The 144,179-nt window shown below is 40.7% G+C and overlaps 3 protein-coding genes across 5 annotated transcripts; 1 reads left to right on the top strand and 2 right to left on the bottom strand.

Annotated features, from left to right (window-relative positions):
* Positions 1-38,323: 38,323 nt before the first annotated feature.
* On the bottom strand, positions 38,324-67,536 carry Gabpa (GA binding protein transcription factor subunit alpha). 3 transcript variants are annotated; one of them, XM_075959133.1, is made up of 10 exons: positions 67,447-67,536; positions 64,693-64,795; positions 60,416-60,560; positions 57,695-57,779; positions 55,831-56,076; positions 48,677-48,871; positions 45,397-45,450; positions 43,968-44,108; positions 43,557-43,749; positions 38,324-39,538 (listed from the first exon to the last, which is right to left on the bottom strand). In XM_075959133.1, exons 2-10 carry the CDS (start codon positions 64,767-64,769, stop codon positions 39,310-39,312), a joined length of 1,365 nt encoding a protein of 454 aa, XP_075815248.1. In that variant the 5' UTR covers positions 64,770-64,795; positions 67,447-67,536; the 3' UTR covers positions 38,324-39,309. The 3 variants fall into 3 exon arrangements, with proteins under 3 accessions (XP_075815248.1, XP_075815210.1, XP_075815267.1); XM_075959095.1 differs by lacking the exon at positions 67,447-67,536 and adding an exon at positions 66,957-67,077; XM_075959152.1 differs by lacking the exons at positions 48,677-48,871; positions 67,447-67,536 and adding an exon at positions 66,957-67,077 and having other exon boundaries at positions 39,162-39,538.
* On the top strand, positions 67,487-75,687 carry Atp5pf (ATP synthase peripheral stalk subunit F6). Its single transcript, XM_075959183.1, has 4 exons — positions 67,487-67,661; positions 71,002-71,180; positions 74,155-74,279; positions 75,566-75,687. The coding sequence occupies exons 2-4, from the start codon at positions 71,017-71,019 to the stop codon at positions 75,601-75,603; spliced, it is 327 nt and encodes a 108-aa protein (XP_075815298.1). The 5' UTR covers positions 67,487-67,661; positions 71,002-71,016; the 3' UTR covers positions 75,604-75,687.
* A 2,682-nt stretch (positions 75,688-78,369) lies between these two features.
* Positions 78,370-133,817, bottom strand: Jam2 (junctional adhesion molecule 2). Its single transcript, XM_075959045.1, has 10 exons — positions 133,215-133,817; positions 104,306-104,371; positions 99,554-99,661; positions 96,921-97,073; positions 92,491-92,687; positions 90,800-90,899; positions 89,704-89,811; positions 86,785-86,800; positions 83,487-83,529; positions 78,370-82,155 (listed from the first exon to the last, which is right to left on the bottom strand). The coding sequence occupies exons 1-10, from the start codon at positions 133,279-133,281 to the stop codon at positions 82,123-82,125; spliced, it is 891 nt and encodes a 296-aa protein (XP_075815160.1). The 5' UTR covers positions 133,282-133,817; the 3' UTR covers positions 78,370-82,122.
* Between the last annotated feature and the right edge of the window lie 10,362 nt (positions 133,818-144,179).

The raw sequence follows: 144,179 nt of genomic DNA, 5'->3' as shown, positions 1-144,179 counted from the left end.
AAACTAAGGAGCACAAGGCGTGCTGGCTAATGCCAGAGGCAAGAAATGAGGCCTGTAACAGATTCCCCTCCCAGCTTCAGAATGAGCCATCCATGGCTACTATCTTCACTGTGCGCTTCTTGTATCTATCACTGTGAGAGAATTTGTTTCTGCACCACCAAGCCCCTTGGGCCATCATCATTTGTCTTGGCAGCCTTAGAAACTAGTCAATTTTCTGCTAGATATGCTTCAAAGTTAGACCATGAATTGTGTTTCCTTTGGCTTAAAGTTAGTTTTCACTTCCAGAAAAATCCTCAGAAGAAATTATTATTGTTTTTCTCAGTGTAAGCGGAGCTCTCTTATGTAATTGCCTGTCAGCTAGTAAGGTCACAGATATCCATTTCTTGTTCTTTTGCCAAAATACACAGGGTACAGTTGCTAGAGAAAAAAGAAAGAAAAAGAAAAAAGAAAGAAAGAAATGAAGGGGGAGGGGAGGGTAACCACAAAGATAAGTTTTTTTACCATACTCTCAAGTCCTCCTGCCTAAAGTCACCAGCACACAGTACACTCTATGGAGACATTTTTAATGATCATAGACTTGTGAAATTATTATATGTTCAGAATACACTATATATTATGCAAGTATTTGATCAATACAGGAAAATTTAAGAGAGTCATCAAATATCAAATTTCTCTTTGGAATACCTAATATTTAAAAGCAATTTTTGACAATTTGATTTTTGTATTTTACTTAATTCTACTCTGGTATTATTAAACATGGCTCATATATTTATCTGAGGAATTCTAGGCTTCCAAAACATTTTATTTCCAACAACATAGTCTTTGAACATGGGGCTTGGGGCCTGTAGGAAAATCATAAAAGGAGAAATACATAAATTCTTGAAAGTTTAGAGTTATCAAATTGACTAAATTAATAGAGGAATGGATGACACCCAAAAACAGAGGTCAGGAGCTAGCCAGTCTCATAAAGCAGTCAGTGAGCCTGCCCACCGCATGCTGGTTTGAGTTCTAGAAAAATGCAGAGCAGTTCTTTTAAGGATCTTTTGCTGCCCCTTGTGGTGCATGCCTATAATAGCAGACCCTGGAAGGTTGATTCAAGGCCAGTAGTGGCTACAAAACAGATACAAGGCCAGCCTGGGCCACCCGGTAGAAGCTGTCTCCCTAGTTTGCAGGGACTGTGGAAATGGTCTTCGCACATTAAGCAGAAGGCTCCTGCCTGAGTTAATCCAGACATCTGTCCTCAGTTCTGACTGCTCATTTCTAATACCTAATAGTGTTTACAAATATTTTTCATTTTCAAAAGAAAAAACAAACAGAGCTCATTACCTTTAATCTCTCCTTTTCAAGGAAAACCTGGTTTTGAAAGGGAAGTCCACACTTGGTGCCTCCTCTGCACCCTTCAATCTGTTGTGGCCTGGCTTTCCAGACAATGCTAATTCCATCCTTCCACTGAGGCTCTGATTTCCAAAGCCTCCCTCATCGTCAAATAAAAGCAAAAGCTTTCCTTACCTCACCTGACCACCTTGTAGCATTTAGCCACCCATCCTTGGACATCCACTCCTCCTGTGGCTTCTGGGCTGGCCCCTCCCTCCATTATGATGCCCTTTGATGGCAACACTGATCAGAACAGGAAAGTGGGTGTCTTTTCTCCTTCCTTCTGTTCCTAGTCTCCCTTTGGGGTTCCCTTTGTCAGAACTAACAGGAAGCTAGCAAGTGGAGACATGCATTTTGTTTGGAGCAGAAGCCAGAGCTCAGTTTGGCATCACTTAGAAATGAAATAAAATGCAAACCAGTAGCAAATCCACTAATAATGGCTTAAAACACGAGGGTACCTGGGTCTATCCTTTTTAAGAGAAAAAATGTGGGGTGAGCACCATTTAGTCAAATGCCAAAGATATGTCTGAGGTACCCTGAGCTGCTACATTTTGAGATGTCACTTTCAGAACACCTAGAAGGAAGAGGAAAACTAACTTGTTCCTAGAAATCCCACATCATAACTCAGTTAACTTCCCACTAATCACAACAGTGTTGAGTGTTGTTTCAGTAATGAAGAAGACTGGGAAGGTGAGTACTAGTCTTCAGTGTATGTGTGGTGCGGGAGAATTGTCTGTTTTCTGTCAATCATGTTATAAATAAACGCTGATTGACCAGGCAGGAAATATAGGTGGGAAAAACCAGACAGAAAGTAGAAATGATGTAAGGAGAACAGGAGAATTCTGGGAAGGAGGAAGTTGATTCCTCCTACTCCTGCCCAGATCACCGAAGCAGCAGGATGTGATCTGCCCCACTTAAAAAAGGTACTGAGCCACATGGCTAACATAGATCAGAAAAATGTGTTAATCAAGATGTGAGAGTTAGCCAGTGAAAGGCTAGAGCCAATGGGCTAATCGGCTTATAATTTATGGAGACCTATATGTGATTTTCTTTGGGGCTAAACAGTTGTGGGGAACCAGGTGGGACAGAAAACACAAACAAGCAGACCCCCATCCATGTTACATATGTGGGCAGTTGCTGAAGAAGGCTACAATACACAGAGATTGACAGCAGTGGGTATTATGTAATCTGTAGGGGGTCAAACTTCTAAATCCACCTGTATCTGTGTAGAGAATGCTGCAAAGAACTCAATGAATAAGGTTATTAAAAGATGCTGCTTAAGTCACCAGGTCCGGTGCCACACATTTATAAACCCAGCATCACATAGTCTAAAGCATGGAGATAATAGATTCAAGGCCATCTTAGGGAGTTCAAAGTCAATCTGAATGACACAGTGAGACACTGCTAGAACAAAACAATGCACAAACAATACAGAAATAAAAGAAGTTTCTGTGAGGTTGGTCCAAGGCTGTCACACCGGATTCTAAGCACTGGAGAAAGGTTGGAGGCAGGCCAAATAGAAGAGCGCTTTAGTATAAAGTACCCACTGGATCCCAGACTTACAGCACGGACTGAAAGAACATGAAGTATCATACTGAGATCTTATTATATCAACTGAATGTGGAAATCATAGTTTGTATAGAACATAAATATTTATTTCATACTTATTCTGTTCTTTGTGGCTGCCAGAGAATGCAATGCTGCTATGTGGCTCCCATTGTCGCTCTAATAGTCTTGCACTGATTACCAAATGATTCCTTTTTCCCCTAAAATGAGGGCCTGCTACTTTGTCCCAGTGTGGGTTGTCATGGTTTCCCAAATCTCCATAGATCTTACCAGAAAAGCATCTCCTAACTCAAAACAGCCTCTCCTGGTGATCAATCATAAAAAAATAAGTAAAATATGCAAGCTAGGAATCGAATTATTCAACATCACTAACACCCAAGACTATCAAATGAGACTATTTGAATAATTGGCTGGAGAAATCCAATTTAATTTAATCCTTTACTTAATCCTCAGCTTTTTTTTATTATAACAGGCAAAGAATCATGAAATTCTGTTTGCCAAAATCTTCATAATTTTGCATCAAAAATTTTAGTGTCTCTGGTGAGAAAAATGGGTGACACGCAAGAAGCCTGTAACCCATGTGCGACAGAACAGTGGTCCTTCCCATAGTGCCAATGTCCTTTCCCAGGAACCTGCTCACACCACAGTAACATTGCAGGTGTGAATAGGGAATGACCTTGAAATGGAGAGGCTGAGGTCAGCCATTCAAGAAGCCGCTATTTACTTGTATGAGTTCTTAAAGCAAAGATTCTTTCCTATTTGGAGCCAGGGGATGTGACTATGGAAAAAAATCAAGTAAGTCGAATGACAAGTGGTTTTTTAGGATAAAGAAAGAAGCAAGAGCCAAGAAATATAGATCGCTTCCATCGAAAAATGAGAGAAAAGTTAGTCCTTAGAGCCAGTGAAAAGGCACCCAGCTTCATATCTCTAGAACTATAAAGTGATAATTTATGTTGTTTCCGGTCGTTAAGTCAATACTGATTTGTTCCAACAGCAAGAGAAAACCAATATAAAACTTGAGATAAATACATGATGGCTGGAGATGTGGCTCAGTTGGTAGACTGCTTGCCTAGCATGCAGAAGACTGGGTTAGATGTCCAGCACCATATCAACCAGTGATGGTTCATACCTATATTCCCAGCACAGGGGTGGTAGAAGCAGGAGAATTAGAAGTTCAAGGTTGCCTTCCACTGCATAGGGAATTTGGTGCCAGTCTTTGCCAAAGACTTTGTCTCAAAAGAAGAAAATAAGTCAACAAATAATTTAAGGTACATAAACATGAAAACAACAACGCACACACTGATGTTAAAATACTTTAGCTCATAAAGCTGTTGCCTGTCATCTAACCCTTCCCTGGCTCCCTGCCGCTCTCAGAATTTAAACATAACAGAGCATCTGCCGCCTGAGGAACAATTCCTGTGAGATGCTTTTCTTTGTCCACCCTTCCATGTCCACACAAACACACAGAGATTTGCCTCATTTCCAAGGTCATTAAAACCAAGGTTCTCTCTTACATTATTCACTTTGTCTAAACAGCACAGCGATAAGACTGGAATAAAAAGTATTTTTCATTTTCACGTGTATATCTTCTCTTCATTAGCTTATAGATGGGCTTCTTTGCCTTAAAATCTGTCTCAGTTTCTTATATACATACCATAAATTATTCCGGGGCACTAAAAGTACCATGCCTTGTTCAACATCTTCTGTCAATGTGGTTGAATACTGGTTAATTTCAGTGTTTGCAATGAAAAGGAAACCAGCAAATAAACCAAGAAAAAGAAAAGAAAAAAGAAAAATATCTCCCTACATTGTGTTTGGAGTAGATAGAGTTGAACAAAGTCACAGATGATGAAACATTGCTAGTTTCATAAACAAGTTTATCTGAAAATCAAGCAGTGTGCTAACAATAGAACCACTAGGAATCAGGAAAGCAATCAAATTCCGCTCTATGCTAGTGCATAGAGATATTTGTAATTAATGCTTCCTACAATATTCATCTCTGAGATCTCTAAGAAGACTGGAAAATCTTTGCAGCGATTAGACCTTATGAATAGAGCCTGAAGTCTTCTTGCTATCCCTGGGTTCAGTGCAAATAGTTCAAAACTCATGCTAAGTGTAGGGACTCCGGCACACTCATCTACAATGACTGAGGCACCCCAGACCAAGCTGTCACCCCATCATTTCAGGTCCTCTGAATCTGCCTACTGAGACTATTTAGAGCTGTCTGACTCTTTTTTTGTTTGTTTCTGGCACACCTCAAAATACCCTCTAATACCAGTACATTGTGAAGTAAGGGTAAGAACACAAGGACATAAGAGGCAGCAGAAAAACCAGGCAGCACTGGTCCTGAAGTTCAACCCAGAGGACCCCTCTGTGACTGTCTCTCCTCTAATGTCCCCATCTTCGATGAGTCTTCACCCCACTCCCTCCCTGTTGTCTCTAAATTCCAGAAACTTTCTAGACCCTGAGCCTTCTGGGACCTGGTGAAAGAGAGCCCACATATTCTCTGGGAGAGTGTCTAGGTCTGTTTTTCATTTTAATTTGTCATGAAGATCAGCATGGCTCTCTTTGTTTCCTCCTTCCTAATCCAGATGGATCTGGGAGTCCTTGTTTGGTAACTAAATGGCCCAGTAAGGAGTTTTTCTAACTGATAGTAAAAGTTTCCATGAAGTGAAACCCACCATCCCTACAGGGTAGAAATATGCCAGTCAGATCTGGTTTTCCTTTAATAATACTTTCTGTTGCTCTGTAATCTAGGATATATTTTTTTCATTGATTTTAGCTGTGTAAGCCCACAAACAGTTGCATTAGGATGGGGTGTTGGTTTTGATGAAATGCAATTGCAGCACATTGAAAAATGACCCACCAATCTAAGAAGGGTCTGAAAGTGCTCTTCAGGAGACGAAGGCATTGGGATAGATGCTAATTATACGTTATGCTATGGGTTGATGCCATACGGCAACTCACAAGGGAATCTGCCTCCTCTCCGGCATCCCATAAAAAGAAACAACAACTTCTGTGTGTGATATAGTCAGTTTCCAAATTTCCCTTTGTAGTTTCTGCTTGTTATTTCAAAGAGCACATAATCTAGAGAGACTATATTAGAAGAATTTGTACATGTCAGAAAAGTGGGTTCCTGTCCTGAAATCCCCTACCCGAATGAATCAGAACCTCCATGTGAGATCCAATGACACCCTCTCTCAAAGCTGTAATTTGGTTTTTATGGTTAGGCAAGCTTAGGAGTCATATCCAGGGGCTGAAGAGATGGTGCAGAGGCTGAGGAACCAAGTTTAAATCCACAAGACTCATGTAAAAAGTGGGTGCTTTGGCATACACCCTTAATCCTCATGGAGACAGAAGCAGGCCAATATCTGTGAGTTCAAAGACAGCCTGGTCTATATAGTGAATTCCAGGCCAGCTAGGGTTGCCCAGTGAGACCTTGTCTCAAATAAGAAAAAAAAAAAGAGGAAAGAAAGAAGTCAGATGCAACCATTCGAGTGTGCCTGTGCTGGACAGGGGTGGGGGTGGGGAAAATAGGGGCATGAGGGGAGACGGCTAGTATAGTGTAGTAAAGACAGGGCAGGCTGCCATCCTAGCCTAGCTCCAAATTCAGTGAGAGACCCTGTTTGTGTCCTGGCTCCCCACCCCCACCCCACAAGTCATATCCAGAGCAAAGTGCCATTAATATGTGAGATTACTGACCTATTCCAATAATCGTGAGCCACCCTTCACATTTAACGTTCTCCTGGGATAAAAACTGGGTTTAAACCAGTGGTATCGTCTGTGATGATACATTTTCTCCACCGCACAGTGGAGATCACCAACAGCAATACATGATGCCAACACTGTGTACCTTGACACAATTGTCCCTGTTCCTTCCTTTAAGACCCACAATCCTGTTCTAACCATGAGAAAAGAGTACCAGACAATTCTGACTGAGCTGCCTGCTGGAAAATACACGAGGAATAAGTCTCAGAGCTGTCAAGGTCATGGCAACGTGAGGATTTCAGCACACTCAATCACAATTCTATGGTACAAAGCAAGAAACGTTTGAAAACTGCCAGAGACAGCAGGAGGTCAGGGAGCCTGATGATGTGGTATGGTTTCATAAACAGTATTCTGAAATAGAAAAAAAGAAAAAGAAAGAGAAAGAGAGACAGAAGGAGGGAGGGAGGGAAGGAGGGAGGGAGGAAGAGATAGATAGTTGGAGGAGAAATGAAAAATAAAGCCACCCCTTCATAGTATGCTGTGACTCTTTGGAGAATTACTCTGACTACTGCCCATTACATAGCCATTGGAGGGAACGCAGAAGTAGTTAATCTGTAGCCATGAGTGTCCTGGATCCTTTATCAAGACAGCATGGCAGGAGGAAAATGAAGGACCCATTTTAGGTGTATCTGTTTCTGTACCACAAATCCCTTGTGAATCAGTACCATATTCACCTTCCAAGGGACAGGACCTCAGGCCTTCTCACACTTCCCTCCTTACAGCATTCTGCATAACTTAGTCTCTTCCAGCTGAGCACCAGTCCCTCGCCACTCAGGTAAAACTGGAAAGAGAATATAGAAAATCACAATGTGTATATCTGACAGGTAGACCCAACGACACTAAAGACACAGTCAGTGGGTTTACCTGTCAGATACACACATTGTTGCCATTCTCTACAGGGTCTGAGTGAAAATAGATGTTATCTTTTTATTTTACTTTTTGTCATGATTATCATAAGTCACACACACACACAGAGACACACGCTCACTCACTCACCCTCCCTGATAATTTCTTGTAAAGATCAAAGAGCAATAGGAAGAAAGCTAGTATGTTCTACAATTGTCCTTCACAGAACAGGGAGGTTAGAAATTGGAGGGATTGCCTACCAAGAGTTAAACTATGGATAAAGAACAATAACAGAAGATGTTTCAAAGATTAACCTTGTAGGTGCTTGTCATTTGACAAGCACACATGCTCTAATTAGACATAAAGGTCAATCACAGCAGCAATACACTCCATATTAAGTACCAAGAGCCTCAAATATGGCAAAGTAAGTTCAGAGCTGGCCATACCAATGGTTCTTGTTGTCCTGGGCTCTTTGGTAGTCACTGATCTTCTGTTTTGGCTGTTTTCTCCTCTGCTTAAGCAAAAAAATGGAAGCATCATAACTTTCAAAGATGGTTTCAAGTGGAAATAAACATAGATGCTGATTTCACTTTTAGAAGAATAAATTTTTCTGTCCCTAGACTGAGAGTCTAAAAGCATTGCATCTAGGACCAGTACAGAGGGTGGCTAGGTTTCCTAGTGCTATTTGTGTCCAATCACCTTTCACAGATAGGAAGATTAATAGGTTATCTTGGGCTGGTTTTGGACCCAATATCCAATATCGTCTTTCTGTAAAAGTTACCTCAAGGTAAGCTGGCCAGGGGCAGCAAGCTTATTTGGAGGTCATGTAGCAGTACTAGGGCTGTTGAGCAGGCTGTAAGCACATTGATTTGCCCTTTCTTACCTGGCAAATACATTTGCATACCAGGGGCATAAAAAATCAACTCTAGGGAAAAATATCATTATTGCAGCAAATTAATGAACTGATAGAGCATGAATAATAAAATTCAGAGGCAGATATAGGGGTTAATGTTGAGATCAGAGAAGCAGAGTGCCAGCCACTAACTCTACCAATGCTCAGACCAAAGGGGCCGTCCTGTCCTCTGATTACACTGCTCCTCAGATTGCTTGTCTCCACCAAACCTCAGAATGCAAACTCCAGTGAGTTCCTGTCTCTTCCCCCTTTATATTCCTCTCTCCATCCAGCTGTATCTCTCCTGTCTCCACCTCCCTAGAGCTGGAATTAAAGGCATGGGATCCCAAGTGCTGGTATTAAAGGCATGTGACTCCCAAACATTGGGATTAAAGGTGTGAGCTGCCACCACCTGTATCTATTTCTGGATCAGTCTTGTGTAGCTCAGAGGGCCTTGAACTCACAGAGATCCATCTGCTTCTGTCTCCTAAGTCCTGGGACTACAAGTGTGCATTACCACTCACTGACCTCTAATGGCTTAGCTTTGCACTCTGATCTTCAGGCAAGCTTTATTCATTAAAGTCCAAATAAAATATCACTACACACTGCTGCTTGGAGATTCCCCATGTACTAAGGCCTTCTTATGCATATATGGCACAGCATATAACTGTGTGTGTACACAAATACCTGTGTTTTACACACACACACACACACACACACACACACACACATATATATATATATATATATATATATATATATATTGTTGTAGGAGCTGCGGGCCGCTTCCCACCGCTTAGCTTCTGGCCACCGGCTAGCTCTACCCAAAATAACAACATACAAACTGTATTCTTTTAAACACTGCTTGGCCCATTAGCTCTAGCCTCTTACTGGCTAGCTCTCACATCTAGATTAACCCATTTCTAATATTCTGTGTAGCCCACAAGGTGGCTTACCAGGGAAGATCTTAACCTGCGTCTGTGTCGGGTGGGAGAATCATGGCAACTCCCTGACTTGGCTTTTTTCTCCCAGCATTCTGTTCAGTCTACTCCGCCTACCTAATTTTCTGTCCTATTAAAGGGCCAAGGCAGTCTCTTTATTTAACCAATGAAATTAACACAATACAGAAGACTCTCCCCATCAATATATAGTTATATATACAGTTATATATATGTATAATATGTGTGTGCTTATATAAATACACACATGTATACACATAGATATAAAGATTTTCATACTTCAATTGTTTAAGAGTTCAGAATAATTTGAAGAGCTTAGCTGTGAAAACTAAAGATTTACAGTTGATTTTTTTTTAGTGTATATTCCTCCAAAAGTAATCCTCTAAAAAGTTCTGTTGATGAAAATCATGAGGGTGAAGTTGAATTCCCATTGCCTACTCTGTAGTGGACACTGCAACTCTGCCTCTAGATCCCATGGAGACCTTTTTGTGTTTGCATCATGAGCATGAGTGCCCTGCAGGTCAAAGTCTTTAACTTGCAGAGTTTACAGTCCTCGGAAAAGAAGTGGAAAGGATAGCCTAAATATAGCTAAAGTCAATGCTTCACTACCAGCACTTGGCTGCGAGGACCTGACCGTGCCAACAGCTTTGCCACCATTGTTGGGGACGTGAACCAATACAGCAAAACAGAGGAATTTTCAGGGTGATACAAGATCAACTCAGCAAGAACCAGCAGGATGGTGGTAAATGTTTCTAGGATATCCAGCATGCAAGCAAGCAAGACCTGACTGAGTACATGTCTCCATTTGCGGAAGTTGTAGATTGTTCAATTAAAGCAGACCCAATCAGTGCAAGACTAAGAGGATCTATATTTGGGCTTTTCCACAGTGCTGCGAGTGTCGATGAAGTTTTGAAATTGAAAGAACACAATCTAGTTGGCAAATCGATAGATGGCCTTCCCCAAAGGGCCAGAGCTTTAAAAGTAAGAGAATCCCTTCAAAGGGTGTTTTTTTGGAAGGGGTAGATTGAGCCCAGGTATTTCAAGAATATTTTGAAGCCTTTGGAGAGATTGAAAATATAGAACACCCCAAGGACACAAAAACCAATGGAAGAAGATAATTCTGTCTATCACATATCCAGATGAAGAACAGTAAAGAAACTGTTAGGAAACAGGCATCAGCAAATGTGAAACCCCAAGCGGTTGGCAGGCAGTGACAGCAACAAATAAGAGGAGCTACAGCTGTGGACAAGGTGGTACTAGGGGACCTGGGTGGCCAGGTCAAGTAAAAAGTGATATCAAGGCTTAATTAATTATTATTTCAAGAATTTAGAAATAATAGTAGTAGTACCTATGGTGGTGATCAAAATATACTGACTATAGCACATATCATTATACTGGGTATAGCTATAGGAACTATGGATGTGGACAGGGACATGCAGGCTGCAGTGGTTAACAGAGCACTTAGGACTAAGCCCCTTGGGGTACGTCAACCACCAAAGTACTCACTAGCCATACTAAAGAAGGACATTGTAAGAAAGGAGGAGATGCAGAGAAACCATTTTCCAGAATGACCCTGATAATTGTCTCATCATCTGCTGATTTTGAAAAAGGCTTTTTGGTGTATGTCATACAATTGTATCCAACTATAGATAACTGCCAATTAGTTTTCTTGTTTTAATTTTGTCCTGTGATATCTGTGTTGTGACTCAATGTGGATTTATGTCTATACAAATCTTATTTGTATGACTTCACATTAATTCTCAAAAATGATTTCTTATATGAAAAATAAACAGTAAGAACGCAAGGCAAAGTCAGTCTCTCCATGCATCATTCATCTCCAAGGAAGTCACTTACAAATCTTTGTTGACTGCAGACATTGCCAAGTACTGTAGTGTGATTCCGGTGCATGAGAAATATAAATTCCCTGAAAAGGGTATCAAGAAGTACTATGAGTTGAGCATTCCTTATCTAAAACTTGGGAATAAAAGTATTTCAAATTTGCTTTTAAAATTTATAAAATATTTATATCTGGGACTATGTCTGTCTTAAACACATGCTTACAGGAATGAAATATTTTCAATGTGATTGCAATTTAAACACTGTCTTTTCTTTTTCCCCTCTATCTATTCTTAATGTGTGTATGCTGTGTGTGTGTCAGTGTGTACGCCATGGCAGAAGTATGGGGGTTGGAGGACAACCCTCAGGAGTCAGTTCTTTCTTTCCCTCGTAGGTTTTGGGGATCAAACTCAGGTTATCAGAGTTGAGCCCCTGAAATATAGCTCAAAATCAACCACAATCATTTTATGTGACCAGATATAGACTTTTCCACTATGGTGTCATATCAGGATAGAAAAGGTTTTATATTTATATACGATTTCCAGATCAGGGAGCCTTAATCTGTAGCTCACAGTTACACACTGCTGCTCAAGGCACCTTCTGAGCTATCATTATTAACCTATTTCCATTGTATAAAATGACATATTTCATTAGAGCATTCTCAAGTAAGTAGAATGGGTATTTGATCCTATGCACCGATCCTTTGCCCTCTCCTGTTTCTCCTGGCTCCTGCTGGTCCCCTTCTTAAACAATCTTCCCTGGCCTTTCAAGTCTTTTTTTTCAATTTTCTTTTTACATATGAGATAAAAATGTAGAATAATATTTTACTTAGCATGCAGATCCTCTGGTTCCATCAATTTTCTTGGTAATAACAGTTTTATTCTTCTTGATGGCTGGTTGGTATATCATTGTGTGTGTGTGTGTGTGTGTGTGTGTGTGTGTGTGTGTGTGTTTGTGTATCAAATTCTTTACTCACTCATCTGACCGTGGGCACCTAGGCTGAATTCGCCATTTGACCAGCATGAAAGGTACTGCAATAAACACAAAGAGACTGGCTTAGATTCCCTTCAATATGTATCCAGAAGCAGGATATATGCATCATAAAATTGTTGTTGGGCTTTTCTGTCCTGCCCTGTTTCCACAGTCATTAAGTCCCAAAGTAATCACAACAGAAGTCTACATTAACTATAAACTGATTGGCCCACTAACTCAGGCTTCTTATTAACTCTTCTCTGGGGCTTAGTTTTCTTCTTGGTCTGATAAAGATATTCCAATCGAATTTCAGATATATCTAATCAAGTATATCCCCGTCTTCACCCTTATCTAAGAAACATCTTTAGTGGCCCCATTTCCAAAAAAGGTTATGCTCTTGGACTGAGTAGACACAAATTGAGTATGGTTGTCACATTCTTCAACCCACCACACTAATTTAAGTCTATTTGTTATATGCTAGTAGACTTGCCAAAATTGTAATGTCAGTGCAAAACAGCTCTCACCTCAAAGAGAAGATAATTTATTCTGATAAATATGAATGGCCATTGCTTGGGATCACAGATATAGGTTTCCTCAAACGTTTTTTTTTCTAACTTAGAAGCTCATACGTGAACTTTTATAGTCACAGGACAAAATATTTAATACTTTATATTTTATGTATAAGTGTGTATGTGTGTATAAATATATATCTCAAGGTGTTTGCCGATTGTATCTTACTTTTCTTTCATATCTCATTCTAGCAAAAGCAACTTATGGGAGAAAGGAATTTATCTCAGCTCACAGTTCTAGGTTGCAGTCCATCACTATAGGGAAGTTGGGGTAGGAAGCACTTGAAGTCAAGAGCAAAGAGAGAAAAAATGCATACATGCCTTGTATATAGCTTTTTCTCCACTTTTGTATAGTCTATAAGCCAAATCTAGGGAACTGTACCACCCCCAATAGGCTGGGTCTTCAACCAGCATAATCAAGGCAATTCCTCACAGATGTGCCAAACCTGATCTAAACGGTCCCTCACTGAGACTCTCTTCCAGGTGATTCTAAGTTGGTTCAAGTGGAAAATTAAAACTATCACATTAGTCAAACAGCTTATAGTAAAGCGGGGAAATTTCCATGAAGGTTTCAGATGTTTTCTGATAATACTTCGCTTTGGATGAGTGAAAGTTAGCAGTTTACTAAATTCATGCATTCCAAAGGATCTACTTGATAAATGAAAGGATGCTAAGTCATAAACCGGAATAGATGTAAAATGGCTAGTAAAGGGCAAAAGATAGTCCCAAATCATTTAGCTCTGGATCTACTGTATTCAGCTTCTCCTGAGTTCATTAGGTTTTTAGAATTTTGAACATGGATGTGGCTTATTGCTTTCTTATTGAAAACTTCAGTTTACAATTGTCTAAGGATTACTAAGAAGTCAGGTTTAGAAAATGTTCCCTTATCACACTGGTTATTAATCCGAATGCCAAGGCACCTTAAAATTTTATGCAGAAATTCTTTCACCAGAATGAAAACTCTGATAAGTTGGCTTTTCAGCACTTGTCTTCCCTCATAGCATTCTTACCTGACACTCACCTTCACTGAGAAGCCCTGGGCCGTATCAGCACCTGTCATGATAAAGCACCACAGAATATAGTTTTCCATATCAAAAGCCAAAACCCCAAACACTAAGAGATGACACATCACTGAAGGACTTGGCTGTGCAGATGCAATCTCCTGTGAGGCCAAAAATATTCTTCAACCACTTAAAGGAAAGTAGATCACAACAGAAACACAAGTTGTCAATTCTGGCTATTTTTAGAGCCTTCAGAGAACAGAATTAGAAGATAGCAATGACTTTCAGATAAAAACATCTTTGCAAGCTTGAGTCTGTCTTCTAAAAGTCAAATGATCTTGATGAGAAATGAACTCCATCAGATTTCTTCTAAAACAGATATTTGTGCACTGCCAACTTCCTAATGATTCAGGGCTGGGGGTCTGCCCACTGAAAATATTTCTGGTTATCATTGCTTCCTAGAAAGTATCTGCAGCAAGACCCTACTGGAAATGGCATTCAGTACATCCACTATCAGGTGATGGAGGCAGGAGGACCAGGTAGGAATGGAGGAAACTTCTCCGAGAAGATCAGTCCCAATCCATTTGGTAAGGTTGTCCCAGGAGACTGGTCCTCTTCACCAAGCTTTATAAACAGCCAGAGAAGGAGAGTGACCACTACAGCATCCTTAAGGCCAAATTACCTAAGGACGTGTGGAGGTTTGAGTGAAAATTTTTTCCATAGACAGATATTGAACACTTGGTAGAGCTGTCTGGGCAGGTTTAGAAAGTGCAGTCTTCCTGAAGGAAGTATGTCACGGGGGGTGGGGGCTTTGATAGCTTGAAGCCTCACACCACCTCCACTTTTCTCTGCTTCGTGCTTACATTTGAAGGTGTGAGCTCTCAGCTTGCCACTCCTGTCACTGTGCCTGCCATTTGCTGCTATGTAAGACCCACCATGATGGGGTCTTACTACTCGAGAATGCTGAGACAAAATAAACACTTCTTTCTAAAAGACGCCTTGGTCACAGTGTTTTGTCACAGCAAAGGAAAGAAAGCATCCTTCAGTCTCAAAAAGTAGGGTCCTTTGTCACCTTTCATAACATACAGCTCTTCAACATACAAGCTCTTCAGCCAATGATAGTACTTCTCTAGAAATAATATCCCTACATGCTAAAAAGACTGGCTGATTTTTTGATGGTTCAAGCATCATTCTGGGTTTTCTCTTTAGAAACATGACTGTAATTTATTAAATAGTTCCCAGCTGGGTAAGTACTCTTGAGAGTTTACTGTTCAAAACAGTTTCAAAGACTTCATGGAAGTCATGAATTACGAAAATGAATTTATTTTGGATTAGAGAGCCAAGAGAAAAAATGTGGAAAGAAGAAACTTCAACCGATACAATACTGAGGGAATATTTACTGGGTATAAGAAAAAGGATGTAATATGTAAGAAGGGAGTAGCATATATGTACAGATGACATGAGAGTAGAAGGCAAAGCATCTAGGGGGATGAAGAGCACAAATGCTGAAGAGGAGGAAGGGGAGAGTGGGGGGTATTTTTTGCTTGCATGAAAATACATGATGAACCCAGAACAATAAAACAGAAAGAAATAACTTACCGAAAAATGCTGCTATTAGCAAATGGGAGAGCCAATAGTACGCTAAAATCATGTCTACAGGGATTAATAGAGACTAAAGAAACAGCAACTGGCCTTAGCTAACAAAGAAGTTTAAAGATCAATTAAGAAATACTTAACGACTATTATAAATTGGAAAAAGACTGGAACAGAAATGTAAAAGAAAACAAATGGTCCCAAATATAAATTAACTTTCAGTATTCCTCACAGCAGAAGTGGTTTTCAGGTACCAGATGGCACACATCACTTTGTCTGCAGCATTTACTGGGCGTCATTATTCAGCGGTAGTCCAATAGATACCTGCTATCTTCCAACAGCTCACTATTAATAGGACCTCTAGTCCGTCCATTTTACAGATGAGAAAACAGAAGACTAGGGATATAAATAGTTTAGATAAGATCACAAGTCTAGCAATTAGCAGAGTCAGACTCTCAACCTTCCAATCTGGTCTCAAAGTCTTGCTGTCAAGCGCCATATTGGAATAATGTTAGGTGCAGGCAAATTTGTACAGCTGCATATTTATTAAGCAGAGCTGTGTTTTACACAAAAATCCTAGAACATACAGTTTTGAGTGGGGATGAGAAGTTTAATGACAATGATGTATAAATGTGGGATGGACCCTTCCATATGACCCATAGCAGCTCTGACATTAAAATAAACAAAGCTGAAGTATGTAAGAAAAAAAATGAAGGTCTGATGGATGATTGGGGGAGTCATATGAGAGACTAGGTAACCTTGGAAACAAAGTCACTGGCAGGAAAGAAAAGTCATGGGAAATGGGAGAGAGACCTGCCATGATCAGAACAAGGTTATCCTCAGATGAGACGAGTCACCATGGTAGGAGGTGCTGGGATTTCAGGCTTGCACCACCATGCCTGGCTTCTTTCTCTTGGGCAAAAGGTAATGGTGGAATTGGAGAACCTGAAGTAACGTGCACATTTCCGTTTATATGAAAGGGACAATGTGCTTGCGTTATCTTATTTTTAATTAATTAAAATTTCAAAGTGATTAAAAATTTTTAAATGAATACCTCAAGTACTCTTAATTGCAAAATTTCATGGTGTTGAGCACAATCGTGTACACAGTGACCTTTTGTTCAGCAACGTACCATGGGCTTAGCATATTTAGACCTTCCAGCCTGAACTGTCTGCTATGGTGTGTACCAGGTCTATATAACCAACTGCCAGCTTGGTTTGTGTTGTTCTGTGATGTTCAAACTATGATGAAATTGTCCCATGATGTATTTCTTAGAATGTGTTTATGCTGCAAAGCAATATCTAATTGTACATCTGTATTAACAAGTCCCAGCTCATCTACATACTATCTGGAGTGAGGGTCATCAGCTTTGAGTCTCAGCCATTTGTAACATACAGTGGAAAGATGCTAGGGCTCTAGCCTATTTTTCTGATGAAGAATAAACATATTTTGGGTAAATATTCCAGTAGATTTTCTCATATGATGTTATTGGGATGTTTATTCAGATCTGTAGTCTAGTTTAAATTGAATTTATGTGTTCTTTGTATGTTCTAGATGCAAGTTTTAATTTTTCATAGAAGCACGCTATGTTTCCTTCTTCACTGTGCAGCTAATAACCTTTCCAGGTTCTTGATACATTTTTCTCATGGCATATATCATATGTTTTGATAAAATACAATTTATCTTGTCTTGGTTTATTTAGATTGACTAGTAACCTGTATTCTAAAATGGTTTTTACCTTCACTTCATAATCATCTTAGAAGTTTTATTTTTCAAAGCTTAAATGTTTAACTTTTATTTTTGCATTACTAGGTTAATTTTCATATATGGTACAATTTTATTATATGGTACATTTAAATTGCTTTAGAACCATGCTTTTAGTTTGGGGGAATTTCATACACACTGTATTTGTATCCTTTCCACTTCCAGTTTCTTCACATCCCTTGAAACCACCCTTCTCTTATTAATGATCTCTATCACATACACACACTACTGAGTCCAATTAGTGCTGCTTTTATTTGCATGTGTTTAGGATTGAGCACTTAGGATTGGAGCTTCATTTCTGGGGGGAACACTGATTTAGAACCACTGTTTAAAGTAATTGGCCATCGTGGATATGAGCAAAGTACAATGATACAAATGTGTGAAAGTGCCATAATGAAATTTAATTAATGAAAATTATGTATTTTAAATCTAATCTTATATAGACAAAAAATTCACTTTTGGTTTCTCTCTGATGTGTGGTAGTGCATTGATCCTCCCTCTAGGGCTTCACTGTCTTGATAAGGGTAAGTATTTCCCTCTTTTTTATTTTTTTTAATAAAGAAAACAAACTTTATTTTTCATTTTACGTACCAATCCCAATTCCCACTTCCTCTCCTCCTCCCAGTCCTCCCACTTTCCCCTCCACTCCATCCCCATCCCCTCCTCAAAGAGGGTAAGGCACATTACTTTGGGGAAGGTCCAAGGCCCTCCCTATTATATCTAGGCTGAGCAATGTATCCATCCAAAGAGAATAGGTTCCCAAAAAGCTAATACAAGCAGTAAGGATAAATCCTGGTGCCACTGCCAGTGACCCCACAGTCTGCCCCAGCCATACAATTGTCACCCACATTCAGAGAGACTAGTTTGGTCCTAGGCTGGTTCATTCCCTGTCCAGCTGGAGTTGATGAACTATTAGCACAGGTAAACTATTTCAGTGGGTATCCCCATCACAGTCTTAATCTCTTGGCTCATTTTTTTCTCACTCTTCCTACTCTTCAACTGGACTTTGGGAGCTTAGCTCAGTGCTAGGCTGCTGGTCTCTGCCTCTGTTTCCATCAGTTGCTGGATGAAGACTCTTTTCCTCACAGACACACAAAAAAATATTCAACTTCATATGGAAAAATGAAAAACCCAGGATAGCCAAAACAATCCTGTACAAAACTCACCCCTGAAAATCTGTGCCCTTTGAACATAAATCTTTGCTGATAATGACCCTTTGGTGGTTAGTGTGTGTAATTTTGTGTTCCTCTCGGGCTGCTTCTGAATTTCTTAAGGGATTTGCTGTAGTTTATCATAAAGATTAGTTTTCGCTCACATTCATTGGTACATGGATTACTCTTAATGTAGAAATCGGTGTTTAAACTGAGTACTTGGGATGCCTTTTTAAGGCCAGTTCTAAACTATGCCCACCTTTTCTGGATTTTTCTCTTGGAGATGTGTAGGAGCAAGCCATGATAAGCTAAATATGGACAGATCACCCAAAGGAAGTTCTTTACTTCCAACCATTATCACCTGCCAGAGTAGGACTCAGCCATCGATAAAGTTAATAGAAGCCTGGGTCTCAGAAGCAACACCTGGTTGCAGGAAGAACCATAAACTAAGATTACCTGAGCACAATCCAAGAACAGGCCATCCAAAGGAAATGCCTAACATTCCAATTGCTGTAGATAGGATCACCTGCCAGCAGCAATCACCAGGACACCCCTAGACAAATGTCAATCAGGGGTCCTGAACCTTAGAAACCCCTCACTCCCACCCTTACTACTATAAAAACCCAACTCTAACTGAGCTCAGTGCTCTCCGTTTATTCCAATACGTTGGACAAGCAGAGAGACAGAGTTTATAAATGTGCATAAAATAAAGACTTTTTGCTTTTACATACAGGACTCCGTCTCCTTGCTGGCTTTTGGGGGATTTGGCGGATTTGGGCGTGACAAATGCAGGCCTTTCATCCTAACCACTGTTTGTGGATAAAGACCACCGTGAACTATTTTCTCTTCTGCTGTGTCCAGTGAAACTTGTTCCACGTCTTAAAGTTATTATGTTTCTATGTCGTTGGTTTCTAGTACTTCTAAATCAGTTTTTTGTTTGTTTGCTTGCTTGCTTTGTCTTCACCTTATTCTTGGTTCATTTGTATAATTTCTCAGCTCTCTACCCTCCTTTCGTTCCTACCTCCTTTCCTCCCTTTATGAGGATGTTCTCTTCAATTTCCTCTATATCCCAGGTTGTTCTACCTCCCACTCACTGTGTAGCCTAACCTAGCTTCCCCTACAGAAAATGCTTAGTTTTCTTAGAGATAGTTCTCCTGTTCTTCAGTTATTTAATGGCTATTTTGCCGATTTCCTTTCTTTATGTTATTCTTCAAGCACTCCAGACATTTGGATTGCAGGCTCCCTGGTGTTGACTTTGTTTGCAGACTCTGCCCACTTGTCCTTGGATTGGTTCTTGCTTCCTCGGACTCTTCAGCCGACCTCACTGGAGGCATTGCAATTCAACATTCAGCCACTAGGGGGACTTGCTGAAATGTCATTTGCCCCTTAGGTCTGCTGTCTGAGAAACCAGAGAGTCGAATGGTAGCTAGGAGCAGAAACTCTTGAGTTATATATGCAGGTTGGAGGACACACACCAGCCTTTCTTTCTACCATGAATTAACACTGGCAATTGACTTTTTCTAGAATAGTTTAATGCCACCGGTAGCAAATTCTCATGCCCCTCTGCCTAGCTCCAGACTCATAGGGTTCAGATCTGCTTAGATCGTTTGTTTGTTTGACTTGGAGCATCCCTAAACATTTCTGTTTTGCATCTTTAATCAGTCTTGACACATGTTTTCAGCAAAAAGAGCATCCCTAAAGTGAAGTCGGTTCCCAAAAACTTGGGTTTAAAGAAGAGAATATTTTATAGTGGTCTTTCAATGGTGTTGATATGTATTGGGGAAAACATGCCCAGCTCAACCATGCACTAAATTTAGTGAAATGTTAAATTTAGTTCCTAAATTTCCAAGTATCAACACAACAGAAATGCCTCCTTAGATTTAGGATATCCCATTCAAAGCTCATTTACCATCACATCCTGGTCAAAAGCACAGGAATGTTTACCCTCCTTGTGCAATTATTATTTTATTCTTTGAGAATTCCATACATGCCAACAACACAGCGTGATCATTTATAGCCGCATTCCCCCCTCCAACCTCTCCTTGTTTCCTCTTAACACACCCTCACCCTCCTAACTTCTTATGTTGTTTTTAGCAGCCCACTAAGTCCAATTAGTGGTGCCCATGTGTGCCCATTTATAGGGCCATTCAGTGAAGCTTGGGCAGCCTACTAGTGGCTCCACTCTCAAAGAAGAGTGGTTCCCCCCAACGACTATCAACTGCCAACAGTTTCTCGCTAAGGTATGTGATCCGGAGAGCATCTTCCCCATCCAGTCAGGAATTCTGGCTTGATTTGTGTGAGTGCTGTGCTGGAAGCCACACCTAGTATGAGTTCATAACAACGATAGTCAAGTCCTACGCAGAAGAGAGAATTGACCAAGGGTGTGGCAGTGCCTGACTTTAGTCGCGGCACTTGGGAGACAGAGGCTGGTGGATCCCCATGAATTTGAGGCCAGCTTTGGCAGCATAATAAGCTCTAGGCCATCTGAGGGTACACGGTGAGACTGTGCCTCAAAAATAAAATAAAATGAATCACAGCACCCTTGCCCAGCCTCCAGCTCTTAGGTTTTCTTTTGTTTTACTTTTCTGCCTCCTCTTCTTTAATGTTCCATGAGCCTTGGTGGGCTCAAGGGGCTGATAAAAAGTCCCATCTAGGGTTTAGCAAGCTACAATACCAACCCGTCTGACGAGATCTGGACAGTGGTGTAGTCAGTAGCAACATGACTCATGTGGCGTAATTGTGTTCTTGTTGGATTCGACATAAGAAAGGAATTTCAGATCTGGAACTCTAATTCTGGCCCAAAATCGGTGGTGTGAAAGATCCTAAGCCTTAGGGTAGAACCTGCTACTGTTATTTTGCTAAATGGTCAATGTCTCTTGAGCCCTTACAGCTCATTTCAGTATTTTAGTGACCAGTCTGAAACAGTCACTCCCATAGTTATGAGTTTCCCATAAGCAACTTCAACAAAATGTGCATAAAAACTGTTTTGGAAAGAATTACGTCTGGCTGACCGTGGTGTGAAAGCCTGTAATCCCAGAGGTAGGCAGAGGTGTGACTGTCAGCAGTTCAAGCTCAGCTACTGCTACTACAGAATGAATTCAAAATTCAGCTACAAAAGAATGTTTCTGAAAAAGAACCAAACAAACAAAGTCCAAATATTTTATTGGTAATGACCAAGAGCAAACCATTGTCTTTTCATTACCCCTGACTATCACAACAAAATAACCATTTACATAATGCTTACATTGTATTGGGTGTTAATCTAGAGGTGACTTAGGGAGTGAGTGTTAGGCATCCTCCAAGTTAGGTGTCTGGTTCTTGAACCATTTTCTCATCCATCTACGGCAGAAGGCAGAAGGTGTTTGCTAAAAGACTATCCGAGACCCAGGTGCCTTTTTACAGATCCCTAGACTTTTCTCAGGACACTGAGACTCAGCAAGAGTCCTCCAGCCTCTGGGTGTCAAGATGGTGCTGAACACTCCAGAATTCTCTGGCAGGATTCCGAATGAATGCGGTTCCCAGGGAGCGGCATTATCATCAACTCATCGTTTTAAAATGGAACACAGATTCCAAGTTGATCTATTTTGTGTTGGCTTTAGTACCATTTTCCACCCACGCCTGGAATTCCCTTCAACTTTACCCAGACCCTTTCTTCACTAGAGGCATTCAACATCTTGATAGAGAAAACTGAATTTTAAACAGATAAAATCTTCTAAATTTAAGAAGGAGGCAGGAAGGAATAACGACTCATTAAAATAAGGTTTAAATGAAAAATATACTATGTTCACAAGAAAAATCACCTTCCACACAAAGTATGACACCAAGGAACGGTCTTAAATGAGGCCCCCATTGGAAATTATGGTTCCGTGGAGACAGGTTTCATAACAGACAGCATTTGTGTAAGCTCAGCTCCAGCACTCTGAGCGTGTGAATAGCACAATATGCTCTACCGGGAGTGTTAAGGGATACATCTGTTTACCTTCTTGCACAACTAAGATCTGAAAAATATGTTTTCCCATTTCAAAAAAAATATAAAAATAAAAATAAGCCCAGGGAGTGAGTCCTTGTTGATGAATAGGGTTTAGTTACATAAATTTGTTCACTTTGTCATTGAGACTACGTGTGTGAGAGAAACCAGCTGGCGGAGCTCAAGGATGCCCTGTTTATTTGGGGACTATTACGTGTCCAGGCGGACACGTTTTTTGTTTTCCTAGAATTCTCAGAAACTCTGAACTGGGATAACTCTTCTTAATAAACAACTTTGGGCTTGCTTTGAGCTTCCCGTCACGTGTCCCCGTGACGTGCAGCGAGAAAGACAGTACTCAGGCAGCAGGAGGCTTTCCTCCACCGCTTTCCGTAGGGCTCAGACTCAAGCCAGTTAGCATAAGCCGGGATCCGAGTGCTACCGCAGTCCAGCCCAGGGTGATCTAAATGCTGCGTCACTGCAAAGGCTGGTGATTCCAACCATCTGCCGAATCATTACAGCTTTGTCCGTATGCTCGTTGGGCCAGGCTCAGGTACATGGGTTCCCTCGGTCACTGAATCCAGAAGAAAATTCTGGCCCTTCAACCCTAAGTCACACATTTATCCTCTTCTCCCCAATTCGTGTCCCCTTGGTTCAGCCACATTTTCAGATCTGTATCCTTCTTCCTCTAGTGTCCTGTGCCAGCTGTATACCTTAGCCACAGTGACATCCACTGGAAAACATTGGAATTGGGTCACAGAAACCACAAACATTCACAAGCTTTCATTCTGATTATTTAGATATTCAACTCAATAGTGAATTTTCTTATTGGATTAGGGGGGAAAGGCTTAGCAAAATTCAATAGAAATAGCAAAATAATTTATAGATGCATGCTAGGGGCCGTTATTGCGGGATATTTTGATCGCACTCTGACAATCCCGAGACTGAAGATGACGTTAACTTTGAATCAGAGGGTGGCGGTAACTAGCTGACCAAAATTAGCTCTAGAGGTGTTGGAGGACCAAGGACATATGGACAGATGTAGAAAGTAGTAGGGACGGCCTTGGGAAGATTCTTGGCCCTTTTGGATTGGGAAAGGAGAGAGAGAGAGAGAGGAGGTCATTGGTTCACTGGTAGCTTCTCTGCTACTTCTGTGAGCAATCAGGTTTTTGCCCCGATATCTGACTCCTGGGATTTTATTGATAGAAGAATAAGCATAAATGCTATATGCAGCAGCCTCCAGCTGCCACCCATCCCTGGCCCCAAACATCCCTGGCCATCTCTGTCATTCAGGCTGCCCCATGCCCTCACTTCCCTGCCACAATGGCTTCTTCTGCATGTCCCCTTTGTTCATTTTTCAAGTGGCTTGCTCCTTCTCCCCAGGGGTTGTGGGCTTCTCCAGGACCCCCTCCTCAGACTGCTGCCCGGCCAGGTCAGCCACCCTGGCATCTGCTCGGGCATTTACTGCTGCTGCCACCTTCAAACTCCCTCCGCAGTGGAAGCCCTCCTCAACCGAGGTTGGGAACCGCCCATCTCTGCCCAGGCATGTGGAACAGTGACAACCAGCTTCACACTCTGCCGTCATCCTCACCAAATTTGCTGAGACACCTGGGAATTCTTTAATTAGAATGAAAATGAATTCAAATTAGTTTTACAAAATTAGGTGTTTTTTTAAAAAAAAAGAAAAAAGAAAGGTTTTCCCATGTTAAGAATGGGGAACAATATTACAATGCAGGGGGTTAGGTCTCTGTATGGTTCTGCAATGGATGGTTTGAAATGGAAACATTAGACGAAGGGATAATCAACCTAGCAGGGATTGACATAATGTCGGTTATGATCATTATCCGTTTTGTATTTCAAGCTTTATCCTTAAAAAAGTGGTTTGATATTGGTGTCAAAGCCAAAAAAAACTCAACTGATAAGATACAATCCTTAAAAAGACCTACTACTGAAACAAACAAACAAAAGAAACCAAACTATTCAGACACAGACAGAGGAGTTTAGAGCCGAACCTTCCATTAAGAAACTGAAGAGGAGTGGCCTAAGGTCATTAGAAAAGTAACCTTAATTTATCTTGCTACCATTTGAGAATTACCACCAGATGATAGGTACCCCAAGGCTATACCGAAGGTAAGTGGGGTCCTGTTGAAAGGTTGGAGTTGACGAACTTTAAGGAAGCAGTAATTTCTTACTGTAGTCATTCTCCTTTTCTGAAGAGGATGCTAAACTCATGGATTACTTGGAACAGAATTATTCCACAAGACTGGAAAGATTTAACTACAGCAACATTGTAAAATGGTCCTCAGTTACAATGGAAAACATGGTGGAGAAAGGAAGCTAAGATCATAGAGCAATGAAGTAAGGCTAGAGGTACTGAGATTTCCAAAGACTAGTTCTTAGTAAAGGCCTGTATGCTGATTTGCAAAGACAGCTTAGATTTGATGATCACACCTTTACCCTATGCTGTGTAGCAGTTTTGAATGTTTGTTGAGACAAGGTTGACGAATCAGGAATGAGGACTAAAACTTACAAAGCCCAAAAAAAGTCTTAATTAATTTTTTATAAAGATTGACTTTGCTGTAAATAGAATGAAATCAGATCCAGAAGTTAGACAAATATTAATTGAATTGATTTTTGAAAAATGTTAATTCAGAATGCAAAAGAGTGATTGAGTCTCTAAAGGCAAGATCAGCACCAATAGATGATTGAATTAGAAATATAACTGATATACTTATGATGATACATGGATAGGAAAAAATGATTTCAAAAAATTTGAAGAAAAATCAAAAGGTGAGATGTTTTGTGATAAACCAGGTCATCTGGAAAGGGATTGTAGGCAAGTCGGTCCTAGAAACAATGTTTTTTTTTTTTCCCTAAAGATAATCCAAGTGGAAGGCTCCAGCCTTCTGGAATATGCAAAAGGTTTGGTAAAGACCCACAACTGGATTAACTACTCAAGAACTAACTAATTTATTTCAAACCTTACAAGGTGATAAGGACTTAAATCATCCAAGAAAATTATCAGCTGAAGCTGAGAGAAAATTGCTTTGGTAAAAGAGAAATTACAGGATGTACATGTGGATCACTTGGATCCAGAGCTTGATTGTATCTTGGTTGTACTTCTTTCTACCATTCTACTACAGGAATTGTTATGTAGAAAGAAGATAATATCTTACAATGGATATTTTTACCACACAAGCAAAGTAAAAAATTAAAGGCCTATATAGAAAAGGTTCCTGAATTAATTCTATAAGGAAAATTGAGACTTCATCAATTAACAGCAATAGAACCAACAGAAATTGTGGTACCTTTTACTACTGTTAAAATTTCCTCATTATGGGCACAAAATGAAAATTAGCAAGGAGTTTGCAGCAATTCCTTGAGCGAGATTAGCAACAAATATCCTAAAAACAAGAGACTTCAGTTTATTAAAAGAAATAATTGGATACTTCCCTACATTGTATAAGTAACACCAATTTCTGGAGTCCCTACATTTCTACTAATGCAAATAAATCAGGAAAGACAAGTTATGAGTCAAAAAAATTTAAGTAAAGTGGCTCAAAACCCTTAAGATTCTGTTTAACAAACAGAATTATATGCTATTCTCATGATATTATTAGATTTTCCAGAACCTCTTAATATAGTTACTGAATCTCAACATGCAGAAAGAGTTGTTTCACATCTTGAAACCAATGAACTTATTCCAGATGAATGAGAATTAACTTTGTTACTTATTCAATTACAATAAATAACCAGAAATAGAAATCTTCCTTTGTATATCACATATATCAGATTCCATATAAGTCTGCAAGGTCCTCTAGTACAAAATAATGAAGAAATTTATCAGGCATTGGTAGGAAATGTTCTAGAAGTCTCAGAATTTCATAAGAAACACCATGTTAATAGCAAAGGTTTGAAGAAAGATTTTTCTATCATTTGGCAACAAGCAAAGACAATTTAAGAAAATGTCCTGATTGTTCTTGTATTACCAAACTCCATTACCTACAGAAAGCAACCCAAAAGGCACTCAAAGAAATGAAAATTGACAAATGGATCTGTTTTAGTGTTCAGAAATTAAAGTATGTGTACTATATCATAGATACATGTTTAGGATTTCAATGGGCAACTGCTTAGTGTTCTGAAAAGGCTGATTCTGTAATTAGACATTTATCAGAAGTTATGGCCATTATGGAATACATTACAAAATAAATGTACAGTGTTCCAGCTTAGTAAAATGTCTTTAGAAAAATGAAAAAATTGCAAAAGACAGCATCAAACATATTACAAATGTACCACACAATCCTACAAGATAAGCAGTTATAAAAAGATCTAATCACACCTTAAAAGATATGATCAATAAACAGAAAGGGGTAATAAAGATCCCCAGAAATGGATTATACAACATTTTATTAACTTTAAATTTTTTAAATGCTAATGAGAAAGGAACAACAGCTGTGGAGAGATATTGGATAGTAGAAAAAACTGCTAAATTAAGTCAACCTGTATACTTTAAGCATGTATTGACCTCAGAATGGAGACCAGGATATATGTTAAATAAGGGAAGAGGTTTTGCTTTTATTTCCACAGAAGAAAAAAGTTATGAATACCAACAAAAGCAAAAGAAAATTAGATTCAAACAAGAGAGACCTTATGATTAGGAAAGGTCATAATTTAAAAACAGCATGGCCATTCAATCTAAACTAACTTATAAGACTAACAAATGCTTTTCATTTGATCAGATATAACTTGCCAAAAAGGGAAATTTCCCTAGTTAGGGCTGGGGAATGATTTTGTTTTTGTCTTTCCAGAAAAATAAAAGCTTCCAACTAAAGAATTGAAGATCACTAGGCAAATGAAGCATCTGAAGAAAAAGAACGAGTCATCTAGAGAAAATCTCCCAAGGAAAAGAATAAATTGGCCTAATGGTGTAGCACATTTCCAACAAGATAAAATTTCATAAATCTTCCCAAATGTCTGTTTATGCTGTTCTCTACAGATATACAAGGCAAATAGTCTTTTGTAGTCCTACTCATTTCAGTTAAAAAGTAATCTTTGGAGCTGAAGTGTGACTCTTTCCTTCTCTAAACCCAAGCATATTTGTTGAAGGAAAATCCAAAATCTCTGTCTCATGTCAGATCTACATGGTATGGAACAAAAGAAAAACCAAATTTAAGGGACTATTCTATTGCCCCTAATCTCATAATCTTTTAGCTTTATTTTGAGTCTTTATAATTTTTCTTAAGGTATAAATACTATCTCAAAATTTATAAGATTTATATATAAAATATGTATATTATATAAATATATAAACTTTCTGCCATGATGCTGTTGGTCATATAGAACGCTAACCAAGTCCAGAAACAGGCTTCACCTAGCTTCCTGTACATGATTTCTGGCTTGAGTCTGAAGCAGATACCTAGGAATTAAGTTTGTGTACCCTGGATGTACTTAACAAATTGTGGTCCTTTAACCTCTCTTAGAAATGCTATTCATGACATTTGAAATGTTTAAATTCTTCCCAAGCTTCCAGCTCCTTAAAATTTCATGGATCAGTCCTGATGGGTTTTGTTTGTTTGTTTGTTTGAAGCCGCAAAACAATCCCACACCAGTTAAGAATTAGGGATAATAAAAAGGATTATTTATTTGCGGGGGAAAACTTACAGATCACTGCCCCAAACAACAGTCCTCTAGTCACAAACAGGAAACAGAGAGTCTAGCCACTGGAAAGGGAGCCAGAAGCAAGAGAGATTGTCTGGTTAAAGTATATGAGACCACGCCCCAGTGGGCTGGTATCTTAAAGGTTATTGGCTGAAGGAGCAGAAGGAGCTCCAGCAGCATTGTTTGTTTTTGGCAAGAACATGTCATAAGACTTTTGCTCAGTTCATGAAGCAAGAAGTGTTTGTGTGAATTTTGAACCCCAGAAAACTGTATTGGCTGGAGAGTAATCCTGCCATTTCTAGAACTGTGCACCAAGAAGAAGTCTGACATTCTTCCCTTTTTCTACCCAGTACCCTGGGTGGTTTGTATTGATAATAAATCATAAGGAAATTTATTTAAAAACAATTAGTTGATATACATGTGACTGTCACTTATGGAGGAAAGCAAGATTGCATAGTAATGAGAAGAATGTCTTTGATTATTACATAAATTATTAATTCTCACTTGAGTATCTGATACTGCCTGATTCTCAGAATCTCCATTGTTATTCAGAGTTGAATAACTTTTTTATCAATTATGACAATGCTGCTTTGTAAATACACAGTACAAAATGACAGAAGTATTGTAGGATCATTTTTAGAAACTGTTGGACAATTTGTCCTCATCCTAAAGCACAATTCGTTGAATGACTTTTTTTTTGTAAAAAATCAGCAACTTGAACAGCAATTTCCAAAACTAAACATTTGAATGTGACATATCCCGAGGAATGATGGCAAAGAAAAATTAAAAGTTTTCCTGCAGTTAATCTGTTATGTTATAGGAATCAAAAGCTTTCTATGCAAAGCAAAAACATTGCAATTCATAACATCCTACAGCTTTTCCTCAGAGCCCATGTGCTCCAGTCCGTGAATGCGGAGGGCTCACGGACTATACTAATAGACTCAGAGTGCTAATAGTAAAGGTATGTCTGTCCTACCTTTTGAATGTCTTTAGGGTCACAACTACTGGAGATGAATATTAGGGAGCTACAAAGAGATTAGTAGTCTCAGAGGTCATTGAGGACAAGCCCCCTCTTCCGCAAATGGCTGGCTTTGGATCTCTCCCCTTGTTTTCTCTCTGATAACACTAACAGTGGAAATAGCTTTGCCACTCTTCAGGATTTAAAAGCCATATAACAAGCTACAGACATCAGGACTTTGTTGAGGAACACTTTTTAAAAAGCTATTTTCTTATAGTTAAAAAAAAAAGAAAGAAAGAAAATATACCTTTGGTCCTGGGTGGAGATGTGAAGTTCTGATCTACTTCAAGCACTTAAACATTATGTACTCCTGGCTCCTTCCTTGAGAGCCAATCAAACTGGGCCCATCAGTCATAAGGGTATGTGTAGCTTACAGTAAATTAGAACCACACAAAGACACACTATAGAAGGGCTGAACCACGTATTACTATTGCAGAGGATGGCAGTTCCCAGCCCCTGAGTCTGGGAACTCAACAGCAGTCTGTAATTCCTGTTCCAGAGCCTCTAACATTCTCTTCCGGCCTCCAGACACAGATACATAGGCACACATGTATACCCAAACATACACACATGCACATGCATACACATACACATGCACATGAAATAACAAATCTTTAAAAAGCCATGCTAATGAAAAAAATGCATCCTTATGAGGCAATCTATTCAGCCTTTCCAAAGGCGCCTCCCTTCTCTACAGTGTTCTCAGCAGGTATTGCTGTAGGTCCCATCTGCTCCTAATTCCCTCAGACACCTGTAACTTATCATTTCCTTCTTCCAGATACTGACCAGAAGTCTCAGTGCTCCTTTCCAGACATTCTGGGCATTCTCCCTCATCTTGCCACTCCCTGGCCATGTGACTGAGACCTTACAGCTGCTTGCTAATCTCTGTTGCTGAGAATCTGCCTGGTTTCTCAGACTATAATTTAAAAGACACGACTGTTTCTCCTCCAAATGGCTGCCAAGATTTACAACTTGACACCTGCCCTATTGTTTTTTCTCAAGTTTTGTCTCTATTTTCCTTCTGAGTCAGGCTTTGTTTGTTAGGTTTTGATTTTTTGAGACAGAGTTTCAGTATGTAGCTCTGGCTCTTCTGGAACTCACTGTGAAGATCAGTCTGGGCTTGAACTCACAATGATCCACCTTCCTCTGCCTCTGCAGTGCTGGGATTAAAGGTGTTGAGCCCCCACACGCAACCTGATTCTGTTCTTAAAATGATTCACAATTAATAAAAACTCAGAGACTGAAATTGAGATTAACCTGAAGACCCGAAAAGCAAAGCAGCCAGCCATTGGCTTTTACCTCGACCTCAGTCCAAAATGGTGATCCTGCCTCCAGGAGTCTCAAAATGACACTATGTCTGAGAGCTGTCTCCTCCCATTTTATAATCGTCTCTACAGTTGGGATTAAAGGTATGCACCACCCAGTTTCTATGGCAACTAATGTGGCTACTGGAATTAAAGGTGTGTGTTTTTGCTGCCTGGTCTGTAAGGGTGGCCAGTGTGGCTGTGAACTTCAGGCAAGATGTATTTATTAAAATAAAAAAGAAGTGCCACTACATTAAATTCTTTTATTAGTAAGACTAAAATGTCCCACCCCACATGTCAAACCCAAATATTTATTTGATTGTTCTAATTGGGACCTCCAGTTTGTTTATGCTTGATCCAGAAATCCCCATTTCTCTCTCTCCAAATCCCATCTTCTCAGATAATCTCCAACCAAGAAAAGGCACCAAAAAGCTCAGTTCGGCACCCCAAAGCCCAGTTGTGCATTCTTAGCAGCTACAGTAGCTCCTCCCCTGAAGTTGCAAACAGCCCAAGTCCCACCCAAGCATTCTGCTTTTGACCACACCTGGGCACACATCCAGTTTGTGGCAAGCACATTATTACTCCTCACCTTCAGGATAGATATATATATATGCTCCCTGCTTTAGTTTGGATATATATAATATATATGTATATATATTATATATATAAGCTCCCTGCTTTAGTTTGGGTGTGTGACTTCTAGCACTGGTCTCTGGCACTGGAGACCTCACCTGGGAGTTGCTTTGCTCAAATAAACCTGAAAGGAACTCTGTAGCACAGGCTGTGAAAGCAAAGAGTAGACCAAGAGAGCGAACCAAGAGAATGGACCAAGATAGCAGAACAAGAGAGATTTCAGCAGCTCCCTGAGAAACAGACAACAACAGTACAGAGCAGACGAAAAACAGTTTCCAAAGATGCAGACAGCAACTGCAAGGATTGGACCAAGCGTCAAAGACACTGCTGGCACATATTGGAGCAAGAGATAGGTAGGTGCCAATGCAGGAATTCATTAAACAACCTAAAAAACAACATGGTAACACCAGAACCCAGTGGTAACACAACAGGAAAACTTGATCATCCTAACCCAAAAGAAGCATAAGAAAATGATTTTAAATGTAACTTTATGAAGATGATGAAGACCTTTAGAGAGGAAATGAAAATTTTTTCTTTAAAGTAATAGAGGAAGAGACAAACAAAAAAATTAGAAGAAATCAATAAATCTCTTAAAGAAACCCAAGGGGGAAAAAAACAAACAGGTGAAGCAAAAAGTTCAAACAGTTCAAGACTTGAAGACTGACATAAAGGCAATAGAGATAACACAAACTGAAGGAATTCTGGAAATGAAAAATCTGGGTAAACAAATGAGAACTGGTGCGGGACAATTCTGTATTTTGTCAATTATGTTTTAAATAAATGCTGATTGGCCAGTAGCCAGGCAGAAAGTATAGGCGGGACAACCAGACAGGAAATAGAGGTGGGGCAATGAGAACTGTAGAATTTGGAGAAGAGGAAAGCCCATTCCTCTGCAGTCCTGCCAAGAAGGAAGATGTGACTGACCCTGATGAAAAAGGTACCAAGCCATGTGGCTAACATAGATAAGAATTAATGGGTTAATATAAGTTATAAGAGTTAATAAGAGGCCTGAGCTAATAGGTCAATCAATTTATCATTAATATAGACTTCTGTGTGATTTCTTTTTTGGGCCACATGACTGTAGGACCTTGTGGGAGGACAGAAACCCCAGCAAGCAGGCCCTCATGTTACAGAAAACTACAGAGGCAAGCATAAACAACAGAATGCAAGAGATGGAAGAGAAAAATCTCAGGTGTTGAAGATACTATAGAGGAAATAGATTCACAGTCAAAGAAAACATTAAATGTAACAAATTCTTAACACAAAACATCTAGGAAATCTGGGACACCATAAAAAGACCAAACCTATGAATAATAGGAATAAAAAAAGGAGAAGAACTCCAACTCAGAAAGGCACAGAAAATATATTCATAGAAGAAAACTTTCCAGCCCAAAGAAGGTTATCCCTATGAAGGTACAAAAGAAAAGAAGCTTAAAGAACACCAAATAGGATGGGCAAAAAAAAAGTCCCCTCACCATGTAATATTCAAAATGCAAAACATATGGAATAAAGAAAGAATATTAAGAGCTGTAAAGAAAAAGGGCCAAGAAACAGATAAAGGCAAACCTATCAGAATCACACCCAACTTTTCAATGGAAACCATGAAGCCAGAAGGTCATGGACAGATGTCTTACAGACACTAAGAGACCATGGATGCGAGATCAGACTACTATGCCCAATAAAGTTTTCAACTACCATCAATGGAGAAAACAAAATATTCCATGACAAAACCAGATTTAAACAATACTTAGCCACAAATCTAGCCCTACAAAAAGTACTAGAAGGAGAATTCTGATGTGGGAGGGTCTTCTGTTTTGAGTTGATTTCATTGGTTAATAAAGAAACTGCCTTGGCCCTTTGATAGGACAGAAAATTAGGTAGGCAGAGTAAACAGAACAGAATGCTGGGAGGAAGTGAGGCAATCACCATGCCTCTCCTCTCTGGTCAGACGCAATGGAACCAGCTGCCAGGTCAGACATGCTGAATCTTTCCCAGTAAGACACCATCTCATGGTGCTACACAGATTATTAGAAATGAATTAAGCAAGATATGAGAGTTAGCCAAGAAGAGGCAAGATATAATAGGCCAGGCAGTGTTTAAATGAATACAATTTGTGTGTTGTTATTTCGGGGCATCAGCTAGCCGTGTGGGAGCTGGGTGGGATGAAAAGCAGGCCTGCCTGCAGCTCCTTCTACAAATGGTGCCCAGACGTGGATAGCTGAATCCACAGAAAGCCTGAAAAAGCTTGGGAAAGAATAAAGCATGTTTTCTTGGTAGCAGCAATTTCTTGGGTCTGCTCTGCTTGCTAGAAGCAAGCAAGCGCTCTCATCTAAGAGAGGCTTCCTGACTCAGCTTTAGCTGCAAAACCCTGCAAGCTCTTAAGAGGTCCTGCCATGAAACACTTAAATGGTGTTGATAAAAGCTGACTGAATGCTTGTTTGTTTTCAGCCGTAGCAGGAAAAAAGTTGTGCTGTTTTAAAATGCTGGCGTTCTGGTCTGTCCTGCCAGGGCAAACTCTGACTATTTCAGGCAGGCAATCCGACTACAGAGTGTTTGAGTGTGGTTTCTGAGTGCAGTGCTGCAGCTTGCTTGCTGTCAGGGACCTTGAAATGCCACAAAGTTGTGGCAATAAAAATGGCTCCAGCAGTACCTCTGCCATGAGGCTGGAAAGCTAAGGAATGGGCTGGATCCAGCCATCAAAGCCATTGCTTTAACACTCTCCTTAAAGACTCATGTAGTCAGAAAGAGAGAGAGAGATATACAGTAAAGAGAGATTCAAAGAGAAAAAAAACCCTCTAAATGGTTTACTGTGTGTTAAAAATATATGCTGGCTTGGGAGAGAAAAGAAAAAAGGTAAAGTTCTTAAAAAAAAAAAGAGAGTAGTTGGGTGTGGTGGTACACACCTTTAACCCCAACACTTGGGAGGCAGAGGGAGATTGACCTCTGTGACCTCAAGGTGTGGCAGAACACACCTTTAATCCCAATGCCTGGGAGGCAGAGACAGAAGGATCTCTGAGAGTTCAAGGACAGCCTGGTCTACAGAGTTATTCCAGGACAAAGATATACAGAGAACCTGTCACAAAAAATAAAAGTAAAAATAAAAGAAATAGAGGTTAAAATAAAGCTGCACAAAGATTGAAAATACACAGAGAATCTTGATACTGTATGCTATTATGCTCTCTTTGAATTGTTTGAATGCTGAGGAAGGAGCAACAGCTGCTAAAAGATATTTGTTTATAAATGCTGCTGAATTAATCCAAGGTAGATATTTTGAAAATACCTTGACTTCAAAATTTGGATCTAAGGTTATGATGCTTTGGGAAAGTTCTTTTGTTTTCACAGAGGATGAGACCCTGTGGATTGCTTCTATCCCAATATGGTATGATGGACCACACCCTCCTGAAAGGTTGCTGTGAACGCCTTCAAAAAATTACTTCACTCAACTGCTGACTGAGATGAATATAGCACACAGGTTATACCATGAAAGACCTGAATAACAGCGCCCACATTCAGCACAAAGCAGATTGGAGAGAAATAACTGTGCCCATATTCCCAAATATTGTTTATAAATATTCTTTTACATTTAAAGGGGGATATGATATAGATATGGATAATTTACATTGGTATAAGTTTTGCTCTATTGATATAAATTTAAGATCAATCTTGTTATATGTATATGTATTTCTGATATTAAGGTATATTGATTGTGTAGTTCTTGTAAAAATGTAATGTATATAGGTTGTGAATGGATAATCATTGATAATAGTCAAACTTGTAGTTTAGTTAGATTTTCTAGATGTGCATAGATATATTTCAGATAGGCATTCTTTGTATCTTTCAAAGACTACAGAATATGGCATTTAATGTTTTAATAATTTAGGGCTTTTCATAACAATGAGACACGTCTGCTCCTGGCAGCATCAACCTACTTCAAGAGGAAGATGGGCACTGAAGACGCACCTTATGGAGTTGTTTAGCCATTTGGGCAAGAAACTGCTCTTGCCTAGACTTGTTGCATAAACTGGACACACAGAGAGAGGACTGTTAAACTTGCCTAAAGGTGAGATGATTCTTTGGGGTTCCTGACTCATGAAAGAGTCTGTGAGACATTCTGCAGGACATAGCAGATAGTGACTGAACTGTCTTTGAAATTTACTGCTTCATGGAAATGTCTGCTGGATACTATGGGCCTGTAGGCTGAAGATGGATGCTCCAATGGTACAGAGGAACTTTGGGTGACTGTTCAGGCAACGAGATGTCTCTTTCATTTCTAGAGTTTGGAAGTTGCTTATTTCTTGTTTAATTAGGTAATATTATATCCTTCTGGAGTCTTTGAGGGAGTTAAAGAATATAGTTTTCCTTTGTCTTCCTATGATAAAAGATAAAATAGATATAAACATTGTAACTGTAATTCTTACTTGATAACTGTTTTATGTAATTTTACTATGTTAAAGTGAATGCCTTTTTGTTTAAACAGAAAAAGGGGAAATGATGTAGGAAGGTCATCTGTGTTAATTTCATTGGTTAATAAAGAAACTGCCTTGGTCTTTAGATAGGCTAGCCCTTAGGTGGGTGGAGTAGACAGAACAGAATTCTGGGAGGAAGAAGGCAATGAGGCAGTTGCCATGATTCTCCGACCCGAGACGGATGTAGGCTAGAATCTTTTCCAGTAAGCCATCATCTCGTGGTGCTACACACATTATTAGAAATGGGTTAACCAAGATATGAGAGTTAGCCAAGAAGAGGTTAGATATAATGGGCCAGGCAGTGTTTAAAATACAGTTTCCGTGTCATTATTTCCGGAGCTAAGGTAGCTATGCGGAGCCAGGTGGAATGAAAAGCAGGCCTGCCTGCAGCTCCTTCTACAAAGTATAACAGCTTTAACAATTATTATTTTTAAGGAACAGTACTTTCGGAAAGGTTTATGACTAAACTATGGACATATATGTGTTTATGGCTATATGTGCATGCATACAGAGGAAGAGGCTCTATCAATTGCTTGGCTGCCATGAGCAGGCCACAGGTGCTGGGAGTCAAATCTGGGTCCTCTGCAAGAGCAGTGCCTTTAGCCACGGAGTCCTCTCTTCAGCCCTTACTTTGCCTTGCTGACCTGTGTTCAACCTTACCGGTTCACCTGTCACTTTATTATTCTAAAGCCTTACTTCTGCCAATGGAAACTCATTACTCTTCTTACCAAGTACCTTGACCAGCTAACTACAGTTCACCAGAAACTGTTCTCCCTAAATTCCTGTTCTGTTTTGTGTATATGTGTGTGTGTGGGGGGGGGGGGTGGTCCTGGAAATCACTGCTTTGATAGGTTTTAACTAATCAAAAGAAATACAGAGGAACACATGTATACTTGTCAGAAGTGGACTGTCAAGATTTTTAACCAACAAAAACATTGCACGAATCTCAATTATCAGAAGAAAACAAAAAGCAAAAAAAACTTTCAACATAAGAATTTATTGTATAAGTTTTATTTTTCTCATTTACTATTTTTACATTTTATGCACAAATATTTTTATCTGAGTAAAAATAGAAAATAACTGCTTTATGTAAAATTACAAAAAAACCAAAGAAATACATAATTGTTATTATGATAGTATAAGTGTCTTTATTTAAAGAGTAAAAATGTATGCAAAAATTCTCCTTCCTTCTACAAAAGACAGAATATTATTTTCTTGGGAATAAGTGATGTATTGAAATATCAACATTTTTATAGCCTTTAGATTGAGGACATTAAGTCAGACACAGGTTTGTTTTGCAGTTACAAACTTTTAAAACATTTTTGTGCTATCTCAAGGATACACTAGGTTCTTTATAAAAGGCAGTAGCATAAATGGCAAATGCAGAAAATGACAGAACTTGCCAAAAATATTTGGAGGTACACTCCTTAAAAGAAATAACCACACTCAAGTATCACCTTTTATCTGGGAAAAAAATTAAATATTTTTTCCTAATTTATTTACATGGATTGACACCAAAATGAATGTAATCAGTTAATTCATCGTGTGGAGATCAAGCACACACAGCAATTCTGCCTAGCTAGCTGGACATTTCTAATGCCAGCACAAATGTTGACTTCAGGCTAGCACATGTATAAAATGATCTCAATGTAAACATCAAATTGAAAATTATTTTAAAACAAAAACATTTTATTATTCTTGAACTTACAAGGTACAAAAGATGGTCAAACCATCTTTAAAAAATGGTTCTTTTAGTTTGACTATCTTAAATCCTATGAAAAATGTGTAACAAAATTGAGCAAAGAATACCACAAATTAGTATTTTCTTTCACAAGATGAGTTGTTTTTAATAAAGACTAGCAAACCGTGACCTCGTAAGGACAACAAATATTCTCTGACTATGTGAAGCTTGAGTAAAGGAGAGACCCTCTCATTTCCAGAGTGAAAGTGCATAGGAGAGAGGGGGAAATGAGCATCTTACGACTGAGAACTCTGCTCAAATCACCACCAAAACAAAATCTATCAAACAAGAAAATCTACAGAATGTAGCTTGTTTTGTATTGAAAAGCGCTTGAAAATGCTTAATTAGATTTTAGGGACCTAGAAATACAGATGTTCCTTTACTTAAAAACATACATTTATACAAATGAAACATTAACACCTATCCTTAACATCCTGTCTCTGAAACATTTTAACTGTAAGATTCTCAAACTCTCAGTGTTCTATGGAAATAGCCTGTTTTGAAACAGTGACTTCTGGCTCCCCGGGCTTTAAAAAGATGGGAAAAGCCTTCTTTACAGCTGCTAATTTGTTATCTGAACTAAGGATCTTGAGATAATTTTTATACTCAAGATATTCTTAAAATCATGGGGATCAAGTAGTGCTGATATTTGTCAGCTTACTGTTTATTAAAAACAAAAATAAAAAACACAATTTGTTTTTAAGTACTTACTGTAGAATCTTAAAAGACTTAATATAAGCAAACAATACTTGCTGAAGTCTGACAGCACAGCAGTGGAAATTAAGATGTAGGAGGTAAACGATCCTTCTTTCTTGTCCCTTATACTCCAAGTCACTGCTTAGTCTCAGCAATACCATCAGGCTGCAATCACAGGTGCTTTACGTACTAGCCAACATCAAATGGGTTCTTCTAAAGTCATTTCAGGGCATGAATCGAAAGAATAAAATGAGAGGTGTATAAGGCAGCCTTTATACTGTTCTGAGGAACACCTTTCTGCTATGAACACCTATTTGCTAGTCTCTCATATCATGATTTATGTACAGTACTTTAAAACAAAAGATTTTTCTAGCATTTTCTTCTTAGTGTTAGCAAGCAGTAAGGCATCTCATATAAGATTTATTTAAAGATTTTAGAAATAATAGTATCCCTTTTGAATATCTTTATGTCTTCATACATGCAGAAAGTGATTAGCTGGCCATATATATAATATTTTAGAGACACATATGAAATATTCAAAAGGAAAACAAATGAAACAAGTGGGGAAGTTTATTTAAAGATCTCCTACAGCGCCAAGCCAAATCCATTTATAACTATTCACAAGTAATTTACTAACATTTTCAAAGTTAAGTACTTTTGTCTGATCTAAAGTCTTCATTTTATCAGAAACACAGAAATGAATACATAAATGGTGTTGCACAATAATCTGATACTATAGATTAGTTTTAAAAAAAAAGAAGTTTAAACCAAATTTTTATTTTCTTACTGAGGTATACTTTTTAAAATCCAAAGAATGGTATTATTTTGGAATTTTTTTGCAATAGCTGGTTTCTTAAAATTAAATGCCTTTCTCGAAATAATTTAAGTCCTTGGCCTGACATAATAAACTATACAGAGAACCATTAGTAAAGGCTTCAGTTAAGCCGGCTTTAAACCGGTCTCATCTAACACGCTCTTCTGCCAGTTAACTTATTCTTTACTTGTAAATATATAAATTAATAACCTGATAGTTCAGTAATTATCAATATAATTTTATTCTATATGAACACTTAGCTCTGCTTGATTAGATGAAACAGGCACACATGCTTTAGCTGAGAACTTCCTTTTGGCAGCTCTATGTAAAGCAGCAGAGGGGAAACAGCTTCACTCCGGCAACGGTTACACCAGGCTGTTTCCTAGAGACACTTCCTTACTGTCATCTTCAGACGCTACTGGCTGTTTTTGGTAGGGCTAGACATTAATACTGACCAGTTTAGCTTTCCTGACTGTTAGCAAACTACCCCACGATGAACCTGCTCTCAGACTTCAGGCATCGTGGAGATCCTTTAACACATTTTCTAAAATATATGCTCAAAGTAAAAAGATCCAAATTCACAAGAGTATGAAATATTTATAAAAAAAATCATGCATCAGATTGTACAGTCTAGAAATAAGATTCAAATTCAGTAATAAATGTTAGAGCAAAGCTTGCTCTAAATATTTAAGAAAAGCCTTAGATTTCTAGGAGGTCCTAGATCTCAATTGTCCTTTTCTGTTTGTAGAGAGGCAGCAGCCAGGGCTACGGCTGTGACTGGTTGGGCGATTCCATGGAGCTGCATCTTTGCAAGTTTCTTCTGTTCACATTCTGTGACTAAGCGGTTCAGTTCTGCTGCACTGTATCCAATAAGAGTCTTCAAGTCACAAACAAATTTGTATACAAATCTCTTGCCTTGAACTTTACATATCATGTCCCCATCATAATAATACCTTTAAAAGGAGAAACCACATAAGGACATTGTGAAAATGAAGTTTATAAGTCTCATATTTTAGACTTTTCTACAAATAGAAGCCTACAGAGTTCTGTGCCCACCACAACAGTTAATAACATGAAACTTTAAAACACGATTTTAATGACTGTGTTACACATTGATTTAGAAACCACCATAATTACTAAAGAGAAGACAAAAACAAACAAAAAAACAAGTTTTGGAAATGGCAAAAGAATCTAACCAAGGGCTTTTAAGCCCGAAACCAAGTTGCAAAGCCTCGCACCTGGACCTGCTGCCTCTGTGACCACAGGAACATCCTATTTCCTCTAATCCTTCATTCTTCATCTATAAAATGAAGTTAAAACAGTACTTACCCTCACCGCATTGCTGAGTAAAGGAATGATCTTTATAAAGTGCTTAGCACACAATGACTACCACAGCTAAATCTTAATAAAAGTTATGCTAGTAAGAATCCAGATAACAAATTTACAGGTTGAAAAATCCACTTTTCTTTTATGGGCATAGGAGGTCCTTCTGTCTTTGTGTTGCTTTTATTGGTTAATAAAGAAACTGCTTTGGGCCTGTTGATAGGGCAGAACTTAGGCAAGGAAAATTAAATGGAATGCTGGAAGAAGGCAGAATCAGAGAGATGCCATGGACCCGCCGCTGGAGAAAGATGTGTTGAGACTTTGCTGGTAGACCACGACCTCGTGGTGATATACAGATTAATAGAAATGGGTTAAATTAATATGTAAGAATTAGCCAGTAAGAAGTTAGAGCTAATGGGCCAAGTAGTGATTCAATTAACACAGTTTCTGTGTGGTTATTTCAGGGCTAAGCTAGCCAGGTGGCTGGAACGAATAAGCAGCCCCTCCTTGTAACAGTTTTATATAAAATCTAATATATTTAATATAATACAGATATGAACTTTCATTCATTCATACATAAAGAGTCTTTGGGGAAAGATAGTGGCACTATTAGGAGATGTGGCCTTGTTGGAGTAGGTGTGGTCTTATTGAATGAACAGTGTCACTGTGGGGGTGGGCTTTGAGATCTCATATATGCTCAAGATGCCACTCAATATTTGAGACTGCTTTCTGTTGCCTACAAGATGTAGGAGTCTCAGCTCCCTCTCTAGCACCATGTCTGTCTGCACGATGCCATTTCTCACCATGATGATAATGGGCTGAATCCTGAACTATAAGTTAGCCACCCCAATTAAATGCTTTCCTTTATAAAAATTGCCGTGGTCCTTTTGGGAACCTGTTCCTCATACTAGATACCTCACCCAGCCTTGATGCAGAGGGAGGACCAAGATCAACTTGATGTGCCATGCTTTTGTTCAAGCCCATGCATGAGTGAAAGAGTGGATGGGGTGGGGTCGGGGTGGGAGTGGGGCAGGGTGGGTAGGGGATTGGGAATGGGGAGGGGAGGGGGACTGGGAGTGGAGAGGGAGAATAGTGAGGGGAAATGGTCAGCATGTAAAACAAATGAAAAAAAATGTTAATTAGTTAAAATAGGATTTAAAAAATTGCCATGGTCACCATGTTCCTTCACAGTAACAGAAACCCTAACAATTGAAGAGCAGACCCGAGTCCACTCTAGTAGGCTGGTTTACTATACTTTCTATGGAGACAGAAGCACCTGAGTTTATAGCTAATTTGTACAGCAGAGTTTACATCAACAAAGAATTTGAGTCTCAGCTTATAAACTACCAAATTGCTTGTCATGCAGTTTAAAAATACAGGTTTATGACAGACACTTGGGAAAAGGAAAAAATAAAGTGGTTCCCTCCTTCTAGAATGTAATTAGAATGGGTACAATCATCGTTTCGTGTTAAAAGAAAAAAGTGGACACGTGAGCCTATATTGCATTTAATAATCTAGTGTATCATCACAAGGCACCGTACGACAGCATGCGCTGCATCTGTTCACTCCCTACTCATGGCTTCATAGCTATCCCCCTTACCTTCGTGAAACCAGTTTTTATATCTCTTTAAATTTTGAACTATATCACATGAGAGAGACAACACAGAAGTGATTAGAAAAGTATCACTCAGGTCTAATAATAGAGTCTGTCAATACCTAGAGCCTCCTCTGGTCCTTCCCAACCATCCATGCTCTAAAGATTAACCTCAAGCTTGCTCCAAGACACTAATTCCATTGCTCTGCTTTGTATTTTGTTTCTGAAAAGCAGATTCATAAATGCTGTGTTTGCTTTTCCTAGTTTATCAAATTATATTAAGTGAATGCACGCACACTTGCGCGCATGCACGCACACATACATACACACACACACACACATACATGTATATTTTCCATATGGTCCTTTGGACTCAGACCCCTTCCTGAACATCAGGGTATCACCATTTGTGGCAGCCATTCATCTTTAATACTCAAATGTATCACAACTAGCTTCCTCATTCTTCTGCTGGTGGATACATGGGTGAATTCTGACTTAGAATATTAGAGTATGTGTGTGAACATTCAGACATTTCTGTTTGTCATCTACTAAGAAAAGTTACTTAGTAACTTAACAGGGTACATCTCTGGCCAAGGGTGGAAGCACTCCCATAATCTCACTAACTCAAGGTAGTTGAGGTCTTTCTATTTAGAGTATTCATAGTATTTAAGGAAAATAATTCCAATTTTCACTTTGAGATATTCAGATTTATGCAGATGTAAAAGGATAAAACTATGCATATAACAGAAGATAGTATTCATATATTTGATACAATACACACTCAATTTAGTATGTAAATAGCATCTCTGTAGTACAAAGTACAAAAATATTATAGATTAATAATAAGCAGGTTAGTTTTGAACAGGAAACTATATGCTTTGAAATTACATAAAACAAATTATCTTATAATTTTTAAAAAAATCTTTATGTGCCTCAAAATTACCAGTAAACTCTTTAAAAAGTAATTTTTAACATAATGCATAAAAGTTCTAGTTTTAAAAAATTGAGATAGCTCCCAGATGCTGCAGATGCAGAGATGCCTTAGGATCAAACAACTAATCCTCCCACCTGGGGACAGCTTAAGAACTTGTGTGACGAAAGAGAGGTGATACTTGCCATGATCACAAGCCTCTAAATTCTACAAGCTTATATTTCTTGCCATGCTTTCCATGGTAACAGTGCAGGTAAGAGGGACGGATCATAATTACTGGGCCTATATCCCCAATCCTCCAATTAAGTTAGCAGTGAGTTGGGGAGATAATGGATATTCCTCTAGTGGTTAATGAATCTTCTTGGCAACCTGGTCCTTATGACAACTGAGGTCCTGCTCAGCCAATGGAAAAGAGAAGAGTGATTAACAATTATACTGTGGTAGTACAAGGAATTCTACTTGCATGGGAAACAGAATTCAATGCCTATTAAATATAATCTCTCATAGTCAATACTACCCAAAATTACTGTAACAAGCTGTATATGCTTCAAGGATCTGGTTTTATAGGACAGGATATTAATACCACTGTTCTGTGATATGTGGGTTACCAACAAGGAATCAGACTAAGTACATTGACAACAATGTCTGAGTGAGACCTCGACTGCTAATTAGTATCTTCCAAGGAGACACCTGCGACAATTCTATATTCACATGTGTATGAGTGTCAGAAGCTGGCTCTTTTCTCCTACTGTATAAATCCAGAGGGAACTTGGCTGCGCAGGCTTGTGGTGAACACCTTTATCCACAGAGCTATCCATTAACCAACCAAGCACGCATGCACCCCCCCCCCTTTCTTTCTTTTTGGTTTTTTAAGAAGTGTTTCTATGTGTAGTCTTGGCTGTCCTGGAACTCTGAAGACTGGGCTGGCCTTGAATTCACAGATGCACCTACTTCTGCCTTCCAAGAGCTGGGACTAAAGGCGTGCACCACCACTGCTTGGTTCAAATCCACTATCTTAAGAAAAAGGATTTTATTTTTATTACTTAACAGTAATATCAAGAACAAGAAGCTCCATTTTAGGTGAGTCTGCTACTGGGGGAAAACAAATAACATAAATGCTTACCGTAAAGCACGGCTGAGTTTCTCATAGTTCATTGTAGGCTTGTTTTTACGCTGTCCCCATTTTTGCGCAACCAATTCAGGTTGATTTAGCTTAAATTCGCCTTCATCACCAACCCAAGAAATACAGTCTCGAGCATCCTTGTCAGTGAGAAGTTCTAACAAAAACTGCCACAGTTGGATCTGACCATTGTTTCCTAAATCCATAAGCATAAACACAGGTCATCACGTTAGAATCTACCACAAGTCAGAGGAAGTACACAAGTCCTCCGGTTCAATCTGAGCCAAGGCAAAAACAAACTTCTCATTTTAGAACTATTAACTACATACACACTTGCCAGAGAGATAGTCCATATTTACACTTTTATATGTCTACCTTGACAAGTTTTTATAATTTCAATCCATGCAAAAATACCTGTTCTATTTCCAGGTGAGCTTCTATCTTCTCCCGAAATCCTTGGGGACCTCTGCACTTTGGCTGCCTTTGCACTACTGTTTATAACTTTGATTGTAGTTGGTGTAGCAGACTGCACTGATGCTGGGATAATTTGCACAGCTAAAAGGAAAACATATTTTCATTCTATTGTAGGAAATAAAAGTAAATGCAATCAATAAAACTAATGTCCCTCTAATTATGTCAAGAAAAGACTTCAGACATAGGCAGAAAATAAAGTCATACGGTCTCCACTGCAGGAATCTTAACTTAGGAACAGCTAGTCTTCCTTGATCCAAAATAACAACTTAAAATGGCAAAATCATTCTCAAAGTCATAATACATTTGTTTATAAAAATGGTTTCAGGGCTAGAGAGATGACTCAGAGGTTAAGAGCACTAGCTATTCTTCCAAAGGTCATGAGTTCAATTCCCAACAACCACATGGTGCCTCCCAGATACCTATAATGAGATCTGTTGCCCTCTTCTGACATACAGAATGTTGTATACATAATAAATAAATCTTTTTAAAAAATGGTTTCAAAGATGGTGTAAATGGAGACTACTGAAAATTCACATTAATCTATGAGAAGACTATAAATTAACAAGCATGTGAGAAAAGTTGGCACTCATTGGGACTGAAAAGGTAGAAATGGAAGCTGCTGATTTTTCTTAAACTTACTAATCTGGTAACATTTGTGGCATTTTAGATATGCTATTCAGCACTGAAAATGAATGAAACAAGTATCACCAAAGCAACTATCACAATGTCAAACAGTAACTCACCTTATCAAAGACCCACAAGCCCCAAGAATGCACAGAAGATTTAGGGTAGCATAGCTGGTATAAAGGAAAACCTCTGAAAGTGTAGCTGTGAGTAATCAGTTCTCATTTAGAGAGGGAACAACAGGATCTCTAGGAAGCAAACCCAACACCCAGGTCTATTCCTGGTCTACTTGAACTCACGGCTGTAATCAAAGTCTTACATTGAAAAGTGGTGGCACACACCTTTAATCCCAGCACTTGGGAGGCAGAGGCAGAGGCAGGCGGATCTCTGTGAGTTCGAGACCAGCCTGGTCTACAGAGCTAGTTCCAGGACAGGCTCCAAAACCACAGAGAAACCCTGTCTCGAAAAAGCAAAAAAAAAAAAAAAAAAAAGAAAGCAGTATTTTAAACATGGTTAATTCGTAGCACTTGGGAACTAAGGTTTTACTGAAAATTTAACTATTATAAATTTAAGTTAGGTTTATTCAAAAGTGAATTTATAACTGAAAGGTTAGCTATGGTGCTTTATTCCTCTGTGAACCTAAAGGTTGGTCAGAAAGCTATGTTGATATCTTTACCCTGAAGTTAGCTAATAAGGAAGCATTCTTACTGATAAGTGGGGAAATTGTATGGGAATGAGTACTCACGCTGGTCAATTGTAACTATCTCGTTCATCTGTTGTTCTTGGCTTGCCAAAACATCTGAAAAACACACAAAAGAAATTCATTTTCATTTAAAACCAAAAATATAATTCCCAATCCAGTAAAACTGAGTTTAGCAAACACAATTTTTTAAAAAAAAAAAATCCCCATAATAAAACCAAAACCAGTAAGACAAACAATCAAGATATATATTAAACAACTGAAACTTAGCAGGATAACACCAAACTCTCGAGATGTTTTAATTATAACATTCACTTTTGAATAAACCTTCCTTAAATTTATAACATTCCTGAAGTTAAATTTTCAGTAAAACCTTAGTTGTCCTAAATGCTACAAATTAACCATGAGTTCAGTTTATCAGTTCAGTTCCTTAGAGAATTCGAACTAACAGACCTGAACATAATACTCTACAAAACCATTCACTAATCTGTCACTCTTCCCAGATCAAATGCCATTCTTAGCCTGTGACATAAGCACACATCCCAGTTTCCAGCACTTTAGACAACTATGCCGATCATAATTATGCCTGTCTGTTGAAACTGAACCTGTCAGTGATCATTCTGAGACTGAGTGAGTTCTAAGATTGGGTCCCCAAGAAGATTCTAAAGGATGTACTGCCAGGGTAGAATCTGAGATACAAGAGCAAAGAAGGGCTGGGAGACTAAGACAAGGTCTGGAGCCTACTCACCAGGTGGAATTTTCTTTGGGACTCATAAGTTTCAGGGATTAATTATTTAGGACTAACTTCAGAGAGACAGGGGTTTAGATCTTAGTAATCACCACTGCTTAGGTAACATTTTGACCCCGATATTCTTCCCAGCTAAGTGAGATCTCATACAGCACACAAGGCTGTAGTTAAAGAAAGCTTTTTAAGACGCACACTACAAAGTTAACTTTTTGGAAAATTGAGTATTATATTTTTTTTCAGACCTCTAGTTCTGAACATTCTACCTCAGAACTATTTATTCTCTCTTAAAAGCTTTGTGGTAGATTTTTCCTCAGTACTTTAAAAGATTCAATGAAGAAAAGTGCTATTAAAACTGAAATTATTCCATCTGTTACTAAATGAACAAAAGTGGCTCAGCCTTAAAGGAGACATCAGAAAGGAGCCATTAGACAGCCTGGAAACTTGCTTCCAAAACCTTCCTTCTCAGACTTGAGTTTGATATTGTTTTTAAGAGACTCTCAAGACAGAAAGCAGAATACACAAAGTGACAGGTTTTTGAATGCTTAATCTAATAAAGACGTGTGAATACAATATTTCCTCTAAAGTTCCCCAAATCTTGGCCATGCATGAAGGAAACAGAATGTTTAGAAGCAAAGTCCTGGGGGACATGGGCGGCTTATGAGGAAACATTAGACCCTAAGGGTACAAAGCTGAAGCAGTTCCTTTCCCTTAAGACCATAGTCTTTGGCGACAAGACAGATGTTCACATCAAAAGCATGCTGAAGAATTTATATTCTGAAACATTTTTCTATCTTCACCAAATATAACAGAATCTGAAAGAAATTTTAACTTGGGAACTGCATTCAAGAGGGCCAAGTGGTGTGACCAAGGCACAAAAGGAGTCCTCTCTCTTTAGACAGCGTCACAAGAGATCTCTAAGGCTGGCGAGGCGGCAGGCTGCTCAGCAGCAGTTCTGTCCCAGGAAACACTACCTTTCCGAATAAACTATAGGCCTTTCTTCTTTCTGCTCAGTTGGGAAGTAATCCAAGAACATTTAAAAACTACAGATAATCTGTCAGAAACAGCCTTATAGATCATCGTACCCATTCTGTAACTAGGCCTTAGATTCAAAAACCAAATGCCATTTCCTTACAAGAGCAGAGCAAAGATCCATGCTGGACAAGCAAGCAATTCTATGAGATATTTATTGAGGCTGTACAACTCTAGTGCAGAGCTTCTCTGAGAAAACTCATTCTACTGTATGGAAAAAGAAGGATAAAAAGACTCTTGCCTCCTGACTAGGAAAAGCAAGTGAGTAATAACTTTTCAGTTTGAGAAACAGCAGGTGAATCAAAATGTGACAAGCACAAGAATGCTATCTGGGAGAGACTATGAAAACCACAACTTCAGAAGAGACTACTTTACGAATTCCAACAAGAAAATGTTTGAATGAACATGATTCTGGTGAGACTATGAAAGCACAACCAAGACATTCAACTGACTCGTGTATAAGAACTGAAGCTGGTAATAACCCTATACACTCAATGGATATACAATCTCTCTCTCTCTCTCTCTCTCTCTTTTTTTTTTTTTTTTTTTTTGGTTTTTCGAGACAGGGTTTCTCTGTGGCTTTGGAGCCTGTCCTGGAACTAGCTCTGTAGACCAGGCTGGTCTCGAACTCACAGAGATCCGCCTGCCTCTGCCTCCAGAGTGCTGGGATTAAAGGCGTGCGCCACCACCGCCTGGCAGATATACAATCTCTTAATAGTACTTAAAAACCATCTACGAGATTCCACTTAAGAGGCAACAAGCAGAGGTTCTTTCCAGAGCTCATCTCTTACTCAATATCAGAGTGACCCTTGGGTGAAAACGCTAACCATCAAACTGTGGTGTAAGACTCTCTTTCCCTACCAGTATAGCAGAACAAAGTAGGAGTCATGGCATTTCCATCCTAATGTCAACAAAAAGAACAGCATCTATCCACTTAAAAACTGAAAACTAAGAGCGGTCTGACTAACATTACTGATAGAAAAAACAGTGAGGGAGGTGGGCTGCTAAGATTGTTTTAAGAGATACCGTAGAAGTCATTAACATATGGGATGGATTAAACAAAAAGTTCACATTTATTTGAACTCTTTAGTCAGCCAGGCAGTTTCCAAGTTTTCCTCATAGTCCCTTAATCATAACCTCCGTGGGAAACTGCAACAAGAGGTTCCTGCATTAGGGCTAGCCTAATAATTAGGGTTAGCACACAGTAACACCTGTCTCAAAAAGAAAAACAAAAAGAGAGACCTTGGAATAAGGTATAAGCCTGAGTTAGAGTCTTAGTTTGGACAATCCCTAGAGGTTCAACACTCTGTAGGGATCTTACAGCCTCAGTCTCACACAGAAAAACTAAAAAAATCAGGAAAGTAATACTTTATGGCGTTACTATAGGAATTGAGATAAAGAAACTCTTCACACTACTTGCAACAATAAATGTCAATTACTATAGCACATGTTTGCTTATTAACAATTAATAAAGTAAAAACATAGTTACAAAAAAATAAAATTAAGCTTTAGTTACAATGCAAATAGATAATAAGTCTAATTTTATACATTTTCGAAGAAGCTCCAGATGACTCCAGAGAATTTCTCCCCGAGGGACCCGCTGAAAAAAATCTTCTTGGTTGAGACTACATAATTCTCTTCCCGAAATGTTGAGTGTGGTGAGGTCTATATCAGTCATGCTGAACTCCTTCATTACCCAAACTACCCAATGCAGGACTTGGTCTGTGGACCACTGTATAGGATCTAGAAAGAAAAATATTACCTTTAGCCTAGTTCCATCTTAGATAAATTTACAGTTCATTTCTCAATACACATATATACACATATGAAATCCAGACAGATGTTTTTCCCAAGTGAAGCAAACTGAAGAACAACTTTTATGCTGATGCTGCATTTTCTCCTTAACTTTTTCCCAAGTTCTCGATCTGTTTCCAAAGGAGTCACTTGGTTCTGTATCAGTTAGTCTGGAATTTTATCACAAAAACCAAACTATAAAATTGTTCTCTGGTGGGCCAGATGACAACTGAAGTATATTATCTTGGAGATAATGGAGGGTACTGACCAAGCTCAAAATATTATTTTGTAGCACTATATAGTTTGGTGTCTTAAAAAAAATTAAATGGGATCCTAAGGAGCTGTCGTCACTCTTCAAATTGCGCACAATGCACCCCTTCTCTATCCCTTCCAATAAAAGATTAGCTACCTTGGTGGCACTTATGATATGATATTCAGTTGCTTCCCCATTGGCAACAAGGCTGTAACTCCAAAGACTGTGTCTGGTAAATCTGACTTCACTGTCTATACAGTGCCTTGAATAGATATTTGTTGACTTTACACAAAGAATACCCAAATTATTTCATCTTTTTTGCTACTTTTGTATTTATAAGCTAACTGAATTTACAAACAGAAGAAAAAGATTGCCAGTACATGCAAAGACTATGTCACTATATCTCTGGCACCTAATAGAAAATGTTATCTGTGGGAACTTGATGCTGAGTTGATTTTGGCACTGGCATTCATGTTTGAAGATGACTACCTACTCAAATAACAGTGTTCGCCCAATAAAAGTTATTCAGTAAGAAAATATATGAAGTAATAATAAGATTTTTTTCAAGGAACAATCTATAGTAAATATAAACAGGATTGAAAGCAAGAAGAGAAGTATAGAAAGATGGGAATAAAGTTTGATTTCTCTGAATATACAAAGAGACACAAAAAGCAACTCAGGGTAAAACCAGACGCCTATAAATAAATCCTCACAAAAACCAAACAGCAATACCCAGGAGACAAAATATCTACCACCAAGTCCATAATATACACGGATGAAGACAAATCCATTTTTATAAGATACTGGTGTGGTGGAACACTCTTGAAAACCCAACTGTTACAGAGACTTGAGGGCAGCCGAGCCAACAGTCAGCTCTCATCTCAGGTTAAAAAAAATGCAGAAGAATGCAGAAAAAATCATGGAAAAGAATGCAGAGGGAAGCAAAATGGCACGACTCATTCTGAGCACAGGAAGTCTGAATTCAGACAAGAAGCAGTCACTGGAAGCACAGTAGGCCAAAAAATAAAAAACAAAAACAAAGGCTAAAGAAGAGTTTTCCAAATGCAGCACCAGCTGAATGCAGGGTCCAGGGAGGGAATGAGAACAAAAGTGAGAAGCACAGGGCCAGACAACAAGGAAATGCACAGAGAAGGCGCAGGTGAAAGGAGATTAGGAAGGAAGAAATAAAAGAAAAAAAAAAAAGAACAAAACAGACAATGAGCGTGGTAGTGCAGACCTATAAACCTGGTTACCTGGGAGCTTGAGGCAGGAGGATCATTCACAGTTCAAGGCCAGCGTGGGCAATTTAAGACTGAGGACACAGCTCAATGGTAGAGTGCTTGTCAAGCATCCAGGAATCGATGAGTTCAAGCTCCATTATTGTCAAAAAAGAGAAGGGAAGGAAAGAAAAAGGGCGGGAGCTGGGATGAGGGACGATGAAGGAATGGGATATATAAGGCAACAAACGAGCTGAGAGAGCAAATGTTCAGCCCTGGAATGTCACCTCAGAACAACATAAGATGGCGGAGTTAGCCAAGTTACCCTAACCATACATCCCTTTAAAATATTTAAGAAAGCAAGCTCATTTTATGTAAAATTTTACAGGAAACTATCAAGATAAGTAAGGCAAAGTAAACAGTTTCTCTTGTTTTCCTCAAACACTATCAGGACACCCAGTTTCATCTACTGAACTGGCTGTCTATTTGTCTTTTCTCTCAATGGTAACAGTGAAGTGAGAGAGAAGCCATTTTTAAAGATGCACAAGCACAGCAACCCAGACACAGCCAGAGAGCGGGAGGGAGGTTAGGTCTTAGACACAGTAAGCTGGGCAATAACCAACCCAGACACAGCCAGAGAGCGGGAGGGAGGTTAGGTCTTAGACACAGTAAGCTGGGCAATAACCAACCGACTCAGTATAGAGAAACTATGACCAAACATGGCTGCGCCAGGATAAAGTAAGAATTCCTCCCTTCAAAACTTGTACTGCTCACGTTGTGCTAACTCCAGGCAGCAAGAAAGGCAGGACAGGGGGAACTCATTTAATGTATATGGTGGGATTATTCTTTTAAGAATATACATTACAACCCGGCAGTGGTGGTACACATCTTTAATCCCAGCACTTGGGAGGCAGAGACAGGTGAATCTTTATGAGCTCGAGGCCAGCCTGGTCTACAAGAGCTAGTTCTAGGACAGGCTCCAAAGCTACAGAGAAACCCTGTAGAAAGAAAGAAAGAAAGAAAGAAAGAAAGGAAGGAAGGAAGGAAGGAAGGAAGGAAGGAAGGAAGGAAGGAAGGAAGGAAGGAAGGAAGGAAGGGAGGGAGAGAGAGAGACAGAAAACACGTTACAACGAATACATACTAATGCATACCACAATGAAGGAAAAGACTCTCACCATAATCAAACCAAGATAAACACCAGACACAAAGAGCAGATAAAAAAGATACAATAATCAAAACTTGAATTAAGGGGCCTCTAAATGCTTTATATGGCAACAATGACGGAATGGGGTCATCAAACACAAAAGTGAAATTGTCAACAGTAATGTACTATACACTACCATAAGCAGATCTGAGTAAAATAAGAATTGTTTGAAAGTGTAAAGCCAAAAATCTTCTTCTTCTTCTTCTTTTTTTTTTTTTTGTTTTTGTTTTTGTTTTTTGAGACAGGGTTTCTCTGTGGTTTTGGAGCCTGTCCTGGAACTAGCTCTTGTAGACCAGGCTGGTCTCGAACTCACAGAGATCCACCTGCCTCTGCCTCCCCCAAGTGCTGGGATTAAAGGTGTGCGCCACCACCGCCAAAAATCTTAAGGAACCCTTTCTAGAGAATCTATAAACAGAATGAAAGATGGGAGTAAAATACGCTGAAGCTACAAAAACAGGAAATGGAGGACTCTGCACTACACTGGAAAAAGGCTAAGACAACAGCTCTGAAGATATGGAGACTGCTTCCAGACAGACATGAGAACGAGAACTAATGGCTAATCAAAATAGGAGAAAGACTGTCTTGATATGTACATAAGCTTACGTAACTACAGACTATAGAGGCTGAGCAGGAAGGCCACTTCAAGGACAAGGACAAGCTGGGCTAGATGGTGAACTCTAGGATAGCCTGGGCTAGAATGAGACTGTCTTATAAACAAACAATCCTGAACTTAGGAACCCTAAAAGCTGTCTAACAAGGTTCTACAACAAATGAGCAGTCCTAAGATAACTAGACTAACTTAGCCGAAAGTTACAAAGCAGTTTGTAAAAACAGAAAGTGAAGCCAAGTGCCTGAAATTCCAGTAAATGGATAGGCTTAGGCTGGATGACCACAAGCTAAAGTGCATATAGGCGACGTAGGAAGACTTTATCTCAAAGAACACAATAAAGCAAACCATATACACACCACACACCAGCCAAGTCACCAAAATGAAAGAGAGCAAACTCTGCTGTACACAGAAGCCAGATAATTCTCATTCACTACAAGGTGCATTAGTGATGAAGAAAAACAGTAAAGTACAAAGCAGGACTGCTGTCAGGAAGGCTGGACAGAACTGGCTTCTGAGAAGCTTTTCTTTCTATCTATCAGACCTGTGAGAGAAGTTAAACAAAGGAGTTTACCAATGTGGAGAAGACAGCTATGGAACTGGACAGACAGCCAGTTAAGACACAATCTTTAATACTTTTCTTGTGTGAATATTATTTATATTTAAGAATTTACATATATGTTATTGAATGTTGGTATAGGGCAAAAACATGACTTTTTAAAAATTACTTTAAAAAAAGAATACAAACCTAGCTATCATTTCAATATCCATATTTCATAAAGGAAAAATACATATTTGAATTTGTTTTTTATTATTTTAATATTTTGTATAGCCCATCTCTTTGACAGATTTCTAACTTGTATACAATTATTAATTTCATCTTCAGATTAGCTTAATGGGCAATTCTAAGAAATATTCACATATACAACCACCTGAATTAAGATAGTTGCTGTCAAGATAGAAAACTACTTTATATTAATGTGAACTTTAAGGGATTTCCCAATGTGGGTCAGTAATTCAAAGAGGTTTAAAATAGCTATAAATAGTTAATTATATCCCAGTGATGATTAGAATTAATAAATTTGTCAGGGAACTGCATGTAGATAAAGAAAGAGAAGTTTGAAATGATAGTTTTCTGAGAAAATGCTACTCATTTGTAAGATTGCTATGGTATTTTGAATGTAACTGAATGTGTGTGTGTCAGCGGTATCCCTGAATGGAACAGAGAAGCCAGTACGTGAAGCTGTGAGGTTGAAGCCTGGGTTGCCGTGGACTGAACCTCTGAACTGTAACCTTGCACCTCAATTAAGTGTTTTCCTTTGTAGGAGTTGCCATGGTCGGGTGTCCCTTCACAGCAAAAGACACCCTAAGACAGTTGCCTAGTAGGTAAAAATTTCATGACGAAGAATCTCATCAAAGACGATCTCAAGTATTTTAAATGTACTTTTAAGTAAATGATATTCTTGGTAGGACTTGCGCCACAGCGAATCAATCATCATGCTACCTATGGTCATCTTCATGTATTACTTCCCATAACTGAAGATGTCTTGTGGAAAATACAGCAAATGCCGCAAAAAAACTCTATTCAGAGCATTCCCTTCTCAGCATTTCCTCTCATGTGATTCCTAACTCGCTAGCAAAAAGGTCAGAAAAAAAAATCCACACTAGCTTCCACATGCCAAAAGTAAATTTCTACATGTCACAGTAAGGAACTGCCTCCACTCCTCAGGGATACCAAATTCCCCAGACTCTAAGACCCCTACAAAAGAGTGCAGCATTTACTTATAAAGGATGTATATGAACACAGGTAACTTCAATCATGTCTAAATAAAATACCTAATGCAATGTGAATACTGTTAAGTTGTTCTACTGTTGAGGGAACAGTGGTAAGGGCACACTACCAACTCTTCAATTGTACTAACTGTATAATTTGCCTCCCCAATGTTTTTCTTCTATATTGCCTCAAAAAAATTCTAATGAATGTTCTCTATTTCTCAGTTGTTGCCTATCTAACTTAAACCCATCTGAACAATAATTCTATGATTATCAAACTGATGCTACTCCATAGTTTTGACTTTCTCAAAAGAATCTCAAGGGTCTTAACACCTAATAACTCTCCCTAAATAGCAGTGATATCATATAGTTATTTCCCTGTCTTCAGCTGTACATTGATAAGGGTTTATTTTGGAGACAGGATCTTGCTAGGCAGGCCTGGCTGGCCCAGAACTCAAAGAGATCTGCCTGCCTCTGCCACTGGAGTGCTAAGATTAAAGATGTGTGCCGTTGTACCTGGCATCATTAATGTTTTCTTGTTTTCCTTCTCCTTCCCTTGCCCTACAGGTTGTCTTGGAACCAATAATAATGTGTTCTTGTCCATACTGTTCCAAAGACTTTCATTTTTATGTTTTTAAAAACAAACCGATCCCGAGAGTTTGTGCTCTTAAAACTATGTTAAGGCTACACTAATATGATTACATACTTTATTTCAAAATCAAGTGCTATCAACACCCCCCACCCAAGACATCATTGTATCAGACATCTCTACTTCCTCCAAAAGACTTTCAAGGTATGCCTAGCTGTTAGGAATCTAGTTTAAATGTCAAGTGCTTGCCTAGCTAGAAGCTAGGCCAGTCCTATACAGGGTTCGGGGTGTCAAAGGCATGCTATGTTCTTGCATATCATCATTAGCCCAGAATTTACCACAGTGCCTGGTAAACAGTATCATTCCATTGTAATGAAGATGTAACCAATTTGTATAAAAACTATTGCCCTAGTCATTCAAGCTCTCAAAGTTAGGTCAGTACTTGAATATCCTCTCTCCATTTTTACACTCTGCCAACCTTATCACTGTTTTCACCCATCTCTTCCTTTTTACTACAAAATAAACCACATAATCTATGCTAATCTGAACCACATTACTACTGTAAAATGACAAAAATATGTTCTTGTTTTCTCTCAGTCACAATGTGCCTTATGGGACATCTAGGCAATATTTGTTTTTTTTAGTTTTCCCTTTCGCTGACCAAAACCAGTTCTACGATGTCAGAAATAACTCTTGATATGATATGGCCTAAGTACCTTTAGTTCATCCAAGTCTAAGCTTTGTTTTGAATGTATCCTGTTTGTATAGTTTCTCAGAATATGCTCCCTCCCATTTTCTTCAGAGCACTCTGATCCCTGTGACATTCTTGTTTGCGTTCTGAGAAAGGTCATGCTACGTAAGCCTAAACTCACCCTGAATCCGTGAACTGCTTCAACTCCACTTGTCATTCCTCCAAACGGCCAGGTTATCCCTTTGAGGCTCTAAACACACGCTGTGTTTCTATTAGTCACTGACAGGTTAAACTTCCTATGGCAGTCACCTTTTTAATTTATCTTCTTTCTCTTCACTACACTGTGAACATGCTATAGGCAGAATTTCTTCTAATAATTCTTTGTATTCCAAGCAATCAGCATACCATTTGTCTACCATGTGTTCAGTATGTTACAGCTCAAAACTAAATAGATACATAAAAATCAATAATCTTTCTAAAATATCTACATTACAGAATATTCTATCTTACCCAAGTGGCATTTTCTCCATCTAACTGAACTGTTACGGCACCCAACCGCCAGTTGTCTCATTACCATAGGGGATCCCGAGGCGCTCCTGCTCTTTCCTGTAGCCTTCCAGCGCAGCAGCCCATCTCGTCACTTGCTCTGAGGTTTCATCAGAAATAGTTGTGATATGCTTGGTGCCATCTAGAGTTATCACTTGAGCTTCTTCAACGAGATGTGCCTCTGCTTCTGCATGGTGGGCATCTGGATCAATGACCACTTCAACCGTTTCCGCAGTTTTAACAATTTCAAGAATGTTTAGCTTTGGCTCAATTCCTAACAGTGGATAGAAAAAAAATACAAATTTAAATAAAACCACAAGACACAAAGAGCTAAAAGTAAAGTTTACTTTTCCAAATTAGAGTAAAAATGATGTTCCTAAAATAATAAGAAACTGAAAAGATCCTTATTTCTAAATACAACTCAACAGAAACAGTACCATTTTAGTAATTATAATGTGATTACACAGAAGAATGCTTGAGCACTGTTTTACTGCCATGCTGGCGATCAAACACAGGGTCTCACACATAAGAGGGAAGTACTCTGACACTGAGTTGTATCCCCAGTCTAGGATCAGAAGCTGATAATATATTTAGAGATCGAAAATAATCATGTCCAAAATTTATCCTGAAATGTTGAAAAATAAAAAAGTGTGCTTGAAGAAAAAAAAAAAAGAGCACATGCAATAAAATTTAACATCTAGTGTTCTAAGGCTTAGCAATAATTCACACCTAAGCACACACACTTGTAAATGTTACCAACATATACCACATGGTGCCTCTTCTTACAAGAGTAATAAAGAAAAAAAGACGAAGGTACTGACAAGAATTTAAAACAAATAGAAACTAGAGAGTGCAAAGGAGGAGCTACATATTCTTCAAGATTTTACAAACTTTCTAAGAGAGTTAAAAATCAGAGACTCTGTCCTCTTTCTCTCTTAAACAAACAGGACCTCATGAAGCCTAGCCTAGCAACAAATTCACTACAAAGTTTAGGAGAAGTTCAAATTCCTATCCCCTGCTTCTGCCTTCCAAGTGTCTGGACGACAAATTGACTGTGCTTGGTCATCTGCCTTCTTTTGACTTTATTGCTCGTAGGGTTGTGTGTGTGTGTGTACAGGTGTGTAAGTACAGGTATGCTTATGCACATGAAAGGCAGCGTTGATGTGGGGCGTCTTCTATCTTTCTCCACCTTATTTTTTGAGTCAGGATATTTCAGTGAGCCTGACCCTCACCAATTCATTTTGACTGGAAAGTTAGCCAGCCGCAAAGGTTTTCTTTTTTCTGTTCCCCAACACTGCCATCACAGGTAAGAACTACTGTGTCCACTTTTACACAATGCTGGGATCTTGACTCAGTTCTTCATGCTCACTCACAAGCACTTTACAGACTGAGCCATCTCCTCAGCCCTTGTCTTTCATCCTAAACATCCTGCCGACTTTGTTCAATTAACTTCACATCAATTAACCCAAATCCTAAAGATATTCAAGCCCTATTATTATTAAGAACTGTAGTTCCTTTGGAAAGGACAGAAACAAAGTTGAAGTGATTATCACTATGGAGACTCCTCCAGTGGAGATTTACTCAGGCAAAAACTTAAAGCTATTTCAGAAATCAGAATTATGTTTAGAAATTATACCCTAAGAACAATGGTATACAACTAACTGTACGTGAGATAAATAGTATTTATTAAAAATAAAATGAAATGTTAAGGGCAGGAGTGGGGTGAATATGATAAAAATAAAATGAAATTCTCAAAGAGTAAAAATGTTAGTAGTCAGGAGGTGATGGCGCACGCCTTTAAGCCCAGCACTGGGGAGGCAGACGGATCTTTTATTAAGCCATCAGAGAAACATGAGCTCAATTTGTAAATACCTGCCAATAAAGTAACTCACCTTGGTAAGAAATTACCTGTACACTAAGCTGTACAGTTCCATCTGTTTTGACGCCTTGGTCGAATAAACTTCGCTCAGGATCCAGCTAAAAACACGGATAAGAGAGTAAGCAAGATTATTTTAGCTTAATCATTAGATAAGTTACTATCTATGGTTTAGTATAAAGCAGTGTACCAAACAGAATAATTCCTGAGCATACTAATCAAATTATAAGAATGCATTTAATTATCAAAGATGCATACCATTTATTTGCTAAAACTAAAAATATTTTCACCTCTGAACAAGTGGAAGCCAGCAAAAACCCACCAAGTTAATTTTTCTATTCTGGTGGGGCTGAGGACTAACTAGTCAGGGAGGGCCTCATGTGCCAAGCAGACATTCTGCAGCCATTCCCTACTGCTGCAAAATTATTTTAAGTGGAAGTTTTCTATGGGAGCTGCAATCTCAGCTGGGATCTTAAATAAAACCAACAGGCAATTCTTCATTCTGCAAATGCATTTAAAGTACAAGATAACGCAATGTTTATCAGAAAAGGAAGGATATTAATTAGTGGCTGACAATTATCTAAGTTTACTAACATATTCATGCCGTATCTACCTTGTAACCAATGCCACATACTAAAACTTAGGATTTACTCTGAAGTCTCTGACCACAAAGTTAATAAAATTAAAGGATTCACGACCGAATACTGGATCTACTTTGGTCATAATTCCTTATCCTTGGAACACTGGCACTCTTTTCCCTTCATATCTCCTTCTAATGAATGCATTTCCTTCCATGGCTTATTAAGAAAATAAAAATAATCTTGACCTCTGATATTGTATCACTATCTTAGAACAGACTTCCATCGTTAAGTACCTTATGTGTTTAGATGTGTCTGCACATACGTTGCTGAACACATCTAAGAGTAAAATTGTCCTTTTACTCTTAATATCAAGAATTCAGTCATGTTACAATCACAATTTTACAATATCTTATACATAAAACCTATAGTATTAAGTGGACTTTATATCCAATTTTAACAGGAACAACAAACATATAACACATTGGATTGGCTACATATGGCAGTTTCTACTCCTTAATGTAAATCTTTCCTAGACACTGAAGTCTTGTCTGGACACACTAGCATTATCCTCTAGAAGCTATAGTCTATGTATCTTGAAGTTAGCGCTCAGGTCCAGAATATGGCAGCACACTAAGATAAGGACAAAAAGGGACACAGCTCCAGCATGATTGTTTGTGCAACATATTCTTCAAAGAAGTACATCTCAGTGATTGCTCCTGTAACTTTTAAGTTGGCATTTATCTGACGACGCCAAGGCTTTCCCAGAAGTAGCAGGTACTAATGCCAAATGCATGTTTGCACTGAAGGGGAACAGAAGCTGCCAGGCTCACATTCTTTGTTCAGCTGAAGAAATGTGTTAGTAGGGTGTGAAAAGCCTATAGACACAAGCAGCTCGAGTTAATGATATGATTCACACATCCATTTATCCAGAAAATGCTTATTGGGAAACTATGATAAAATAGGTACTTTGTAGGCCATATTTCATTATGTGGCCAAGTATTCTATCATTGCAGATATAACTAATAAAATGGTGATTTTTAATGATAGTTGGGATCATTTGGAAGTGTTTTACAAGTGTTTAACTCAATGTATTCTATCCTTATAGCTCTTGCTCAGACTTTTAGTGACTACTTTGAATTCTGAATTTATGTATTGAAAACTCTATTTTAAACATTTACTTTTATGATACTTATAAACACACACTCATGCATGTGAGCGTTATGTAGGAACAATTCCTTGAAATAGAACTGTTGGGCATTTCATACTTCTAATAAGATACTAAATGTCAATTGCTTTCAAAATACCATATTCATTTATCTTCTCATTACTAAGAAGAAAATTTAACATGTTCTTATAAGTGCATACAACCATTGGCGCTAATTTTAGAAGAGCAATATCTAATTACCATTAACATTTACTATACACATATTAAAAGAAAAAGGTTAAAATATCGTTAATAGCAACTAGTGCATAAATTCTATTAACACATTTCAAACTTAGTACCAGAGCCAATGCAAACGCAGTTGATGTGGGATTCCCCTCTGTATGCTGTGAATACCAGTGATTAATAAAGGAACTGGCTTGGCCTGTTGATAGGGTAGAACAGAGCTAGGTGGGGAAAACTAAACTGAATGGTGGGAAAAAGAAGGCAGTGTCAAGAGAAACCATGTAGCCCTGCTAGAGACAGATGCTGGAACTTTATCCCGTAAACCACAGCCTCATAAAGATACACAGATTAATGGAGAAAGGTTAATTTAAGATATGAGCTCGTCAGAGACACGCTTAAGTTACTGGCCAAACAGTATTGCAAATAATATGGTTTCTGTGTGATTATTTTGGGCTGAGCAGTCAGGAAACAAACAAGCGGCCTTCCTACTATAGGCAAAACAAACAGTTTAGTCAATGGACCTCCTCCTATAGAAGTCAAGTCACCCAGCACAGACTGCAGTGCTTCCCATTACTCCATTTTTATATTGATTTTATTTCAGACTTAGGAAAGTAAAAAGGAACAAATGACTTATTATTCAATTTTATTACTCAATCCTTTAAATTTCAGATACAGGAAATTTTATGAAAGAATTTTCATTTCTAAATGCTCAAAAATATAAAATCATAGATTTAGTCTACTTATCAATATCCATAGAGATGAACCTTACCTGAATATCTTGCAGGCAAATTTCATGAGCGTCCAAAGAACACTGCAGTCTCGGTTCTAGTAGTTTCTTTAAATTGCCTATTGGTTCATTGATGTCTATGGCCTGGCTTATACATTCAGCTGGTGTGTAGGTCTGTTCCACAATGCTAAATATTAATGGAGATGAAGGTTAATAATTACATTATCCTGATGTAAAGGTAACACTATGCTCAAAACAAAATTAATACCAAAACACACACAGTCTTTGAAATTCTTGTCTATGTTCTGTACTAGTTTCTTCTTTAATGCTGTTAGACTAATGTTGTTGATGTGAACACTAATCTCATAGCTAATTTGAAACTTAAAGCACTCCTGAAGACATGTTTAGTCATGCATACAAATATGTGCCAGCACATAAGTATTAGGTGTATACTATCTATACAGAAGTGTACACCTTTATATTACATCTCAAGTTATTTTCAAGATTTAAGGCCTAAAAACATGGTAATACACTATGCCCTTAAAATCTGTAAAGCTTATCGGGAAGGTGGCACTAGCCTGTAATCATAACACTTAGGATAGTAGAGGCAAGAGAATCAGTTCACGGCCATTCTCCAGCCTTAGTTCTACAGAGAAATATAAACCAGCCTGGGCTATATGAGACCCTATGTCAAAAACCAAAACAAAATGAAACAACAATAAAATCAAAACTTTGTACATCATTTCTACTAATCAATTTCCTTCCTGATATAATCTAGTAAATATAAATTGTTAAGGTGTGACAATATAAATACTTCCAATTTGATTTGAATACCAGCTATTGGGTTTTTGAGACACAGTTTCTCTTCATAGCCCTAGCGGTCCTGAACTCACTATATAGACCAAGCTGGCCTAGAATTCATGGAGACCTACCTGTCTCTCTGCCTTCTGAGTGCTTAGATTAAAGGCTTGCAATGCCACTGCCCAGTTAAGCCTTACTTAGCTCTTTTGCCCTGTTATTTCACAATTCAAATAGGTTTAAAGCCTTGACAAGCAGTTGCACACCTCTTGTAAATGCTTAGAGGGAAAAGAGAAGACTGAGAAAGTAGTATTTACTGAATTAAACTTCACAACATATTTGCTTTAAATATGATTTAAATAAAAATCTCTTTACAGTTATTAAAATATGTATCAAAAGTAAGTATGAAGCAGCAGCTGGACATGAGTTGGTTCTGAGCACCCACTTCAGGTGGCTCTCACCTCAATGTTGGCTAGCTGCATGGTCAGCTGATGCTTTTGCCTCTGCTGGTACCTGAATTCACCTACATATACTCACTAAGACACATAACTAAAACATACCTAATTAAAAATAAAAATAAAGCCAGGTGGTGTTGGCATACACCTTAAATCCGAGCGCTCAGGAGGCAGAGACAGGTCGATCTCTATGAGTTCAAGGCCAGCCTGGTCTACAGAGTGAGTTCCAGGACAGGCTCTAAAGCCACATAGAAATCCCGTCTCGAAAAATCAAAAAATAAATAAAAAGGTAAAAATTTTTATTAAAATACAGCACAGCTGAATGACTAGGGATGACTCAATAGGCTAGCACTTGCTGTATAGGTCAAGGATCAGCGTTTGCATCCTCTGAACTCATGTAAAGTCAGACATGGTAGCCCACACCTCAGCAGTGCTCCTACGGTAAGATGGGAGACAAGGCAGGAAAATCTTAGGCTCACAGGCCAGTTGGGTGAGACTAGGCAGCAGCAAACACAAGAGCTCTGTTTAAACAAGCTGGATACTGAGGACCCACACCTGAGGCTGACCTCTGACTTCCACATGCATGCTGTGGCATGTAGGCATCCACATTCAAAACACAAACACGCATAAATGTGTGAGTGTACACACATACATAAACAATTTATTATTTTATTTTTACTAATATTAGGATATACATACAAAGTAAATATATACATTTGTTCTTAAAATATTTAAAATTTACAAAACAGAACCATTCATGATTAAAAACAATATTATTTCAAAGTAACAGTATATTTTTACTATTGGTCAATGTAATGAATGTTCTGTTGATTAAGAGAACACTTTGGGCATATTTTTTGGCTATTAAGCACAGAAACCTGTCCTTTTTAGTAACAATGATTTTTAAAAGATTCAAATGTTACTTTAAAGCAGATTATAAAATTTCACTTTTATGAATACTGAGTATTAAGTTCTCCAAAGTTTCCTGTTGTAAAGTTACAAACCTTGGGAATCTAAAAATCTTAATATGCAGTTTCTTTTGAAGGAATGTGGTTGATCATACATTACTGTTTCTCAATCCCAGCAATGGCCTCCATGTTAGCCACATGGTAACAGCTAGTCTCCCACCCAGACACATGCAAAGGGCCTGTGATAAATACTACAGGCTCTATGAAGCATTTGGAGGTGTCTGAGTGCATAGAAAAAGACATGCTAGACTCCAATTTTGTAGCTCCTTCCAACCTGAACAAGGGTTGAGCTGAGTGACCAAACGCTACAAGGTTTCTTAGGCTGAGTTATGTAAAAGGCACCATGGCTTCTACCTTGGTCCCCTCAGCCTAGCTGAAAAGGCATAGAGAAAGCCTCACTGGACACACGGACATTTCCTTCCCACAACAGCAAGAGTGATCTTTTGGCATATACTATAGCTTCAGATCACTCTCAGGTGACTGCAGACCACACTGACAAATTTAACTATTTGAGTCAAAGCCACCCAGCTAGGCTGATCCCCAGCTCCTGACTCTCTGAAACACTCATCAGTAATAAAATAAGAGAATCACTTATTCTGCTGCAGAAAGGACAAATAAATGGAATGCTCTTTTCAGCACTGATGTTTAAATGTTAGCTATCTTCTCAGCTCAGCACCCTCTAGATCTAAGTCATCCCACTGGCCTTTTGCTACTCTCCAGAAGTCCACTGTCTTGTCTCCAGCTTTAGAGTAAAAGAGCACCTCAGCTACCACTTCCCACAACCTTCTTACGGACTCCAGTCTGTCTCTATCAGTCTCTCCCTTGACTCTGAATTCATCACAACCTTCTTACAGACTCCAGTCTGTCTCTATCAGTCTCTCCCTTGACTCTGAATTCATCACAACCTTCTTACAGACTCCAGTCTGTCTCTATCAGTCTCTCCCTTGACTCTGAATTCATCACAACCTTCTTACGGACTCCAGTCTGTCTCTATCAGTCTCTCCCTTGACTCTGAATTCATCACAACCTTCTTACGGACTCCAGTCTGTCTCTATCAGTCTCTCCCTTGACTCTGAATTCATCACAACCTTCTTACAGACTCCAGTCTGTCTCTATCAGTCTCTCCCTTGACTCTGAATTCATCACAACCTTCTTACAGACTCCAGTCTGTCTCTATCAGTCTCTCCCTTGACTCTGAATTCATCACAACCTTCTTACAGACTCCAGTCTGTCTCTATCAGTCTCTCCCTTGACTCTGAATTCATCACAACCTTCTTACGGACTCCAGTCTGTCTCTATCAGTCTCTCCCTTGACTCTCAATTCATCACAACCTTCTTACGGACTCCGGTCTGTCTCTATCAGTCTCTCCCTTGACTCTGAATTCATCACAACCTTCTTACGGACTCCGGTCTGTCTCTATCAGTCTCTCCCTTGACTCTGAATTCATCACAACCTTCTTACGGACTCCAGTCTGTCTCTATCAGTCTCTCCCTTGACTCTCAATTCATCACAACCTTCTTACGGACTCCGGTCTGTCTCTATCAGTCTCTCCCTTGACTCTGAATTCATCACAACCTTCTTACGGACTCCGGTCTGTCTCTATCAGTCTCTCCCTTGGCTCTCAATTCATCACAACCTCCTCTGTCATTCCAAGAAGCAGCATGTTTACTGTGCTGGACCAGTATGTCTCCTCAAATATTATGAGACTTTCATAAGGTCATTTCAATATGTCTTATTTTACTTATTTTATTCCTGACAGTTACCAATATACAGCAGTTATTCATAAATAACTATTGTTAAATTCAGGTTGAATTAAACTGTCTTTGAAATAAAAGTGACCAGCACTTAGTGAAAGAATTAAAGGAAAAAAAAAATCAAGGAAATGCCTTTTATATGGGGGTGGGGCTGGTTTTTTATAAATGTGTGATCATTAATTATCAATTAAGTTTACTATTGCTTCTATTTCAGAAATGCCTTTCTCCCTGAGCTACAAACCTATTAAGTCAGAGGAAAAACAAAAATAAACGTATTGGCCTGCTCCTTGAGGGTAACCCATATACCAGTAGTAGTAAACCTAATCAGTTCAGAAATGCCAACCTTTCTTCTGTGCACTCAGGTTTCTCAGTTCCATCAATCTCAATTTCTATCAGTTCTTCTGCTTCTCTCTTAGTCATGGCTGAAATATTTCAAATCTTCAGTCCTGGAAGAGTTAAATTTTAAGAGATTTTTAAACATCTTAGCATAAACAAAAACGCTTTGCAAGAAAAAGACCAAATCTGAATGAAAGAGGGAGAAAACAGAAGTGCTCTTTATATACGTGAAAGCTTGCACACAGCATTTATAAACTGGCTTTTGTTTAAATTGCCATTTATTAGCCTGCTTTGGTGATTTCATTATTTATTGGAACTTGTTGGCCCAGTCTAAGTCAGTAAATTAATTCAAGACACTACAAAAGCAAATGAAAATTATAGCAACTATATTAAAGCAACTTGGTTTCCAACCTGAAGCTTAACATGGAGATGGATTACAAATGTCTAGCTAAAAATCTGATTGTATAAGATTAAAATTGTTCAATGAGCAAGTTGCAGAACAGAAAAGATAACTACAATACATGAAAATAGGAGACCAAACCTTCAGTTAATTAATAACCAAAAAGAGAAAAAGTTGGGACAAACTACAAACATTGGCAAAGCAGAGCACAGAAACAGGAAATGCACAGCAAAGCAAACTAAACTCAGGGTGTGAAGAAATGCACGAGTACAGATCATCCCAAAATGAAATTTACATTATATCGTGCTTTTCCTAGAAAACGCAGGCAGCATTAGGAAAAAGTACAGCATGTACATCTGTGATGTGTGTGGAAAGAGCAAAAATCAATTCTGGCCGGGCAGTGGTGGCACACACCTTTAATCCCAGCAGTCGGGAGGCAGAGACAGGTGGATCTCTGTGAGTTCGAGGACAGCCTGGTCTACAGAGCTAGTTCCAAGACAGGCTCCAAAGCCACAGAGAAACCCTGTCTAGAAAAAAAAATCAAATCTGATTAGAAGTTAAAGACTGAAGATCTCCCTTCTGGTGAAGAGCACATGCATTTTCAAAACCACCCTTTTTCTTTCCAGTCCTATAGATTCAAATGTTTTTTAGTTGCCAGAAGTATCTGGTGAACCATGCTAATTCAGGACTTGGCTTCTGTCTGCTCTCCTGACTTTTTCATCTTAACATCTCAGGACTTAATTCACTACTTCACCCAAGATCCACTTCTGTACTGGTAGTACAGGTACAATGGACTTAGGCCCACCTGGGTACGCACGCAAATAAGAAAAAAAAAGGTGCTAAAGAGGTGGCCAGTATCTTGTGGAGTTAAAGCCTGTGTGGTCCCTAAGAACAGGACGATGGTGAATCTGTTCAAATCCTTTGCTCTTGCCAGCACTCAGGCCTATCGTTAGTCCAAACTCCCTATAGGTTTTTAAAACCTGCATTGACTTACTGCCATGCGTGATGGTGCACTCCTTTAATGCGGGTGCTTAGAAAACAGAGAGGCACACAGACCTCCGCATTCTAGGCCGGCCTAGACTAAATAGCAAGTCTCCGGTCAGCCAGGGCTAGACAGTGAGATATGCTCGTGTGTCTGCGTGTGCGCACGTGTGGCGGTCAGAGGGCTGCTTGTGGCTGTCAGGTCTCTCCTGGCACTTCAGTTTCAGCGGCTGAGCACAGGCAGCAGTTGGTTTTACCTATCGAGCCATCTCACTGGCCTACCTATGGATTTTCACATGACTACTCGTCCTCATGAAGCGAGGTATGGCACCATTCTCTGTGCTGTTAACCCTAGGGTGGAATCCCTAGACTCCATCGTGTTCGCTGCACTACAGCAACGGGGGAAACGGGAGCTGGCAAGCTACTTAATTAACATTGACTGATCTCTTCGAAAACAGAAAGTCAGCATAAATATCAGTGCGGTGGCACTGGTGCGACTTTGAGACAGTTCTAGAAGGAAAACTAGGGGCGGAATGCGGGAATCACTGAGTCGGGTGACAGAGACCCGGGAGGGCCGCGACTACGTGGAGAGTCAGGGCGCCGGGCCCGGATCGCGCCGGGCGACGAGCGCGTCCTCAGCGTCCCGCCGCGCGGCCCCGGACCTGGCCGCTCCCCGCGCCCCTCCCCTCGGCTCCCCGCACAGCCTCTCCCGCCCCTCCCCACCCGACTCCCTCAAGTCTCCACGAACGGAAATGGGAGTCACAACGCCGGGGACCAGCGGAAACAAAACACAGAGGCGGCCGCGGGGGGGCCGCGGCGGGGGGAAGAGCCCCGGAACCAGGCCGGCCGCGCGGGCCCGCGCTCCCCCGCCAGCCCGCGGCCGCACTCACCAGCTCCGGAATCCGCCCCGTGGCCCTCGGCCGCGCTCCAGAGCCGGCTGGGAACGGCGGCGGCGCGGGCTCCACGTGCAGCGCCTCTCCGGGTAAGCCACTCCGCGCCCGCGACTCGCAGAGTGAGGCCCCGGGGCCCTTCCCGCGGAATCGGCGCTAAGGAACCTCAGCCCCTCTCCCGCCTCCCAGGCACCCCTGGGCCTGGAACTACAACTCCCAGCAGGGTGCGCGACACGAACGCCCGCGGCAACGGAGGCTCACGAGGCACAAACGCCCCAGGCCGCTTGGTTTGACGCGCTCGCTTTACCCCCACACTGCATCTGCCTCCCCCACCCCAAGGAACAAGACGCTGACTCCGAAGGGAGCTTGAACTAGGAGAGAGAACAAAGTACGCATGCGTACAGGGCACTGTTTCCAAGAGGGAAAGAGAGGTGAAGTTAAGTGAAGGGAAGATGGCGGAGGCTTAGCTAGGGGACCCGGAAGCACTTACCCTCCACTTCCTCCTCCTGTTTGCCTTTTGTCTCACCTAGAGGCGTCCGGTCGCGGACTGTCTCCGAGGCGCTTCCTGTCCGGTGAGCGCCGAACGACTGAAGCGGTGGCCCATAATGCATTGCGATGGCGGGTAGGCGTGTGTAGGCGGAGCCAGGGCCGGAAGTAGAACGGTGGCGGCGGCGGTGACTCTGGCAGCTCGGGACTGAGTGCAAGGTGACTGGGAGGGTAAACTAGGCTAGCGCGGCCTCTGGGGACAGCGATTCTGGGTTTCTTCACGAGTCCAGGGCTGCCCATCACCTCTGCTCTAGTAGGAGAGCGTAGCCCTGTGCCCTTGGCACCTTCTCGGCCTGGCCTGAGGTTACAGGGTGACCTCGGCCCTGCCGGGTATTCAAGTTTGCCTTAGACACAATAAGTACAATCATTAATACCCTTTTGGGAGCAGAACGGGCCAGCACGAAAGGCAGAAAGGCGGGGTGGTGGGTCTGCAGCCCGCTTGGGGCCACCCAAGGTCAGAAGAAGCTGGTGAATTAGACCCGAGCAGGTCGTGTCCCTTTAGGCGAGAAAGGGCACCAGTCATATCCCAGAAGTTTGCCTCTGGTCTAGAAACGTTGGTGCTAAAACAGCTTTGTGGATTGACTTCATGAGTAGATACTTACAGGCAGGAAACGGACTAGCCTTTGCCGGGCTGGTCGGTCATCGCTATAAATAGAAGAGCCATGCTCCTTCCCAACGCTACGCCTCTGGGTTTGAACTTCTTTTGATTTTTTTCCCCCATTCCTTCCCCAGTATTTTAATATTAGAGCCCTAACAGGCAGCTAGCTCCTGATAGTATATCAGTATAGAATTTGTCACAGATGATGCTTTACACTTACGGTGGCATTTGCCTTCTGTGGAATAGTGAACGGTCCATAGACACTGTTGAATCTGAAACAGTGGAAGGCAATAAAAAAGCAGAGCCGAGTAGCTTTGGTAAGAGAGTATGTGCTCATGTTGTGGATGATTGTGTAGGATTTAGGAGGTGAATATATACATACATGCTTGGTTGGGGCTCAGGAAGTAGGTATATTAGAAGTGTGAGTTGAGAAACAGTACTTTGATGATGCATTATTGAGAAGGGAAGCTGTATTTTGCCTATTATGTAGAAGTGACAGTCTTTGTAGTCAGCTTGGGAGCAGGTTGGCTGTAGGATGTTTGGTAAACAGTAACCTTCTGTAGACATGATTTTTATCATCTGTAAGCAAGACTAGGAACACCTTGCCCTAATAACTCTTTAAAGGGTGTTTTCCTTCACTGAGCAATAGTTTCCAAATTTCCTAGGGGTAAACAAGTATTGTTGCCTTACTGATGTATGTTCTGTCTTCCTAAATTTCCAAAAAAAAGAACAGACATTGAGTTGGGCGATATTTTCTTATTTTAAGGTCTTTTTGGTTATTTCTTGGCTTGTAGTCCTTTCACCTGTATAATTTTCTGGTAGATTATGAGTGACAGTAATCAAGACTTTAATTCCTTCAAATGTTTTTATCCAGGCCTATGAATGATATTTCTCTTATCTGTTTATTTGATTTCTTTAAGGAGTACTAAATGTTATTCCAGGCATTCTTGAAGTTGGTATTATTGACACTTTGGACTGGATAACTCTTTGAAGTGAGGAGCCTGGGGAGGGTTATTTTTCATGTTGTAGGGAGCATAGACTTATGCCTGATCTCTACCCACTAGAGGCCACTTGCATCCACCCTATTCAGGACAACTAAAATTGTCTTCACACAACAAATACGCCCTGGGAGAAAAAAATGCTGCTTTCACCTATGCTTAGTAACCACTGTGCCAGGCTGCTGGTTTACAGTTAATATTTCTCAAATTTTCAGCGATAAAGGGGTACTTCAACCCCTCCATGCAGGTCTGTCTGTCTGTCTGTCTGTCTGTCTGTCTGTGTGCCTGTCTATGCATCTGTGTGTGTTTATTTAGGTGTATGTGGGCACATCTGCACGTATTTCTCTACCAGCCAGAGGCCAACCTCAGCTGTTACTCTTCAGATACTATGCGTCGTGTTTTTTGAGACAGGGTCAGTCGAAGATCTAGCCGAGGAGACTGGGTTATCAACTGAGCCCCAAATATCTGCCTGTCTCTGCCTCCCCAGTGCTGGCAGTATAAGCTTACTGCCAATCCTGACTTTAAAAACAAACAAAACAAAGCAAAACTCACAGGTTCTGGGTATCAAATGCTGTCTCTCTACCACCACTTTTGGAATTGTTGTCATTACTAAATTCAAGAGTCAAATTAGTCAAATTGCTGTAAAGATTTTTAAATCCTTGATCTAGCTGCTCCATTAACATAAGCCAGTAGCAGTATGCCCACTGCTAGTGGTCCTCTCATGATTCAGTACGAGTCACGTTTCATCAGGCAGGTTCAGAAAAAGTAAACCTAGGGGAGAGCAGGAGAAGCATGTTGGCATAGCAGGTTTTCCTTGGGGGGGTTGAAGGGCCCTTTATCAGCTCGAGAGGCATTAACTGTATGACAGCAGACTACAGCAAGATGTGAAGTGGCAGAGGGCTGGTTTTATTTCCCAGGGCACATTTATTGTAAAGAAATGTTATGAAGATGTCCATTAAAGTGTGGATACTTTCTATTGCCATTTCATTATTGTTTGTTATAAGCTAAGTCTAGATCAGGAGAAATTTTTCTTCTAAGTTTCAGCCTCTCTGTCTTTTCCTTTTGGGCTTACTGCTTGAGTGTATTTGTTGTCATTTGGAATATTTTTACATTTGATCTTTAGATTGCTAAGTCAGGTCTTAGGAATTATCCTGTCCTTTAATGTATCTCGCAACATTTTTAGCTAAAAAATTAATTTGTTTTAGCTTTAGCAGGTCTAAGGACTTGAAAGGTTTTAAGCTCTGATTTTTAAACTTTTGACTTTGACCTCCTGCAAACTCTCTGATGAGTTTGTATCATCTAATCTCTGTTACTACAGGGCTTACTTGGCCTGTTTTTCTTTGGATGCTGTTTTTCTTTGCTGTTTCTTTTGGAAGTTGATTTGGTTGTTACAGTGTTAAGTGGCTAGGATCCTGCTGTTGTTAGCAGACAAAACTGTTTCCTTCCTGTGGGCCTGTGAAGTGGAAATTTTCAGCCTCTCATTCCTGGCTAAGACAACTGTCTTTGCTCTCTTTGTCCAGCTCCCTTTTTGCCCTTTGCGGGGCCATGGAAATAGGCACATTATAAGCACATCGTCCTTTTTTCCTGGAGGCAAGCAGTGTTCTTGAACAGCCTCACCTCACTGTTTCCTCAGGTCCAAGATTAAGTTCATGGGTGACAAAGCACCACCCCAGATTTTGTGTTTTCTTTCTGCTTTAACCCTAGTAGACCTCTCAACTGTTCCTATGTCCTTGAGCTTTTCAGTAAAAAGCGGAAGGGTCATTCCATATAACTGTGACTGGCCAGTCACAGCCTGGGTCCAGTATACAGTAGTTCTATAACTTAATCCATAGAATTAGGTCTTGCCATGTGATGTAGTTCAGGTGATTTATGAAAAGTACATAATCTTCTGATGCTTGTCTAGTACCAGAGACTCACCATGATTCTTCAGAGGATCTTCAGGCTGTCCTCTCTCCTTCGGTCGGCAGTCTCTGTGAACTTGAGGAGGAACATTGGTGTTACAGCGGTGGCGTTTAATAAGGAACTTGATCCGGTACAGAAACTCTTCGTGGACAAGATAAGAGAGTACAAATCAAAGCGACAGTAAGTGGGCAGATTATGAAGCACATTCAAAGTATGTAAATTTCAGGATGTAAGTCCTAACTGTATTGCCTTTATAAAGGCTCCAATTCAAAGTATGTAAATTTCAGGATGTAAGTCCTAACTGTATTGCCTTTATAAAGGCTCCAAGGACAGTTCTAGTAAGTCTGTTACCATTAGAAGTGTAGGCACAATAATGTCATTACAGTAAAATAAGTCAGGTCATAGAAGTCCACAGCATCCTGAAGTCATTTGTTAGCTACTTAAGAAAATTGGGTCCTGTAGACACTGATTACCTTAACATCATAAAACTAAGAATGATTGGGCAAGACATACAATCAGAGCATTCCAACTGTCATGTTTGGCCTTTTCTATGATGTGATTTGGGGATGTACGTAAACAGCATTTTCTCATTAAGGATGTTATATTGTTGATGTATCTCTGGAAATATCAACGGACAAAAGACTGAAAATGACATGAAGTAAGACCTGGAAAAATAGTATTTCAAACCCACATATGAGATGAATATCCAACTTATTCATCATTTGGTTCAACCCCTAAATCGTAGGAAAACGGTAAACAGGCGTGTATTTCTTTGGTCATCTATCATTTACAAAGAACATGAGGGCTAACTGATATGGGCTGTGTTGTTTTACAAAATGCACATTCTTTTTTTTTTATATTTATTTATTTATTTATTATGTACACAATATTCTATCTGTGTGTATGCCTGCAGGCCAGAAGAGGGCACCAGACCTCATTACAGATGGTTGTGAGCCACCATGTGGTTGCTGGGAATTGAACTCAGGACCTTTGGAAGAGCAGGCAATGCTCTTACCTCTGAGCCATCTCTCCAGCCCCAAAATGCAGATTCTTAAAACCTGATGGAAGTAGAAAGCTTATAAACAAGTAAATAGAATCAAATGGTTAGTTGCTAGCTAACATCTAATGTTTGGAGATTAGAAAGGAAAAACCACTCTTCCTAACTGGAAGCATTTAGAAAGGCATCTTTGAGAAGTTCGTGTTTGCCTTTGAAGGCAGTGCTTGGGGTCCTTTTACCCTTTTGATGTCTGTCTCCTGGGCAGCGGTAATCATCTTCCCATTGCAAAAAGGGAAAAAAGAAAGAATTTCCTCATGATTTTGCTTAGAGCTTGTTCTCAATCAACTAGAAGAAATACCTTTACTATACCAGGTTAAGAATAATAATTTTAAAGACTAGATAGGTAGGCCAGGCTGTGATGGAACACACCTTTAATCCCAGCACTCGGGAGGCAGAGGCAGGCAAATCCTTGTGAGTTCAAGGCCAGCCTGGTCTACAAGAGTAGTTCCAGGACAGCTAGGACTGTTACACAGGGAAACCCTGTCTCAAAAAAAGAAAGAAAGAAAGAAAGAAAGAAAGAAAGAAAGAAAGAAAGAAAGAAAGAAAGACAAAAAAAGACTAGATAGGTAATTGGGAATAGGAAGATTATATCTTTTAAGATGGAGAAATGACGTCAGATTAATGTGTGGAAACTAGAAAGTGTGAAGTTTGTTTGGAGAGTTATACACTTTTGATCCCAGAGGTATAGGGCATAGGAGTGTGCACAGTTTCAAGCTTCTTTGTAAATGATTGTCGAGTTAGTGTACTGGTTGGTTTTATGTCACCTTAACATAAGCTAGAGTCATCAGAGAGGAGATTGAGAAAATGTCTCCCTGAGATAGGACATTGGCAAGCTTATAGCACATTTTCTTAATTGGCGACTACACCACTGTGGGTGCAGCCAGCATGGGCTGGAAGTCCTGTGTTCTGTAAGAAAGCAGTCTGAGCAAGCCATGGGGAGTAAGCCAGTAAGCAGCTCCCCTTCATGCATAGCCTCTGTACCAGCTCCTTTCTCTTGGTTCCTGCCTACTTGAGTCCCTGTTCTCACTTTCTTGGAAGATGACCATGATATGGAAGCATAAGTCACATAAACCCTTACCTCCCCAAGGTGTTTTGGTTATGGTGTTTCATTATAACAGTAGTAACCCTGACTAAGGCAATTAATTGTCAATGGTTGGACCCAATAAAAGTCTTGAGGAATGGGACGATGGTTCAGTTGGTAAAGTTCTAGCATAATAAAGAGGGACCAGAGTTTGCATCCCCAGCACCAGTAGTCACAGCAGCATTTGCCTTTAATCTGAGCATTAGTAGATAGAGGCAGGACATCCTTGGGGTCTTGCTGACCAGCCAGTTTAACCAGTTTGGGAACTCAAGTTCAGTGGGAGACCCTGTCTTCAAAAGAGAGATAGAGGAAGTCACTGGATGTCATCATTGACCTCTGGCTTCCATTCATGCATGCAACATACGGACCTTGGATATTTGAATGACTGTAATAACTACTCTTTTGTTGAGGTTGTTATTTTTTATTAGTGTGTATGAGTGTTTTGCATGTATTTATATGTGCACCACATATGAGCCTAGTACCATGTAGGTCAGAAGGGAGTGTTAATGGTGAACTGGCTAACTGGTGAACTACTGTTTAGGTGCTGGGAACTGAATCCGAGTCCTCTGCAAGTGTTCTAAGCTCTCAGCCATCTCTCCGGCCCCTTTATCATTTTATTATTCAGCAGCTGCCAGGCTTAACATTTCAGACCTCCGGTGTCTAGGTTTTGCTGGGGATTTGTTTTGTTTTATTGGTTTGTGTTTCTTCTTTTTTTATCTGGATTACATCATATTCCATATACTGCAACTCAGATCCTAAGAGAGTCTGATTAGTAAGTATCTTTGAAGCTAACAGACCTTGACTGTTAGAGATTTGTTTGAAGTTACCGTATCTCTAAAACCGATTCTAAAACAAATTTGAATTAAAATTCAGATACTAAAAAGGTTTCCTTTCCCCACCATATGTGTACCTTTAAAAATCTCTTTAAGCGTGATGGTAAAGGGTAATTTCTGGTTTTTTTGTTTTTTTTTTTAAATTAGTGCATAAAATCAGTTTTCTTTGTTCACTTACAATAGGACATCTGGAGGACCTGTTGATGCTGGCCCAGAGTATCAGCAAGATCTGGACAAAGAGCTTTTTAAGCTTAAACAAATGTTTGGTAAAGGGGATATGAATACGTTTCCTACCTTCAAATTTGAAGGTAAGTCTGATCCCAAATTAAGTATGGGCGATTATTGTAGATGGAGAATATTCATGTACATTTTTGGGGGGGCGTTCATGCGAGGGTCCGGCCTAGGACCTTGCCTCTGTTATGCAAATGCTGTCACTGATGTATACTTCATTCTTGAGAGGTTTTTGGATTGTTTGGAAGTTAAATTGATGGAGGAAGGTCATTGGTTAAATTAAAAGAAACTGCTTGGCTCATTGGTTAGGAGATAGGTGGGAGGAGTAAACAGAACAAAACGCTGGGAGGAAGAGGAAGTGAGGTCAGACTCCACAGCGCTCTTCTCGGGAGCAGACGTCCGCCATGCTCCCGGCTCCTGGGCAGACACACGCGATGAAGCTCTGAAGCTCCGACCCAAGATGGACTTAGGCTAGAATCTTCCCGGTAAGACCGGTGCTACACAGATGATAAGAAATGGGCTAGTCCAGGTGCGAGAGTTAGCCTAGAAGAGGCTAGATAGAGATGGGTCAAGCAGTGTTTAAAAGAATACAGTGTCTGTGTAATTATTTCGGGGCATAAGCTAGCCGAGCCGGGCAGGCGGCTGGGGTTTTGGGGACACAGCCCAGCCGCCGCTCCATATTACTACATTAAATGACATTTACGTGGAATTTCATACAGTCATGATGTGTTCACAAGGAAGCATTCACGCCACTGTTTTCCTTCGATACAGGGTAGCACATGTGTATATGGAAGTTTCTGTCCCACCTGTTCTAGCGGCCATTCAGTCCCAAAAAAGCACACAGAGGCTTACATTAATTATAAACTGTTTTGCCTATTAGCTCAGGCTTATTATTAACTACCTCTTACAACTTAAATTAACCCATAATTCTAGTCTATGTTTAGCCACATGGCTTGGTATCTTTTCTCACCTTGCTTCCTCTGAGTCTGGCTGGTTCCTTTCCTCTTCCCAGAATTCTCTTACTCTGGTTGCCCCACCTATAATTCCTACCTGGCTACTGGCCAATTGGTGTTTTATTAAATCAGTACAAGTGACAAATCTCTACAGTATACAAGAGCATTATCCCACAGCACACATGAACTATGATACCTTTCTCATCTGATTGGTCTAGATACACAACACTGTTTTATTAATACACTAATAGCGAGCCCTGCCCTCAGAAGCTGTTGAACGTTTGGTGGTTGTTATATTTCTCCATATATGTTTAAAAGCAGATGTTTTCTTAAAACTGGTAAACTTCAAGCACTGTAGCTAATCTTGTTATTGTAGTGTGTCTAAGCCTGAAACTTTTCCCTCTTTTTAGATCCCAAATTTGAAGTCTTCGACAAACCCCAGTCCTGAAGAATACTATAAAATCCATCTGGTAATTTAGTTGTACAACTAATTAAAAAAATTCAAATAAACTTTCATTTCACAGTTATCAAATGTCCTTTAAATTCTTTGACGATATGGAGGATGTGCCTGGCGTTGATTTGTCTCTGCGTTGTTTCATTTTGTTAGAATGAAGCAGATGGAGATTTTGGATAAATCGGGTAAAATTGCCTTGTCCCTATTAGACTCTTCCCATTGTCGGTGCTGTCCTCTTTAACAGTGGAGACCATCCCCTAAGGGAATGTTTGCTCTGGAGGGAAGGATGTTATAGTTACCTGTAGTAGGATTAATAAAAACCCAGAGACAGAAATGGGGTTCAACCTGAAGACCCAAAAAACAAAGCAGACAGCCACTAGCTCTTACCTCTGCCTCAGTTTGAAATGACTGTCCTGCCTCCAGGAATCTCAGAATGAGACTGTGTGTGAGAACTGTCTCCTCCTGTTTTATATTCCTCTTTAGTGCTGGGATTAAAGGCGTGTACCACTACCACTCAGTTTCTATAGCAGCTAGTGTGACTATTGGAATTAAAGGTGTGTGTCACCACTGCCTGGTTTGTAAGGCTGATCAGTGCAGCTCTTTTACTCTCTGAACTTCAGGCAAGCTTTATTTATTAAAATATAAATGAGATACCACTACATTTACCTTTGTGTGTATGGGAGGGGGTTTCTGTATATACTTGGCTGCCCTGGGTCTCACTCTGTAAACCAGGCTGGCCTCAAACTCACAATAAATTCACTTGCCTCTGCCTCCCAAGTACTGAGATTAAAGGCATGTGCCACCACCACTCAGTTTATATGTACATTTTTGAAGGAGTGGTCCTATGTCCTTTGTCATGGCTTTCTTAGGAAACTCTGTGTAACTTCCTATGTACAGAAATGTCTGTTGTGTCTTAACCACTATCTGCTCAAACTGATGTCCTCATTTTTGCCTGCAGGTTATAGTATGTAAGGATTCAGGAGGGGACGGTAGCATCCAGCAAAAGGCTCTTCAAGATGTAATTGTATGTAATGTTCATTGGCCCAGTCATAAAAGAGCCAGCAGTTATTTCCTGGGGATGTTGCAGGTCAGGAACTTTATTTCCATCAAAGTTTCAGAAACTGTAGGTGGACCTAAAGGAAGTTAGCCTTTTAAAGGGAAATAGCCTTGTCATCTTACATTGACGGTATCTCTGACATGCCATTATATGGGTTCATTAAACCTTTAGCTACCTTGGGGGCAATTGGAGAATAAGATTGCTCTTAACTTTGATGAATACTGACCAAGTCATTCTCTGTCAGTTTTCTATGCCTATCTCCTCATTCATTCTCCTCACTAATACATCCATACACAATTAGGTGTACATAGACTATCTCAAGATGGCGTTGTCTTCAAGTCAGTGCGATCATTTCCTGTAGGAAGTGCAACACTTGAGTCTGAGCAGCAGAGGAACTCTGTTAGCACTGTTATATAAGTGTGTCTTTATGAGAAAGCCTTTATTCTCTCTGCATCTTCAGTTACTTCAGGGAATTCAATGGTAGTGGAATACTTTTTGGAAGGAAAAATCAGTTTACAAGTTAATAAAATTGGTATAATAAGGCCAGGTAGTGGTGGCACAGGTCTTTAATCCCAGCACTCGGGAGACAGAAACAAGTGGATCTCTGTGAGTTCGAGGCTAGCCTGGTCTACAAGAGCTAGGTTCAGCACAGCCAGGGCTGTTACACAGAGAAACCCTGTCTCCAAAAGCAAAAACAAAACCAAAAAATGGGGATAAATACAATAATTGAGAAATGAAGATAGATTTGGAGTTCAAGGCCAGCCTGGCTTACGTACTGAGACCCTGTCTCAAAACAAAGAAATTGAGAACAGTAGTTACTTTAAAAATCCATCTATGGATCATAGAAACGTGCTCAATTTTGTGTATCTTTTAGAATGTTAATTAGAGGTAACATATTAAAAGCAGAAAATCGATCATAAAATGGATATCAGAAAGTATTTTAATCTTAAATGAGTCCTTTGTTGACAAACTGTTCATTATTTTGAGAGCATTTTCTTCATAGAAAGTAAAAAGACATAGTGGGTCCTTGTATTTGAATTTGGTAAAGTAAAAATACAACACATTAAAAATTGGCACATAGGGGCTGGAGAGATGGCTCAGAGGTTAAGAGCACTGGCTGCTCTTCCAAAGGTCCTGAGTTCAATTCTCAGCAACCACATGGTGGCTCACAACTATAATGAGGTCTATAATGAGGTCTGGTGCCCTCTTCTGACCTGCAGGCATACACACAGACAGAATATTGTATACATAATAAATAAATAAATATTAAAAAAAATTGGCACATATTGGTACCAGCAAATCAAACATAATAGTTCACTTAGATTTTTTACTAGTTAGTACTGCTAAAATATTCTGAATCTTACTGAATAAGAAACAAGAGGTGAAAAAGATTTAAGAATTGTGTATATAGGGCTGGAGGGATGCCTCAGTGGTTAAGAGAGTTGTCTGCTTTTCCAGGGGACATGAGTTTTGATTTCCAGCACTCACATGGAAGCTTACAACCATCTCTAACTCCGGTTCTGGGTGCTCTGATTCCTTCTTCTGATGCCCAATGCCACTTGTGGTGCACAGACATACATGTAGGCAACTACTCACCTACATAAAAAGAGAATTGTGGAAACGCACCTAATTGCTAAAAGGGAAACCTATTTTTTGTCCATCTGTAATTCATGTAGTAACAATTCATAGAAGACAAACTTGAGTTGTATCAGAATATAATGTTTTATTATGTAGATGCTTACATTTAATCATTCTTTGTGCTTCACACGTATTCAGCAGTTTGAGGAATTGTTTTCATGTTAGATACTATTAAATACCTTGGGTTTATGAAGACCTGGGTGTCAGACATGTCCATACCTACCTGTGCTATAACAGAGAAACAAATGAATATCACAAAAGAATCAAACACCTTGGGAATTCAGAGAAGAAACTTGCTAGAGTAGTTGAATTTGACTTGTCTGTTAGGAAGAGATAGTATTTTCCATAGCTTGTGGAGGGCTAGCATTCCAGAAGAAGTATTGTTAATGACTGTATTTACAAGGGCAGAATAAATTGTAAAGACAAACAGTCCAGTTGATTGGTGAATAATGGTGCAGCCACTGAAGACAGGGATGTGGCCGATCAGGTGGGTTATATGAGCAAATGTGTAAGAGGACAGGAGGAGCCTTTTTCCATCCCCAGCTGTGGAATGTAGACTTGACTGACTAAAGAAAGAATGAAAGGTGTTCAGCCAGAGGAAGAGAAGCGAGTTGTTATTGTTGACAGTACAGAAGGCTGTCAGAGGGGGTGAGGAGGGGATGCCTTAGAGCAGGAGCAGTTAGGTGACTGGAAGAGGTTCCTGAGAGTAGCCCCAGAAAGAAAAGGTGAAGTTACTGCAAGCCTGGGATTCCAGTTTTAATGGCACCATGGGTGATTAAAGATGGAGAAAGCTAGGGATGGGTTAGTTGTGTAGCTAGAATTTACATGTAGCATTGTTTATAACTAACTTTAGCATTTAAAAACAAAAAGTTACAAGTTTTATTCAGCCATGAAGTCAAATGAAATTGCCAGAAAATGGATGGCACTGGAAAGGATTGGACTCAAACACAATGTCATAGTTCTTGAGTGGGTTCTAGCTTCTTGCTGCTGAGTATGTTTATCTAGGTGGGAAGTAGGAGGAAGACAATAATACCCAGTGCCATAAGGGCCCTACATTAGGAAAGGGGGAAAGGAAATGGGGGTTGATAGTCAACCAAAATGAAATATGCTTGGAAATGTTACGTTATGAGACATTTAAAAATACCAGGTCAGAGATGTGGAAGCCAGAGTGGATAAACATGCCCACGATGACAGAATGGATAGAAGACAGGTATGTTTGAGGGCCACAGAGGGTTGGACAAGCCAGAGGTTACTGAGGATGAAGACAAAGTATAGGGAACTGGAGAATTTGAAATGAAGAAAAAGTGAGCTGTGAATCAGGTGGACATGTGTTCACAAAGAACCCAGCTCCTCCAGCAACAGCACTGAAACCCGAAATCACCAACTCTGTAAAACGACAGACTCCTCTTGATTCCTCTTAGGAGTGAGACTTTGCACTTCCTCATCCCCGACCTTTGACATACATAAAGCATCCAGTAAGTTTTCCCTTTTTATTTTCTGACTTTAGGAGTTGGCAGGTGTCTAGCCTGAGCACTGAGATCCTCATCCTAACTCTGCAGGGCTGCCTCACAGCTGCAGGTGGTAAGAGGGAGGGGTTTCCTGGGCTTTACTGAACAATAGGTGAGTGACTTCCCCTGCTAAAGTTTAGCTGCCTGTAGCTATTTTTGTAATGTGGACTTTAATCAAAAAGTGAGCCTTAGAATAAAGGAAGTTCTTTGTAAAGTTGTATTGAAAAATAAATGCTCAGACTTAGTTAATCTAACTCCCACCCTAACTAAAAATAAATTGGCTCTAGTTACAATAGCAACAATACTAAAACAAAAGTTATTACTATAGTCTCTAGAGCCCCATTACAGGTTCACTGTAGAAAAACGAAATCAAAACGTTCTATAAACTACAATTCAACTTTGATACACTGAGTCTCAGAAAAGAGCGAATGGACCTGGCAGTGACCGCTGATAGACAATTAGGTTAGTGGTCGCAGTTAGAGCCTTCGTGTAGATTATTTCAGTTAATGCTGTGTAATAGATACTTGGCACAGACTTTGTTAGGTTTTTTCATTGCATAAAAAGAATCTTCAGGCTTTAGTGTCTAAGTGAAGTTAAGGCACTACATAATTGTCCTCTCACACTGGATTTGTCATTGAGTGAAGCAGTTGATCTTGTGATGGTGGTATATGGCCTGAGGGCATCCTTGAGAGTTCTGTGTCTACTTGGCACTGCAGAGGACAGGATGCTTTCTACCAAAGCAAGTCTCTTAGTCAGGGCATAGGCAGCATTTACCCTGATTTCTTATACACCACACATTTTTGGTGTTTGCCATTTGCTACCAGGAATGAGGAGACTGTACCTGTGGGCAAATCAAACCTATGGCACTGATTTTGTCAATTATCTTTTCTTGGAACAGCCACACGTACTTGTCTCTACATCACGTGACAGAGCTGAGTGACCACAACAGGAACCATGGGGGTTAAAATGTCTACTGTCTTGTTCTTTGTAGAGTTTGCTGGCTCAACTAAGTGTGAATCTGACCTTGGGAGCAGAGCCACATTATAGAAGCTAGACCTTTAGGAAGGAGTCTACTGAGAAGGACTGAAGGCCACAAAGTTAAAGGCGAGCAGCACGACAGTGGACAACTCCCCAGTGACCTGACCACTTTTAAGTACTCAGTGACCACCTACTCCATTGGTCAGTCAATCCTGAGAACCTGCTTTGCCTTTCGGGCAGAAAGAACAAATTCTTTGGAAGCCAACTTGACCATGTTCAAAGCTGACACAAGGAGTAAAGAACCTTTTCACACTATTAAGCAGAACTAGATATCTCTAGTTACAGTTTGCTTTCAGCATGGACTGGTTTTACTATTGAGCCCTGGGAATTTTATATTTGGACATCAGCTGCTGGCCTTTGTGGTTAAACATCTCAGAAAGCATGAGACCCATGTCTCTTTTCAGCCATGGTTTCTCATGTGCCCTTGCTGTATCAAGCAAGCTGGGAGTCAAAATGAGCTCATTTGTTTACATTTTACAGATACTCAAACACTTCTCTCCCCCATGTCCCTTTTTCATTATAAGCAGATTGACAACCCCTTATCTTCAGCAGTGGGGGACCTGCCCCGCTCTGAATTTCTCTTAGAGATAGGTATAAGATCACCTCAGGCAGAGCAAGGTGTCTGCGAAGTTGTGTAGGTTCTAATAGTGTGCTCTGATGTCCAGGTCACTGAGCCTCTCCAAAGGAGGTTCAGGAAATGGAAATAGCAGCAAGCAGCTCCATTTGTGTTGACTTTGGTTCTGAGAAGTGAAAGTAAACACGCAGTGCAAATCCTTGGGCGTAGGCCCGAGCCCTGGGCTTCCCTTACGGATATCTTAGTGCTAAGGACCACAGCAATAAGGGGTATTTTGTGGTAAGAAGGTTCTGGTGGGAATTTTGAGATCAGAGTTTCCATTCTTTAGAGTATTTCCTGAACACACAAGCCACTCTTGCACAGAGAGCACATGCATTGTATACTTGCCTCTTAGGTTAGCTTCACAGTCCATGACATATTAAATTTTCTAAAACTTTGAAAATTCATTTGCATTTCACAAAACTGAATATTACCAGGTATTTCACTTCTCTTTAGTTCAGACACAGATGCCAGTCTGTATTTTAAGTGGTGACAAGAACTATTTGCTTAAAATAACAATTTCAGGTAAACCAGAGGTCATAAAAATTATGTCATTTCCTCATTCATCTCTTTTCAAATGTAAGACAAAGCAGGTTTTTATAATATTTTAATAACTTGTGTGACAACTTGTTTTGGCGCATCTTGAAAGTGGAATTCTTTTAAATTATAAAGGATTTTGTGTGCTTGAAATCCTAGGAAAGAAAGAAAAAAATCCTAAATATAATGTACTACTTCATATATAAATGCATTCATATAAATCTTAAGAATATCAAACTATAAGATTTTTAGAGTTACAGTCAGTATATATGTAACTAAATCTAATTTTATGGACAATTAAGCAAAAGCTAGACGCGAAAAAGCTCGAACTTTGCTGAGAATAAAGAACTTGGGCAGGAGTTAGCACAAGAGGACCGCGGCTTGTTAGACATGTGATAAGGCACTGTTGCTGCTCATCCAATAGTGCACAAGGCAACACGGCAATGTGACCCAACGCTGTGAGGTGGCAAACCCTGCTGCAGGCGAAACTCAACTGGAGACTTGTGGAGCTGATGAGGGTAACTGAGAGGAAGACCAGAGAGAGAGAAAGAGAGATCCTTTCCCTTTAATTTGGAGACAAAGTCCGTTTTATTGTTTGAAAGGATGAAAAAGGCTTTCACTGTAAATTATAGATGATGATAATAGGACATGGTATTTGTTCCCTAATTAAAGATTAGTGCAATAAACTACAAAATGTAACTTTTGTCGTAGCTCCTAAAGTAAGTAGATTTTAAAGAATTTTACAGGAAAAAAAACTTTACAGAGCAACAAATGGGTGTTGTATACATCTTCTACAAGAACCTAAATGTTTAAGTTACTGATGCCTGAATTCTGCTGGAAGAAGTCTAGAATCCCTTCCCTAGAGTGCTGAGGGGTTCTGGGAATCCTCTTTTCTCAGGAAAGGGTTTAAGCTTCTGAGAATGTTGGGTTTCCCTCTCTTGTTAAATTACCAAGTAGTCTAGCAGGTTCCAATGATGTTCTCTAAGTGAATTCAGCTAGATGATAATTTCCTTTTACTGCTGTAGCAGATGCTGTTTTATATCCCTAACATTTCTAGATGCATGCAATAACCAAGTTCTAGAACTGTAGCATGGTAATAGCTGGGTAGACTTCAAAGACAGGGTACCTGGACTCCACCTCCACCAGTGTTAGCCTGGGAGAACTTGTACTCAGTTTCCTCATCTATCAAAACTGGCTGAAAATGCCGGACTCAGTCACATTAAGAAGGTAGACTGAGAGCTGAATGCCCCCAACAGAAATATGATGAAAATCACTTCCTGTAATTGCTCTGTAAATGTCAAACATCTTTATCATGCCGACCCAAATGGAAAGGAAGTGAACATTTACTTAGATCCTTTAGTGTAGCAGTGGTAGACACAAACCTAAAGTATTAAGAATGTCATCACAATATCCATACATCTGCTTCATTTCCTTGCCATAGTCCCTAAATATGCCTATTCTATAAACGTGCTTTATTAGTACTTACGTTTTCACTCATTGCCATGGCTTTAGATGCAGGACTGCCCTTCCTGTTTGTAGAACACAAAGACAGTATTTACTTTATTATTACTTCCAATCCTGGAACCCATCCTTATTCAGCAGAACTATCTTAGCCAGACAGGAAGAAAAACCAGCAGCTCAGACTGGTTCCTGACATTTATAGACAGTACCCAGAGAAGCCATGTAATAAAGTACAGGTTTGTGTAAAATCCCGAACAACAAAATGTAGCCTAAGGCTAACATGTTAAATTGTTTTTGTGGAATACACAAACAAGGGACTTACTTTCAACCTGATATAATAACATAAATATTTTAAAAGTTTGATTATTATAATCTGAAATTTTATTTGCCCTTGGAAAGTTTTACGTGTTGATTAGGGTTCTAGTAGAAGCTCGATGTGAAGACTACAGGTTTCATGAGTAGACATAAGGTGTAAGGAAATAAAATGTTCCTTCCTGGATTATGAAGATTCCTGCTTGATTTGACAGAGGCTCAAAGAAGGAAAGTATAACCCCCCTTCTTTATTTAAGATTGCTTTTCACTCTGTTCAAAAAATGCTCCAATCATTTTGCATCATTAAATAAAAAATTTAAGTGCTCACAGTTGCCTGGGCGGGGTTGGTGACTATACATCCAGGTTGTTCTGTTCTTCTGAATATCCCCTTTGCTAATCCTGATATGTAGACTTTGACCTGTACTTATTATATTGGAATGCCATGAGATTGAGACACCAGGGTTGAGGCAGGCATGACAGGTGAGTCCTCAAAGGATTTAAGAGAAGCCATGCCAGCTGGGAAGAGGGAGGAATGTACAGGGGATTTGCAATGCCCATATATAAAGAGAAGCCATGCCAGCTGGGAAGAGGGAAGAGTGTATAGGTTTCTGCAATGCCCATATATAAAGAGAAGCCAAGCCAGCTGGGAAGAGGGAGGAGGGTATAGGGATCTGCAATGCCCATATATAAAGAGAAGCCAAGCCAGCTGGGAAGAGGGAGGAGGGTATAGGGATCTGCAATGCCCATATATAAAGAGAAGCCATGCCAGCTGGGAAGAGGGAGGAGGGTATAGGGATCTGCAATGCCCATATATAAAGAGAAGCCATGCCAGCTGGGAAGAGGGAGGAGGGTATAGGGATCTGCAATGCCCATATATAAAGAGAAGCCATGCCAGCTGGGAAGAGGGAGGAGGGTATAGGGATCTGCAGTGCCCATATATAAAGAGAAGCCATGCCAGCTGGAAAGAGGGAGGAGGGTATAGGGATCTGCAGTGCCTGTCTATAAAGGGTGGGCAGTTGCAGAGCAAGTGCGATGAAACTGGGACTTTGATCTTATCCATGTCTTAGGCATTACTCCATTTTTTTCTCCCAGGGGTGGGAGAGATGTTTTGGTGGTTAAGAACACTTGCTAAAGCCAGGTTGTTGGTGGTGCATGCTTTTAACCCCAACACTTGGGAAGCAGAGGTAGGTGGATCTCTGTGAGTTCGAGGCCAGCCTGGTCTACAAGAGCTAGTTCCAGGACAGGCCCGAAAACTACAGAGAAATCCTGTCTCAAAAGGGCAAAAACAAACAAACCAACAAAAAAGAACACTTGCTAATCTTGCAGAGAACTGGGCTCCCAGCACCTACACAGTGGCTCACAACCATCTGCAATTCCAACCCCTGGAGATCTGACACCCTCTTCTAGCCTCCATGGATACTGTATGCACTTGGTACACAGTCATACATTCAGGCAAAACACTCACACACATAAAAATAAACTAAAAAAGAAGATTTTCCCCCCAAACTCCACATTCATGTATGTTCTGTTACTGATTATTTTTACTTAAGAGTTTAGTAAGCTTATTGAGTACTGAAAGTTCAAGCACTCTGGACCTTTCTCCCAAGGCCACACCCCCTGCAGTCTTCCAGGTTCAGTAAGTAGAGGATGTGTCCTTGTAACCCTGAAGCCACCTCCCACTTTCTGTTTTTCCTAACAGTCTGAATCGAGATCAGGTAATTGCTCAGAATATATCCACTATGCTATAAACCCTCCAGGACTCCAACACCCCCATGGATACTGTATGCACTTGGTACACAGTCACACACTCAGGCAAAACACTCAGACACATAAAAACAAACTACCATAAACTATGTTGTCTTGGTTAATATTTGTTTCTAATTGATCTACCTGCTTTCACCATTTCTTCCTTAAAGTTTATTCTTAACAGAGAAACCAAGATGAACATCAAAGAATTAAAATTTTTAAAGCTGCTTACAGCCCTTCGTGGACTTCCTATGTTACTTAGAACCAAAGCCAAAGGCCTCAAAATCCTCAAACCTGCTTAGCAATCTCCAATACTCGCATGTGCTCGCTGCCTCTCTTCTCATACTGCTGGAAGCACAATGCTCATCTTCATATCTTCTGATACGGGCATCCTGACCTTGAGTACTTTTGGGTTATTTTTCCTCCCCCTTCTGCAAGAACACCAGTTGTGGATATCTGCTTGACTTGCTTTCATCCTCAGTCTTCACCGAACATCACCTATGTCCCTCCCTGCTAGGCCCTCTGTTTGAATGACAGTCTCCACTCCCACTCTCTGTCGTCTCTGCTTTCTTACTTGGTTTATTTTCCCCCATAGCTCTTGTAACACTCTGAAATGCTGGAGAGTGTACAGGTTTACTTATTTTCTGCTACTGGAAAGTGAGCTCCATAATGATATTTATTTTGACACGTGATTTCCAGTAGTGATTTTGTGGGTGTTTTGGCCTTTAAAAAACTGATAATGGGGGCTGGAGAGATGGCTCAGTGGTTAAGAGAAGTCAGTGCTCTTCCAGAGGTCCTGAGTTCAATTCCCAGCAACCACGTGGTGGCTCACAGCCATCTATAATGAGATCTGGTGCCTCTTCTGGCATGTAAGCATACATGGAAGAAATGTTGTATACATAATAAATAAATAAATCTTAAAAAAAAAGAAAAAACTGATAATGGCAGTGCCTAGAACAGTGTGGGGCACAAATCTGATTAAATTTCAACTAAGTGTAAAAATTACTAAGTGAAAGCTTATTTTAAAATGTTTAGTGAAACATAGAAACATGTTTTTAAAGTTGTACTATGGAAATGTCTACAAAATTAGAGACCATGTTCTTCTCTTGCTGATTATAAGCAGGTGCAGAGGTAGTATGTATTTCTTGATGAAGGCAATTAACTTCTAACAGGATTGGTCTATACAAATAAACCACTTTTGACATTAAACAGATGATTAAAGAATAAAAGATATGAAGAAAAACGTGTTACAAAAGGATACTTACTGGAAGGAAGATTCTTCTGCAAAAGAACAAGTATAGATCATTAGTGCAAGAATTAATATGCAGATCTATCTATACTGACTCTGGCTTGACTCCCTTTAAGTCTCAGCTGTAACATTTAAACCTTCTAAATGAAAATTTCTTATAAAACGATATGTACAACAGATGTTTGGGCTTTGAGGGCTCAGGGGTAAATTCAAGAATACTTTGGAATTATATAATCAAGAAGAAAATAAAGTTTCAAAAATGTTATTAAAATTTAAAGAAATAATAATTGTCACATTCGCTTATTAATTAAAGTAATAGGATTCTTTTGGGATAAGGCTAACATTTCTTTGAAATGTGGTCCCAAGGTAGTGTTACTATTATTAAATAATTTGAAATTTGCATCTGTAAAATTTAGTTTACAGGCCCTAGAAAATGAGGCAGGGAGCTGGGCCTGGTGGTGCAAACCTGTAATCCTAGATACTTGGGAAACTAAGGCAGCGATAATAAATTCAAGGTCAGCAGGGCAGTTTAGTGTGGCCTGTGTCAAAGAAGCAAAAGGAAAGCTGGCCATGGAGCTTAGTAGTAGATCGGTTGTTTAGTGTGTACAAAGTCTTGGGTTCATTTTCCGGTTCCAGAAGACAGAAAGTAAAAACTAAAGAAAAACAGATATAAACTGGGCTTGGCCAGAGGTTAAAGTTTGCGGATGCGGATCCCAAAACACAAGTTTAAAAATACAGTTGCAGGCCAGGCGGTGGTGGTGCACGCCTTTAATCCCAGCACTCGGGAGGCAGAGGCAGGCAGATCTCTGTGAGTTCGAGGCCAGCCTGGTCTACAAGAGCTAGTTCCAAGACAAGCTCCAAAGCTACAGAGATACCCTGGCTCAAAACACCAAAAAACATGGTTGCCTTGGACAGGTTTTCTGCCATAGCAAAATGGAAGTAATAATTTTAGCTAATGAACTCTTAAGTCCCTTGTAAGTTCTCAGTATTTTTTGTTTTTTTTTTTTTTTTTTTTTGGTTTTTCGAGACAGGGTTTCTCTGTGGCTTTGGAGCCTGTCCTGGAACTAGCTCTGTAGACCAGGCTGGTCTCGAACTCACAGAGATCCGCCTGCCTCTGCCTCCCGAGTGCTGGGATTAAAGGCGTGCGCCACCATCGCCCGGCAAGTTCTCAGTATTTTAAGAAAAGTATCTTTACTGATTCCTCATTTAAAAGTCATCAGGGTTTTTTTCTAAGTAGGTAGGAACTTTGTTTTTTTTTTAAATTTATTTATTTATTAAAGATTTCTGTCTCTTCCCTGCCACCGCCTCCCATTTCCCTCCCCCTCCCCCAATTAAGTCCCCCTCCCTCATCAGCCCAAAGAGCAATCAGGGTTCCCTGACCTGTGGGAAGTCCAAGGACCACCCACCTCCATCCAGGTCTAGTAAGGTGAGCATCCAAACTGCCTAGGCTCCCACAAAGCCAGTGCATGCAGTAGGATCAAAAACCCATTGCCATTGATCTTGAGTTCTCAGTAGTCCTCATTGTCCGTTATGTTCAGCGAGTCCGGTTTTATCCCAGGCTTTTTCAGACCCAGGCCAGCTGGCCTTGGTGAGTTCCCGATAGAACATCCCCATTGTCTCAGTGTATGGGTGCACCCCTCGCGGTCCTGAGTTCCTTGCTTTGAATGATATTTTTGTTCATACTTTCACTGTTGCCCAGCAGGGGGACACAGCTATATTCTATTCATAAAATAGGCTAGGCTCAACTCTGATTCACATAACAGTTCACACTCTTTTTTTTCTTGACACAGGGTCTTACTTTGTAGATCAAGTTGGCCTTGAACTTACGATCTTACTGCCTCAACCTTAGGAGTGTTGTAATTACATGTGTGAACTCTGTGCCCAGCAGTAGCTAAGCATAGGGAATTACCTTGAATCAGCTTCCATGGAAATATGTCTGATGCATAACGTTTATTTATGTTATCAGGAACTCCTTTTGATTTTGTTTTATTTTGATAAGAATAATTTTCAACCTAAGTTCTAAAACTAATAACCATTATTAAGAAATGGGTCTAAAATTCATGCATGTTTGAACTTATTATTTTAGATAAAAATTCAACTTCATATGCTTTTGTCAATGCAGCAAGTGAAAGCTCTGGCACTTTCACAAATTTAAATACAAGAAGAAAGTGAATACATTAAGAGAATTAGATATGTTTAAATCTCAAAAATGTATAGAAAACTAATTGCATAGTCAAATGTATTTTGAAGTTACAAGAGTTTAACCAGGAAAAACTAAAAACCTTGTCTGGAAGCATCTCTAATTCAGTAGGGTCTATGTGTGAGTGTGCTCATTGGTTTTGTTTGTAGCTTATTTGAAACAGGATCTCACTGTACAGCCCAGGCTGGTCTCAAAGTGACTCTTCTCATGACACCACCCTGCCCTCCTGCTCTGGGATCCCAGACATATATCACCATGCCCAACTAGGTGTCTAGTTTTGGTTAACAATTTTCTTTATAGTTGTACGAAATTAGACATTTGACACTCTACGGAAACATTTCACTGGTGGTTGTAAAATTAAAAATCAGTGTCTATCCTGAAAGAGATAATTCCAACTTAAAATATAAGGATCCCACAATATGTTAATACACCATAAACATTCGTCTCCGTTGAATGTCTGTGTTGTTATAGCCTCCAAGGTTAATTCTCACACAGTCCATGGAATTGCCTAGAAGTTTTCAAAAGAGAAGCATTCTCCACCTCACCCCACCCCCACTCTGGTTGCCAAGGTGCATCACCACCCTTATACATGTAATTGTGGACATTATCTATAGCACAGTGGCAGTAAAACTGTTCTCCGGAGTGGGTAGAACTTCACAGGAGAAACGGTGTACCTTAAAAAGAAATCGCTCTGCTCGCAGGAAATGACATATCTGAGAGAGGAATTCCACTTACTTGAAAAGTAGCCTTTTCTCTGAGCATAGCACACACTAAGGCCACATACAGAAATCACGAAGGCCACAACTACCACAGCTGCTATGATGCCACTTATGTTGAGAACATCTGGAATGTGAAATAATGCGTTCATGAATTCATGGACACATACCATCATTAAACCCAACAGTCATAAAAGCTCCCCTTGGTAGCAATGTTAAGGATACATTTAACTAAGTCAATTTAACTAAGTTAATTTCAAGACATGGCTCAAAGCTGATTGAAAATATTCAGAGAACCAAGTTTTCCCAAAATCTTAAATGTTAGGATTGGCAAGATGGCACAGTGTGTAAAGGCACTTGCTGTCTGTCGAGAATACAACCCCTGAAACCCTTCTCTGACATCTACTCATGTCCTGGGTTTGATCCCTATGGGTGGGGGCGGGGGTGGCGGTTATGCTCTATGAAACTCATATTTCCTAGGAAAGATTTGTAAAGCTGTCATTCTCTTGGATTCTAAATGTCACTTTGTGAAATATAATATATTGTAGCTACGGTTTGGATAATCTAGATCCATAACTATTTCGTGTGTCTCTTGGAAAACCTACTTTGAAATTAGCATAATGTTTCAGGGCATTGACACAACCATCGCCAGTGCCTTAATAACAATAACCCATATGGCTAACACAGATACAGCACGTAAGCACTGCTGTATTATTTTCATGGAACCCTATGAAGAAAGACATTGTGACATTGAGCACAACACCTGCCCAATGTTGTGACTGCAGGGACTGAAATGCGTAGTGAGCTGGCAGCAGACGTTTATGCGGGCTCCCAGGAACATACTGTAGCACACTTGGCCGTGATTTTTTAACACAGATTTTCTAGAAGCACATTTTAAAACATGTATTTGAAAAATTAAAAACATGGTTATGTATAAGCCAAATTGTCTGGTCTCGATTAGAAGAGAGACTGAAAACAATACTGCTTTTTTATATTTTTACATTTTTTCCAATTGTCCTTCAAATCACTCAGCCCCTTCCATCCCCTGGGCCCTTTAGTCATCACTATTCCACACTCCGCTCCCACACCAGTGCTTCTCAATATCCCGTGCTTACCTACTTGCATTCGTTTCCCAGGGCACCTGCGGTGTCCGACGGAGTTACGGGCTTCACAGTAGTACTCTCCGCTGTCCATCTTGGATATCATGTTAAACTGCTATTTGTACAAAGAAAAGTATTTTTTTAACCCTTAAACTGTAAATCTGTGAGTAGACTCCTAAAAAACTAATGAATTTTGTCATCAGCTGGATCTGTCCTTTGTAATGACTCAGAACTTATTTTTTTTTTTTTTTTTTTTTTTTTTTTTTTGGTGAACTGAGTATGTATCTATCAGAATCTGCCAGGACTTCGAGAAGTAAATAGCTAGGCCTATTTAATTTGACAGAAAAAGACAACACTCTCTGAGGAAATCTGTCTCTCTTCCTCCATTCCCCGCTACCTTCAACAGTATGCCACTATGTTGCCCAGGCTGGCTTCAAACTCTTCATCCTTCCTCTGTAGCCTTCCAGGAGCTGGCATTACAGCTACATGCCTCCTCCATACCTCTAGTTTCAGGGAGTGCCATTCATTGGTGCACTTTCTCAGTCCCAGAGGGATCCCTGCAGGAGCAATCACCAGCACTTTCTCCAAAGAGTCAAAGTTATGGCCGGGAAGTGGCTCTGGACCCAGGAAACCTCAACGGATGTTTATAGGATTGTAAATTATAGCAATTCCAGAGTGTTTGGAAATTCTGGAAAGATGAAAGTTCAACCCTTACTACTTCTCCCTGCCAAGTCACAAGAGGTAAGAATTTGGTATAAAAGGCTTTCTAGTTTGTAGTAGTAATTTGATCGCCTTGGAGAGTTCTGGAAGGGTGGGATCAGGGGGGGAAGATCGAAGAGCCCACTCCAGTGTAAGCTGCCTTTGGGCATGAGATGGCCTTCCAGATGCCCGAAGGGCTGAGATTCCCTGCGGAGAGTGGATCCTAGCATTTCAGACTTGCCTCGGGGCTTTTATCACCCACTCAGAAAAAAATAAGTCCAGGAGTAAATATAGCAGAGTGTGACAGCAGGTGTGGTGCCAATGTCACAGTGTAACATCGCTCGGACCTGCTGACTGCTCCCGAGGACAGGAAAAGGCTAGGGCATGGCCTTATTCTATGCGCAGCCCCCCCCCCCCTCCTCGCTCGCTCTTCATTTAGCTACAGAACTAGTGTGCTTTCCTAGGCATCAGAAGATCTGGCTTCTATGTGGCACTGCACTAGTAGAGAGATAAAAGGAAAGACTGTATCTTTGTTTCAGAATTCCTAAGACAAATTTTAATGTTACCTATAAGAGTGTTTTTCATAATAGTTGTAGTGATTTTTGAGTTGCTGGAAACAAAACATTTAAAATCCAATGTGATATTATCTGTATTGGAAACATGGTTTATAAAAATGTCACTAAGCTTGAACCGCATATTTATGGAGCCTTCTCAGTTCCCTCTAGGAAAGGAGTAGACAATCAAATCAATCCAAGTGAAGGTACTAGATAGTAAGCCACAGAAACTGTAGTGAAAGAAAGATCTGGAGCCTTGGGAAAGTTTAATGACCCCAACATCCTAACATGGTTTTCCTGTGGTCACTGTGTCCATGTTAGCGCTGAGGTCCTTGTATATCCCCAGCTGAGTTTTTTGTGCATTTCCTCTGTCATCCTGTATAATTTTAGGTTCTAATAACCATTGATTGCATCACAATGATGGTTAGTGTTTAATACCTGAAATGGCCTTACCAGAATTCCAGATTTTGTATTCATTGTGTATGAGCTGTTGTGTTTGCCAAGCTTTTGGTTCCCTAGTAAACTGGTGCCGTCTTTAAACCATGTGTATTCAGGAGCAGGGTTTCCTTCTTTATCTTGACACCGCAGCTCTACAACACTCCCGCTCATGACAGAAGTGGGCACTTCACAGGAAGGAACTGCAGGGGCCACTAGACAATGGAAGCCAGAGGACAGGTTGTTCATTGGCTGACCATGAGTTTTAATAGTCTGTATTGAGGGGACACGGAGCTACCGATGGAACACTAGTCACTAGATGTATTTCCTTTTTTCCTGGGCGTACAATATACTATACTTTTTACCCTTCTTGCTGCTAGGGGAGTTACATGCATTAGTTTGGGCCAAAGGAATATAAGTAAAAGTGATACAGCCATTTCTACATCTAACCTATTAAAACCATGTACGCTTCATTTGCTCACCTTATCCTCACCTATCACCAAGTAGTTGTCATTACACTTGCGCTTAGAAAGTCATGTATTGAAGATGCCAGACCAGTATTTTTCTGAGTCTCCTAAGTTCATAAAGTAGGGTGTTGGGGTTTGGATATGAACTATCCTCCCCATGGGCTGGTTCGTGGGTTTGAACACTGGGCCCACAGCTGCTGGTATTGGGAAGGTTGTGAATGACTTGTGAGCAAGTGTGTTGCTGAGGACTGGCCTTGAGGTTCACACCCTAGTTCTGCTCCTGGCCTCTCTGCTCTCTGATCTGCCAGGATGTGAACAAGCAGCCTAATGCTCCCAAGGCCACAGCTGAGCTGGTCCCATCTCCATGACTTCTCTACCATGCTGGACTTACATACACTCAAAACATGAGCATTCTTTAAGTGGCTCCCTGTCATGTAGGTGGTCACAGAAATGTGAAAAGTTGATAATAGCAAAAATTGGCCCCAAGAAGTGCAAACATTGCTGGAACTCTCTGACCACACATTTCATAAGCCTTAGGAACTAATTTGCAGAACTATAATAGAGTTTGGACCTGTAGGCTGGAGAGGCCCTAAACTGCTATACACAGAAGCTAATGGTTTATTCTGGTGGGTGTGGGGAAGATAAGAACGCCAGTATACGGGTAAACAATAAAGACTGTGCTTGCTTACAAGGCTTTCGAGGGGATGAAGGACTTGCCCTGTATCAGAATTTGGATCAGAGACCAATTACTATGACATTCAGACAAAGAATCTGGCTTCGTTCTGTTGGTGTCCTGAGAACTGGGGTGAGGCTAAATCTAAAGGCAGTGGGCTAGGCTGTGTGGCTGAGAAAATCTCAAGGCAGCATAGTGTGCGGGCTGTGCATGGTACCTCGTCACTGCTTTCTGTCAGATTTACAAGGAGGAAGTGAAAAGATATACAAGTGAAGTTTGTAACCAGCAGAGGTGCACAGAAGTGCTTGAATTGCAGGCTGAGGGCAAGGTGAGGCCAGACAAAGCAGCTGCAACGTTAAACACACTGGCACCGTGAAGGAAGAAAGGGTGCCATGAGCAGAAAACCCCTCATCAAGAAGAGCTCCATGGTGTGACAACTCAAATTCCTGTAGAGGGAGCCTTCCTGAAAACACAGCCTTGTAGGCGTCTTTCTGTAAAGCAGACGTCAAAGGAAGATTTCTGCCCCAGTTCAGTAGCAAAGGCCATAGAGGCTGTTAGAGCTGAGGTCCAAGAGGGTCAGGACCCATCTTAGCCAGCTACAGTACTTGGCATTAGCTCGGTGCTGCTGGTCTGTCTGTCTGTTTTCAGGCATTCTGGTTCAAGAGGAAGACAAGTTATACCAAGAGCCCAGAAAGATGTTCCAACAGCTGTGTAACAGTTTCAGATTCTTTGCATGGAGCTCTTGTGTGGCCTGGACGTGAAACTGTGAGGGTAAAGCCCAAGTTAAGTGAGAGCCCATGGTATTAGAATTGTCAGGACCTTCACTGAGAAATCATTTAGGCACCAAATGGAGCTATCTAAAATGAGAAGCCACCTGTGCCTCAGGTAACTGAAGAGTGGGGCTACCCAAGGTCATTGAGCCCAGGTGACACCACCAAGGGCCTAGACAGTATACATGGAGCTGTGGAGTTTGGTACTTTTCATTCTGTCTTGGGCTAACTTTGGCCCAGCCTTTCCTTTCCGTGACCCCATTATTCCCTTTTGGAATGGGAATGTTTATTGTGAAACACTGTATATTTTCTTTTTTAAGTGTTCATGGCTAAGCGATTGCTTTGAATGATTTAAGACTTCAGCCTTTAGAAGAGTGTTTGGGCCATGAGCCTAGTGGTTTCTGAAGTTAGACCGGATGTACTTCCCCTTAGAAAATACCCACAAGTGTCTGGGACTCATGGGCAGAATGATAAGATCTGAAATGCCATGACCCTCATGGATTCCTGTGTTTGAACACTTAGTCTCCAGCTGGTGGTACTTTTGGAGAGGTTGTGGACACTTTAAGAAGTGGTCTTTTATCTTATTATATTTTATTTTATTATAAAATAATTTTAAACTTAAAAAGAGAAGTGGGGTCTGATTGGAAAAAGTGAATTTTAGGGATTTGAAGTAAAAGAATTTAGTAGGTAAATATTAATAATCTGGAAAACTTGGGACTGACGATGGTGGACCGAATTCCAAGACAGTCCCAAAATATCTCCATCTTCAGTATGTACACATTGTCTCTCAGATATCCAAAATACAAAAGTACTGTGATGAAATCCAGCAAATAGAATTAAGATTTAAAATCACCAGGGGGTCGTGGTGGTGCACACCTTTAACTCCAGCACTTGAGAAGCAGAGGCAGGAAAGTTTGAGGCCAACCTCATCTACAAAGTAAGATCCACGACAACCAGAGCTACACAAAGAAACCCTGTTTTTTTTTTAAAAAGACAAGATTCCAAATCTATTGTCTGTAATATTAAACAGGAGGATTTGGGCGCACAACATGGACCTTTTAAAGATTTACTTATTTATATTTAATGCATACGAATGTATGTATGTATATGCACCAAGTGCATGCAATGCCCATAGAGGCCAGAAGAGGGCAGCAGATCATCAGGACCTGGTGGAGTAACAGGTTTGCCATTTTCCCATGTGGATGCTGGGAAATGAACCTGGGCCAGCTAGGATCATCTAGAGGAGCAACAAGTCCTCTTAACCACTTGTGGCCCATCTCTCCAGTCCCCAGCATGGGGCTTTTAGTTGCATGGTGAATTCTACTGAAGGAAATGGTGGCAATTCAAAGTATAAGAAAGACCAAGCATGCCTTTGTTATACTGAAGATGAAAAGGGTAAGGTCACTGGACCATGGGCAGCCTCGAAGAAATGAGTGTGACTCTGGATGATAGGTAGCTTGAGATGAGATCTCAGTCCTACAATCCTAAGGAAATAAAACTCTGCCTACACCTAGAATGAGCTTGGAAACAGATTTTCCCCGGAGCCCGGAGAAAGGAATTCAGTCCATGTAAAACTTTCATTTCAGCCTCGTGGAACACTGAGTAGAACCCAGCCTTGCTACTGGACTTTGCATCCATAGAACAAGAAGTTCATAAAGGACTGTTCTCTTAAGAAAGCGTGTGATCATTTACTGTGCGGCAATAGAAAATGATTATACCAACTAAATCGGCTGCAAGGTTCCTGAATTACATTTTCTCTTTACAAGCATGTAAATATACTTTATACTTGGCCTTAGTCAAGAAGCTGAGAGACAATACTACATCAGAAAGATTCTTAATGACATTTTTTTATGAGAAAAGGTTATTTTTCTTGTTTTTTATGTTAACATCATAGAAAATATGGTCCTACCTAGTGCTGTATATGAACTCTTGCGTCTACCAGTCATTCTTATGCTGATTAATCATATTAGCTTTGGAGTTAACCTTATCTGGATGTGGATGACATCTGGATAACATGCTTGGGACTTGTTCTAATTGTGTGGCACTGGGCAAACAGTTTAACTTCTGTTTCCTCATTTGTCAAATTTAGTTTTGTAGTGAAGATTAAGTAAAATACTATGTGAAAGCTCTTAATGTCTGCTAGCTACCAAATAAATACTAACTGTTTTGAACCAAATACTTTCTGATTTTTCTGCTAGTCTAAAATTGCTGTTTCTTTTGTTGGTTTTCCATCAACTTATGGGATACCATGAAGAATACTGAAAAACAAACAACAACAACAAAACCCCAGAATCTTGGGCAAATGTTCATGATCCAGAGAGGAACCATTAGGAGCTACTTCAGTCTTAAACAGAGAGATTGTGGAAATGAATTAGTGATTTCAGCAGCCAGTGAGCTGAGGGGAATAGCCTGGTCTTGCTGAGAAGGCGCTTGTAGAGTGTGGTGGTCCTGTTGGGGCTGGGTTAGTGTCTCGCCCCCAGGGCTGGAGGTGATGGGGGGGGGCATCTGACAGGAGTTACACATGTGTGTGCGCATTACCCAGGACTTCTAGGGTGACTGTATCTTCCTGCAGGTTTTGGCCTTGATCAGATGGAGCACTGACTTCACAGCGATACTTTCCGGCATCATTTCTTGTAACATTTTTTATTCGAATATTGAAATCTATCATCTCAGCACGATCTTTAAAGTCGCCTTTTGAGGGGAGAAAAAGATAATAATGTTAGAAACAATGCAAGCAACTTTCCATGTAATGTCTTCCTCAAGTTACTACATTCAAAATTAAAGCATTTATTTTCCTGGTAAAACCTTAAATTTAAACTTTGAATTTACACGTGCATATTATGTATTTTGGAAGATATCTTAGACTATTAAAGACTACTTAGTTTCACCACCCTCCCAGAGTCTCTCTATGTAGCCTTGACTGGCCTGAAACTCTCTAAGTAGACTAGGTTGGTCTTGAACAGAGATCTACCCACCTCTGCTTCTTGAGTGCAGGGATTTAAGGTGTGTACCACTACATCTGGCACCATGTTTGATTTTAAAGAACTCAACTGAATGCCTGCCTTGCCACCTGTCCAGTATCTGTTTCTGCTTTCAAAAATAAACAGTTTGTTTTAATAGGTCAGAACAGAATTTCATATGTGGCCATTCAAGTAATACCAGGGAAGATTATGTAGGTGGAAAGGACCTTAAAAATATTATCTTGATTAGATTTTGATAATTGCAAGTAGTGAATTAAAGTGGGCTTTTTTTGAGCTAGCGAGATGGCCTAGTGGGTAAAGGTGCTTGCTGCAGAGTCCACTAATTTGTTTCATCCCAGAGTTCCACATGGTGGAAGGAGAGGAAACTCCTGCTAATTGTTCTCTGACTTCCACATGGCATGCATTCCCCCACTCCCCCAAATAAGTATATGTAATAAAATTAAAAATAAATAAAATAATATGGGGTTGTATAATATTCAAGTGCCTAAATTGGCAGCTGTAGTAAATGAATGTGAAAATATCTGTTCTATTAGCCATTTGAAACTTAAGTCCTATCTTACTGGAGTAGAATCAGATGGAATATTTTATTAATTTGATTTTTTAATATAGGGTTTTGCACATAGCTTTGAGTGGCCCACGACTCGTTATATAGATTAGACTGGCCTTAAACCCACAGAGCTCTGCCTCTATCTCCTGAGTGCCTGGAATTAAAGACATGTGCCCTTCAGTCAGTGTGGTGGTTTAATGAGAAATGTCTCTCATGGGCTTATGACTTTGAACATTTGCTCCCCCCCCCACTTGGTGGCCCTGTTTTGGGAGGTTATCAAGCATTTAGGAGGTGAGCATTGCTGGAGGAGATACATCCCTGGACTTCCTTTGTACGTCTTTACTTTCTGTGTATGGATGAAAACGTGATCAGCAAGCTTCCTGACCCAGCTGCCATGCCTTCCCTGCTGTGATAGACTCTCTCCCTTTGGAGTGATAAGCCAAAATAAACCCTTTCTTCCTTAAGTTGCCTTTGTTATAGTATTTTCTCACAGCAACAGAAAAGTTACCAACATACAAACTAATGCCATAGTTCAGCCACCATCATCACATTTTTATTAGTAATAAATTATAGAATCCGAAGGGAGAGTAGAGAGTGAAAGATGTACAACAAATGAAAAGTACTTGCTAACGGTTATTGTAACTAACGGTCTATGTGTTCCGACTCTCCAGGCTTTGTATCTGTCAGTCCACATATCTGTGTAGCTCGAGGACTAAAAACCCAGAGACAAAAACTGGGGTCCAACCCAAAAACCAGAAAAGCAAAGCAGCCTAGCGCACCAGAGGAGTCTTACCTCTGCCAAGGCTGGGCGGCTGTCAATCAAGCAGCCTAAGCCTCTCTCTCTTCTCATTTTATATTCCCTGTAGTGCTGGGATTAAAGGTGAGGCACCACCACCTGGATTTGTTTCTGCATTGATCTTGTGTAGTCCAGGGTGGCCTTGACCTCACAGAGATCCATCTGCCTCTGTCTCCCAAATCCTGGGATTAAAGGTGTGTGTCACCATTACCTGACCTCTAGTGGCTTTAGCTTTGCCTCTGGTCTTCAGGCAAGATTTATTTATTTATTAAAATACAGATAATATACCACTTTTACATCCCAACTTTCCAGGCTTCTCAGTGGTAGGCTTGTTTTATAGAGGGAAACGGGGAAGATGGTAAGGCTGCTATTACTGGGCAGCAACCCTAATCCCAATCTCATCTTCTGTTCGTTTTGTTTGCGATAGGGTCTCTCTTGTAGTCCTGACTGTCCTGCTATGTAAATCATACTGGCTTTAAACACACAGAGATCTGCTTGCCTCTGCCTCTAGGGTGCCAAGATTAAAGGAATGCAGCGCCATATAGGTCCAAAGTCAGATCAGTGTTTTTCTCCTTACTAACAGCTTAGTTTACCAGGCCAGCGAAATAGTTGTGTTTCGTGTTAAGCAACCAAGGATCCCAGGACTCGGTGGAATTCACCTACTTTTGCTCTGCCTGGTTTTTGTAACTGTTGTATTTTAGGTCTCAGACACTATTCATTCCATCTCACACTTACAGAAACACATTTTCAATAATCAGTCATGTCCCGTTCCCACTTGTAAATGAAGGAATATGGGCTGCACTTGACGTCCTCTCACTCTGGCCTCTTCAAGTCTATGGTATCTTACCTTGCAGAGCCTGTTGGTAGTACACCAAGGAGACACCCTGTCCCAGTTTCTTCCACTCTAATCTGGAGGAGGTCGTCTTCTTTGGGCTTTTACAAGCTAAAATAGCCTCTAGAAACAATAGGGAAAATATGTCTTTTAATTGATCCTATGATCTTACATGTTACTAATTTAAAAAGCTTTAAAAAAATCTTTAAATGACTTTTTATAATTTTCTTTGCGTTTCCATCCATCCATTCATCTCCATCCAGTCATACGCAGAGATATAAATACTTCACATCAATAGGTGCCATGTTTGGCTTCACCCAAAGATGAATTTGGAACATGACAACTGTTCTCTGTAATAATTATGTGACATAATCCAAGTTTTGGAATCTGAGTTTCTATCGATGAATGGGATAGTGACTCACACAATTGTGAGTCTTCAAAAGCAGCAATTTATGTGAAACATGCAAGCCTAAAAATTGTTAGTACTTAATAAACAGCCACTGTGGCTAATTATTTACTCTTAGTCTAAGTCTTGGCATCTGAAGAGTCTAAAGTTCGATGGCAGATGCAGGCAAGACAATGTCATTTCAGGCAAAGATGATGGGCATCAAGAAGGAGGCCAAGGGGAGTACTTAACATTTTCACCTAAGAAAGACCCTTAGTCCATCTCAGGCATGCTGGGAAAAGGCACAGAAGTTCCTCACAGGCGACATTCCCCCTGGTGACTCACTCCATATACACCTAATGTAGCCTTACACTAATTGTAGGTTCCTACTGCAAAAGGACTGCCCATAACTGTGCTTGAATCTGGAGAAATTATTCAAAGACAAGTCTCCGCATCGATCTTATTTCAGTGTCGCAAAGATGATCAGTTTTGTAACAGCAATTTGACCACAGTTGGATCATTAAGGAATTTCTGGAGCCTGTGAGGGAGTCACCTCTTTTGACTGTCCAAACAAAACGACTAGGGAGAGTCACTCAACACTGGTCTCAGTAGTTCTCCAAGCTGCCAAGCAGAAGCTCCAGCTAGAAGTAATTTAAAAGTATGTTTTGCCGGGCGGCGGTTGAACATGCCTTTAATCCCAGCATTCAGGAGGCAGAGGCAGGTGGATCTCTGTGAGTTCGAGGCCAGCCTGGTCTACAAGAGCTAGTTCTAGGGCAGGCTCCAAAGCCACAGAGAAACCCTGTCTTGAAAAAACAAAAAACAAAAACCAAAACAAAAAAACCAACAACAACAACAAAATCTGTTTCAATTAGGCTCCTTTATATTTTGGAAATACTTGATATTTCTGAGTATTTTTAATCATAAGGCATGTGGTTTGACCTAAAAAAAAAGCACAGGAACTTTCACTGAATAAAAATTTAAAATCCTTTCCATATGTCTGATTTTGATGTTTAAGAATATTTAATGTCATTTTTAAAGAGCCCCATATCTCATCTGCATAATCATGGACAAAAAGTCTATAGGCATATGTTTGAATGCTTAAAGCTTTAAGCTTTCAAGCCACATGGAGCGATCATTTTCAGAGGTGTTTACAGCTCTGCTCCAAAGACAAATGTGTGCTAAGGGACCTGTCTGAGGAAGCAGTCTGTGCTGTTGATTAAGGAGAAAGGGTGGTAACTTCCGGAGTCTTGAGTTTTAGATAGGCTTCCTTCCCGTATTTTGTTGAGTTTTCCAACAGTTATGCACACACCCACACTCCTTTTCACTGTTTCTCTGTCTTACTCCTACATCTTGAGAGATAATATGATACCGCACCACACTATTTTATATATTTAACTAAACATGTACACTGTCCTGAGGAAAAGACCTGAGGAAATTCAATTAGAAAATGTAACCAGTGACTTTCCCTACACTAGTGACTTCACTTTCATCTCCTTACTAGGCATATGTAATGTGAAAAAGTGATCTATCCAATTGTTCAAAATATGTCCAATAATACTGTGGAGCCAGCATTGTTCTTGTACTGGGGCAGAGCAAGGATCCTTTGGTTTTGGGGATCTGCAATCTAGCAAGAAAAGTCAGGCCAACAAGCAACCCAGAAGGTCAGAGATGGGGACGAGAGAAGCAGCAGAGGCGATGAAGGATTCTGGGACAAGGGCACAATATACATAGCATAGTTGATCTCTACAGAAGGTAACATCTGATCAAAGATTTAGAAGCTAGGAAACTTAGTTCTAAGAGTCTTTGAGAAAGTATTCTGCACAGGGAAGTCAAGGCCAAGAAACCCAACACAGTGGTTTTCAACGTTCCTCATACTGTGACCCCTTAATACAGTTCCTTATCTTGTGGTGACCCCAACCATAAAATTATTTTTGTTGCTACTTCACAAAAAAATATATTTTGTTGCTACTTTTGTTTGATACTGTTATGAATCCTAATGTAAATATCTGTGTTTTCTGATGGTCTTAGGTGACCCCTGTTAGAGTGTTGTTCCACCCCGCCAGAGGGCACAGGTTGACAACCACTGTTCTAAGACATCAACACCTCGATCTTGAGCTACCATCCTCTAGAACTGTCAGAGAACAAGGCTGTTGCTTCAGAGTCTGTAGTGTTTTGTTAAGACAGTCCTAGGATATTAATACAGATAGTGAAAGTGCCAGAATTATAAGGCTAACATTTCAGGATAAAGAACCTGGATGTTAAGTCTCCCTTTTCTCCAGCCAAAATTCAAAACTCCCAGCTGGCATAATTTCCCATATCTGGCTTGTGGGTTATGGTGACATGGTAGTTACAGCACAGGCATCGGGCTAGACCTTGATCACATATTAGGGGCATCATACTCATATCAGTGGAATGATAAAATAATGATTCTTGTCAAAATTGAGTATATAAAAATATGTGTGTGCATGTGTTTGATATGTTATCCTTGAATGTAACATGTATTCCATAAGTGGCCTGCTTTTTTCATCCATGGGGAAAAACAGTGAGGTCACCTCCACATGATACCACAAGTCTATGTTTACATTGCCCAAATCTGAACTAAAATGTTACCTCTGCTTTGAATAGTAAAACAAGCAGAATTGACATAAATCATATGTCTTCACACAAGACACATTAATACTCAAAAGGTACCAACCTTTTCTATTAAGGTGGATTATGTTGTTAAAACATCTGTTTAATCTTGATTGAAAAAAAAGACCATTGTTCAGGAAAATGGCCGCTCTAAGCTCTGATTAATAACTTTTAGGTTTGGACACTGCAGAGAGCTGCTCATGTGATGTACAAGCTGGCAGAGCTGCCCTGATTTCAGGCTTAATCTGCTTTTGGCAGCACCATGGGAAGTGGGGCAGACCAGCAGTCCTGGGAACCAGGGATTAATTCATAACTTTTGACATCAGAGAAATACGAGGGAAAAAAAACCTGAATGAAACGTGTTTCATGTAAACAAATGACAGAATGTCACAGACTTAAAGTTACTGCAAAAAAGCGAAGGACAATTTTAAAAAAGTGAATAAAGGAAATGGTAAATATTTACTCTAGAGTCAGATTCTCTCTTTCTCTCTCTCCCTTCCTCCCTCTCCCCCTCCCCCCCCATGAGTGTGTTCACACGTGTTCTCCCTGCATTAACCCAGCACCTTGTACACAGGTAAGCACTGGCCTTGCCATGAAGCACTTTCCCACTGAGCACAGTAACTTCATCCCTGAGATTAACATTTGATTGCGATAAATTATAGAAAGATTTTCCATGTTAAAAATAAAACATGTCTTTAAAAAGAAAAGCCGAGTGGGGACAAAATTTCACTTTGGGGTAGAGAAAATGTTCTGGGTCTAGGGAAGGTTGTGGTTTAAGAACATCTTGGATATACTCAGTACCACTGAAGTGTTTACATTATAAGACGTCAGATTTTAAACTCATGTGAATTTTGCCGCAATGTTTTAAAAGTAATGTAAGACTAAAGCACGCAATGATGACATTTAACAGCGATATTAGAGCTGAGGTATGCACACCCACCGCATCTGCCTGGACCTAGGTAAACGCCTCTGAGGATGTGAGCAGAAGGCTGAATTTCATGGACTCTCGAGGTCAGGTCACTCTCTCCTGCTGTGCACACTCTGAACCTTCCCAGCCTCCCTTCTTGCCTGTTGCCGACTTTGTTTGGCCTCCTGTAAGTACTCCAGAGTCCAACTCACTTTCAGGCAATGATATCCTCTTAGCCATCGTCCCTCATTTAAAATTGTCCCGCAATACAGTGTGCCTTATTAGCGTCATCACGCAGTATATTACAACCTCAAGGCCTTAACGGAATTATCTGAGTGCCTTTTGTTATACAGCCCTAATTGTGTACTGCCTAGGTGACTTAATGGAGTTTCTGCCCCACCCTTATCTTGCTCATCTCTGAAGATAGGGTGCCTGAAGGCCAAAAGTTCCTCTTCAGGTGAACAGACCAACACCCGGCTGGCTAAAAGATGGCTCCCAGAGTGGCCACCACAGAAGCTCCAAGTACGTGATCAGTAGCATCCACTACCAGCATCATGACTGATCATAAGTGCCATCACGAGAACCAAACAGACCATAGAAGCAGAAAATAAGATGTGAGCAGGCAGCAAGTTAAATGGCTCAGCTTTTATAGAGCTGACCAGAGTTTCATCCCTGGAATCCACATAAGGTAGAAGGAGAAAACTGACTCCACAAAGTTGTCCTCCCACCGTGGATGCTCTCTCCCAACACACACACACACACACACACACACACACACACACACACCATTGGGAGGAACAGTATCTAAACAAACCAATCCAATCAAACCTTTAAAATACCATACCTTGGTACTCTATTACTGTAACTTCTTGGTGGTCTTTTGATGCAGAAAGTCCATTTGCCTTATGATCTAAAACAGTAAAACAGATGGGTGGTTAATATGGCAGTCTGTTTTCAAATGTTTGAGTGGGATACAGCATTCAATAAGCCAGCATAATCTGAGTAACAATTGTTGCATAATTCAGAACATATATAACATAAATTATCAAAATAGGGAAACCATACCACACATATCACTTTCATTTTCTGTATGGTGATTTGGGCTTTTAGCATTTCCCAAGTGGAATCTATAGCTGGAAGTACACTCTCCTCAGCACCCCTGAAAACGAGCACGGCCTTAATTTACCTTATTATGTAATGTAATGTCTGTCCACCCAACCATCCAACCAACCATCCACATATTCGTCCATCTGTCCACCTGCCCCCTACATATCTATCCACTTATCCACCCAACCACATATTCATCCACCTATTCACCCCATCCATCCACCTACCTACACACCCACCCACAAATCCATTCATTCAGAGATAGCTTCTCAGAGTAGACTCAACTCTCTTCTTTTTATGTAGTCTTTTACTCTCTCATTGACTCAATTACCATTCTTTTTCAAAACAAAAACCAAAACCAAACAAAAAACCTTCACAAATACTTATTAATAGCTCTGATATCTCTTTTGAGATGAAACTTGCAAGCCTCCCTTTCTACTAGACACCTGTATCTCCTTTCTCTACTTCCACCACACACTCATGGGCAAAAGCAACAACCAGCTTGGTTGCAAACTTTCTTTTATTTCTACAAATTTCATCACAGTGAAATACATCACAATGCACAGGGTTACTCATACCAAAATCTCACACTTTGCCCAGGATACACCCATACAGGCTGATAATTCTACCACCCACTCAAGTGCTTTGAGTATTTGTCCATTTTGCTCCTATATTCATCCATGTTCCTTGTCTCAAGAAGGTACGGAAATACCCAGAATGAAGCAAGAGAAAAATAGGACACACCTTGCCTCATCACCTTAAAATAAACACTGGTCAGGACAGATGTGAAAAAATAGATAGCTTAGGGGCTGGAGAGATGGGTCAGTGGTTAAGAGCATTGTCTGCTCTTCCAAAGGTCCTGAGTTCAATTCCCAGCAACCACATGGTGGCTCACAACCATCTGTAATGAGGTCTGGTGCCAGAAGGCTGCAGACATACACACAGACAGAACATTGTATACATAATAAATAAATAAATAATTTTTTTTAAAAAAAGATAGCTTAGGCAAGCATTTGAGAGAAGCTACCATTACTAAAATATACCTGCTTCCCAGACTTGTAAAAGTTGGCCAACATGGATCTTGGTATAGAAAGCCCCAATAATAATATGCTCAATGATGTGGGATTTCCCTCTGTATGCTCTATTCCCCTCTGTATGCTAAGCTAAACCACCATATATATTTTAAAGGTATCGTGATTTCATAATTTGGGTCTAAGGATAAATTACTTTGGAAAAAAGGTTCTTCTTTCGTTTCCACAGAGGATGAGAACCTGTAAAATCCTTCCAGACTAATGTGGTTTGATGGACAAAGATCCCCCAAAAGGTCACTGTAAACACCCCCCAAAATTACTTTGCCCAACAAACAACAGGATGCAATTTGGAGAAAACTATGCCCAAATTCCCTAAATATTTGTTTATAAATGTTTGTTTACATGTAAAGGGACTGTGCTATAGAGATTTGCATTGGTATGGATTTTGGTTTATACAAATTTAAGGTCAATTTTGTTATACTGTGTATATGTATTTCTGTTCTTGATTAAGGTATTGTGTTTGTGCAGCTCATTTAAAAATGTAATGTATAATTAAAAATACAGGTTAATAGATAATCATCTATAATAGTCAAGCTTGTAGTCATGTTAGTTAGATTTTCTAGGTGTATAGAGATATATTTCAGTTAGTTAGATATTCTTCAAATCTTTCAAAGAGCTACGGAATATGGCATTTAAAATGTTTTAAAAATTTAGGACTTTTCATGACAGTGAGACACATTTGCTCCTGTCAGCACCAATCTATTTCAAGAGGAAGATGGGCATTGAAGAGGCTCCTTATGGAGTTGGTTAGCCATTTGGGTAAGAAACTGTTCTTGCCTGGACTGCTTGATTACTGTGTGAACTGGACATGTGAATTGGACATGCAGGACCCACAGAAAAATGACTACTGAACTTGCCTAAAGGTGAGACAGTCCTTTGGGGTTCCTGCTTAATGAAAGAATAGAAAGAGTCTGCTAGACATTCTGCAGAACACAAAAGAAAGAGACTGACATACTGCCAATATAGGCGGAACTGACTGAAAGTTCCTGCTTCATGGAAAAGTCTGCTGGATACTACGATCCTGTAGGCTGAAGATTGATGCCCCAATGGTATAGTAAAACTTTGGGTGACTGTCCAGGCAGTGAGATGTCTCTGTCAATTCTAGAGTTTTCAAAGTTGCTTATAATGCACTTCTTGTTTACTTAGGTGGAGTTAAAAAATTTATAGTTATAGTTATAGTCTTTCTTAGTTATAATAAAAGATAAAGTAGATATAAATATTGTAACTGTAATTCTTGCTTGATATCTGTTTTGTTGTATGTAATTTTTCTATGTTAAAGTTAAAACCTTCCTTTTATTTAAACAGAAAATTTATGCTGTGAATACCACTGGTTAATAAAGACGCTATTTTGGGCCTGTGATAGGGTAGAGCAGAATTAAGCGGAGAAAACTAAACTGAATGTTGGGAGGAAGGAGGCAGAATCAGGGAGAAGCCATGGAGCTTCCTCCGCCAGACAGACACGCTGAAACTTTGACTTCGTGGTATGTGCAGATTAATGGAGATGGGTTAAATTAAGATATACAAGTTAGCCAATAAAAGGCTAGATCTAAGCCAGGCAGTGATGCCACATGCCTTTAATCCCAGCACTTGGGAGGCAGAGGCAGGTGGATCTCTGTAAGTTTGAGACCAGCTTGGTCTAGAAGAGCTAGTTCCAGGACAGGCTCCAAAGCCACAGAGAAACCCTGTCTTGAAAAAAACAAAAAACAACAACCACAACAAAAAGCTGGGTCTAATGGACCAAGCAGTGATTTTATTAATACAGTTTCTATGTGGTTATTTCGGGTGTGAGCTGCTGGGCGGTTGGGAAACAAGTGGCCTCCTACTACAGCTCAACATGTACTAAGTTCTTAGAGGTCAGACAGCATTGCCAGTGCTTCTAAAGTATGTACTCATTTAACTCTTGTAAGAATTATCTGTGGTTATGGCTTGAATATGAAATGTTCCTCCAGCTCTTGGTTTTATTTTGGGACATTTTGGAAACTTTACAAGGTGTGGTCTTGCTGCAGGAAATAAGTCACTGTGGGGTGGGTGGGGTATTGGAGCTAACTTGACCTTGACCCTTTCCTGTCTCCTGCTTTCTGCTTCCTTTCCACCACTGGGTGAAGAAGGTCATTCACCCCATTATAATACTGCCATGGGGTTCTTCCCAGGCTCTTTAGGCCAACCACCCATGAAACAGCAGCCAAACTAAAATGCTCCCATCTTAATGTTTTTCTCAGGCATCTTAGTTAAGGTATGCATACATAACTAATATAGTGCCCACATGGTTGCTTACACTCTACTATCTGATATTCTAGTCTGTATTACACTGTGCTATGTCAGGCACAGCGCCACATTTCCCTTCAGTTGAACTATGAACAAGGACTGACAGTTAATACAGATGTCACGTGGAAAGGTCCTAGGTCTATTCTAAGGCAGGACTGGGGAGATGAGAAATTGGTATTGATGAAGACAAAGGTCTGGCTCTGAGCACAACGGGAAGGTAGAAGTGAAGAGACCAGTGGTAAGGGACACCGTGGGAATCTCAGAAGGCTCTTGACCAGGTTTTCTCAATGCTGATATTATGACCTTTGGGGATCAGGTACTTTCTTGTAGGAGGCTGTCCTGTACACAATCGTGTAGTTATACCATCTCTGGCTTCTATGTACTAGATGCCGGTAGTATCTTGTCCATATCCTGACATCTAAAACTGTAGAGATGGACAAATAAATGTGCCTTGAGAGTGTGCTGTGGGAAAAAGAGAAAGTGTGGTGTGGAAATCACTTGTGGTTGAAAACCCTGCTCCACTCGGACTAGCTAAAGAGACATAAAAATACAGCAGTAGGCTTAAGGAGAACAGATAACTGGGAGCTCCAGGATTTTAAAGTTCTTGGGAAACAGACATTTTATAATGATGAAAGAGAATTTATCATGTTTTTGGAAGGGGAAAAAATCTTTCATGTGAGCTGGCATCTTCTCTTTGGCTTATTTATCTGTAGCCATCAAGGCAAAGTTTTTATTTCCCTTTTCACCTCTTAGAAGCATGGTAGCATGCCGCACGGTAAGTTAAAACTCTCCAGGTTCTCCAAGACTTAAGTATCCGGCTCCTCAATCTGGGTTTCGGTTCTAAATTGCAACCTGGTGTGGGTGAAGACCCTGGTCCCTAAGAATCAGAAATGCAAATGGCTGTCCAAGGCATGAGGCCACTGGGCTCAGTGATAGAGAGGAGTTAGGGCCACCAAAGAGTCACTTCAAAACACTTTTGGCTTCTGTGTTTCAAGAACCATGAAAACGGTCCAGGGAGTCTCTTCAAATCTCCTTTCTGCTTTTCCCATAGACTTCACCTGCCAGCTGTTTCTCTCCCTCCCACATTCCTCTGAAACCACTCACCTCTCCCTTCTCCAGAGCTACTCCTAACCATCGTCTTCTCTCCTTCCCCATTTTACTCTCTAGTGTTCGAAGACAGAGCCTGTACCTTCAGCAAACATAGTAGGGGTCAAGAATACAGCTAAACGAGATTCTCACAGGTGGGCTTAGGAAAATGTCGGCCTTCTTTTCTCATCCTACATCACATGATAAAAATCTCTGGATTATGTTCCAAATGTGAAAGGTGTTAACCTTTCCAAGGACACTTTGAAACCTCTGCCTTAGTATCCATGGCAGCTCTTGGTTATGACCAACAAGTCCTGTGATTTTTTTTTTTCTTGAAGTACTTTAGTGGACATTTCAGACAAAACAATGAGGACTAACATTCTCTGGAAACCAGCTAAGGGGAAACCTGAGCAAAAGAGGAAGAGATAATCTTTGCTCCCTTCACGTTGCCCTGGCTTTGAACTCTCCAAACACCACACGCCCACCAAGTGTTTATTTTCTTCATCTGGCTCCAAGGCTCCCATTTATCCCAGAACTCAGCAACATAGTCTGAGACTGGACGGTGAATTTTTTTCCCTTTTTGTCAATTTCAATTTTCTACTTACTAAAACTTCTTTTGAAAAAAAAATACATATTCTTAAATTTCAAAGACCACTAAAAGTTCTACGGAAAACAACAACTTCTTCATGAGTTGTACTCACTAGTCCAGAAATTTCACATGCATGTATTTCAAAGTTTAAAATGTTTATTTATTTATTAACACTTTCATTTTTAATTATGACTTTTATTTACTCTTAAGAATTGCATGCATTAAAAAGGATTGCATACAAATATAAAATGAAATATGATCATTCATCTTTATTTCGTCTTTATTCACCACCCTCTAACTCTCCCTGTATCCCCAAAACACATCTCTCCCCTCCCAACTTCATGGTCTGTGTATGTATGTATGTATGTATGTATGTATGTATGTATATACTGGTGACCTGGGTTTGACCCTTGAAACCACACAGTAGAAGGAAAGAACACACACACACACACATACACTCACACACACACACACACATTACAAAAGCTTTATTTTGGTCTATACTTGGCTTGTGTTTTATATTTAGTACTCATCCCACTGATCTGGACTTCCTTATAATTTTGATGAGGTAATAATGAATAAAATAGACAAGTAATAACAATGGTGACAGTGGAAACCTACTCAGTTCTCTGTCCTGATAGACATAAAATGAGTTCATGGCCTCATCATGAAGTAGAGTGCTGAGGCCAGCATCTTGCGGATTCTAAACTGTCGCTTCGATTCTATCACAGGTCCAGTCATGCGCATCTTAAACAGCCATCTCACCTGAACTATGACAAGTAGACTTTCACACTCGACATTTGGCCAAAAAACCTTAGTTACTGTCTTTTAATATTTGATTTGAGTGAATTTCAAAAATTGGACCTCTTCTAGTTGCACACACTCTCCTGATGGCCTGTGACTGTTTCAGGACAAAGCTCCATGGGCCCCAGAGATTCAAATGTGAACAGAAATTCATCCAGCCATTTTTAAAATGTTGGGTGGCTGACTCAAACTACTGTGTGTTTGTGTGAGCTCACAGCTAGGGTTGCAGGGACAGCTTTGGAGTAAGAGTAAGTTAGAGAACCGCTTTTACCAAAAGAAAAAGGAAATTATAATCCTCGGATTTACAAGAAATGAGCGTAGCTAAATGTAAGTAATCTTCGCCTGTCAGTCACAAACATGACAGTCGGACAACGCTGCCAGGCTTTGTTTCCATGTTCTGCACTTTAAAATAAATGGTTCTTATTCTTTTGGCTTCCTGAACACTAATCAAAGGAAACCTGAAGCAACAATAAGCAGGGAGGTTTCCCTTGGCTTTCAGAGCCCTTCTGTTAGCGTTTATGTCAGTAGAATATAATTGGTAACGCGTGTGTAAAATGGAAAGGCTCAGATGCTATGAGTCATCATCTCACCAGAGACTTGGAAAATAATATCCATAAAACCCTCTATTTTAAGGATTGGGGTTTGACAGAGCACACGAATGTGTCTATAAAGCCATTGTTCCTGTGAGATCCCCAGTGTTTCAAAGGTGGAATTAGCAGACCACAGTCCTTGGAGACCACTTCCTGTATCCAAGTGCTACAGGAGTCAAACTGAGGGCTAAATGAATTCATGAACAAGAACCCCATCCTTGTATGCTGTGAAAGACAGTAATAAGAAAGTGTCCTTCAGCTGGACGGTGGTGGTGCACACCTTTGATCCCAGCACTCGGAAGGCAGAGGCAGGTGGATCTTTGTGAGTTCAAGGCCTTAAAAGCCGTCCAGAGAAACCCTATCTCAAAAAAACATAAATAAATAAATAGACCTTTTAAAGCTAGAGATGTAGATTAGTGAGAGAGTACCTGCCTAGCATATATAAGGCCCTTGGTTCAATTCTTAGTACTACTGAAAACAAAAAAGAAAAAACCTGCTAGTCTTGAAAATACAAAAATATGCTTATTGACAGGTTCTCCCTACCCAATGTCCAGGGCCTTGGGTGATACCAGGCCAAGGCTGGCCAAAATGGGTTTTGCTTAATAAGTCCATTTATTCTACCTTATAAGTCTTCTGCTTCAGAAAAACATTTAAAACATTAGCAAAGTTAATGCAAGATATATGCTCACTCAAAGATTATAGATCTGACAGTGTGGTGACATTAGAGAATTCTTTTGATATGTATTTATGCTACACAATTGGTATTCTTAACTGCTTTAAACAAATTGAAAATATTGGAACATTGAGCTGTTCTTAGTGACCTGAAATTGCTTAAAAAAAAAAAAAGCACAGAAGTACAACTCAAAGGTCACAGAAAGTTTAAAACAATACTAAGCATGGGTGTGGGCAGAGAGAGTTCGCTAGGAGGTACAAGCTCTAGCTTGCATCTGATGCCTAAGTGATTGTTCGTTTGGGAATTTTTTTTGTATGAGTGTTTTGCCTGTATGTAAGAACGTGTACTGTGTATGCACCTGGTCCAGTGGAGGTCAGAAGACATCAGATTCCTCGGAACTGGACAAGCAGATGATTATGTCCTGGGAACTGAACCCTGGTCCTCAGCCAGAGCAGCGATTGCTCTTACTGCTAACCCTTCTTCCTAGCTCCTGCTTAAGTGATTTTATAAATATTAAAAAAAAAATCATGGACTAACCATTTCTCTGTCTCCTGACCAAAACAATCGCTGGACAATTTTTGAAACTGTGTGTTTAAGACATTTCATGCTGGTTTTCAGATTTTCAGAGACAGTAATGGTGACTCAGAACCAAAGTTCTCTTCTTGGACTCAAGCTCAAGACCTAGGCTTTAGGCATTTGCCCAGAGCTAGTCAAACTGGAGAAGTCATGTGCAGTAGTAGACTCAGACACGATTGGTTTGGTAATTCTGTTTCCTTGGTTGTTTTATTTGAGTTTTTTTCATATAATATATTTTCTTATACTATATATTCTGTCTTCTCCTCCTGACAATTCTATTGTTAAGTTCATTTCTATGGAGAAAATAACTACCAAATTTTGACATGGTTTTTGGACTTTTGGACTTTAAAAGCTATATCAATGTATAGTAATTAGATAATTAAAATTGCAGTCAAAGCCAGATGGACCATTTCTCCTGTTGAGGTACACTGCAGAACACCAGCCATCACTGAAGAGGACACTCAGGCTTGTCATCCTTGATATCTGATATTTAAATAATTCCAGTGTTTGCTATTGGTTTCATCTCAGGAGGAGTCGAGCAGAACACAGACATCAGAATGTCAGCCCTCAGCAATTACAAAATCAAGTGCATGCTTTCTTTTTTAAAATTGTTTTTATTGAGCTATATATTTTTTTCTGCTCCCTTCCCTTCCTTGTTTCTCCCCTTCTACCATCTCCCACGGTCCCCACGTTCCCAATTTACTCAGGAGATCTTGCCTTTTTCTACTTCCCATGTAGATTAGACAGTGCATGTTTTCTGTCTTCTCACATTTTAATGTGGCTTCTCGCTCTCACAAAGAAAAATATCAGTCTTGTTTGAAGCAAGGGTCAGAATGTAAAAGTCTGAGAGCATAAGAACTTCTAGACAGATGTTTCTTTGCGCTCTCTCTCCCCGCTCCTCCTCTCTCTGTGTGCCTCTCTTTCTGTCTTTCTCTCTCTCCTTCCTTCTCCTTCATGTCTTTTTTCTTAAAAAGATTTATTTATTATGTATACAGCATTCTGCCTGCATGTATCCTTGCAGGCCAAAAGAGAGCACCAGATCTCATTACAGATGGTTTGGAGTCACTATGTGGTTGCTGGGAATTGAACTCAGGACCTCTAGAAGAGCAATCAGTGCTCTTAACCACCGAGCCACCTGGCCCTCCAGCCCCCTCTCTTCTCTTTTCTATCCTTCTTTCTACTTCTAGTATGGGTGAATGAGAGAAATGACCCATGTTGTCTGCTGCTTTCTAGCCATATAAAGTGTGTTCATAATAAATTCTACAGTTTCACATTCCTCTTGATAATTCTGTGCAATTTGTCCTGTCAGTTAGTGTAATCATTATCAGTTATTCTAAAAATACATAATGATTTAAATATTTATTTTAAAACATAGATAATTTATGTCCAATTTAATAATTTGGTAAGTTTATGCAAGATATTACCTTACTTTACTTTTCAAATAAAAACCCTTACCATACTTCATATTTTGAATCATGTTTTCAGTGAAGTCCGTAATTTAGCTAATATCTTATAGAAGTTGGAAAACGATTATAGTATAAAGTAAATATTTATTCTTAGCCCCAGCGGATTATCTTAAATGAGTAACAGAAAACACGAGAACTTTGATTTTTTAGTTAGCAGGGTGAGGGGTGGAGAGAAAGAAGGGTTTCATTAGGGAGGAAGGACTTCAGCAGGAGATGTTTGCCATTATGGACATAATAATCTCTGCCTCATTTTGTGAACTTCTGCCAGTAGTTTTGGAGTACATCCACAAGAATTAAAGATGTTTGTAGCTAGCTTTAAAATAGCCATTGACCTCAACCACATAGTAATTTATTTTCCTACTTACTTAATTCTGAAACAGTAAAGAAAAACTTGGTCCAGTAAAGAAGTCAACAGAGACTGCTCCTGACATCTGTTAGTGGAATGCTGAGGTGAATCCAACATTTTGTCTTGGTATTAAGAGTTATTAGGCACAAGTTCTAAAACGCAAAGTCTGGGGAGAAGAAGTAAGGCAGATGTATTAGGGTATTTAAACATTTACAGTAATTTACAAGTTTTCAGATTAGATTAAGAACTTGCTGTTTGGGGCTGGAGAGATGGCTCAGTGGTTAGGAGCATTGCCTGCTCTTCCAGAGGTCCTGAGTTCAATTCCCAGCAACCACATGGTGGCTCACAACCATCTGTAATGGGGTCTGGTGCCCTCTTCTGGCCTCCAGGCATACACACAGACAACGTTGTATACAAAATAAATAAATAAATATTTAAATATTTTTAAAAAAGAACTTGTTGTTTAAACAAGTTCAGTCTCTGTGACCATGATTTTAATTTTTTTATTTCATTTGCAAGCAATGTTTTAAGTAAATGGAATTAAGAGACGTTCAGTACCTAAAGATGATCCTTAAAACCAAAGAGATAAATATTTAGCTATCAAGAGCAACTACCTGTATGTTAACATATTCAGACTGATCCACAGTACTGGATACTTATCCAACAGAACTGAAACAGCCATGTCAAAGAGACACCCACTGTCCACTGCAGTACCGTTCACAATGGACAAGAAATGAAAAGAACCTAGCTGTCTTAGGAAATGGAGGCAGAGGGATCAGATGTTAGTCAGTCTTAGCTACACAGCCACTTCAAGGCCATCCTGAGCTACATAGAACCCTGTCGTGTGTGTGTGTGTGAAAGGTTTGTTTTATCACAGAAGTTTGAGACCAGCCTGAGTAAAATAGTGAGAACACATTTCAAAAGTGAATGACTCCACACCCACGCACATAATGGAAGCACAAATTAGGTTTGGTGTGATTTTTACTTGCTGAGCCATCTAAATGAAATCCTTAAACAAAACTCGTTTACTAGTTTTCGAAGTTTCCTGGACTCTGAATCCTGCTGCTTCGGCCTCTTGAACTAGGGCTAGAAGTACGCTATTGGCTTATTAGAACCATCTTTGGTCTTCAAGAGAAGAAACAAGATCAACTGTGACTCATGTCACTTTATGTAAGATACAATGTTGGTTCCCTTACAGGTAAAATGAAGCTAATGTCTTCCTTCACTAGTTGTGAAGATTCGAGACCATAATTGCTTAGCCTCGTTATTAGAACACAATAAATTCTCTACAAATGCTTCTTGCTTCTTCTTCCCTTCTCATTGCTTGATGCTTCCTGTACAAAGTGGTCATACAAACTTAGTGTTCCAAAGTGACTCAACAATATCACACACTAGGATGGACTATCAAAGCATCGAATCATTAGGCTTATGATTTTTCTTCTAAGAATGATCAGAACAACTTCCTTCCAGTGGCTACTCAGAGTTGGGGAAGGCTGTGTCTAAATTCTGCATCTTCTTTCATTCTTATTATGACATGGCTCCTTGGACTGTTCCAGCATCCGTGAAACAGAATTTGTGTCAACGACAGCTTCCACACTACCGTTATCGAGGCAGCTCGTTACACTTTTCTTAGCACACTTTCTGCTCTTAGCACCCAGGACAACCCTTTCCTGGTCTTCCTTCCCTCTGATCAGATGGCTCCCTCTACCCATGTTTCTTTTCACGATGTTGTGATCCAGACTCCTGGCATTAAGCACCAATAAATGCCAACAACTCGTAAATATTTATCTCTGGTCTAGACATCTTCGCTGAACTCCGGGCTTAGATACAAATGTCTGTTCAGTCTTGCCACTTGAAGATTTAAGAGACATTCCAAACCCTGTAACTAAATATTATCATTTTAAGCCTACTCTACCTTTCTCATCCCAGACAGTGACAGCCCAAGTGCTGCAGTTGTTCTCACAGTCCACTTTGACGATGCATCTAAACTCTGAATGCTTCCTACTGCTCCTGCCCCTACCACGAAGATCTGGGCACAGAGACCCCGCAGAGACCATTGCAGAGCCTGGGCCTGGCATTCTGCTCCTCCTCTCATCTCAGCACCCTGGATGGAGTGGCCCTTTCTGATGCTAAGTCACACCATGGAAGGCTTTGCTGGTAAAAGTCCTTCTACTGACCCATTTTAACAGCGTATGTATCCAGATACTGCACAGCATGTTCCAGAGGCATTATTTCAGAGCACCTCTCTTGCTGAGTTTGTTTCCCACATCAACTAAGAACGAAACTTGGAAAGAGAGTTTTTGTAAAATACAGTATTCAACAAACCTCCTGTCTTCTATCACCACAAACCTAAAGCAATGATGCAGTGATGAAATACATATAATTTGCATATATTTATTTTAATCCATTGGATCTTAACTCTATCAGAACTTTGGGTGTTAAGGGAGGGTGTACTGGTATGTGCGCATGTGTGCACATGTCTGTAGAGGCCAGAGGTTAACCTCAGGCGCTGTTCCTGGAGAGCTGTCGACCTTGTTTTTAGAAAAAGGGCCTCTCCCTGGAACTGGAGCTCACCGATTTAGCTACAATGACCAACAGTGAGTCCAGGAGCTCTTCCTTTCTCTGCTTTACCAGGACTAAGATTACAGTGTATATCACCCACCCTGACTTATGTGGCTACTGGGAATCGAACTCAAGTCCTCACGCTTGCATGTAGCTGAGCCATCTCCTCAGCACAGAACCTCTATAAAAAATGTTGACTGCCTCCTTCCAAATGAAGTATTTTAATAACTATAACTATATATATTCAGAAAACTAAATGTGAACTTTCTTAATGTTAAGTAGAAATAGAAAGAAAACAAAACGGTACATATTTTAATAAATAATGTGCATGAGTGATCACTTATGAGTACATTGGAACACACTTAGAAAGCTGTACCGAGATTTGATCAAGAGGATAAAACCTTTCCAAATAAAATAGAGAAAAAGAAGAACCTCATTACTGCAGATATTAGAATAGAAATTTGTATATTTATATAGATGAGACTGCACAAAATTGTTTATAGGTTAAATAGTGTAAATATATGCTTAGATAATTGCACACTTTCCACTTATATGGCAAGCGGTAGGATTTTGGTAAATCAGGAAGACTGAAGGGCATGTGTGGAGAAGTCTTCATTTTGATAGATTGATCCAGTAAATGCTAATTAACGACCCCGGCCCCTGGCCAGTAAATTCACAGCATCTACTTATCATGGTGACAATCAAATAGTTCTCCTAAGAAGCACAACACCCTCTTTTTAAATTTTTTTTAAGATTGTTGAATATTCTAATGTCATATTTATTTTCATTTTATGGGTATGAGTTTGCCTACGTGCATGTAAGTGCCTGAAGTTCTGCCTATTGTCCAAGGACACTGGATGCCCTGGAACTGGAGTTACACTTGGCTGTAAGCCCCCATGTGGATGCTAGGAACTAAAACGCCATCCTCCACAAGGACAGAGCAGTTAACTGCTGAGCTATATCTCTAGCCCCTAAATTTATTTTATTTGAGAACCTCATACATGAGAACTGAATGTAAACCACTCCTGTCTCCCCATCCCCATCCAGATGCTCCTATACCTCCCTCAAATTAATGATCTCCTCTTTAGCTATCATCCTTAGATGTATACACATATTTATATGCACATATGTGTATGCTATAACAAAATGTGTGCGTATGAGTGCACACACACATATACAACCTATTGAGCTTTTTTTTTAAATGTTGCCTGTACATCCTATGACCAGGGGCAACCCCTTGGGATTGGACAATCTGTATGGGATCTTGTCCCTGGAGGAGCCTGGCTCTCCCTCTTCTGCAGTTGCTGAGCATCTATATAGCTCCTCATCTAGGAATGAGACGATGTAGGATTTCCCTGTCAACATTGGCATCTCTCTCGTTGATAGCTCCTGATTTACTTCCTGAATACACTTTCACCTAGAACATCTGGAAAGTTGTGTTTTGTGAACATTTTTTTCGCTTATGTGGTATTATAACATGACTTTAAAGTTATGTTTTAAAATATTTATTTATTTATTTTGTATACAATATTCTGCCAGCATGTATGCCTGCTTGTCACATGAGGGCGCCAGATCTCATTATAGATGGTTGTGAGTCACCATGTGATTGACTGGGAATTGAACTCAAGACCTCTGGAAGAATAGCCAGTGCTCTTAACCTCTCAGCCATCTCTCCAGCCCTAAAATGATTTTTTTCCACTATGCTCCATGGACTCTACTTGTTTTCACAACTATAAAAGACATACTGTAGAGGAAACATGATTTATTCATGGTCACTTTTTGTACAGTTTGAGGCCTTTGACACTTATTTTTATCTGACCTTTCTAGACTCTTAGTTACTCACTGCTCCAAACCTAAGTCCAATATAATTTTTCCTGCTAACAACGTGTGATAAGGGTTCATACTTTTATTTAAGAAAATGTTAAAGCCAGATGGTGGTGGTGCACGCCTTTAATCCCAGCACTCCGGAGGCAGAGGCAGGCGGATCTCTGTGAATTCGAGGCCAGCCTGGTCTACAAGAGCTAGTTCCAGGACAGGAACCAAAAGCTGCGGAGAAACCCTGTCTCGAAAATCCATAAAAAAGAAAGAAAGAAAGACGAAAAAAATGTTCATCTATTTATTTAGAATAATTACTGTACCTTTCAATATTTAATTTTCAAGTTATACTATCACATTTCAAAATTACCTTAAGGCTCCTTGATACAAATCTTTAAGGAAATATTTGAAAATGTAAACATATTATAAAATCATAGGGCTGGAGAGATGGCTCAGTGGTTAAGAGCATTGCCTGCTCTTCCAAAGGTCCTGAGTTCAATTCCCAGCAACCACATGGTGGCTCACAACCATCTGTAATGAGGTCTGGTGCCCTCTTCTGGCCTGCAGACATATACACAGACAGAATATTGTACACATAATAAATAAATATAAAAAAAAAAAATCATAGCCTGAGTTCCTTTACTTTAAAAAATGCTAACAGAGACTCGTGCTAATTAAACTACAATTGTCTGGATCCAAGTTAAAAATCCTAGACACAACACTTTAAAATAGTTCCAAATACTTTCTGATTTGCCTTGTTGCCATAGAAACTGAACTTGGGAAGTGGTAAAAGACAAAAGACATTGTGAAATAGGACCGAGGGGATTAGTGAAAAGAGTTCTCCTTTGTTTCACAATACAGCTTGTGTCCGTCTGTACAGCACATTGCTACTGTACAAATTTGCACATGTATAGACTTAAGAACACGTTGGAGGGCTCTTGGGTAGGGGCACTTGCTGCACTTGAGTTTAGTCCTAAGAACCCACACAGTACAAGAAGAGAAGTGAAGAATGAAAGCCATGTGCGTTCGTTCACACACACACACACACAAACACACACATGTACACACGCATGCACACACACGTGCACAAACACACACACGGAAAAAGAAAATCCAAGAAATCTATATCATAAAAAACATTTAATTTTGCTTAAGAAAATATTAACATTTTTAACTTTATAAACTAAGATAGCTTTATCTTTAGAAAAGAACATAATGGGATCTTTTTCTACTTCCTTGTTAAAATAATCTGTGACCCTGTTAGATTGCATAATTGAATAATAAATCTCTCAAAATATTGGATGGGCTTATATCTGGATATCCCATTTAGTTTAGTATTTTCTATAATAAAATATTTATTGTAGGCTTGCGGCTTATGCTTGATTTTAATATTGCTTTGAGATTGGTTTGAGATGTGAATGAGAAGGCATTTATATAGGTTAAGAGATAGATATAGTCCAAATAGTGTTGAAAAGTATTTTAAGGATGCATTCAGATATTTAAGCTGTTCTCTACATGACTAAGCCGAGTCCTCTATTACCAGGACAGACAAGAGTCATGCTCACAGCGCCCCTGCGGGATACTCATGCTGACTCCTCTGTCTGCACAGAAAGACAATCACTCCTGAGCCTTGCCCACCGCTTTAGCACTAAGAAAGGAATGGAACACCAGAGATGAACATTTTCTCTTCCTCTGCAATCACCTCAGCTTCCTCCCTTTCCTTAGCTTTCCAGAACATTCTTCATATCTGGTTTAAAGGAGAGTGTACAGTTTCTTAGTCGTGAAGCAGTGATACAAATAGTTCCATGTACCCCACAACATGCTGATGTGAGGACAGAGGATGAAGACCCGGGAAGAGTGTTCTGAACAGAAGGACAGATGCTAACTTTGTTCTCTGCTTGCCCCTCACTTCCTTCAACCTTTTCCTTCACTCTTCCTGGACTGCAGACAGATGACTTCACAGAATTCCTCCCTGGGGACCAGGACACTGCTGGTATCTTATTTCTCTGTGCCTTTTCCCACCTGCCTAACACATCCCCCAGCGCTCCCGATTTGTCCCTGCTAATCATCCATGCCCCACCCAGCACTGTTTGTACATTTCAGGGTTAAATGGTGCGCATGGATAACCACTCCGTCCTCTTGTGTCCCAGGCAGTGGGGCTGGAGATCCAGAGACACTGTTCCATACTGGTATTTGCAGCAGCTTGAGGAATTCGTTTTAGAGCTCTCAGGTAGAGTTAGGGTTCTGGGCTTCACTGTGGAAAAGAATGTCCGGGCAAACCAATACTAAGAAGAGTTGGCGTTTATGAGGAGATTTTGACCTAGATTTAAGCTCAAGGTTCCTGTAAGAGAGGTGCCCAAGTACAAAATAGACATAACCACAGATAGGTGTGGTCTTCTCGAAAACCATGCTGCTTAAAAGTGTCTCAGCCATACCTATACATACTATTTTGGTGTTTTTCCTGTTACATCTTGAAGGATTGCTAAGCCCCCCCCCCCCCCACACTCTCTCTCCCTTTGCCACAAATGAGACCCAGAGGTAGGCTGGCTAGGATTGCAGCCTGATAAGGTAAAACCTCGAGTCCCAAGAATTTCACAAGGGCTCTGATGTGTCCTTTACTGGAGATGTTTCTCGTGAGATTTCTGGAAAATCACAGGTTTACATCTGGGAAGGGAGAAAGGGGTTGTATACAGTTAGGCCTTCAGCATTCATTGCTGCTCTGACATTATATTGGAAATATCTCCGTATAAGAGAAATCCTGTGACTGTCGTCAACCTTCGCAGCAAACGTTCTGCTGGCCTCCCGCCTTTCAGCTTCTAAGGCTTCAGACCCCTGGGGCCAGGAGCGCCTTTCCTTCCCCATGCCTTCTTAATTTTCTCTCTTTCTATCCTGTCTCATTTCCAATGACTCACCAGTTCCTGAAACAGAAAAATGCTCATTCCTCGTCTATTCAATTCTTGCCATGTTTTCTCTGGTTCTACGCTTTCATTACTAGCTTTATTTTATCAGTGTCTCTCTATTGCAGCTGACCAATCACTAAACTGCGTTTCTATTTTCAATAGCTTTTGGAATTTATTACTATTGATATTGATATGGGAACCTCACCACACAGCTCTAGGCTGACATCAAAGTTGTGACTCTTCCAACGGCAGGGACTACAATCATGTAGTACAATACCTGGCCATTTTACCTTGTGCTAAACCGATTTGGATAGTTGTCACTTTAATCCGGGATCCCAATTACCTAATACTTCATTTAGCTTTGGTACTAATTTCCTTCTCCCTAAAGTGGAAAAGATATTTACCCTAAAGGCTACATATCACACATTGCTTCATTCTTCTGAACACCCAGCAACTTCCTGTTGCCTATTGTACCAAAGACTTTATAGCATACTGTGTACCCAACTCCACAAAAAAACAAATAAGTCTTAGTGATCCTCCCCCAACTTTTTTTGCTTCCTTCCAAAAGCCTGTGTTCTAATCCATAAGAATTCTGAAGGAGACAGTTTAGAATTTAAAAATAAAATGTGTTCTCAACTATACATGAAATAAACTTACCACAGATGAATTATGGCTCGTTTCCCTACTCAGAAATGCTAAATTAAATGTTAGAAGCCATTAATCACCATTAAATCAACCTCTCTTATTGAACAAATAAGGAAAACAAAGCTGAAGTGAAATAGGGTAACTTTTCTAAGACCATATATGGAATCACTAGGAGCAGAGCTAATTCAATTTTAGAATGCTAGTTCCATTTTATTGATGTTATGCTTTTTGTTTCTTTTTGAACAAATTCCACATTTATGATTAAGTTATAAAGAGGTCCTTTGGATATTCCACAAACCATTTAGGTTTTTATTAATTTAGCAAGATATAAATGGGCATATATATTACAAATATAAGTCATGAAATTAATGAGCATAAAAAGGGAAGGTGATGCTGCCTGCCACCTATGACTCTCAGAGAGACATGTCAGAGATGGTAGGACCAGTGTTCTCCCTAGTAACCAGGCTCATAGCCTTCTGCAGAGACAAGTGGATGTCAACATATCCGTGAAATGGCTTTGTTCTTTATAGGCACTGTTTCTCTGTACACTTCCAAAATTGTTGTTGGGTTTCTAATATTTAGAATGCTTTCTCAGTCATGCAGGTCCATAGAATAAAAAGTCTGCTCACAAGTGCTCTCATTGTTACTTAGAAGATTTTTAGCATCTAACCAAAGATGAGTACTTGAGCAAGAAATGGTGAATGTAACTGGGTGGTGGTGGTGCATGCCTTCAATCCTAGCACCTGGGAGGCAGAGGCAGGAGGGTCTCTGTGAGTTCGTGATCAGTCTGGTCTACAGAGTGAGTTCCAGGACAGCCAGGGCTATACAGGGTGGCCCTGTCTCAACCATCACCTCACCAAAAAGAAAGAGGAAGAAGAAAGAGAAGAAGAAACAGTAAAAGCAAGAGAAATAAGACTGTTTATTCAAATCACAAAGACTCTAAATCTATGAAAATGTTGGTGCAATCTTCGTTTTTTTGACTCTAAAAATGAGAGGTAATGGAGGAGACAGTGGAGTGAAACACCCTCCTCTGTTCACATCCCTTGCTCATGAATTCACAATGTATTTGAGGAAAGTGGTCCCTAGCGTGGAATCCATAGCTTGTGACATAAATGACTGGGGAATGTGTACGTGTTGCTGACACGGGGTCTAGGCTGCTTTTCATTTGGCAGCTAAATGCCTCTACTTCTTCCACCCTCCCACCACCCTGCCTGCCCCAAGAGCTTTCCTAGGAGTGTGTGTGTCTTCAAGGTTAAAGGAAGTGTTCACGTTATATAAAGAGCCCACAAGGAGCTGGCACAGGGCGGGGGTGTGTGTATGTGGTTCTCATTCTCAGTTAAGTGTTTACTGTGAAAGCATGAGGACTTGAGGTCATTCCCCAGTCCTGTGTGAAAAACCAGGCACTGTGGTATACGTGTAATGTCAAGACTGAGGATGTGGGGACAGGAGGATGCTAGGGGCTTGTAGTCAGTAGCCAGACTGTCCTACTAGGTGAGCTCAGTAAAATCCTTCCTCGGAAATGAGGGTGAAAGCTCTTGGGGACCAATGCTTGAAGCTGATCTCAGGCTTCCACATGTACTCTATACATACGTGCATTGGTAGGAACACACACGCACACACACACACACACACACACACACACAGAGAGACAGACAGAGAGCAAAGAAAGTGTCCATATAAAACTCAACATTAAGGCTTTGAGTATTAATGAATTTGAATGTTAAATGGATTATTTTAGGAAGTATTAGGAATTTTGAAAGGTGCTTGAGTTTATGTCAAATATTGGGTGTATTCTGGCTCTGTAGACCACTATGAGTGTTTTCTTTTGTTGATCAGACCAACTAGAGGCTTTGTTAAACTGTCTCCCTTTTGCCAATTGAGGGAACATTTTTAGCTTTAGATTTTATTTTTTTTAGGAATAAATCTGCTCCCTAATATTCAACTTTGTTTACCATCAGCCTGTGTCTGCCATGCGCACAGTCTGATGCATCTTTTTCTGTTCTGAAGATAAGGTGTTGGCCCCTTTGGAAAGCGAAGCGGTGGAAAGCCTGATGACATCATCATCAACAAAAAGCTGATGTGCAGTGAGCACTAATGGTCTTTGTCCTAAACTCAGGATCTTTAAGTTCTCACTGATGGTAGTATTAATCTGGGTATTTTTAATGAGTTTTCTTTTCCTGCTAGTCTGAAATAGACCGAATACTAAAAAGAAGTGCTACTTAAAGATAATTCATGTGTGGTTTTTGTTTGCTTGTTGGCTTGCTTGTTTTGCTTTGTTTTAATGTAGACCACCCTGGTGAAGCTAGAATTTAAGAGTACAGATATTTCATATATTTCCAGCAGGCTCAATGTTAGTTCGTTCCTGCTGGTATGATAAATAACCTTAGGCTGGGTAGTTTATACACAGTAGAAATTTATTGTTCAGACTGGAAGCTGGGACGTCCAAGACAGAGGACAGCAGAGTTAGCTGAGAGGGCCAGCTCCTTATAGACGGGCTTAGAGAGCACATCTCTAAGTTGTCATTCAACAGAAAGAGGAAGAGGGAACGACTTCTCCAGTGCCCTTTCTTTTCTTCTTTCACCTTCTTTCTATCTCTTTTTGTTCTTTCTCCCCTCCCCCTCCTCTCCTGTTCTCCCCACGCCTTTTACACGAGGGCACTAATCTCCTTCCCAAAGGCTGTGCCCTCACACACAACCTAATTATGTCCCAAAGGCCCGCCTCTCTTAACACTGCAGCTCTGGGATTAACAATCAATTTAAGTATGGGGGAGGGGCATGGGAAGGTGGATGGGGCCTTAGACCACAGCGCTCACTCTGGCAGTTTCTTTTGCCTTTTATACCAGTCAACACAGAAGTAGACTGTGTAAGATAGGAGAGATGGAGGTAGACAAGAGTGTTAAAATTATGTGCGTGCATCTCTCTCTCTCTCTTTCTCTCTCCTTCACACACACACACACACACACACACACACACACACACACACACTCACTCACTCATACAACAAATCTCATTTGTTCTGGAACTAAACCATGATATGGGTCCAACTGCAATAATCTCCCAGTTTGGATACATTTATCCAATATGTTATTATTATTATTATTTTTTTGTGATATAAAGGGCTGCAGGTTTAGGTTTACTGAAAAAAAAATAGACACTTGAGTCATGGTTCATTCCATTAAGTCATTTCGGCTGCCACTCAGATCCCATCCCTATTTTTAAATACCTCTAGAGCAGCTTCGAAAACATAAACACCACTCTCCCTTTCGAAATTAGCACTTTCCCAGCGGCTCCCCATGTTCCCTTTTTATCTGTGGTCATTACTTCTTCTCTGGCCTCTTTAAATAGCAGCCATTTGCCCTTGTCTGTGAATCTTAGCTGTAGCTGGTGTTCTCTGTGGGTCTGGCACACACCTTCTCTGGACTTTCTAATTAGATCTAGGTTGGCATTTTTCCCTCCTTAGCCTTGGTCAGTGGTTTGGAAGTCTATTTTCCTCAATTTTGTTAATTACTCTGTTCCATTATTTGCTTTTGCTAGGAGATTGCTTCTTGGTTTGTTAGGACATTGTTGCATTTTGGCATACAATCTCTCAAGGCTTCTCTATGTTGTTATCCTGGGTCGTAAGTGTAAGACCTGACTGTGTAGAGGGACGTCTTTACTAGTAAATGAACTTTCAGTAGAGAGAGCGCTACATGTATTCTAGCACACTACACTTGTTGGAGGATGCAAAGCAGCAAACTTTGACTTTTAACTTTTTGTTTTGAGAGATGGTCTCAATAGAGAGCCCAGCTGGCACAGAACAACTTATGTGACCCAAAATGACCTAAAACTGATGGCAATCTGTCTGTCTCAGTGTGTGGCATCATGCTTGTCTCCCTCATTTGTAAAGAAACTACACAGATAGAGTCATATTTCACTGGAATGGTTGTTTTGTATTTTCTGGAACTGTATGCCGCTAAGCACGCACGAGCAATTACCGGTGGGTCACACAACAGGAGTCAAGGGCTGCAAAGGGGGCCTGGCTTCCTTCCGTACCCTTTCCACACTATGTGGCTCTACCACGTGTCTGTCATTTCACATATTGATTATCTAAGTCTTTGAGTCTTACTTTTTTATGTTTGGTTCTGTCTGTGGTAAAATATTCCACAGGTCCTCGTGATGTGAAAAGGTTCTGAGAACAGAGAAAACACTTTCGCAGACTTGAGAGCGAGTGCACTGGACACGCCAAGCCAGAAGGGCACGAGAAGTGGTGTCTTCCCTCTCTACAGGCTGAACACAGCTTTGTCTGGATGGCTTGGCACCACCACTGTTTTGGATTATGTACAGACATAATACGATATTCTAGGGAAAGGGTCCAAGTCTCAATATAAAATCTGTTTCTATATGGCTCTTGTAATCTGAAGGTAATTTATACAATATTTTCCTTGTACTGGTGGCCACAAAAGAATCTTCTACTTCTGGGGCTATGTCAGTACTCAGAAAGTTTCTGAGTTTTGAGCAGTGAAAGTTTTCATGTAAAGGAGTTCAGTTTCTAAAAGATAAGTTGTCCCTCTGGAGAAGGGAAATGTTGACAACTAAAGCAGAACAAAACCTTACACAACTAATTCAAAACTGGGTATTAGTGATGGAAGAATGAGGAGAGGGAGAGGGAGGTGGGGCAGAGATTCCAATAAAGAGCCAGATTTCCTGTCAGTTGAGGTCACAAGGATTCTTGCTCAGGACTTTGGAGCCAAGACAGTGAACAGCTAAGAGTGTACTCTTGAACACTTCACAGGACTGGGTCAGGGCCATCCTTTATTTAGCTTCTCATAAACTGTAGGACAATTCAGAGCAGAGAACACTTCTAACCCACTCACTGGCCCATCCAAAGGCTGGAGTATAGTAGGCTTGCCAGCTGAGCAGAGGAGACATGTATTTATGTCTTTAAATGTGTGGACATTCATATTCTCTCTCTCTCTCTGTCTCACTCTCCTATGTGTATGAGAGAGAGAGAGAGAGAGAGAGAGAGAGAGAGAGAGAGAGAGAGAGAGAGAGGAGAGACAAAGAAAGACAAAGGCAGACTATTCAATGTATAATATAAACTAAAACAACCTTCCTGAGGGTGGCAACTCAGGGAAATTCAGAAACAAACAAATGCTGAAGAAAGATAAACCCAGGGGTGAGAAAAGGAACAAAACTGAAGGAAGGTAAATAGTAACCAAAGAGTGAATGCTGTGTATCTGAACAAGAAGTTGAATATGTCGACTGCAGACAGTTTCTTTCTAAATTACTTAGGGTCTTGAGAAATAGCTCAGCGGTGGAGTGATAGCTTAGCTTGCACCAGGTGCTGGGTTTAATTTCAAGACAAGAAGACGGAGGGAGAGGAAGAGAGATAGAGATGGAGGGGGGAGAATCATAGAGATCCAAGTATAATTTATCAAGTCCCTCATTAAATTTGACTGCTTTTCAAATATAAGACAATTCTCTGTGGGACTATAACTTTGTGTAATCAACTGTGTGTATTTTTAAAAGCCATTAAGAAATGATTATAGAAGCAATGGCCAACATGACAGTCCCCCTCACTTGTGCATTCTCCACACACCACCCAGTGGGTCCTCTTCCAAATGTAACCTTAACTGATCACACGTGTATAATAGAATAGGGCTGGCTGCCAGCTCACTTAATTCTGCACCAACACACTTAATTCTCCCCCAACTGCTATAAGGTCAGCATCATTACAGGTATTATCACTGCCACAGACAAGTAAACTGAGACAGAAATTAAATAATTGCTACCACGTCGCCCAGCTGGGGAGTAAGCACGGGAGTTTGGCGTCACAGAACATTTTGTGGCGTATTTTTAAACACTGATTTATTATTGTGCAGGGTGCACATGCATGTGGCGGTCAGAAGCCACCTTTGGGGGCTAGTTTTCTATATAACTTTAAGTCCTAGAGATCAAACCCAAAAAATCAGACTTGGCAGCAGATGCCTTTATGGTCTGTCCAAATTATCACACTGGCCCACAGTACATGTTCTTTACTACTAAACCATACAGCCAAAGGCAAAGCAAGAATATAGCTTTATACGACCACGAACGACAGCCTATATGCTTCCTTTGTAAGATGTTCTTGACCGTGACACTGGCCACACCCCCGAAGGCCACAGATGTCCGTATCCTACTCTCCCAACCTCCATATTCATTACTTTATACTGTCAATAGGAGTCAAGGCTATTCATATTGCTGATCAATTGACCTATTGGTTACATTAGCTTGTATCACTCAGATGAAACAGGCAGAAGAGCGAGAGTCACGGAGACAGAAGCAGCTTGGCATTGCTGGCTTTGAAGGTAGAGGGATGGGTCCTGTCCTGCGTTACAAGCTGGACAAGGCTAAAAAACAGGTTCTCTACTGGGACCCCCAGAAGGATTCTTACTGGTTGATACCTTGGTTTTATCCCAGTGCGGTCTATTTCAGACTTTCAAGAGCATTAACATAATGAATTGGTGTTGCATTGGTATGGCCATTTGTTTGCACAGCAATAGACTACGCATCATTTGGGTTACTCTTCTAAGTCCTCTACTTGAACACAGCAAGGCCTTCCGAAAAAGCAGTGCTCAGTTTTAAGACTTCCTTTCCTAGCTTTCCAGAGGAAACACTTGACCCAGCCATAATTCCTCTTCTCTAAATTCACCCTCACCTTCCTCTACAAATTCTAGAGAATGGGCTCAGAAATTTACCACTGACACCATGTAATGAGACAGACAGACAGATATATAAACAGACATACACACAAACACAGGTATCTGATACGACAACCTGAACAGAACCCTGGTGGTCTTTGATTTTGGCGGGGAAAAAAGATGTCAGTTCTTACCTATTGCCCACTGACAAGTCCCTAGGGGAAAATCCAGCGCAAAGGAAGTTGTGGGTGGTCCACACCCACACTCTCCAGTGGGCTCCATTCCTTATGCACAGATAAAAGGATAAATAGCATTCTTGGCCAAGGAAAACTCAATGTTCTCTGTAAGGCTGAAGCTTTTGTTTGAGACTTTTTGAAATGCATTATCTGACAGAGTTTTTAAATGGTAGTCAGGTCCACCAGCAAATTCCCATTTTGGCTTTTATGTTCTTTAGGTAATTGAAACTGTACCAGTTTCAAACCATTATCTTCACCCAGTCCATCATGATGTTTCGTTCTTGACAATGTCTACAGTTGGCACAAGTTTCCTGTCACTGGTCCCCTGGAGTCTATGACATAACCAGACCTCTCTTTCTTACCATAGCCCTGATCACTTTAGGACAGACTGCAGACTCGGGCTGTGGCTGGCTAGGGTTCCAGTGCACAGCTGAAGACTCAGCTGCAATCAGATTGTGAAGAGGCAGGAAGTGCTCTCCAAGAGATCCCAACACCCACGAGAGCCCCATTCCCAATGCCAAACACCCATTCCATTTTTCCTGTGTTTAGAAATAACAGCTATCACTTTACAGAAACACTTGACACTCTCTCTGCTCACTCAACACGAAGTTGGTGCTTCATGATTACAGTATAATCATTAATTTACTCTATACACTTTGTGTGTGTGTGTGTATATATATATATATATATATATATACACACACACACATATTATGTCTATCTCCCAAACCTCATCTCCATCCCAATCTATGGTCTTAATGCTGGTATCTACCAGAATCATTTGTGGAAACCTGATTACCAACATAACAGATGACATTAGGACAAGGAACTGTTGGAAGGGGATTAGGCCATAGAGGGAGCCTTTGCAAAGGAGATTATAAAACAGGTCCCCAGAGAGCTTCCCTGTCCTTTCTACCTCATGAGGATGCCATGAGGAATACATATGTACCAAACACTGGGCCCTCATCAGAAATACTGGAAATACTCTTGTCTTATTTGTAGACTTCCCAGCTTCTGTAGTTGTGTGAGAGAGAAAATATTTGTTTATAGGCAACCCAGTATATGGTATTTTGTCATAGCGGTCTGAATGGACCAAGGTATCATCTGATCAACAGATACATGCTCACATAAACAATGAACCAGATACTTTGTTCAGTAATGGGCATAAGAATGGCTGTCAAAGATCAAAGACATTCTGTCCCACTGGAGAAGGAAAGATAGTCTAACTGTTTAGAGTTTGGACACATATTCTCTAAAGACTTGGTCTTGGTCTGTGGCAGTATTGGGAAGTGGTAAACCTTCAGGAGATGAGGCCTCCTGGATGTTCTATCATGGGTGGTGTGGCCTTGGGAAACAGGAACCTTCCTCTTTCCTCTCCTTTGGTTCTTTCTTGGGCAGAACTCTGTTTCTCTGGTTCCCCATGTGTTATGTCAACACTGCAGTGAAGGCAGAGGCCAGGCATATATTGAAACCACTGAAACTGGGAGGCAAAACAAACCTTTGATCTTTCTAATATGATTATTCTAGGTAGCTGATAGGGGACTAATACATCAACTAAATACAAAAGTGAATATCCATACATTAATAAATGATGTTGAATTCATGCTTTAAAAAGTCATAACAAAAGTTCTTTAGATTACTGTGAAGTATAGTAGCAATTGACTGACAGTAGAAAGAATTGATAAGCATGATATTGTAATTATACATGGTTGAATTGGGACAAAGGAGCAGTACAGCTAAATTTGAGAGGAATATTTAAAAATTACAGATAAGAGATGTTCTAGTTATTTAATAAAAATGCTATTATATTATCAACTAAATCTATATTATTTACATACTTGTTAATAAGCTCATGGTGATATTAAAATAAGTGATTAAGTAAGTGTGTAAAGAAATTCAAGAAGACATATCTGTGATGGATACAAATCCCAAGTAATGTGTGAAGAAATATCACCCTGAAGGAGTGAAATCCACGCTCCTTCCTGTGTGTGTACATGTGCGTGCACGGATATATTCATATGTGTGTATATGTTCATGTTCTACAAGTACTTATTTCCAACCCCTTTTTCTACCTCTGAGCTCCACCCCCACCTTATTTCTGGATTGTTTTTGGAGCTAGTCAAGCCGTAACCACAGGCTGGCCTTGAATCTTGTATGGCCTTGAATGAGCCTCCTGCCTCCCGCCTGGGTGTCTGGGTGCTGAGATTATAGTCCGGTATCACCACCTTAGCCTCCTTTCTTGAGTGTGAGTTGCAAATATTGGCCTCCCTCTAAAGAATGGGAATGAGGACAACAGGTGGAGAACACACACTGCCTCCACCAGGCAATGAAAGTTAATCTCAACAGTGGCAGACCCTGTCAACATGCTCCCTGGGCTATGATTGGATGGAATATACACTTGCTCTGTGCTCTTCCTCCAAAAGTCTTATAACCTCATCTAACCACAAAGGAAGCATCTGAGATATACCTGTTGAAGACAATCTAACAGAATACTTGACCAGCACAAACAAGAGGCGCCTAAAATACTGCCTCAGCCAAGAGGAGGGTAAAGAGACATGGCTATTAAGCACAATGTGGAATACCAGAACAGAAAAGGACATTCTGCGGAAATGGGAAAAACCTGAGCAGAGTGTTCCAGACAACATTATAATAGGACAGCAATGGTGGCAACTGGGTATGGGATAGATGGGAACTTTCTATACTAATGTAGTTTTTTTTGTTTAAAATTTGAATTTTTAAATGTTTAAAACCCATTAAAAGGAAAGAAACACCCATGAAATGCCAGACTTTCTGTATGGAAATAGTGTAGAAAAGGTTCCCAAGCATTCCTTACAAGTATTCAGATTAGTAGAGCCCACAAAAAACTAAGAAGTCAAAGAGAAAGAACATTCTGCCATTGAGTAAGCCTTTGCTTTCTTCTGAGTTCTTGACAATTTCAAACAGCGCCTATTGTTTCTTCTTTGATGACTGAATGGGAATAACAGAGGAAAAACTATTTCTGTTTTTTTAATGAGCAATTTTACACCACAGTTCACACTCCTGTTAAAGTGAGATTTAAGAGCTCAGAGGAACACACAAATTTGCCAGCAGGGTTTTGTTAACTTCCTCCAGATTCCAGCTTTCTTGCTCATTTTCATTGTGAGTATGTTACCTCTCAACCCCCGTGTGTTCCGTTTGATACCAGCTGATATTTCAAAATGCATAAAGGTTTCACTGTGAATCTTCAGCTTCCTGGTTTGCCATGTCTTCCCTGAGACAGCAGGCACCCTGGTTGACACACCGCTTTGTGAGCTCCCTCCACTTTGGGCTGGGGTTAAGGGAGTTTGAGCAAAAGTCTTAGTGTGGCAGCGTTAAGATATTCATCAGGCAAAATAATTTATTGTGAGTATTGTGATTAGAACTTGAAGGTCAACAAAAACACGTCTCCCCTCCTCAAAGGAAACTAAACCAAACAAAAGGAAACATGTGGGGTATTAAAAAAAAAACTAACAAAAAGTTAAAAAAAAGAAAAAGAATAACACCAGGACCATGTCACTTAAAATGTATCCTTATTTTCTCCATTTTCCTAAAAAGTTAAAGCGAAGAAAACAAAATCAAATTTCAAATCACATGAGCCCGCTATTCGTGCAAATCCATTTTAAAAGCATCCAGAGAAACTGGCTTTGAGACATCTCCCGGCTACACCAGCTGCCAGCTCGCTCATTCATCTCCTGAGCCTTTCTAACAATTGTCCTGCTGGCCGGATGTCCCCTGAGGACACGGCAGCTGGCTAGAGTGGCCAGACAAGACTTCTCTAACTAGATTTTGCAGGGGGAGAGGCTAAAAGCTACCTCTGGGGCTCAGCAGCCTCGAACTTTTGCTCACCCTGGCCCCTAAAGTGTTTCACAAACACCTTCCCTGCACAGTCGGGACTCCTCCACTGACCGCTTGGCCGCTGGTACTTAAGAGTGCCCTGCGCCAATCCCGGATGCCATCTTTCTTGGGCTTTTTGAATCTTGAATACTTCATGAGTTTTGCATTCTGATCACGTCCTTGTGTCTTTGAAAACTTCCCCCAACTTTACAAGATGAGAATCTTCTAGTAGGGACCCTTAATTTTCTTCAAATTAAACTGGCAAAACCTGACACTAACTATTTACAAGACACTCAAGACTTCAGTCTCCCCGCCCAGAGCCCTTCTGTATCCGGATTACCCTTCGTGCTCCCAGAGTGTAAAACCTGGTGCCCCGTGGCAGAGCCCCAGCCCTGAGCGTCCCCGCTTGCCGGCAAGTGTCCAGAAGGCTGGTATAGCGGGACTCGAGGGTGGGTAGGAGGGTGGCGGGGTTGAGGTACCCCAGAGACTTACAGTCCAGGGCGACCATTAAGTAGTGCAGCAGCAGCAGCATCAGGAGGCCTTGGGGGCTCCTCGCCATCTACGCGGGCGCCAGCTGACTGCGTAGCCGAGGGTCCCCCTGCTGGAGCGTGACAGCCGCGCCGGCCCCCAGCACTTGGCGGGGCGGCGGAGCAGCAGAGGTCCGGGAGAGGTGGAGGCAGAGGGGCGGGTCCTGTCGCGATGTCAGTCTCTGTGGTCGGGTTGTCTCCACTGGCTTCCCCGTGGCAGATCTTCTGGCCCTGGGACGCCGGGTCAGGGACTTTTCCTCTTTTTAAGGATGGGGGGGCTTGAGGAGAGGGCGTGGACGCGGGGCGTGGTGTCCGCAGGGTCCTAAGGGAGGGGTGGCTGAAGGCTGGTGCTGGAAGGAGAGTCCGGCAGGTCGGCCCCCTCCCCCAGGCTGATCCGCTTTGTGTCTGGTCCCGCGCTGGGCTGCCAGCTGTCCCCAGGGCGAGGAGATGGGGGCGGGAGAGCGCAGCCGGGTGGGATGGGCACCGTTGTGTGTGTGTGTGTGTTGTTGGGGGTGTGGGTGGCTCGATCTGTTTCGCCACGTTTCTTTTCTTCTCTTGTGTAGAAAACTTCGTTTTCAGTGTTTTGCCTAGGGTGGGAGATTTTTGGAAATTTTCTATCTAGCAGACAAAACCGTTGGGAAAGCGCTCCTAAGTACTGGTTCGTGAGTTCTGCCTTGGACTCTAGATAGGAGGAGAAAAGCCAGCTTTCATTTGTGCTGCAAGTCAGGTCCCAGATTTTATCAGGGGCCCCTCCCGCCCCTCCCGCCCCTCCCGCCCCTCCCGCCCCTCCCGCCCCCCTAAAGAGTTAAGGTGTGTTCTGAGTTCTTGACTTTTTCCGTCGTCATTTGGAAGTTCATCTGGCCGTGTGAAATATTTATCTTGTTTCTTTCCCGTTATGTAAGTGCCTTCTGTGGAGTTTTCCACATGTTAAAACTCTACAGCTGCCCTTTTGTCAGGTTTATTTTTGGTCTCCTGTGCTTTTAAAAGGGAAATCCATTATGAATGCTGTAGTGCGTGCTGTAAAATTGACCCGCACTTCGGAAGCGCGCACTTGCAAAGGAGATGTCCACATTTGCTCTCCAGAACTGATGTCTGGGGCATTCAAGAAAATTGACCCGTCAGTGTAAAGGCCATTTCCAGGCGAAGACATTTATATATATACGTGTGTGTGTGTGAGAGAGAGAGAGAGTGTGTGTGTAGATAGGTTTAAATAAGGTAAAATATTGAATAAAGTTTTGTGTAGACGGTAGTTGATTTAGTGGAAGACCCCTTACAAAGAACTGAGCCAGCTCAGTGGACAAAGGCTAAGATATACTTAGATATGCAGAGCTCTGAAGAATGAGGCATCCCCTCTGTTGCCTTGGTAACAGTGATGGAAGCTTTGTCCCCTTAGGGAAGGGGAGGGGACATAGGACCCCTGGGGCAAGAAAAGAAAAGTTAAAAAAAAAAAAACAGTGGCAAAAATGTTGGCGCTGGTAGTCCAAGCACACAAGCAGCAGGAGGGTCATCTCGCTTAAGGGTCATGATCTGTGCTCAGAGGCAGGTTAGGTCACTCATCCTCAACAAGCCAACTAAAAAAGTCAAATTAGCAGTGGAAGTATGTGTGTGTGTGTGTGTGTGTGTGTGAGAGAGAGAGAGAGAGAGAGAGAGAGAGAGAGAGAGAGAGGGAGAGGGAGAGGGAGAGGGAGAGGGAGAGGGAGAGGGAGAGGGAGAGGGAGAGGGAGAGGGAGAGGGAGAGGGAGAGGGAGAGGGAGAATGAATAGAGGACCGCTGAACCCCCTAATCTGTCGTTGGGTCCAGAGCCAAAGATATGAAAAACTAAGCACTCCACCTCGAACTTATTGTCTGGGCTTCATTGTCTCATCCTATAGTATGCTATAGTATAGTATGGTATGACACATTGTTACAACTGTATGAAGTCTCTTTCCCGGAGACAAATGGCCCCTCTGGATGGTGTCTTTTCCTTTTCCCAGCATGGCATTCCTGGGGAAATTCCTATTCCTTTGGCATTTAAAGGATGCAGAAGTCAAAAAGCTGCTTAGACTGCTTAATCTTTCTGGAAAGTGCCAGTTTTTTGTTGTTGTTGTTGTGTTATGAGTCAGGGATCACTCAGAGATTCACCTTGACCATGAATAAATTTTAATACGAAGAGGCTTTTTATTTAGGTACTGGCACCCAGTGTGGGGCCAGGACTGCACCTGAGAGCTCTCCCAAGAGGCAGCCCCTAGTCATATCAACCCAAGGCTTATTATGAAGGCAAACCTCATAAGATTATATGAGTTCTGTCTATGTTTAGGCAGGGACTAGTTTTAACATGGATGTCTTGTCGTTCTCTTAGTCATCTTTTTGAGCAGAGTGAGCAAGTTTGATTACAAAATCAGAAATAGCAGTTAGTCTTGTGACCCACTATTGTCTTCTGAAAACAGTGAATTTTGCATCATCAATCCTTTTTTTTGGGGGGGGGGTTGTTTGTTTGTTTGTTGAGACAAGGTTTCACTGTAGCTTTGGAGCCTGTCCTAGAACTAGCTCTTGTAGACCAGGCTGGCCTCGAACTCACAGAGATCCATGTGCCTCTGCCTCCCGAGTGCTGGGATTAAGGGCATGTGCCACCACCACCCGGTTGCATCATCAGTCATTTTAAGGATGGTCTTCAACATCTGGGAAAAAATGGAAGTGGGTTGGTAGGGTCCATTCTGTACAAGTTAGGGGTTACATGTTAGAGGCATGTTTCGCTTTTTGCAAAGTAAGACTAAGATGTAAATGTAATGTTTCCTTTATTTGTTTGTTTGTTTATGGTTTCTTTGAGATGAGTTTTCTCTGTATAACAGCCCTGGCTGGCATGGAACTCGATTTATAAACCAAACTGGCCTTGAACTCACAGAGATTTGCCTGCCTCTGCCTCGTGTGCTGGGATTTAAGGTGTGTGCCACCATTACTAACCATCACGGCTGTTGGTTTTTCAGACAGGGGCTCTCTACATAGCCCTGGCTGTCCTAGAACTTACTATGTAGACCAGGCTGCCCTACCATGCACCACCACACCTGGCCCAAAATTTTAATACATTTTTACAAGACAAAGCTGTTAGAGGGCAGGGGTGATGCAAGGCTTTAGTCCCAGCACTCTGGTGGCAGAGGCAGGTGGATCTCTGTAAGAAGCCAGCTTGGTCCACAGAGCTAGTTCTAGGATAGCCAAGGCTACACAAAGAAACGTTATCTCAAAAAAAAAAAAAAGGAGCCGGGCGGTGGTGGCGCATGCCTTTAATCCCAGCACTTGAGAGGCAGAGGCAGGTGGATCTCTGTGAGTTCGAGACCAGCCTGGTCTACAAGAGCTAGTGCCAGGACAGGCTCCAAAACCACAGAGAAACCCTGTCTCGGAAAAAAAAAAAAACCAAAAAAAAAAAAAAAGGCATACTCAGAACTTATTCTATTTAGTTATTGACTCATTTGTTAGAGGCATCTGTCCAGTGGCTACATTGTATCTCCAGGAAGAGCACTGCATAAGACCAATCCTTGCTGTTAAGAAATTCAGTCTCCGAACATGGGATGTACTCACTCATAATTGGTTTCTAGCCATAAATAGGGTTCACGGAGTCTACAATAGGCGAATCTAAAGAAGCTAAGTAAGAAGGTGAACCCAAGGAAAAACATATAGTTATCCTCTTGGATAAGGGAAGTAGACAAAATTGCCGGGGGGAAAAGTGGGATCTTGGGAGTGGGGTGGGATGGGGGTTAGGGGAGATGGGGAGAGAAAAGGTAGAAGGGAAGGAGGGTGGACTTGGGGAAACAGGAGGATCGGGATAAAGGAAGGTTGGATAGGGGAGCACGGAACCACAATTCTTAGTTAAGGGACCCACTTTAGGGTGGGCAGGAGACTTGACCCTAGAGGGGCTCCCAGGTGCCCAAGCTGAGGTCCCCAGTTAGTTCCCTGGGCAGCTGAGGATAGGGAACCTGAAATGACCCTACCCTAGAGCAATACTGACGAATATATTGCATACCATCCTAGAACTTGCATCTGGCGATGGATGGAGATAGAGACAGAGACCCACACTGGAGCACTGGACTGAGCTCCCAAGGTCCCAATGAGGAGCAGAAGGAGTGAGAACATGAGCAAAGATGTCGGGACCACGAGGAGTGCACCCACCCACTGAGACAGTGGAGATGATCTACTGGGAGCTCACCAAGGCCAGCTGGACTGTTACCAGAAAAAGCATGGGATAAAACTGGACTCTTGGAACATGGCGAACAATGAGGGCTGATGAGACGCCAAGGACAATGGCACGCGGTTTTGATCCTATGCAATGTGCTGGCTTGGTGGGAGCCTAGCCAGTCTGGATGTTCACCTTCCTAGATATGGATGGAGGGGGGAGGACCTAGGACGTACCACAGGGCAGGGAACCCTGACAGCTCTTTGGACTGGAAAGGGAGGGGGAGAGGAGTGGGGGGAAGGGGAGAGGGGTGGGAGGAGGGGGAGAAGAGTGGGAGGAGGGGGAGGGAAATGGGAGGCTGGTGGGAGGAGGTGGAAATTTGTTTTTTTTTTCTTTTCTTTATCCTCCTTTTATCAATAAAAAAATTAAAAAAAAAAATAACAAAAAAAAAAAAAAAAAAAGAAATTCAGTCTCTAGGAGAGAGACAGTTCCGTTTGGACACATTTCTAATATCTCATTGATAACTGTTGGGGTGGGGACAACAGCAGCTGGTTTTATCTCATCTTTCTCAGTGGTAGAGTCTAAAAGTTACAATACTTAATCCTCCCCCAAAGAGAAAATGTTGTTGCTCCCATTTTATAGATGAGGAAAACTAGGTTGAGAGATGCCACAAGGCTCACCTAAGATCAAGGAGAAGGCGATGCTTTCCCCGATGGGGATGAGGTTAGCGCTTTATTATTAGGCCTTGAAATATGGAACATTTGAAAGGAAAGAAACAAAAGATGGGCATCTTCATCAGAGCAGAGAACATGAGGTTAGCGCTTTATTATTAGGCCTTGAAATATGGAACATTTGAAAGGAAAGAAACAAAAGATGGGCATCTTCATCAGAGCAGAGAACAGGGTTGATAACCGGAAGATCTAAAACTGGGTTTTGCTTAGGAGAAGCAGGGAAGGCTCTGCGGCATTGGCCTATAATTGTAGTTGGACAGAGGACATTAGTGGTGGAGAACAAAAGATTGGGTTACAAATGCCATTCAACACCATACCACTGGCTCTGGACATTACAATACAAAAAATGAGTGCTTTGAAAGCAATGTGGCAAGGGAGGAAACGATTTGCATTAACTAATTAAAGCAATGTCTTGCATAGAGTTCACGCTAATTCCTTTCTTACAGTGTAGGGTTATTTTTCTGTGTGCTTTCTCTGCATTTTCATCCTGCTTCTTTGTTGCTGTTTTTTGAGACAAGCAAGGTTTTTTTTTTCTGTGTAGCTCTGGCTGTCCTGGAACCCACTCTGTAGACCAGACTAGCCTTGAGATCAGAGATTCAGAGATATGCCTGCCTCTACCTCCAAGTGCTGGAGGTTTTTTTTTTTTTATTTTTTATTTATTTTTTTAATTTATTTATTAAGGATTTCTGCCTCCTCCCCACAACCGCCTCCCATTTCCCTCCCCCTCCCCCGATCAAGTCACCCTCCCTCATCTGCTCGAAGAGCAATCAGGGTTCCCTGACCTGTGGGAAGCCCAAGGACCGCCCACCTCTATCCAGGTCTCCTAAGGTGAGCATCCAAACTGCCTAGGCTCCCCCAAAGCCAGTACGTGCAGTAGGATCAAAAACCCACTGCGATTGTTCTTGAGTTCTCAGTATTCCTCATTGTCCTCTATGTTCAGCTAGTCCGGATTTATCCCAGGCTTTTTCAGACCCAGGCCAGCTGGCCTTGGTGAGTTCCCCATAGAACATCCCCATTGTCTCAGTGTGTGGGTGCGCCCCTCGCGGTCCTGAGTTCCTTGCTCGTGCTCCGTCTCCTTCTGCTCCTGCTGGAGTTAAAGAGGTGGGCTGCCACCACACCTGGCTCTCACCTACCTTTCACTGTGGCTATTCACGCTGCTTTCCCCCTCCGACTGACAACAGTTACTCTCATGGCTTCTCTTGCCTTCCAGAACCAACTTCTGCCTCAGACTTTCCATCCTGTACCTCTGTTACTGTAATCAGCTTAAGATCCGTATTTTAGAACTGCATTGTCCAGTGTGGTGGCCTCTATACTCAAATGATTGCACAGGTTTGAATTTAATTCTATTTAAAATTCAGTTCCTCAGTCCCACTTGCCATAGCTATAGTTCTCTATAGTTGCCCCGAGGAAGGAGCTGCAATATAGAATAACATAATTTCTGTCGTCACAGAATGCAGAGGGTGAGTCGGAGACAAGAGAAACGAAAGTGTTGGCTAAGACTAAAGCCATTATTATGGTCTGTGAAAGGGACGAGGGTGCGGAGTGGCCAGAGCACAGTAAGTGAGAAGTTTGAAAACTCAGTAGGCATTTCACAAACCTGATGAGCCGGATTAGCAGTGGGTAGGTAAGGGTGAGAGGGGCGAGAAGGCAGGGGAGTGGGGGCAGAGCTGCAGTGCTCCTGGATAAGAAACACCGCTCTACTCTAATCTCCACATGCACCCCACCTGCCAGACTCACTTCCGCTTAGCGATAAGAACAGGGTTTTTCAAGTAACCACACACGGAGATTTGGTATTTTGGGACTCGTCACCATTTTTTTTTTTATTTTTCCCACCCACTCTAATTCTGAATTCAAATAACGATGAGGAGGTGTGGAGGCACATTTCCTAAAAGCAGCAATGAAGAAAAGGGCTGGGTTTAAACTGAGTGACTTCTCACAGTGTCTCAGATATGGTGTTCCTGTGTTGCATGGGTTATTTTTCCTCTGGGTGTGGAGAAGGTGCTGGGAAGTGTGCCCACGCTGTAATTTAGAGACAAGAGCACAAAACAGGTCTCCATTTCCAGTACCACGTGAATTCTCAGTTATCTCACAGATAAAATTTAACTTTGTATGGAAAAAAAAAGTCAAGGTCTTCGATTAGTTCCCCCATTGCACGTTGTCTCTTCAGACCATTTTCTGAAGTTTCGACATTCCACCCTGCGTGCCCGCAGGTCCACACTCCTGCTCCCGTTGCCCTTCTATGGCCTGGTGTTTCCCCCGCAGGTCCTCATCTAAATGTTTGGTCCTGCAAGGGGTGGGGGTGGGGTGATCCTGGAAGGTGCTGTGGATGTTTAGGAGGTGGAGTGCAGTAAAAGGGAGTGTGGCTTTGTTAGAGTAGGTGTGTCTTTGTTGTTGGAAGTGTCACTTGGGGTAGGCTTTGAGGTTTCAAAGGCCTAAGTCAGGCCCAGTTTCTCTCTGTCTCTGTCTCTGTCTCTCTGTCTCTCTGTCTCTCTGTCTTTGTCTCTCTCTGTCTCTGTCTCTCTCTCTGTCTCTCTTTCTGTCTCTCTCTCTGTCTCTCTCTCTCTCTGTCTCTCTCTCTGTCTCTCTCTCTCTCTCTCTCTCTCTCTCTCTCTCTCTCTCTCTCTCTCTCTTCCTGCTCCCTGGGGATCCAGATTCTTCCCCAGCACCATGTCTGCCTGTGTGCCGCCCTGCTACTCACCATGACTGTAATGGACTAAACTTATGGAGCTGTAAACCAGCTCCGGTTAAATGTTTTTCTTTATAAGGGCAGTCGTGGCCATGGTGTCTCTTTGGAGCAGTAGAAGTTTGTCTAAGACAAGGTTTATCCTCAGAGGGTTTGGCAGCCCACAGCCTGACTTGATATTATTCTCTCCTCCCCCCTCTTACTCCTGATTCAATATGTAACCATTAGCTTACTCCAGGTATACCCCCCATGCTCCTGTCCTGATTCAGCCAATCAGGGGCCACCAAAACAGCGCCATACTGTATGGACTTTTAGCTTCCAAAACTGTAAGCCAAAAGAACCGTTTTCTCTTTATAGTTCATCTGCCTTCATATTTTATTATAGTAACATGAAACTAATTCATGCACACATCCAGGCAAATACGCTTCTTTAGAGGACCGTATGGTATCTGTGGCCTAAGTTATTCTCCTAGTATGACGCCTTTCTCCAGTTTCTTGTAACAACATGCTGCTCAAAACTTAGTCCCAAGAGGCGAGTGCGAACTATTTAATTGCATTGCTTGGTTCTAATTACTGCAATCAGGATGTTCCTTCCTCTACATGTTTTATTCCTAAATTAGCAATTATCGCTGAGTGAGTTCTGCCTTCCAATTTAAGTGAAGTTCGTTAGCAATTTATCTATAAAGGTATTACATTTTTTCTTTCTTAAAAAGCATATTTATTATCATCTGAGTAGTTGGAGTCTTCATTAGTAACATGGTAGAGCAGCAACTGAGAACCTTAGCATGTTTGTGGGTGCAGCGCAGGGGGAGGGGCTGGCCAGTGTTGGCTAGGAGTTCTCTGTAGGTAAGCATCTCTGGCTGTAAACATCCTGGAGGAGGAAGCTGCAGTTGCTAGTTTTTGTGTGCCCTGGTAAATCGTCATAAACACTCACAGTCTGACCTCTCAGGGAAGCTTTGCTATGCCCCTTGAACTTCACCTGGGCAGGACTTTGTCACTCCGGTGGGATGGTGGCATCAGAGTCCTCAACATTGCTGTATGCTTGTCAACAACACACATTCACTCAGGACTTTATTCAGGGATTTCCCCACTCCCTATAAAGTACAAACATTGAGCTGAGAAAATTGGCTCAGTCTGTAAAAGCCCTAGCCATGCAAGCCCAAAAACCTGAGTTCAGCCCCTGAAACCCATGTAAAAGGCTAGATGTGGTGGCATGCATTTGTAATTGCTACACTCCTGCTGGGATATGGGAAGCAAAGACAGAAGAGCACCGGCCAGACAACCTGGAGTATGCACTGAAGTAACAGAAATGAAAGTTACTCTGCTTCAAAGTAGGTGAAAGGTGAGAAGGGACTTCCGAAATCCCGCCCTTTGATCTTTACGCGGATACCATGGCTCACGTGAAGGCCTCCTCCCAATAGATAAACAAATCACAATGTAAATAGTGGGAAAGGCGAGCAGGATGCAGCAGTGCACACCCGTGATTGTGATCCCAGCACTCAGTACACATCTGTGATTGTAATTTCAGCACACTGAAGTAGAAGGATCATGACTTCCAGGATAGCGTGGGCCTTCTAGTGAAACTATCTCAGTGGACAGGAGGCAGAGGTCTGCTTGGAGAGGCTGGGGGGAGGCCTCTTTGTGTAGACGACAGGCAGAAAGAAAATACACAGACGTGACGTGACACATACCGGAGAAGGAAAGGAGTCCACTGAGGCTGCAGCGTTAAGTCAAGAGGAGGATGGAACCTACAAGACACTGCCTCTTGAAATCCTCAGGAGCTCCCCGTGGCTTTTAGAACAAAAGCAGAAATGAAACCAAACTCTTGTCCTTTTTCATTTTCAAGTTTCACAGCACCTTTGCACATGCTGTTCCTCCTCTTGATTCTTTCCTCTTACTTAAAATTATTAATATTTGGCAGCTATTAAACATATGTTATGGGAGATATGATGTTCAAGTCTTGTCATGTTCTTTAACTTTATCTTCATAACAACCATATTAAATCAGTGAAAATAACTTGATTTTTGTTTTATAGATGAGCTGTGTGGAACAGAAAGGTTGAACAACATGCCAGAGTCATCATGGCTTCTGAGTGCTTCTGGATGGATGCTTGCACCTACCCCAAATTCGTCTGTGGAAGTCCTGACGGCCAAAGCGATGGTGTTAGAAGCTGTAGTCTTTGGACTGTAGTTTCACAGTGATAATAGAGCCCAGATAGACAGGATTAGCTCCTTTAGAGCAGGACACAAAGGGTCTTGGAAAATGTCACTCAGCAAGCCAGGAAGTGAACCCTTACTAAACAACCCTGAGCTTCTCAGTTCCCAAACCTGTGAGAGATGAGGTCTTGTTGCTTCTGCCCCCATCTGTGGCATTCTGCTAGTGGCCTGATTGGACTGAAGCCACACAGAGGGAGGTTTGAACCACGTTTGACTGGATCTCTGTGTTTAACCTCTCAGAGGAATCGCTTCAAGAGCCTGCCCCTTTTTGATTGCTGGGATCTGGAGTCAGCCAAGAGATATTCCTCTTCGTGGGTCTGTGAGGACATCTTGGAAGGATGTCAGACTCCCCTACAGCAAACGGCTTCTTCCAGGGTCGGCCCAAATATAAAGATACCTGGGGAAATGTTGGGCTGTGTGCTTCCCCGACTACACTTCTTGTGGGTCAGTGCTACTCCATTACAGCTGCCGTTATTCTTTGTTGGCGACAGACTTCAGGCTCCCCGGTCTTCTCGCATGAACTAGGAATCTTTCCGGCCTTCACTGGCAGGTTGTGATTGCTAAGGCACCAAGCTTTTTGGACTGGGCAGTTATTGGCTTCTCAGCCTAAGAGAATACAGAGAGCCATTGTTGGACTTCTCAGCCCCTACTGTGTGAGCTGATCTAAAAAGTATCCCTTTAAAAACACATAGTTCCTCTGCCAGTTCTTTTTCTCTAGGGACCCCTCATATAGCATTTTGTCTGATCAGTGCCTACTTATCCTCCTCCTGCCTCTGCTCAATAGCTATTTTCTTAGGAGAAACCCTCCCCTCCCTGTGGAATCAGATGTTGGTATTCAAAATTCTTGTTCTCCCTTATATTAGAGCTGGGCTTTTACATTTAACTCATCGTGGTTTTTCAAAAGCTAATAGACTGGTTCCATGAAGGCAGTCTACGTAGCTTTGGACCATTTTTATATTCTAATTTTCTAATAATTTGCTTATCAGTTAATGAACATGCAGTGAACATTTGGCTACTGAATGACTATATAGATGTAACAAGAAAGTAGTATTTTTAACATATCAAGGTCATTTTAGGTCAACAAAAATTTGAGCTTTAATATCTTTCTTCAGCCCTCTTTCTGTTGCTTAAGCTGACTCCTGCAGGCAACTTATAAA

The sequence above is a fragment of the Microtus pennsylvanicus genome, chromosome 1, assembly GCF_037038515.1.
Source record: "Microtus pennsylvanicus isolate mMicPen1 chromosome 1, mMicPen1.hap1, whole genome shotgun sequence".
NCBI lineage: Eukaryota > Metazoa > Chordata > Mammalia > Rodentia > Cricetidae > Microtus > Microtus pennsylvanicus.
This window is presented reverse-complemented; position numbering and strand designations above follow the sequence as displayed.

Coding starts and splice junctions, on each gene's coding strand:
- Gabpa (XM_075959133.1), bottom strand. CDS start 64,769: ATGACTAAGAGAGAAGCAGAAGAACTGATAGAAATTGAGATTGATGGA. Junction 56,077..57,694: donor ACAGGTAATTTCTTACCAAG/GTGAGTTACTTT, acceptor ATCCACTGTTAG/GAATTGAGCCAAAGCTAAAC. Junction 39,539..43,556: donor AAACTCAGCCGTGCTTTACG/GTAAGCATTTAT, acceptor CTCCTTTTAAAG/GTATTATTATGATGGGGACA.
- Atp5pf (XM_075959183.1), top strand. CDS start 71,017: ATGATTCTTCAGAGGATCTTCAGGCTGTCCTCTCTCCTTCGGTCGGCA. Junction 71,181..74,154: donor GAGTACAAATCAAAGCGACA/GTAAGTGGGCAG, acceptor CACTTACAATAG/GACATCTGGAGGACCTGTTG. Junction 74,280..75,565: donor TCCTACCTTCAAATTTGAAG/GTAAGTCTGATC, acceptor CCCTCTTTTTAG/ATCCCAAATTTGAAGTCTTC.
- Jam2 (XM_075959045.1), bottom strand. CDS start 133,281: ATGGCGAGGAGCCCCCAAGGCCTCCTGATGCTGCTGCTGCTGCACTAC. Junction 92,688..96,920: donor AGTCACCCTAGAAGTCCTGG/GTAATGCGCACA, acceptor TCCATTGTCTAG/TGGCCCCTGCAGTTCCTTCC. Junction 89,812..90,799: donor TGGGAAACGAATGCAAGTAG/GTAAGCACGGGA, acceptor TTCACATTCCAG/ATGTTCTCAACATAAGTGGC.